We start from the raw sequence: 143,889 nt of genomic DNA on the forward strand, positions 1-143,889 counted from the left end.
TTTCTTGAACGATACCGACTTCTTCCTGGACTGCTGCTTGAAGAAGTCTTCCAGAAACTGGCAGGAGGTCTGGGAGTTGAGCTTCACTCCATCCTCAACCCGAGAAGGTCCCACAAGTTCATCTTTGATGATCCCAGACCAGACCAGTCCCCACCTCCACCTTGCTGGGTCTGAGTCGGAGTGGCGCTCTCTGCCCTTTACTGATCCGGCCTCCGGCCCGTCCATCCGGCCCATCAAGAGTCACTCTCATCTCATCAGTCCATAAAACCTGTGAAAAGTCTTCAGATATTTCTTGGCCCAGTCTTGACGTTTTATCTTCTGTTTCTCGTTCTTCAGCCTACCTTACCTCGGCCGTGTCCCTGAGTATCGCACACCTTGTGCTTCGTGTTACTCCAGTAACGTCGCAGCTCTGAAATACGGCAAAACTGGTGGCAAATGGCATCTTGGCAGCTTCACGCTTGATTTTCCTCAATTCATGGGCAGTTATTTTGCGCCTTTTTTGCCCAACACGCTTCTTGCGACCCTGTTGGCTACTTGCCATGAAACACTTGATTGTTTGGTGGTTACGCTTCAAAAGTTTGGCAATTTCAGCACTGCTGCATCCCTCTGCAAGACATCTCACAATCCTGGACTTTACAGAGCCGTCAAATCTCTCTACTGACCCATTTTGCCAAAGGAAAGGAAGTTGCCTAATAATTACGCACACCTTATATAGGGTTCTGATGTCATTAGACAACACCGCTCCTCATTACAGAGATGAAATCACCTGATTTACTGCATTGGTAGTTGGCTCTCAGCCTGAACAGCTTGGAGGAGGACAACAAGTATAAAAAGTATCATGGGATCAGAATACAACCTGTCTAATAATTCTGCACACAGTATATATGTACAGCCGGTATAACCTGGGCATCTCCTGTATATAATTATATATGTACAGCCGGTATAACCCGGGCGTCTCCTGTATATAATTGTATGTGTACAGCCGGTATAACCTGGGCATCTCCTGTATATAATTATATATGTACAGCCGGTATAACCTGGGCATATCCTGTATATAATTATATATGTACAGCCGGTATAACCTGGGCATCTCCTGTATATAATTATATATGTACAGCCGGTATAACCTGGGCATCCCCTGTATATAATTATATATGTACAGCCGGTATAACCTGGGCATATCCTGTATATAATTATATATGTACAGCCGGTATAACCTGGGCATCTCCTGTATATAATTATATATGTACAGCCGGTATAACCTGGGCATCCCCTGTATATAATTATATATGTACAGCCGGTATAACCTGGGCATATCCTGTATATAATTATATATGTACAGCCGGTATAACCTGGGCATCTCCTGTATATAATTATATATGTACAGCCGGTATAACCTGGGCATCCCCTGTATATAATTATATATGTACAGCCGGTATAACCTGGGCATATCCTGTATATAATTATATATGTACAGCCGGTATAACCTGGGCATCTCCTGTATATAATTATATATGTACAGCCGGTATAACCTGGGCATCCCCTGTATATAATTATATATGTACAGCCGGTATAACCTGGGCATATCCTGTATATAATTATATATGTACAGCCGGTATAACCTGGGCATCTCCTGTATATAATTATATATGTACAGCCGGTATAACCTGGGCATCCCCTGTATATAATTATATATGTACAGCCGGTATAACCTGGGCATATCCTGTATATAATTATATATGTACAGCCGGTATAACCTGGGCATCTCCTGTATATAATTATATATGTACAGCCGGTATAACCTGGGCATCTCCTGCATATAATTATATATGTACAGCCGGTATAACCTGGGCATATCCTGTATATAATTATATATGTACAGCCGGTATAACCTGGGCATCTCCTGTATATAATTATATATGTACAGCTGTTATAACCTGGGCATCTCCTGTATATAATTATATATGTACAGCCGGTATAACCTGGGGATCTCCTGTATATAATTATATATGTACAGCCGGTATAACCTGGGGATCTCCTGTATATAATTATATATGTACAGCCGGTATAACCTGGGGATCTCCTGTATATAATTATATATGTACAGCTGTTATAACCTGGGCATCTCCTGTATATAGTTATATATGTACAGCTGGTATAACCTAGGCATCTCCTGTATATAATTATATATGTACAGCCGGTATAACCTGGGCATCTCCTGTATATAATTATATATGTACAGCCAGTATAACCTGGGCATCTTCTGTATATAATTATCCATGTACAGCCGGTATAACCTGGGCATCTCCTGTATATAATTATATATGTACAGCCGGTATAACCTGGGCATCTTCTGTATATAATTATCCATGTACAGCCGGTATAACCTGGGCATCTCCTGTATATAATTATATATGTACAGCCGGTATAACCTGGGCATCTTCTGTATATAATTATCCATGTACAGCCGGTATAACCTGGGCATCTCCTGTATATAATTATATATGTACAGCCGGTATAACCTGGGCATCTCCTGTATATAATTATATATGTACAGCCGGTATAACCTGGGCATCTCCTGTATATAATTATCCATGTACAGCCGGTATAACCTGGGCATCTCCTGTATATAATTATATATGTACAGCCGGTATAACCTGGGCATCTCCTGTATATAATTATCCATGTACAGCCGGTATAACCTGGGCATCTCCTGTATATAATTATATATGTACAGCCGGTATAACCTGGGCATCTTCTGTATATAATTATCCATGTACAGCCGGTATAACCTGGGCATCTCCTGTATATAATTATATATGTACAGCTGGTATAACCTGGGCATATCCTGTATATAATTATATATGTACAGCCGGTATAACCTGGGCATCTCCTGTATATAATTATATATGTACAGCCGGTATAACCTGGGCATCTCCTGTATATAATTATATATGTACAGCCGGTATAACCTGGGCATCTCCTGTATATAATTATACATGTACAGCCGGTATAACCTGGGCATCTCCTGTATATAATTATATATGTACAGCCGGTATAACCTGGGCATCTCCTGTATATAATTATATATGTACAGCCGGTATAACCTGGGCATCTCCTGTATATAATTATACATGTACAGCCGGTATAACCTGGGCATCTCCTGTATATAATTATATATGTACAGCCGGTATAACCTGGGCATCTCCTGTATATAATTATATATGTACAGCCGGTATAACCTGGGCATCTCCTGTATATAATTATATATGTACAGCCGGTATAACCTGGGGATCTCCTGTATATAATGATATATGTACAGCCGGTATAACCTGGGTATCTCCTGTATATAAGGAGATGCTGCGCACCCCGAGTACAGGCTGTAATCCGTCCTCCGCCCTCATACACACAGCTGGCAGGTTCTCAGCATTAGGGCCTTTCCGTTTTACTTCTATATAACCCAGGACCCGGCTTCCTGACGGTTTCCGCCCTGCCTGCTGACTGCGTCCTTTCCCGGCCTCCACTTTCTCCCGTTTCACACATGCGACATGATCATGACCACAGTACACTTCAACCCGAACCGCGACTACAGCTCTGCACATGCGCACGACTGCACCATGGCCGCTCCTCAGGACTCCAGCTCCCAGATGTCTGTGCGGTGGTTGTGACGCATGCGTGCTGTGTGTTTGTGCGCTGCGCGGCTGGTGACGTTGTCGGGTGGAAGTGTCCGGCGGTTTCCCCGGAACAGGCCGGACCCGGAACGGGAGAGCGGCCGGAGCGCGAGCACCGGGGGCGGAACCGAGGAGAACAGTGTAGGGGCACAGGCGTTGGGGCCGGAAATAGGGGGAGGAATTGCTGGGGACACCCAGAACTGGAAGTTAATGGTGCGGACTCTACAGGGGAAGTCATTGCACGGGCGGCTCTATAGGGGGCGGCATAGGGGCAGCTTGTGCTGGGGGCCCTCTTCAGGTGCGCCTTACTTTCTATAGGGCCCACAGCAGCCTCTCCCACAGGTTCTGTAGGGGCAGAGCTTAGTGGGCACCAAATAGGGTCACGTGGTGGTGGGGTCGCAATACGGGCAGTTTTGGGGTCACCGTGCATCTAGTACCCTTTGTAGGGGCAGTTTTGGGGTCACCCTGTATTTAGGACCCTCTATAGGGGCTGTTTTGGGGTCACCCTGCATCTAGGACTTGTTACAGGAGCAGTTTTGGGGTCACCCTGTATTTAAGACCCTCTATATGGGCAGTTTTGGGGTCACCCTTTATCTAGGACCCTCTGTAGGCGCAGTTTTGGGGTCACCCTGTATTGAGGACCCTCTAGGGGCAGTTTTGGGGTAACCCTTTATCTAGGACCCTCTAGGGGCAGGTTTGGGGTCACCTTGTATTTAGGACCCTCTATAGGGACAGTTTTTGTGTCACTATTGAGGACCCTCTAGGGGTTTTGGGGTTACCCTGTATTGAGGACCCTCTATAGGGGCAGGTTTGGGGTCACCCTGTATTTAGGACCCTCTATAGGGACAGTTTTTGTGTCACTATTGAGGACCCTCTGTAGGGGTTTTGGGGTCACCCTGTATTGAGGACCCTCTATAGGGGCAGTTTTGGGGTCACCCTTTATCTAGGACCCTCTGTAGGGGCAGTTTTGGGTCACTGTATTGAGGACCCTCTGTAGAGGACGCAGTAGCAGACCTTGCAGGAGGATCAGCGTTGTGCTTCCAATACTGGGGGGCTTCTCTCTGTGCTGAGGGTGTTGGGGGCAGGGTGACCCCAGGTTTGGACGTCGGTGCCGCCATGCTGCGCTCCATCCCCGCTAACCGCCTGGTGCTGGCGCTGTCTGGGAGCAGTGTGCTGGTGAAGTGCCTGTGGGGGGCCGTCGTCCTCCTTTACCTCCTCTCCTTCTGGGTGGACAGCGCTCACGTTCTGGCCGTCACCCCTGGACTGCTGCTGCCCCCCAATCTGTGGCTGTGGACGCTGGTGACTCACGGACTGGTGGAGCTGCACCTCTGGGACGTCCTGGTCAACCTGCTGCTGACGCTGGGGGCCGGGCGCCGGCTGGAGCCGCTGTGGGGGGCCCCGGAGCTGCTCCTGTTCTATGGGGTGGTCAGTGTGTCTGTGGGGGTCCTGAGCTCCCTCTTCTTCTTGGTGGCCTACGCTGCGACCTCTGACCTGCACTTCCTCTTCTCTGCCCGGGTCCACGGCTTTCCAGCGTTTGCCGGCGCCGTCCTGGTGGCTCATAAACAGACGATTGGAGACGGGCTCGTGGAGCCTCAGCGCTGGGTGCGGCTCCTGCCTCAGCTGGCACTGCTGGGGGTTGTAGTCCTGACGGTGGCCAGGCTGATCCCGGGGCAGATGCTGGTGGGGTACAGTCTGGGGCTGCTGTCCGGATGGGTGTACCTGCGCTTCTACCAGAGACACAGCCGCGGCCGGGGAGACATGGCCGACCACTTCTCCTTTGCCAGCTTCTTCCCTGCGCCCCTGCAGCCCGCCGCTGCTCTTCTGGGGACCCTCACACATGCCGGCCTGGTGAAACTGCGTCTCTGCCCGCGGGCCGTCAAGAGATATGATGTGGGCGCGCCATCCTCTATCACCATCAGCTTACCGGGCACCGACCCCCAAGACGCCGAGCGAAGGAGGTAAAAATACAACTTTCTCACAGTCTGAACGTGACTTCTCAATGTCTCTGCTTGTGATAAATGAGGGGGAAGACTCCTGGTTAGGCTTTCACACTAGCGTCGGCCCATCGCCCCGACGCATCCTGTGACAACGCAGCACAACGGGGGCAGCGGACGCATTATTACAACGCACGCGCTGCCCCATTGTGAGCTCCGGGGATGAGGGGGCGGAGTTCTGGCTGTGCATGCGCGGTCGGAAATGGCGGACACGACGCACAAAAAAAGTTACACGTAACGTTTTTTGTTCCGACGGTCCGCCACAACACGACGCAACCTGCAGCCAACTTTGCAGGATGCGTTTTTTTCACCAAAACGACGCATTATGACGTGCGTCGTACGATGCTAGTGTGAAAGTAGCCTTATACAGATCTGATGCTTCTCACAGCTGAGTGTTTGTTACAATGTATCCAGTGGACACAAACGTCTTGCTGCAGTGTATTGGTCAAGGATGGATACACTGTATGTTCACATTCACTGGCAGGAAGCAGAGGTAAAGAATACTGAGGAATGGGCAATTACCTTCATTACGGCTGAGACTGTGCAGAGCTGTTACCCGACTTTCCCAGGGTCCAGAATGGCCTGTCTGTGGTGCAGTAGAGGTAATGGAGAGGGGGCGGTAATGGCGGCCATATTGGTTGTCGCTGCGCTTTCCTGGAGTCTCTGGTGGGCCCTGGGGCCGGCGCTTCACGCTTGGGACGATCTTTTCTTGTGCATGAAGCCGATCAGCGGCTGATTAATAAGATTTGGCAGCGCCCCCCGGGGGGCATTTCCTGTCTTGGCACAGAACGTGGAGGGGCTCTCTGTAAACCCCCCAGACAGGAGACTCCGAGAGACCTCCAAAGAAAGCATGGGTCGCTGCAGCTCTAAACCCCCCGCAGCCCCATTAGTGCGGCCAAGAAGACTGGTGGGTTTATTAGAGGTCAGGATGGGGGGGGCTGCACTTAAAGGGAAAGTGGCAAAAAATCATGTTTTATAGATAACTAAGGTAAAGTCAGGAGGACCAGACAACAATGCGTGCTCGGCCTGTGAAATAATGTTTTTATGCACTGACCGCAAGCAGAGATCTTGAAAATGAGACATTTATGCACAATCTCTAGGGAAGCTGTAGAATAATACCGGTTTACTGACGTCAGACTGGACGCTGGCACTTTAATTAACAGTTGTGCAGAGTTAAAGTGAACCCGTCAGCAGGTTGGTCCCATATGAGAGCGGACCACCACCATTCCGCCCTGGGATCCAGCAGTCTAATATCTTGTATATCTCCGCCCGATCCGGCCTGCATGACGAGTAAAGCCCCTTTTATTCAGGTGGTCCGGGTCCAGTGCCTCCTCTCGCGATGTCTTGCTTCATGTGGCAGATGCGTCCTATGTCTTCCACGGTGTCCCCGCCGTCGCGCTCCTGCACAGGCGTATGCAGTGCGCATGCACCAGGGCCCTTTGACCTTTTTTGGTACATGAGCATTGCAATAGTTTGCTCTGCCCTCGCCAGTGCATGTACACAGGAGCGCGGGTCCGGGGAGACTGGACCAAGCCCAGTGCCCCCCAGACCGCCTCGCAGGGGTATAATAAGACGTGTCCTGCAGCCGCATCGGGGGCAGATATACAGAATATTGGACTGCTGTATGTCATATAGCACAGTCCTGGGGACTCCGCCGTTCAGGGTGTATGTATAGATGCCGGCGGGTGATCGCCCTCTGACTTCTCCCCTCGCCCTCTGCAGGCAGCTGGCGCTGAAGGCGCTGAACGAGCGGCTGAAGCGAGTAGAAGACCAGACATCATGGCCGAGCATGGAGGAAGAGGAGGAGGAAGAGGACGATGCGTCACACGAGATGTCCTTCAGCAGCAGCACCGGTGGTAAAGCAGATCCTGCAGCCGCCCAGGAGCCGAGTGCAGCGGCAGCGCCCATGGTATAACCCGCTGTTGTCAGCCAGCCGCCATCCAGCACACGGCGCCACCTCCTGGAGGAGCAGGACATGGACCCACTACACATCCTGCGGGGGCCGCCACTTCACTATTGGTATTACATTGTTTGCACAGTGGACCCCGCAGCGCCCCATGGACCCGCCAGCTCCGCTCCCAGCACCTTCCCTCCCCCCTCTCAGAGTCCTCCGATAACACTACCAAAATCGGTAGACAGCACTTTTATATGGGATGTGCCATCACTGTGGAGGACCCTCCGGACCCGTGTGTGACGGGAGACCGAACCCAAGCACAGGCGAGCGGGCGCCGATCTGCTGGACCTGGGGAAAGAACTCTTATTCCTCGTGGAGGATTTTCATTTTCTGGTCCGGGGGATGTAAATGTTCATATTTTTCTGTCTGGATTAAACTTTTTTGAAAAATTATTAAATTGTGTTTATCTGACACTGACATATACAGCGGTATCGTGGGAATAGTGCTGATCCAGGAGCAATGGCTACGGCGGCGGTCCAAAAAGATCAGAAAGTAGCAGAGTAACCCAGACAAGCCAGCAACATTATTTATGGTTACTGATCCCAAGTTACCTCCTGTATTATACTCCAGAGCTGCACTCACTATTCTGCTGGTGCAGTCACTGTGTACATACATTACATTACTGATCCCAAGTTACATCCTGTATTATACTCCAGAGCTGCACTCACTATTCTGCTGGTGTAGTCACTGTGTACATACATTACATTACTGATCCTGAGTTACATCCTGTATTATACTCCAGAGCTGCACTCACTATTCTGCTGGTACAGTCACTGTGTACATACATTACTGATCCCAAGTTACATCCTGTATTATACTCCAGAGCTGCACTCACTATTCTGCTGGTGCAGTCACTGTGTACATACATTACATTACTGATCCTGAGTTACATCCTGTATTATACTCCAGAGCTGCACTCACTATTCTGCTGGTACAGTCACTGTGTACATACATTACTGATCCCAAGTTACATCCTGTATTATACCCCAGAGCTGCACTCACTATTCTGCTGGTGCAGTCACTGTGTACATACATTACATTACTGATCCCAAGTTACATCCTGTATTATACTCCAGAGCTGCACTCACTATTCTGCTGGTGCAGTCACTGTGTACATACATTACATTACTGATCCTGAGTTACATCCTGTATTATACTCCAGAGCTGCACTCACTATTCTGCTGGTACAGTCACTGTGTACATACATTACTGATCCCAAGTTACATCCTGTATTATACTCCAGAGCTGCACTCACTATTCTGCTGGTGCAGTTACTGTGTACATACATTACATTACTGATCCTGAGTTACATCCTGTATTATACTCCAGTGCTGCACTCACTATTCTGCTGGTGCAGTCACTGTGTACATACATTACTGATCCCAAGTTACATCCTGTATTATACTCCAGAGCTGCACTCACTATTCTGTTGGTGCAGTTACTGTGTACATACATTACATTACTGATCCTGAGTTACATCCTGTATTATACTCCAGTGCTGCACTCACTATTCTGCTGGTGCAGTCACTGTGTACATACATTACATTACTGATCCTGAGTTACATCCTGTATTATACTCCAGAGCTGCACTCACTATTCTGCTGGTGCAGTCACTGTGTACATTACATTACTGATCCTGAGTTTCATCCTGTATTATACTCCAGAGCTGCACTCACTATTCTGCTGGTGCAGTCACTGTGTACATACATTACTGATCCGGAGTTACATCCTGTATTATACTCCAGAGCTGCACTCACTATTCTGCTGGTGCAGTCACTGTGTACATACATTACATTACTGATCCTGAGTTACATCCTGTATTATACCCCAGAGCTGCACTCACTATTCTGCTGGTGCAGTCACTGTGTACATACATCACATTACTGATCCTGAGTTACCTCCTGTATTATACCCCAGAGCTGCACTCACTATTCTGCTGGTGCAGTCACTGTGTACATACATTACTGATCCTGAGTTACATCCTGTATTATACTCCAGAGCTGCATTCACTATTCTGCTGGTGCAGTCACTGTGTACATACATTACTGATCCTGAGTTACATCCTGTATTATACTCCAGAGCTGCACTCACTATTCTGCTGGTGCAGTCACTGTGTACATACATTACTGATCCTGAGTTACATCCTGTATTATACCCCAGAGCTGCACTCATTATTCTGCTGGTGCAGTCACTGTGTACATACATTACTGATCCTGAGTTACATCCTGTATTATACTCCAGAGCTGCACTCACTATTCTGCTGGTACAGTCACTGTGTACATACATTACTGATCCTGAGTTACATCCTGTATTATACTCCAGATCTGCACTCACTATTCTGCTGGTGCAGTCACTGTGTACATACATTACATTACTGATCCCAAGTTACATCCTGTATTATACTCCAGAGCTGCACTCACTATTCTGCTGGTGCAGTCACTGTGTACATACATTACTGATCCTGAGTTACATCCTGTATTATACCCCAGAGCTGCACTCACTATTCAGCTGGTGCAGTCACTGTGTACATACATTACTGATCCTGAGTTACATCCTGTATTATACTCCAGAGCAGCACTCACTATTCTGCTGGTGCTGTGCGTGAGCCGCACCCTGCAGTAACGTTGGCCTTTCTTGGGCTCCTGTACCTCTGACTCGGCCTCTAGCGGCTGCAGGTTCGGGATCGCAGCTCTTGCAGATTGTCGTTTTCACCCTTTTCTCTCCTGCATTCGTTGGTGTCTCCTCTGGACGCAGAGCGACACTCGTCCATGTTATTACTCCATGCGGCCAATGGAGAACAGGGATGTGGGGAGTTCTACCTCCAGAGCTTCTGCTCCAGTCACAGCCAGAGCTGCACACTCCGTACTGCTGGTTTCCGGGTTACCACCTGCTGGATCAGTGCGTACACTGTGGTGTTGGATTATGGGATGTAAAAAAATAAACACAGCCACCAGCAGTGTGGTGATTGCAGCTCTAGCTGGGAATGGAGTGCGAGGAAATGAAAAAACAGCCTTAAAAGTTATAAAAAAAAAAAACAAAAAGCAGAAATCCTTTTATTTTACATCTTCACGTAGCGTGTATGAATGGAGACCCCCGGGGGCCGCTGCTCAGTGATTGGGGGCGGCTGTCATGGATTTTCACCCATTTTATTTTGGTCATTGAAATTTTAAAGTAAAAAAGTAACGTGGCGTCTCCTGCTCCGTAGGAGCCTGAAGGGCGGGCACTCGCATCTGAATGGCGGGCACTCGGGGGTCCTGCATCTGAATGGCGGGCACTCGGGGGGCCTGCATCTGAATGGCGGGCACTCGGGGGTCCTGCATCTGAATGGCGGGCACTCGGGGACTTGCGTGTGAATGCCTGGCACTTGGGGTGGGGAGGGTAATATGTCTGAATGGCGGGCACGCAGGGGTTGTGTGCCTCAATGGCGGGCACGTGGAGGTCCTGTGCCTCAATGGCGTGCACGCGGGGGTCCTGTGCCTCAATGACAGGCACGCGGGGGTCCTGCACCTCAATGGCGGTCACGTGGGGGTCCGACCTTTCAGGACTGACTCCTCTTCCGGTACAGATAAGCGTTACTGACTTGATTCATCACCACCAGGCCAGTGAGCAGCGGGCAGAGGGCGCATATGTACCACGAGGCGCCAGTGACATGGGCGCTGAACCACAGGGAACACATGCCGAGGAACAGGCTAGTGCATGCCAGCAGGTAGCCCAGCAGGCCGGAGGTGGCATGGTACAGCTTGCGGGTAGACAGGGTCCAGCGCTGCACCAGTTTGGGGTACAGCAGTGTTACCCCGCTGGCGTTCTGCACCAGCGCCCACAGCACGGTGAGTAATCCCAGCAGACCGTGCCACGTGGAGAAGTGAGGCTTCTCGTGTACAACCTTGTTATAGTAGATGATGCTCAGGCCCAGGATGGCGCAGAGGGTGGAGAGGAGCTGCAGCGCCCAGTGTGCCCGCACCCGCGCCTTACGGGAGAAGGAGCGCAGCAGGGAGGAGTCAGGAGACAAAACCAAGATGGCTTCTGTCATGAAGAAGAACTGCAAAGAGAAAACAGACAATCGGCATCAATCACCGCTGATCATCCCGTCGGGCGCCGCTGATCCCACACCCCAAATATGCGGATTACATTTCCTCCTGCCGTTTCCATTGTAATCATAGTTGAACAGTTCTGTACCTTCAGAGCTGAAATCTAGTGTGCCCTATTTGTTCAGTTTCTGCTAGAATAATGTGATCTGCCTCCATATATTACAGGAGGTGAGCTAAGCAGGAAATGTCCACAAGCTTACTGACTGTTTCTAATAACCAGCAGAATAGTGAGCGCAGCTCTGGTGTAAATACACTGAAGTTACAACATAAAAAAAAAAATCAGGAAATCACTGGGTGGAGACGTCATTGATCTGCCCTTGATGGAAATATGGACGCAGAATTTACAACCTCTGTATTGTCCAGGCCAGAATCTGAGCCTCATTCAGAAATCCCGGCACCTCCGGCCTCGGCTGCAGTCACTGAGGTCATTAATGGTCGTCTGAGGAAGGTTCTGCCGCTGATTGTACAAATCATTAAGATCCGCTGCTGGCAGCTCCTGTTTGATCAGTGACCAATGACATCCTTGATGTGCTCTATGGAGACAAGTCCGGAGAGGCTGCAGCCGCAGGAGACAAGTCCGGAGAGGCTGCAGCCGCGGGAGACAAGTCCGGAGAGGCTGCAGCCGCGGGAGACAAGTCCGGAGAGGCTGCAGCCGCGGGAGACAAGCCCGGAGACGCGGCAGCCGCCGGAGACAAGTCCGGAGAGGCTGCAGCCGCGGGAGACAAGTCCGGAGACGCGGCAGCCGCCGGAGACAAGTCCGGAGAGGCTGCAGCCGCGGGAGACAAGTCCGGAGAGGCTGCAGCCGCGGGAGACAAGTCCGGAGAGGCTGCAGCCGCGGGAGACAAGTCCGGAGAGGCTGCAGCCGCGGGAGACAAGTCCGGAGAGGCTGCAGCCGCGGGAGACAAGTCCGGAGAGGCTGCAGCCGCGGGAGACAAGTCCGGAGAGGCTGCAGCCGCGGGAGACAAGCCCGGAGAGGCTGCAGCCGCGGGAGACAAGCCCGGAGAGGCTGCAGCCGCGGGAGACAAGCCCGGAGACGCTGCAGCCATGGAGCAGGTTTAAGCTACACAGACGGATCACGGTGGTGTGGGTAACGTAGCCTAGGAGTGCTCTGCTGAAGAACGACTCCTCCTGATTTGTACATTCAGCAGCAGAACCTTCCTCAGACGACCATTAATTCTGCGCGAGGCTCAGACTCCGGACGTTGTAAATTCTGTGTCCATCTTTCCATCATGTGCAGGTCCGCGCGGTCTCTGTCCAGAGATCTCCATCTTTCCACCACTTCTTCTTGGTGCTCGGTGACAGCAAAAGAAATAAAGTCTAATACCATTAAGGACGTCAAAAATGCGTCAGTTTTTCTGTCTTTTTATGGCTCGCAACTAACATCCTGGATTTATTGCGCCGCTCTCCTCTGTTTTCCATCCATTGCTGCAGACACGGCTCCCACCGCTGTTACCTGCCATGTTCTCTACCTCGGTGCCTGCACTGCTCTCACATCACTACATGGTCACATTAGGACTAATCTGCGCAGGGAGGACTCACCGCCAGACTCATGAGGACCGGGTGCCAGGAGAAGAGCGCTGCAACAGAAGACAAAGGGTTAACAGCAGCTAAAAACAGCAGACGAGCAAGTACCGGCCAATCAGACATCACCACAAGGGAGCGGCGGGCTATTGTCCCTGGTATCAGCCATCCAATCAAAGTATAGAAACCCCCTATAACTGCATATGTCCATTGCTGAGACCCTCCTATATGTGACTGATATCAGCCTCTTATAACGCTCCAGTACTGATATAACCCCCAGACATTACACCATATGTGACTTATATCAGCCCCTCTTATAACGCTCCAATACTGATATAACCCCCAGACATTACACCATATGTGACTGATATCAGCCTCTTATAACGCTCCAGTACTGATATAACCCCCAGACATTACACCATATGTGACTGATATCAGCCCCTCTTATAATGCTCCAGTACTGATATAACCTCCAGACATTACACCGTATGTGACTGATATCAGCCCCTCTTATAACGCTCCAGTACTGATATAACCTCCAGACATTACACCATATGTGACTGATATCAGCCTCTTATAACGCTCCAGTACTGATATAACCTCCAGACATTACACCATATGTGACTGATATCAGCCCCTCTTATAATGCTCCAGTACTGATATAACCTCCAGACATTACACCATATGTGACTGATATCAGCCTCTTATAACGCTCCAGTACTGATATAACCCCCAGACATTACACCATATGTGACTGATATGTGTACCTTTATAAGAGGGGCTGATAACGATATTGTTAACGATATTGTTGCTTTTTGTGACGTAGCAACGATATCGTTAAGGAAATCGTTCTGTGTGACAGCGACCAACGATCAGGCCCCTGCTGGGAGATCGTTGGTCGCTGGGGAAAGTCCAGAACTTTATTTTGTCTCTGGACTCCTGCTGACATCGCTGGATCGGCGTGTGTGACACCGATCCAGCGATGTCTTCACTGGTAACCAGGGTAAACATCGGGTTACTAAGCGCAGGGCCGCGCTTAGTAACCCGATGTTTACCCTGGTTACCAGCGTAAACGTAAAAAAAACAAACACTACATACTTACCTTCCGTGTCTGTCCCCGGCGCTGTGCTTCCCTGCACTGACTGAACGCCGGCCAGCCGTATGGTGACGTCACCGCTGTGCTTTCCGGCTGGCCGGCGCTGACAGTGCAGAGGAAAGCACAGCGCCGGAAGACAGACACGGAAGGAAAGTATGTAGTGTTTGGTTTTTTTTACGTTTACGCTGGTAACCAAGGTAAACATCGGGTTACTAAGCGCGGCCCTGCACTTAGTAACCCGATGTTTACCCTGGTTACCGGGGACTTCGGGATCGTTGGTCGCTGGAGAGCGGTCTGTGTGACAGCTCTCCAGCGACCAAACAGCGACGCTGCAGCGTCGCTTAGAGTGACGGTACCTTAACGTTCCAGTACTGATATAACCCCCAGACATTACACCATATGTGACTGATATCAGCCCCTCTTATAATGCTCCAGTACTGATATAACCTCCAGACATTGCACCATATGTGACTGATATCAGCCCCTCTTATAACGCTCCAGTACTGATATAACCCCCAGACATTACACCATATGTGACTGATATCAGCCTCTTATAACGCTCCAGTACTGATATAACCTCCAGACATTACACCATATGTGACTGATATCAGCCCCTCTTATAACGCTCCAGTACTGATATAACCCCCAGACATTACACCATATGTGACTGATATCAGCCCCTCTTATAACGCTCCAGTACTGATATAACCTCCAGACATTACACCATATGTGACTGATATCAGCCTCTTATAACGCTCCAGTACTGATATAACCCCAGACATTACACCATATGTGACTGATATCAGCCTCTTATAACGCTCCAGTACTGATATAACCCCCAGACATTACACCATATGTGACTGATATCAGCCCCTCTTATAATGCTCCAGTACTGATATAACCTCCAGACATTACACCATATGTGACTGATATCAGCCCCTCTTATAACGCTCCGGTACTGATATAACCCCCAGACATTACACCATATGTGACTGATATCAGCCCCTCTTATAATGCTCCAGTACTGATATAACCCCCAGACATTACACCATATGTGACTGATATCAGCCCCTTATAACGCTCCAGTACTGATATAACCCCCAGACATTACACCATATGTGACTGATATCAGCCCCTCTTATAACGCTCCAGTACGGATATAACCCCAGACATTACACCATATGTGACTGATATCAGCCCCTCTTATAATGCTCCAGTACTGATATAACCCCAGACATTACACCATATGTGACTGATATCAGCCCCTCTTATAATGCTCCAGTACTGATATAACCTCCAGACATTACACCATATGTGACTGATATCAGCCCCTCTTATAACGCTCCAGTACTGATATAACCTCCAGACATTACATCATATGTGACTGATATCAGCCCCTCTTATAACGCTCCAGTACTGATATAACCACCAGACATTATACCATATGTGACTGATATCAGCCTCTTATAACGCTCCAGTACTGATATAACCTCCAGACATTACATCATATGTGACTGATATCAGCCCCTCTTATAACGCTCCAGTACTGATATAACCCCCAGACATTACACCATATGTGACTGATATCAGCCCCTCTTATAATGCTCCAGTACTGATATAACCCCCAGACATTACACCATATGTGACTGATATCAGCCCCTCTTATAATGCTCCAGTACTGATATAACCCCAGACATTACACCATATGTGACTGATATCAGCCCCTCTTATAATGCTCCAGTACTGATATAACCTCCAGACATTACACCATATGTGATATAGAAGATGCTAAGCACAGCCTAAATAGGGGAGGTGCACAGTCATAGGTGCCCAAACCTGAACGTATACAATATAAAGTGACTAGCACACTCCAGGGTGTTGTGATGCAAAAAAGTGGGGATTTATTACATACAGTAAATCACAAACGTTTCGGTCGATACTGGACCTTCATCAGTGTGCTAGGTATAATTGTATACTTGGGGCCATACAAGTATACAATTATACCTAGCACACTGATGAAGGTCCAGTATCGACCGAAACGTTTGTGATTTACTGTATGTAATAAATCCCCACTTTTTTGCATCACAACACCCTGGAGTGTGCTAGTCACTTTATATTGTATTACACCATATGTGACTGATATCAGCCCCTCTTATAACGCTCCAGTACTGATATAACCTCCAGATATTACACCATATGTGACTGATATCAGCCCCTCTTATAACGCTCCAGTACTGATACAAGCTGTGGCGTTATTACGCTCCGTCCCCCGTCTGATACTCACATGCTCCCAGCTGGGACACGCATGCGATGTAGATGGTGAAGGTGAATGCGGTGAGATGAGCGGCGGCCCCAGATATCAGGCGCAGGGTGCGGTGCAGCCGGGGGTCGGGGTCCGAGCTCTGCGCCATTGATCCTGCAGAACAGAGGAGACATTATAAACTACAGGACTGTGCGGCGCCCCCTGCAGGGAGACTGGGACTACAGGGACCGATACCAGGGTGGAGACACCGGTGACCGTGGTCCTCTGTGCGGACAGATGGTAACCGGCCGCAGCACCGGCCACACACTTAACCCCTGCAGGACACTTTCCACTTCTAGCGCTTCTATTTTCTGACGTGCTCTGTGTGCGGCTCTGACGCGCTCTGTGTGCGGCTCTGACATGCGGTGCTGTGTGCGCAGGCTGATGTGCTGTGTGTGGCTGTGTGCGGCTGAAGTGCTGTGTGCGGCTGATGTGCGGTGCTTTGTGCACAGGCTGACGCGCTGTGTGCAGCTGTGTGCGGCTGACGTGCTGTGTGCGGCTCTGACGTGCGGTACTGTGTGCGCAGGCTGATGCGCTGTGTGCGGCTCTGCATGCGCCTCTGACATGCGGTGCTGTGTGCGCAGGCTGATGCGCTGTGTGCGGCTCTGCGTGCGCCTCTGACGTGCGGTGCTGTGTGCGCAGGCTGATGCGCTGTGTGCGGCTCTGACGTGCGGTACTGTGTGCGCAGGCTGATGCGCTGTGTGCGGCTCTGCATGCGCGCTCTGACGTGCGGTGCTGTGATGCAGGATTTCTCAGTTTGGGAGCAGTTCAGACTTAGGGGAAGGTGCAAAGTGTTAAAAACAAAATGCCACTTGCCATTCATTTGCACTACGGTCGCGTTCACACAATGTCTGGAGGAGACTTTCAGGAGCAGTCGGCGGTTTGGGTTCGTCCGGTCGGTTCCTGCGCCGGCTGCAGCGCTTTTTCTTATTTCTCCTCAGTTTTTTTGCTCATTTCCTTCTCATCCTTCCCACTGACGTATAATGTAAAGTGTCAGAAAATTTAGTTTACAGTAATTTCTGACTTTTGTGTTTTATTTATATAAAACTTATTTTCTCTCCCGCTCGCTGTTTCTCCTGGGGATTTGAACCTTTAACAAAGTGATCCCTTGTACTTTACACTGCAGCACAGATTACCGTCTCCTCTGAACCCTGACCTGCCCCCGAGCACCGCCATAACCGCCCGTTCTGGGGGTGACGTACAGAGCGGGATCAGCCCCCGAGCACCGCCATAACCGCCCGTCCTGGGGGTGACATACAGATCGGATCAGCCCCCAAGCATAACCGCCCGTCCTGGGAGTGACGTACAGAGCGGGATCAGCCCCCGAGCACCGCCATAACCGCCCGTCCTGGGGGTGACGTACAGAGCGGGATCAGCCCCCGAGCACCGCCATAACCGCCCGTCCTGGGGGTGACGTACAGAGAGGGATCAGCCCCCGAGCACCGCCATAACCGCCCGTCCTGGGGGTGACGTACAGAGCGGGATCAGCCCCCGAGCACCGCCATAACCGCCCGTCCTGGGGGTGACGTACAGAGCGGGATCTGCCCCCGAGCACCGCCATAACCGCCCGTCCTGGGGGCGACGTACAGAGCGGGATCAGCCCCCGAGCACCGCCATAACCGCCTGTCCTGGGGGCGACGTACAGAGCGGGATCAGCCCCCGAGCACCGCCATAACCGCCCGTCCTGGGGGTGACGTACAGAGCGGGATCAGCCCGCGAGCACCGCCATAACCGCCCGTCCTGGGGGTGACGTACAGAGCGGGATCAGCCCCCGAGCACGGCCATAACCGCCCGTCCTGGGGGTGACGTACAGAGCGGGACCTGCCCCCGAGCACCGCCATAACCGCCCGTCCTGGGGGTGACATACAGAGCGGGATCAGCCCCCGAGCACCGCCATAACCGCCCGTCCTGAGGGGCGACGTACAGAGCGGGATCAGCCCCCGAGCACCGCCATAACCGCCCGTCCTGGGGGTGACGTACAGAGAGGGATCAGCCCCCGAGCACCGCCATAACCACCCGTCCTGGGGGTGACGTACAGAGCGGGATCAGCCCCCAAGCACCGCCATAACCACCCGTCCTGGGGGGTGAAGTACAGAGCGGGATCAGCCCCCGAGCACCACCATAACCGCCCGTCCTGGGGGCGACGTACAGAGCGGGATCTGCCCCTGAGCACCGCCATAACCGCCCGTCCTGGGGGAGACGTACAGAGAAGGATCAGCCCCCGAGCACCGCCATAACCGCCCGTCCTGGGGGAGACTTACAGAGCGGGATCAGCCCCCGAGCACCGCCATAACCGCCCGTCCTGGGGGAGACGTACAGAGTGGGATCAGCCCCCAAGCACCGCCATAACCACCCGTCCTGGGGGGTGAAGTACAGAGCGGGATCAGCCCCCAAGCACCGCCATAACCACCCGTCCTGGGGGAGACTTACAGAGCGGGATCAGCCCCCGAGCACCGCCATAACCGCCCGTCCTGGGGGAGACGTACAGAGCGGGATAAGCCCCCGAGCACCGCCATAACCGCCCGTCCTGGGGGTGACGTACAGAGCGGGATCAGCCCCCGAGCACCGCCATAACCGCTCGTCCTGGGGGGTGAAGTACAGAGCGGGATCAGCCCCCAAGCACCGCCATAACCGCCCGTCCTGGGGGAGACTTACAGAGCGGGATCAGCCCCCGAGCACCGCCATAACCGCCCGTCCTGGGGGAGACGTACAGAGCGGGATAAGCCCCCGAGCACCGCCATAACCGCCCGTCCTGGGGGTGACGTACAGAGCGGGATCAGCCCCCGAGCACCGCCATAACCGCCCGTCCTGGGGGCGACGTACAGAGCGGGATCTGCCCCTGAGCACCGCCATAACCGCCCGTCCTGGGGGAGACGTACAGAGAAGGATCAGCCCCCAAGCACCGCCATAACCGCCCGTCCTGGGGGAGACTTACAGAGCGGGATCAGCCCCCGAGCACCGCCATAACCGCCCGTCCTGGGGGAGACGTACAGAGCGGGATAAGCCCCCGAGCACCGCCATAACCGCCCGTCCTGGGGGTGACGTACAGAGCGGGATCAGCCCCCGAGCACCGCCATAACCGCCCGTCCTGGGGGTGACGTACAGAGCGGGACCTGCCCCGCCATAACCGCCCGTCCTGGGGGTGACATACAGAGCGGGATCAGCCCCCGAGCACCGCCATAACCGCCCGTCCTGAGGGGCGACGTACAGAGCGGGATCAGCCCCCGAGCACCGCCATAACCGCCCGTCCTGGGGGTGACGTACAGAGAGGGATCAGCCCCCGAGCACCGCCATAACCACCCGTCCTGGGGGTGACGTACAGAGCGGGATCAGCCCCCAAGCACCGCCATAACCACCCGTCCTGGGGGGTGAAGTACAGAGCGGGATCAGCCCCCGAGCACCACCATAACCGCCCGTCCTGGGGGCGACGTACAGAGCGGGATCTGCCCCTGAGCACCGCCATAACCGCCCGTCCTGGGGGAGACGTACAGAGAAGGATCAGCCCCCGAGCACCGCCATAACCGCCCGTCCTGGGGGCGACGTACAGAGCGGGATCAGCCCCCGAGCACCGCCATAACCGCCCGTCCTGGGGGTGACGTACAGAGCGGGATCAGCCCCCGAGCACCGCCATAACCGCCCGTCCTGGGGGGGGGGCGACGTACAGAGCGGGATCTGCCCCCGAGCACCGCCATAACCGCCCGTCCTGGGGGGCGACGTACAGAGCGGGATCAGCCCCCGAGCACCGCCATAACCGCCCGTCCTGGGGGGCGACGTACAGAGTGGGATCAGCCCCCGAGCACCGCCATAACCGCCCGTCCTGGGGGTGACGTACAGAGCGGGATCAACCCCCGAGCACCGCCATAACCGCCCGTCCTGGGGGCGACGTACAGAGCGGGATCTGCCCCCGAGCACCGCCATAACCGCCCGTCCTGGGGGGCGACGTACAGAGCGGGATCAGCCCCCGAGCACCGCCATAACCGCCCGTCCTGGGGGAGACGTACAGAGTGGGATCAGCCCCCAAGCACCGCATTAACCACCCGTCCTGGGGGGTGAAGTACAGAGCGGGATCAGCCCCCAAGCACCGCCATAACCGCCCGTCCTGGGGGAGACTTACAGAGCGGGATCAGCCCCCGAGCACCGCCATAACCGCCCGTCCTGGGGGAGACGTACAGAGCGGGATAAGCCCCCGAGCACCGCCATAACCGCCCGTCCTGGGGGTGACGTACAGAGCGGGATCAGCCCCCGAGCACCGCCATAACCGCCCGTCCTGGGGGGTGAAGTACAGAGCGGGATCAGCCCCCAAGCACCGCCATAACCGCCCGTCCTGGGGGAGACTTACAGAGCGGGATCAGCCCCCGAGCACCGCCATAACCGCCCGTCCTGGGGGAGACGTACAGAGCGGGATAAGCCCCCGAGCACCGCCATAACCGCCCGTCCTGGGGGTGACGTACAGAGAGGGATCAGCCCCCGAGCACCGCCATAACCACCCGTCCTGGGGGTGACGTACAGAGCGGGATCAGCCCCCAAGCACCGCCATAACCGCCCGTCCTGGGGGAGACTTACAGAGAGGGATCTGCCCCCGAGCACCGCCATAATCGCCCGTCCTGGGGGAGACGTACAGAGCGGGATCAGCCCCCGAGCACCGCCATAACCGCCCGTCCTGGGGGGGGGGGGGGGCGACGTACAGAGAAGGATCAGCCCCCGAGCACCGCCATAACCGCCCGTCCTGGGGGGGGCGACATACAGAGCGGGATCTGCCCCCGAGCACCGCCATAACCGCCCGTCCTGGGGGTGACATACAGAGCGGGATCAGCCCCCGAGCACCGCCATAACCGCCCGTCCTGGGGGTGACGTACAGAGCGGGATCTGCCCCCGAGCACCGCCATAACCGCCCGTCCTGGGGGAGACGTACAGAGAAGGATCAGCCCCCGAGCACCGCCATAACCGCCCGTCCTGGGGGAGACGTACAGAGAAGGATCAGCCCCCGAGCACCGCCATAACCGCCCGTCCTGGGGGCGACGTACAGAGCGGGATCAGCCCCCGAGCACCGCCATAACCGCCCGTCCTGAGGGTGACGTACAGAGCGGGATCAGCCCCCGAGCACCGCCATAACCGCCCGTCCTGGGGGGGGTGGGGCGACGTACAGAGAAGGATCAGCCCCCGAGCACCGCCATAACCGCCCGTCCTGGGGGGGGGCGACGTACAGAGCGGGATCTGCCCCCGAGCACCGCCATAACCGCCCGTCCTGGGGGTGACGTACAGAGCGGGATCTGCCCCCGAGCACCGCCATAACCGCCCGTCCTGGGGGAGACGTACAGAGAAGGATCAGCCCCCGAGCACCGCCATAACCGCCCGTCCTGGGGGCGACGTACAGAGCGGGATCAGCCCCCGAGCACCGCCATAACCGCCCGTCCTGGGGGTGACGTACAGAGCGGGATCAGCCCCCGATCACCGCCATAACCGCCCGTCCTGGGGGGGGCGACGTACAGAGCGGGATCTGCCCCCGAGCACCGCCATAACCGCCCGTCCTGGGGGGCGACGTACAGAGCGGGATCAGCCCCCGAGCACCGCCATAACCGCCCGTCCTGGGGGTGACGTACAGAGCGGGATCAGCCCCCGAGCACCGCCATAACCGCCCGTCCTGGGGGAGACGTACAGAGCGGGATCAGCCCCCGAGCACCGACATAACCGCCCGTCCTGGGGGAGACGTACAGAGCGGGATCAGCCCCCGAGCACCGACATAACCGCCCGTCCTGGGGGAGACGTACAGAGCGGGATCAGCCCCCGAGCACCGACATAACCGCCCGTCCTGGGGGAGACGTACAGAGCGGGATCAGCCCCAGAGCACCGCCATAACCGCCCGTCCTGGGGGGGGGGGCGACGTACAGAGCGGGATCAGCCCCCGAGCACCGCCATAACCGCCCGTCCTGAGGGGCAACGTACCGAGCGGGATCAGCCCCCGAGCACCGCCATAACCGCCCGTACTGGGGGTGACGTACAGAGAGGGATCAGCCCCCGAGCACCGCCATAACCACCCGTCCTGGGGGTGACGTACAGAGCGGGATCAGCCCCCAAGCACCGCCATAACCACCCGTCCTGGGGGGTGAAGTACAGAGCGGGATCAGCCCCCAAGCACCGCCATAACCGCCCGTCCTGGGGGAGACTTACAGAGCGGGATCAGCCCCCGAGCACCGCCATAACCGCCCGTTCTGGGGGTGACGTACAGAGCGGGATAAGCCCCCGAGCACCGCCATAACCGCCCGTCCTGGGGGTGACGTACAGAGCGGGATCAGCCCCCGAGCACCGCCATAACCGCCCGTCCTGGGGGTGACATACAGAGCGGGATCAGCCCCCGAGCACCGCCATAACCGCCCGGCCTGGGGGGGCGACGTACAGAGAAGGATCAGCCCCCGAGCACCGCCATAACCGCCCGTCCTGGGGGCGACGTACAGAGCGGGATCAGCCCCCGAGCACCGCCATAACCGCCCGTCCTGGGGGTGACGTACAGAGCGGGATCAGCCCCCGAGCACCGCCATAACCGCCCGTCCTGGGGGAGACGTACAGAGAGGGATCTGCCCCCGAGCACCGCCATAACCGCCCGTCCTGGGGGCGACGTACAGAGCGGGATCAGCCCCCGAGCACCGCCATAACCGCCCGTCCTGGGGGGTGACGTACAGAGAGGGATCAGCCCCCGAGCACCGCCATAACCACCCGTCCTGGGGGTGACGTACAGAGCGGGATCAGCCCCCAAGCACCGCCATAACCACCCGTCCTGGGGGGTGAAGTACAGAGCAGGATCAGCCCCCGAGCACCGCCATAACCGCCCGTCCTGGGCGCGACGTACAGAGCGGGATCTGCCCCCGAGCACCGCCATAACCGCCCGTCCTGGGGGAGACGTACAGAGAAGGATCAGCCCCCGAGCACCGCCATGACCGCCCGTCCTGGGGGCGACGTACAGAGCGGGATCAGCCCCCGAGCACCGCCATAACCGCCCGTCCTGGGGGTGACGTACAGAGCGGGATCAGCCCCCGAGCACCGCCATAACCGCCCGTCCTGGGGGGGGCGACGTACAGAGCGGGATCTGGCCCCGAGCACCGCCATAACCGCCCGTCCTGGGGGGCAACGTACAGAGCGGGATCAGCCCCCGAGCACCGCCATAACCGCCCGTCCTGGGGGGCGACGTACAGAGCGGGATCAGCCCCCGAGCACCGCCATAACCGCCCGTCCTGGGGGTGACGTACAGAGCGGGATCAACCCCCGAGCACCGCCATAACCGCCCGTCCTGGGGGGCGACGTACAGAGCGGGATCTGCCCCCGAGCACCGCCATAACCGCCCGTCCTGGGGGGCGACGTACAGAGCGGGATCAGCCCCCGAGCACCGCCATAACCGCCCATCCTGGGGGTGACGTACAGAGCGGGATCAGCCCCCGAGCACCGACATAACCGCCCGTCCTGGGGGTGACGTACAGAGAGGGATCAGCCCCCGAGCACCGCCATAACCACCCGTCCTGGGGGTGACGTACAGAGCGGGATCAGCCCCCGAGCACCGCCATAACCGCCCGTCCTGGGGGGGGGGGGCGACGTACAGAGAAGGATCAGCCCCCGAGCACCGCCATAACTGCCCGTCCTGGGGGGGGCGACGTACAGAGCGGGATCTGCCCCCGAGCACCGCCATAACCGCCCGTCCTGGGGGTGACATACAGAGCGGGATCTGCCCCCGAGCACCGCCATAACCGCCCGTCCTGGGGGTGACGTACAGAGCGGGATCAGCCCCCGAGCACCGCCATAACCGCCCGTCCTGGGGGTGACATACAGAGCGGGATCAGCCCCCGAGCACCGCCATAACCGCCCGTCCTGGGGGTGACGTACAGAGCGGGATCAGCCCCCGAGCACCGCCATAACCGCCCGTCCTGGGGGTGACGTACAGAGCGGGATCTGCCCCCGAGCACCGCCATAACCGCCCGTCCTGGGGGTGACATACAGAGCGGGATCAGCCCCCGAGCACCGCCATAACCGCCCGTCCTGAGGGGCAACGTACAGAGCGGGATCAGCCCCCGAGCACCGCCATAACCGCCCGTCCTGGGGGTGACGTACAGAGAGGGATCAGCCCCCGAGCACCGCCATAACCACCCGTCCTGGGGGTGACGTACAGAGCGGGATCAGCCCCCAAGCACCGCCATAACCACCCGTCCTGGGGGGTGAAGTACAGAGCGGGATCAGCCCCCGAGCACCGCCATAACCGCCCGTCCTGGGGGTGACGTACAGAGAGGGATCAGCCCCCGAGCACCGCCATAACCACCCGTCCTGGGGGTGACGTACAGAGCGGGATCAGCCCCCAAGCACCGCCATAACCACCCGTCCTGGGGGGTGAAGTACAGAGCGGGATCAGCCCCCAAGCACCGCCATAACCGCCCGTCCTGGGGGAGACGTACAGAGCGGGATCAGCCCCCGAGCACCGCCATAACCGCCCGTCCTGGGGGGGGGGGGGGCGACGTACAGAGAAGGATCAGCCCCCGAGCACCGCCATAACCGCCCATCCTGGGGGCGACGTAAAGAGCGGGATCAGCCCCCGAGCACCGCCATAACCGCCCGTCCTGGGGGTGACGTACAGAGCGGGATCAGCCCCCGAGCACCGCCATAACCGCCCGTCCTGGGGGAGACGTACAGAGAGGGATCTGCCCCCGAGCACCGCCATAACCGCCCGTCCTGGGGGCGACGTACAGAGCGGGATCAGCCCCCGAGCACCGCCATAACCGCCCGTCCTGAGGGGCAACGTACAGAGCGGGATCAGCCCCCGAGCACCGCCATAACCGCCCGTCCTGGGGGTGACGTACAGAGAGGGATCAGCCCCCGAGCACCGCCATAACCACCCGTCCTGGGGGTGACGTACAGAGCGGGATCAGCCCCCAAGCACCGCCATAACCACCCGTCCTGGGGGGTGAAGTACAGAGCGGGATCAGCCCCCGAGCACCGCCATAACCGCCCGTCCTGGGGGTGACGTACAGAGAGGGATCAGCCCCCGAGCACCGCCATAACCACCCGTCCTGGGGGTGACGTACAGAGCGGGATCAGCCCCCAAGCACCGCCATAACCACCCGTCCTGGGGGGTGAAGTACAGAGCGGGATCAGCCCCCAAGCACCGCCATAACCGCCCGTCCTGGGGGAGACGTACAGAGCGGGATCAGCCCCCGAGCACCGCCATAACCGCCCGTCCTGGGGGGGGGGGGGGCGACGTACAGAGAAGGATCAGCCCCCGAGCACCGCCATAACCGCCCATCCTGGGGGCGACGTAAAGAGCGGGATCAGCCCCCGAGCACCGCCATAACCGCCCGTCCTGGGGGTGACGTACAGAGCGGGATCAGCCCCCGAGCACCGCCATAACCGCCCGTCCTGGGGGAGACGTACAGAGAGGGATCTGCCCCCGAGCACCGCCATAACCGCCCGTCCTGGGGGCGACGTACAGAGCGGGATCAGCCCCCGAGCACCGCCATAACCGCTCGTCCTGGGGGAGACGTACAGAGCGGGATAAGCCCCTGAGCACCGCCATAACCGCCCGTCCTGGGGGAGACGTACAGAGCGGGATCAGCCCCCGAGCACCGCCATAACCGCCCGTCCTGGGGGAGACGTACAGAGCGGGATAAGCCCCCGAGCACCGCCATAACCGCCCGTCCTGGGGGTGACGTACAGAGCGGGATCAGCCCCCGAGCACCGCCATAACCGCCCGTCCTGGGGGTGACATACAGAGCGGGATCAGCCCCCGAGCACCGCCATAACCGCCCGTCCTGGGGGAGACGTACAGAGCGGGACCAGCCCCCGAGCACCGCCATAACCGCTCGTCCTGGGGGAGACGTACAGAGCGGGATAAGCCCCTGAGCACCGCCATAACCGCCCGTCCTGGGGGAGACGTACAGAGCGGGATCAGCCCCCGAGCACCGCCATAACCACCCGTCCTGGGGGAGACGTACAGAGCGGGATAAGCCCCCGAGCACCGCCATAACCGCCCGTCCTGGGGGTGACGTACAGAGCGGGATCAGCCCCCGAGCACCGCCATAACCGCCCGTCCTGGGGGTGACATACAGAGCGGGATCAGCCCCCGAGCACCGCCATAACCGCCCGTCCTGGGGGTGACGTACAGAGCGGGATCAGCCCCCGAGCACCGCCATAACCGCCCGTCCTGGGGGAGACGTACAGAGCGGGATCAGCCCCCGAGCACCGCCATAACCGCCCGTCCTGAGGGGCAACGTACAGAGCGGGATCAGCCCCCGAGCACCGCCATAACCGCCCGTCCTGGGGGTGACGTACAGAGAGGGATCAGCCCCCGAGCACCGCCATAACCACCCGTCCTGGGGGTGACGTACAGAGCGGGATCAGCCCCCAAGCACCGCCATAACCACCCGTCCTGGGGGGTGAAGTACAGAGCGGGATCAGCCCCCAAGCACCGCCATAACCGCCCGTCCTGGGGGAGACTTACAGAGCGGGATCAGCCCCCGAGCACCGCCATAACCGCCCGTCCTGGGGGAGACGTACAGAGCGGGATAAGCCCCCGAGCACCGCCATAACCGCCCGTCCTGGGGGTGACGTACAGAGCGGGATCAGCCCCCGAGCACCGCCATAACCGCCCGTCCTGGGGGTGACATACAGAGCGGGATCAGCCCCCGAGCACCGCCATAACCGCCCGTCCTGGGGGTGACGTACAGAGCGGGATCAGCCCCCGAGCACCGCCATAACCGCCCGTCCTGGGGGTGACCTACAGAGCGGGATCTGCCCCCGAGCACCGCCATAACCGCCCGTCCTGGGGGTGACATACAGAGCGGGATCAGCCCCCGAGCACCGCCATAACCGCCCGTCCTGAGGGGCAACGTACAGAGCGGGATCAGCCCCCGAGCACCGCCATAACCGCCCGTCCTGGGGGTGACGTACAGAGAGGGATCAGCCCCCGAGCACCGCCATAACCACCCGTCCTGGGGGTGACGTACAGAGCGGGATCAGCCCCCAAGCACCGCCATAACCACCCGTCCTGGGGGGTGAAGTACAGAGCGGGATCAGCCCCCGAGCACCGCCATAACCGCCCGTCCTGGGGGTGACGTACAGAGAGGGATCAGCCCCCGAGCACCGCCATAACCACCCGTCCTGGGGGTGACGTACAGAGCGGGATCAGCCCCCAAGCACCGCCATAACCACCCGTCCTGGGGGGTGAAGTACAGAGCGGGATCAGCCCCCAAGCACCGCCATAACCGCCCGTCCTGGGGGAGACGTACAGAGCGGGATCAGCCCCCGAGCACCGCCATAACCGCCCGTCCTGGGGGGGGGGGGGGGGCGACGTACAGAGAAGGATCAGCCCCCGAGCACCGCCATAACCGCCCATCCTGGGGGCGACGTAAAGAGCGGGATCAGCCCCCGAGCACCGCCATAACCGCCCGTCCTGGGGGTGACGTACAGAGCGGGATCAGCCCCCGAGCACCGCCATAACCGCCCGTCCTGGGGGAGACGTACAGAGAGGGATCTGCCCCCGAGCACCGCCATAACCGCCCGTCCTGGGGGCGACGTACAGAGCGGGATCAGCCCCCGAGCACCGCCATAACCGCCCGTCCTGGGGGTGACGTACAGAGCAGGATCAGCCCCCGAGCACCGCCATAACCGCCCGTCCTGGGGGTGACGTACAGAGCGGGATCTGCCCCCGAGCACCGCCATAACCGCCCGTCCTGGGGGCGACGTACAGAGCGGGATCAGCCCCCGAGCACCGCCATAACCGCCCGTCCTGGGGGTGACGTACAGAGCGGGATCTGCCCCCGAGCACCGCCATAACCGCCCGTCCTGGGGGTGACATACAGAGCGGGATCAGCCCCCGAGCACCGCCATAACCGCCCGTCCTGAGGGGCAACGTACAGAGCGGGATCAGCCCCCGAGCACCGCCATAACCGCCCGTCCTGGGGGTGACGTACAGAGAGGGATCAGCCCCCGAGCACCGCCATAACCACCCGTCCTGGGGGTGACGTACAGAGCGGGATCAGCCCCCAAGCACCGCCATAACCACCCGTCCTGGGGGGTGAAGTACAGAGCGGGATCAGCCCCCAAGCACCGCCATAACCGCCCGTCCTGGGGGAGACTTACAGAGAGGGATCTGCCCCCGAGCACCGCCATAACCGCCCGTCCTGGGGGAGACGTACAGAGCGGGATCAGCCCCCGAGCACCGCCATAACCGCCCGTCCTGGGGGGGGGGGGGGGGGGCGACGTACAGAGAAGGATCAGCCCCCGAGCACCGCCATAACCGCCCGTCCTGGGGGGGCGACGTACAGAGCGGGATCAGCCCCCGAGCACCGCCATAACCGCCCGTCCTGGGGGTGACGTACAGAGCGGGATCAGCCCCCGAGCACCGCCATAACCGCCCGTCCTGGGGGAGACGTACAGAGAGGGATCTGCCCCCGAGCACCGCCATAACCGCCCGTCCTGGGGGCGACGTACAGAGCGGGATCAGCCCCCGAGCACCGCCATAACCGCCCGTCCTGGGGGTGACGTACAGAGCGGGATCAGCCCCCGAGCACCGCCATAACCGCCCGTCCTGGGGGAGACGTACAGAGCGGGATAAGCCCCCGAGCACCGCCATAACCGCCCGTCCTGGGGGAGACGTACAGAGCGGGATCAGCCCCCGAGCACCGCCATAACCGCCCGTCCTGGGGGGGGGGGGGCGACGTACAGAGAAGGATCAGCCCCCGAGCACCGCCATAACCGCCCGTCCTGGGGGGGCGACGTACAGAGCGGGATCAGCCCCCGAGCACCGCCATAACCGCCCGTCCTGGGGGTGACGTACAGAGCGGGATCTGCCCCCGAGCACCGCCATAACCGCCCGTCCTGGGGGTGACGTACAGAGAGGGATCAGCCCCCGAGCACCGCCATAACCACCCGTCCTGGGGGTGACGTACAGAGCGGGATCAGCCCCCAAGCACCGCCATAACCACCCGTCCTTGGGGGTGAAGTACAGAGCGGGATCAGCCCCCAAGCACCGCCATAACCGCCCGTCCTGGGGGTGACATACAGAGCGGGATCAGCCCCCGAGCACCGCCATAACCGCCCGTCCTGGGGGTGACGTACAGAGCGGGATCAGCCCCCGAGCACCGCCATAACCGCCCGTCCTGGGGGTGACATACAGAGCGGGATCAGCCCCCGAGCACCGCCATAACCGCCCGTCCTGGGGGTGACGTACAGAGAGGGATCTGCCCCCGAGCACCGCCATAACCGCCCGTCCTGGGGGTGACGTACAGAGCGGGATCAGCCCCCGAGCACCGCCATAACCGCCCGTCCTGGGGGTGACGTACAGAGCGGGATCTGCCCCCGAGCACCGCCATAACCGCCCGTCCTGGGGGTGACGTACAGAGAGGGATCAGCCCCCGAGCACCGCCATAACCGCCCGTCCTGGGGGTGACGTACAGAGCGGGATCAGCCCCCGAGCACCGCCATAACCGCCCGTCCTGGGGGCGACATACAGAGAGGGATCAGCCCCCGAGCACCGCCATAACCGCCCGTCCTGGGGGGCGACGTACAGAGCGGGATCAGCCCCCGAGCACCGCCATAACCGCCCGTCCTGGGGGTGACGTACAGAGCGGGATCAGCCCCCGAGCACCGCCATAACCGCCCGTCCTGGGGGTGACATACAGAGCGGGATCAGCCCCCGAGCACCGCCATAACCGCCCGTCCTGGGGGTGACGTACAGAGCGGGATCAGCCCCCGAGCACCGCCATAACCGCCCGTCCTGGGGGCGACATACAGAGAGGGATCAGCCCCCGAGCACCGCCATAACCGCCCGTTCTGGGGGCGACATACAGAGAGGGATCAGCCCCCGAGCACCGCCATAACCGCCCGTCCTGGGGGTGACGTACAGAGCGGGATCAGCCCCCGAGCACCGCCATAACCGCCCGTCCTGGGGGTGACGTACAGAGAGGGATCAGCCCCCGAGCACCGCCATAACCGCCCGTCCTGGGGGAGACGTACAGAGAGGGATCAGCCCCCGAGCACCGCCATAACCGCCCGTCCTGGGGGTGACATACAGAGCGGGATCAGCCCCCGAGCACCGCCATAACCGCCCGTCCTGGGGGTGACATACAGAGCGGGATCAGCCCCCGAGCACCGCCATAACCGCCCGTCCTGGGGGGGGGGGCGACGTACAGAGCGGGATCAGCCCCCGAGCACCGCCATAACCGCCCGTCCTGGGGGTGACGTACAGAGCGGGATCAGCCCCCGAGCACCGCCATAACCGCCCGTCCTGGGGGTGACATACAGAGCGGGATCAGCCCCCGAGCACCGCCATAACCGCCCGTCCTGGGGGGGGGGGTGACATACAGAGCGGGATCAGCCCCCGAGCACCGCCATAACCGCCCGTCCTGGGGGTGACGTACAGAGCGGGATCAGCCCCCGAGCACCGCCATAACCGCCCGTCCTGGGGGAGACATACAGAGAGGGATCAGCCCCCGAGCACCGCCATAACCGCCCGTCCTGGGGGCGACATACAGAGAGGGATCAGCCCCCGAGCACCGCCATAACCGCCCGTCCTGGGGGCGACGTACAGAGAGGGATCAGCCCCCGAGCACCGACATAACCGCCCGTCCTGGGGGAGACGTACAGAGCGGGATCAGCCCCCGAGCACCGCCATAACCGCCCGTCCTGGGGGAGACGTACAGAGCGGGATCAGCCCCCGAGCACCGCCATAACCGCCCGTCCTGGGGGTGACATACAGAGCGGGATCAGCCCCCGAGCACCGCCATAACCGCCCGTCCTGGGGGTGACGTATAGAGCGGGATCAGCCCCCGAGCACCGCCATAACCGCCCGTCCTGGGGGCGACATACAGAGCGAGATTTTAATTTTTACTCCAAAAAGGTGCAAAAGAAAAACGAAAAATGAGCTTTGATTTAGGTGCAAGGCTCAGAAGCTGGCGAGCAACAGACAGGGGAGAGGGGGCAAAGACCCTCCATAATGGGGAGGAGAGGGGCCAAAGACCCTCCATAATGGGGAGGAGAGGGGGCAAAGACCCTCCATAATGGGGAGGAGAGGGGGCAAAGACCCTCCATAATGGGGTGGAGAGGGGGCCAAAGACCCTCCATAATGGGGTGGAGAGGGGGCAAAGACCCTCCATAATGGGGAGGAGAGGGGGGCCAAAGACCCTCCATAATGGGGTGGAGAGGGGGCAAAGACCCTCCATAATGGGGAGGAGAGGGGGCAAAGACCCTCCATAATGGGGAGGAGAGGAGGCAAAGACCCTCCATAATGGGGTGGAGAGGAGGCAAAGACCCTCCATAATGGGGAGGAGAGGGGGCAAAGACCCTCCATAACGGGGAGGAGAGGAGGCAAAGACCCTCCATAATGGGGTGGAGAGGGGGCCAAAGACCCTCCATAATGGGGTGGAGAGGGGGCAAAGACCCTCCATAATGGGGAGGAGAGGGGGCAAAGACCCTCCATAATGGGGAGGAGAGGAGGCAAAGACCCTCCATAATGGGGTGGAGAGGAGGCAAAGACCCTCCATAATGGGGAGCGTAGAGCGATGGCGACTCCAGGCTGCAGCCCCGCCGGCGATGCGTCTCACAGCTGAGGGTTTGTTACACTTGTATCCACCTGACCACACACTGACACACTGTAACACACCCTCAGCTGTGAGGCGTCAGCTCAGGGCAGGAAACCAACAGTGGCCGCGTTCACTGACAGCAGAGATCTGAGCACAGAACATATAGAGCCGTGATGCCGAGACTCCCCGCCGCCTCCTCCTGACTCGCAGGTCTCCTCCCGTGCTGGGACTTGTAGTCCTGCTCGGCCTCGCCCATTACCCGCAGTCTCAACCCTCCCGCGGGGCTCCCGGACGTCTCTTCTGTCTCCCGCTTTCCGGAAATGCCCGGCTGCTGCTGCCCCCCATCCACAGGCCTCATTTGGTACAGCTCCTGTCAATCACCAGGAGGCCCCGCCCATCAATTTGGTGTTCTCGGGTTTGAATGCGGATTCTGCACTTTTGAATGGCTGACAATAGACCAATGAGCGCACAGGGGCGGGGCCGGAATGGGAGAGAGGCTTGAGGCGCAACCAAGCTGGTTGGTGCAGGACGAGGACGTGGGAACCTGAAGAAGCAGAAGAGTGAGTGCTGCTCCGGGGATGATGTGCAGCCGGGCGGGGGGGCCTCCATGAGTGCTGTGCCTCAGAGCTGCAATCATAGTGCAGCGTCCACACAGCAGGGAGCGATGGTGGAAGGACACGGTTCTGCCATTGATTTGAGGTTTAATGACATTTATGATTTTCAGGTTCGGCGCAATAACGGCGACACCGGACGTGTGAGGTTTTTATTCCCTTATTTTAGTGGAGAAATGTTTTTTTTATGGCGCCTGATACTAAGATTGGCTTTTTATTGCAACAACATAAGACGTAAATAAAGCGAGGCCCATCCCCCTGCAGCTGGCTCCTGGTGGGCGGGGTCTGAGCCCAGGCCTTTCTGATTGGTTGTTGGATGGTCTGTGCTTGCCCCCCCCACCCCCCCCCCCCCGCTCAGTCTCTGCCGCCCCCCCCCCCCCCGCTCAGTCTCTGCCGCCCCCCCGCTCAGTCTCTGCCGCCCCCCCCCCCCCCGCTCAGTCTCTGCCGCCCCCCCCGCTCAGTCTCTGCCGCCCCCCCGCTCAGTCTCTGCCGCCCCCGGCTCAGTCTCTGCCGCCCCCCCCCCCCCGCTCAGTCTCTGCCGCCCCCCCGCTCAGTCTCTGCCGCCCCCCCCCCCCCCCGCTCAGTCTCTGCCGCCCCCCCGCTCAGTCTCTGCCGCCCCCCCGCTCAGTCTCTGCCGCCCCCCCGCTCAGTCTCTGCCGCCCCCCCAGCTCGGTCTCTGCCGCCCCCCCCGCTCGGTCTCTGCCGCCCCCCCGCTCGGTCTCTGCCGCCCCCCCGCTCGGTCTCTGCCGCCCCCCCCCGCTCGGTCTCTGCCGCCCCCCCGCTCGGTCTCTGCCGCCCCCCGCTCGGTCTCTGCCGCCCCCCCGCTCGGTCTCTGCCGCCCCCCCCGCTCGGTCTCTGCCGCCCCCTGCTCGGTCTCTGCCGCCCCCCCAGCTCGGTCTCTGCCGCCCCCCCCGCTCGGTCTCTGCCGCCCCCCCCGCTCGGTCTCTGCCGCCCCCCCGCTCGGTCTCTGCCGCCCCCCCGCTCGGTCTCTGCCGCCCCCCCCCGCTCGGTCTCTGCCGCCCCCCCGCTCGGTCTCTGCCGCCCCCCGCTCGGTCTCTGCCGCCCCCCCGCTCGGTCTCTGCCGCCCCCCCGCTCGGTCTCTGCCGCCCCCCCGCTCGGTCTCTGCCGCCCCCCCCGCTCAGTCTCTGCCGCCCCCTGCTCGGTCTCTGCCGCCCCCCCAGCTCGGTCTCTGCCGCCCCCCCCGCTCGGTCTCTGCCGCCCCCCCCGCTCGGTCTCTGCCGCCCCCCCGCTCGGTCTCTGCCGCCCCCCCGCTCGGTCTCTGCCGCCCCCCCGCTCGGTCTCTGCCGCCCCCCCCCCGCTCGGTCTCTGCCGCCCCCCCGCTCGGTCTCTGCCGCCCCCCGCTCGGTCTCTGCCGCCCCCCCGCTCGGTCTCTGCCGCCCCCCCGCTCGGTCTCTGCCGCCCCCCCCGCTCAGTCTCTGCCGCCCCCCCCCGCTCAGTCTCTGCCGCCCCCCCGCTCAGTCTCTGCCGCCCCCCCGCTCAGTCTCTGCCGCCCCCCCGCTCAGTCTCTGCCGCCCCCCCCGCTCAGTCTCTGCCGCCCCCCCGCTCAGTCTCTGCCGCCCCCCCGCCTGCTGCCCCCCGCTCAGTCTCTGCCGCCCCTCCTCTCAGTCTCTGCCGCCCCCCCGCTCAGTCTCTGCCGCCCCCCCGCTCAGTCTCTGCCGTCCCCCCGCTCAGTCTCTGCCGCCCCCCGCTCAGTCTCTGCCGTCCCCCCGCTCAGTCTCTGCCGTCCCCCCCCGCTCAGTCTCTGCCGTCCCCCCGCTCAGTCTCTGCCCCCCCCGCTCAGTCCCTGCCCCCCCCTCGCTCAGTCCCCACCACCCCCCATGCTCAGTCCCTGCCCCCCCTAGCTCAGTCTCTGCCCCCCCCCACTCAGTCTCTGCCGTCCCCCCCCGCTCAGTCTCTGCCCCCCCCCGCTCAGTCCCTGCCGCCCCCCGCTCAGTCTCTGCCGTCCCCCCCCGCTCAGTCCCTGCCCCCCCCTCGCTCAGTCCCCGCCACCCCCCCTGCTCAGTCCCTGCCCCCCCCATGCTCAGTCCCTGCCCCCCCTAGCTCAGTCTCTGCCCCCCCCCCACTCAGTCCCCGCTTCCTTTCTCCGCAGTGATGTCCAGTCGGAGGATCGAGTGCGTCTTCTTCAGCGAGTTCCATCCCACCCTCGGCCCCAAGATCAGTTACCAGGTGAGTGGAGGCGGCGCTGATCCCCTCCCCCGAGGCGCCTGGGCAGGAGGATGGTGATGATGTGGCCCCGTGTGTTGCAGGTGCCGGAGGAGTACATCTCGCGGGAGCTGTTTGACACCGTCCAGGTTTATATCATCACCAAACCCGAGCTCCAGAACAAGCTGATCACAGTGTGAGTGAAGTCCGGGCCCCGAGCGCTGCACGTAGTGACGCAGCGTAGAACTGGAGGTGGCGCCATTACGGTTCTGCATGTATCGCCCCGTATCTGAGCTCCAGGCAGGGGCCCACTACCACTGCGGTGGCGGCTGACGCTCGTGTGTTCTCTGCTCAGGACCGCCATGGACAAGAAGCTGATCGGGTGCCCGGTTTGCATCGAGCACAAGAAGTACAGCCGCAACGCTCTGCTCTTTAACCTGGGCTTTGTGTGCAACGCCAGAGCCAAGACGTGTGCGCTGGAGCCCATCGTGAAGAAGCTGGCGGGATACCTGAAGACGCTGGAGGTCTGCACCTCTTAAAGGGGCCGTACACTGCAAGACGTGTAATAAGTGACACAAAGCAGTCACGGGGGGTCAGTGGTTAGCACTGCACTGTATATAGGGTAGCATGGTTGCTCAGTGGTCAGCGCTGTACTATGTCATCATGGTGGCTTAGTGGTTAGCACTGTACTATAAAGGGTAGCATGGTGGCTCAGTGGTTAGCACTGTACTATATATGGCGGCACGGTGGCGGTGATTAGCACTGTACAATATATAGGGTAGCATGGTGGCTCAGTGGTTAGCACATTACTATATGGCAGCACGTGGCTGTGGTTAGCACTGTACAATATAGGGCAGCGTGGTGGCTCAGTGGTTAGCTCATTACCATATATGGGCAGCACGTGGCTCAGTGGTTAGCCCTGTACTATATATAGGACAGCACGGTGGTTCAGCCTATTACTTTCCTTTTTTGTCTTTGTAGCTGGAGTCCGGTTTCATCTCTAATGAGGACAGTAAGCAGAGGCTGGTGCCCATCATGAGTATCCTGCTGGAGGGGCTGAACTCCACCGGAGAATGCTCTCTGCCTATAGGTACAGACCTCACGGCTTTGTGCTGACCGCCTGACATTAAATCTTCTTTATCGCCCTCACGTAGGGGGCGTGCATCCACGTGAGTCAGGGAATAAATCACCACGAGGGCCCCTATCACAAGGCTGCAGGGCGCCTTCCTCTACCGCAGTGGGAGCTTTTCCTGTTAGTGCTTTCTGCTGCAGATCTCCCGCCTCTGGGCCCCGGGTTCGTCTGCCGCCTCTGGGCCCCGGGTTCGTCTCCCGCCTCTGGGCCCCGGGTCCGTCTGCCGCCTCTGGGCCCCGGGTCCGTCTGCCGCCTCTGGGCCCCGGGTCCGTCTGCCGCCTCTGGGCCCCGGGTTCGTTCCCCGCCTCTGGGCCCCGGGTTCGTTCCCCGCCTCTGGGCCCCGGGTTCGTCTCCCGCCTCTGGGCCCCGGGTTCGTCCCCCGCCTCTGGGCCCCGGGTTCGTCTCCCGCCTCTGGGCCCCGGGTTCGTCTGCCGCCTCTGGGCCCCGGGTTCGTCCCCCGCCTCTGGACCCCGGGTTCGTCCCCCGCCTCTGGGCCCCGGGTCCGTCTCCCGCCTCTGGGCCCCGGGTCCGTCTCCCGCCTCTGGGCCCCGGGTCCGTCTCCCGCCTCTGGGCCCCGGGTCCGTCTGCCGCCTCTGGGCTCCGGGTTCGTCTGCCGCCTCTGGGCCCCGGGTTCGTCTCCCGCCTCTGGGCCCCGGGTTCGTCTGCCGCCTCTGGGCCCCGGGTCCGTCTGCCGCCTCTGGGCCCCGGGTTCGTCTGCCGCCTCTGGGCTCCGGGTTCGTCTCCCGCCTCTGGGCCCCGGGTTCGTCTCCCGCCTCTGGGCCCCGGGTTCGTCTCCCGCCTCTGGGCTCCGGGTTCGTCTGCCGCCTCTGGGCTCCGGGTTCGTCTGCCGCCTCTGGGCTCCGGGTTCGTCTGCCGCCTCTGGGCTCCGGGTTCGTCTGCCGCCTCTGGGCTCCGGGTTCGTCTGCCGCCTCTGGGCTCCGGGTTCGTCTGCCGCCTCTGGGCTCCGGGTTCGTCTGCCGCCTCTGGGCTCCGGGTTCGTCTGCCGCCTCTGGGCTCCGGGTTCGTCTGCCGCCTCTGGGCTCCGGGTTCGTCTGCCGCCTCTGGGCCTTGTCTCCCACACTGTGCAGCTCTTGTTCTGTGCATGTCCGGTCCCCAGAATATAACTTTAGATTTATTCACCTTCGATGTAGAGTGAAATCAGTGTCACATTCTGTGTCTCATTCTCGTGGATTTTATTGAGGATTTATAGTAGAAAAATTGCTCTGGATGAAAATGGAGTGATTGCCAATAATGGCTGCTGTGATTTTCCGCTGCACAATGTCTGACCCCGGGGTGAGATGTGTGACGCCAGCGTGCCGGGCTCACCTCTCACCTCTCCTTGTACTGCAGATGAAAGTAACACCATGCACCTGAAGGTCATAGAACTGCGGCTGGCGCCCCCTACAGCTCAGGAGTACGACGTCCCGGTGTTCACTGAAGACAAGGACGACTTCTGCAATGCACAGTGGGATCTGACGACGCAGCAGGTAAATCTGCAGGTGTAAGGATTGATTCCTCCGGCCTTGGCCTGTGTTCACATGTGACAGTTTTATCTGCTCTCTCATTGTGGCTAGAGAAGGCAAAGTGTGCACAGTGCCTACAAATACAAAGCTCCTCTAGCTCCAAATAACATGCATTTGTGTAAAATGAAAGGTCCCCAAAGGTGGCCGGCCGCTGTGTCAGTCTCCACTGCATCCCTCAGATTCTGCGCCCTGCAGCGGCCGGGCTCCCTGAGAGGAGATTCTGTGACTCCTCACCCACTTGCGTTGCTTCCCCAGATTCTCCCATATATTGATGGTTTCCGTCACATCCAGAAGATCTCTGCGGAGGCCGACGTGGAGCTGAACCTGGTGCGGATAGCGATCCAGAACCTCATGTGAGTGATCCAGAGACCAATGTCTGGAGAATAAGATGGCGACATCCCTCTAATCCGGCATTATCGGTATGATGCAGGAGCGCGCCCTGAGGCCGGGGCTTGTGGTTACCGCTTGGTGTCCGGTCCGTGTCCTTCTGACTCATAGCGGCGGCCATTAATGTGCAGCATTGGGACTACAACTCTCAATTTCCTTTTCTCTAGGTATTACGGGGTGGTGACTCTTGTTTCCATCTTCCAGGTAAAGATCTGGGGATTTCGGCATCAATCTCGTGTAATGCGTCCGGATCTCAAATTCGACGACCGTTGCTTCTTTTTGCTCGTCTCGGGGGGCATGTGCCCGCGGGGCCCAGTGCAAGGGGCATGTGCCCGCGGGGCCCAGTGCAAGGGGCATGTGCCCGCGGGGCCCAGTGCAAGGGGCATGTGCCCGCGGGGCCCAGTGCAAGGGGCATGTGCCCGCGGGGCCCAGTGCAAGGGGCATGTGCCCGCGGGGCCCAGTGCAAGGGGCATGTGCCCGCGGGGCCCAGTGCAAGGGGCATGTGCCCGCGGGGCCCAGTGCAAGGGGCATGTGCCCGCGGGGCCCAGTGCAAGGGGCATGTGCCCGCGGGGCCCAGTGCAAGGGGCATGTGCCCGCGGGGCCCAGTGCAAGGGGCATGTGCCCGCGGGGCCCAGTGCAAGGGGCATGTGCCCGCGGGGCCCAGTGCAAGGGGCATGTGCCCGCGGGGCCCAGTGCAAGGGGCATGTGCCCGCGGGGCCCAGTGCAAGGGGCATGTGCCCGCGGGCACATGCCCCGGGCGGGTCCAGTGTAAGAAGGGGCAGCCACCCGGTGATCTGATTTGAGTAAAGCTGCCAGCTTCTCTGTCATTACAGGCGCTGCTCAAGAGCACAGCAGCTTCTGCACTCTGCATAGGCAGAAACTGAGATGACAGAAGCTGAGAAAGACAGGATTGAATTGTACATATTTATGAGAGGAGAGAAGGCCTCACTGGGAGAGTTGTCCCAAATGTCAATTATCCCTGCATTGAAAAAAAAAATACACTATTGTTTACACAAATTTACATTTTCACACGTTTTTGGGCACTAACTAGGTTCATGGCTGGGGCGGGAGTGAGGGGCGGCATACGGGACGGAGCGAGGGGAGGGTGGTATATACATTTCATTGGTCCCGATCTTCTCCTTGCAGTACTCCAATGTGTACTGTACCACTCCGCGGGTGCAGGAGCTGATCCACGACAAGGCTCTGCAGGACGAGTGCATCGCCTACATAAGTAAAGCAGGTGACCATTCCCTCTATACAGACGCTTCCCTGACTTTTGCTGCCTCCAGGTGGGCCGCGCCGTCCTCCCAGATGGGCCACGCTGTCCTGCTCAATTGTCTGGGGCTCCCTATATAATGGACTTTTGGCTGGACCGTCGTGATCCGTGAGGTGGGCTGACGTTAGCCTGATGTTTGGGGGCTTTACTCTCCCTACATGTGGCGGCCTCCAGTCTCCATTGCTCGCTTGTTACCTGGTCTTTCTCCTAGGTCTTAAGCGGCCGAGTCTTCGTGACGTCTTCCAGCTGTACTGCGGCCTCAGTCCTGGCACCACGGTACGAGATCTGATCGCCCGACACACGCAGCAGCTGCAGAGAGTGGACGAGAGGTCAGTGACTATAATGTGCGCAGCAGGAAGAAGTCCTGAAACCCTGCGGGGACTACAGGGTCCAGAGGGACAGGGCTTGTGACATCACTGGGACATATTGGAAACATCTGTGATGTAAAAACGACTTGTAGGGAACATTATAACCCCAAATTCCTGGGGAGCTGCTCACGGGGTCCGCTCCTCTGCCGCGCTCGCCGGGTCCGCTCCTCTGCCGCGCTCGCCGGGTCCGCTCCTCTGCCGCGCTCGCCGGGTCCGCTCCTCTGCCGCGCTCGCCGGGTCCGCTCCTCTGCCGCGCTCGCCGGGTCCGCTCCTCTGCCGCGCTCGCCGGGTCCGCTCCTCTGCCGCGCTCGCCGGGTCCGCTCCTCTGCCGCGCTGCAGACATTATGGACACTACGTTCTGTGTGAACACAGGAAACTTATCCAGTTTGGGCTGATGAAGAACCTGATCCGAAGACTCCAGAAATACCCCGTAAAGGTATCTCGTGATGAACGCAGCCCCCCGGCTCGTCTGTACACAGGAAGCCACAGCTATGATGAGATCTGCTGCAAGACAGGTACCGGCACTGGTGTGACCAGACACTGCACAGTGTTTAGGAGAATTCCCGCTGCTTTGGTCACGGTGCAGGGATGACACACAGGCAAAGTAATGGCTTCAAAAAGCCTTAAAGAGTAAACGTATTCATTGATCAGCCTTTGGCGAGTTATACATTTTTGTAATGTTCTCAGTGATCTTATTTTACTTCCATACATTGCGCCAAATGTACGGTTTTAGCTGCAGTGTTCATGCTCTTTTTGTAGCTGCTTTGAACTGCTGCTCTTACTGGATTCCGTACTCCAGCCCTGTCACCGTTGGGGAGGAGGGCAGAGAAGCTCATCCATGGAGCGGCAGTTCAGTAACTACGGTATGAGTACAGGTTCTGGCTGCAGCTACTAAAACAGCATGAACTCGGCAGCACAGAAAGCACTTGGGGAGAGAAGGAAGCAAGAGAACGTAATGGAGAATATTCCAGAAGTTCATAGTTTCCAAAGCCTGAGGGATATTTATAGGTTTAAAAAAAAAAAAAAAAAAAAGTTTAATTACTTGTAGGCGAAATTAAAAGTATTGATCATCTTCCTTGCAAATGAACCCGAGTGGTGCGCCCCATATCTATCCCCCTACACGAGCAGTTAGAGAGCGGCTCTGACCATCGGGTTTACATTCTCTTACCCAGGCATGAGCTATCGAGAGCTGGATGAAAGACTGGACTCCGACTCCAACATCATTGTGTGCATGAAGTAATGGGAGCGATGGCGTGACCCTCGGGAGCACAGACTGACGCCCAGAAGTAGCAGACCTCGCTCACGCTATTCATGGATTTCTAGACTCGGAAGTATTCAGTGATTTTCAGTTGAAGCTCGTTTTTACCTTTTGCTCAGATGATGAACGTGTCCGGGGTGAGGTGTCCCCTAACGCACAGAGAAGACATTGCGAGACCTTGTAAACATAGATAAGTGCCTGCATCTTGGCGGACACTACAGACTTTCCTCTACCATGAAACTTTATTCAATGTATCTGACACTGTAATACAAGGTCAATGGTGTAACATGGGGGCCACAAGGGCCAAAGTCTTGGGTGCAAAATTTTGCAACTCCCTCAATGCCGCTCTGTTATCAACAGATGCTTGCAAGCACCACTCAGAGCAGCGTGGGCTCTGCGTCATGAGCTGCTGCTGGGCTCTGCGTCGTGAGCTGCTGCTGGGCTCTGCGGCGTGAGCTGCTGCTGGGCTCTGCGGCGTGAGCTGCTGCTGGGCTCTGCGGCGTGAGCTGCTGCTGGGCTCTGCGGCGTGAGCTGCTGCTGGGCTCTGCGGCGTGAGCTGCTGCTGGGCTCTGCGCCGTGAGCTGCTGCTGGGCTCTGCGCCGTGAGCTGCTGCTGGGCTCTGCGCCGTGAGCTGCTGCTGGGCTCTGCGCCGTGAGCTGCTGCTGGGCTCTGCGCCGTGAGCTGCTGCTGGGCTCTGCGTCGCAAGCTGCTAGACTGTCATTAGCTGCTGCTGGGCTCTGCGCCATTTGCTGCTGAGCGCTGCGTCGCAAGCTGCTAGACTGTCATTAGCTGCTACTGGGCTCTGCGTCATTAGCTGCTGTGCTCTGCATCATTCGTTGTTGGGCTCGAAGTCATTAGTTGATGGCCTCTGTGTCATTTGCTACACTCTGCATCAGTAGTGGCTGCTGGGCTCTCCGTTATTAGCTGCTGCTGGGCTTTGCGTCATTTGCTGCTGGACTCTCCGTTATTAGCTGCTGCTGGGCTCTGCGTAATTAGCTGCACTCTGCATCAGTAACGGCTGTTGCACTCTGCATCATTTGCTGCTGGGCTCTGCGTCATGAGCTGCTGCTGGGCTCTGCGTAATTAGCTGCTGCTGGGCTCTGCGTAATTAGCTGCACTCTGCGTCAGTAATGGCTGTTGCACTCTGCATCATTTGCTGCTGGGCTCTGCATCAGTAGTGGCTGCTGTGCTCTGCGTAATTAGCTGCACTCTGCGTCAGTAACGGCTGTTGCACTCTGCATCATTTGCTGCTGGGCTCTGTCAGTATCGGCTGCTGGGCTCTGCATCAGTAGCGGCTGAGATGCAGAGCATCTGATCCAAGTGCAGTGAGCACACTAAATTGCCGCCTCTTTCATTGCTTTCGTGGTTTTACAATCTTTGTTAATAGGGATTGGGTTCGGGTTTTGTCTGCAGCAATAAAATTGTTACATAAAGGAAAAAAAACAAAAACAGAAAATGTAATAAAAACACAAAACAGCCAGAGAAATGTTTAATCTTTATGTTCCTAATTGAATTCAGGTCTCTATGTGATCTGACTCCAGATTCTGTGTCTGAATGAAGCTGCCTGCTGAATATAACACTGGCCCCCTTCACCCCCATGGTGGTCCGCCTTTCTCTCCTGAGCGCTGATGCGTCTTCTGTTTTATCTTGGTCTTTTCAGCAGATGTCTCTTGCTGCCAGTGGTCTGGACGTGGCCCCTTAGAGACGTTCGTGACACTTGTACTTTCTGACAGTCCCTTGCGTTGCTCGGATTTCTGCATTCTGCTGACTTTTCTGTCCGTGGTTTCATCCGCTTTACAGGGTTGCTGGATCCTGGCGATGTGGATACGGGAACAGTAACACCAGATCTTTTCTAAAGACAATGTAATCCATGTAGCGTGTGCAGCGGATGATGCAGGGCTCGTGCATGTCATGGAGTGTCAGCTCTTCTGATTGCAGAGTTATAGTTCTGCAGCCGCCGGTGCGATGTCCTTCCCTCCTTTATACTCCGCTATGGTTGGGGTTAGACGCCACCTGCACGATGTGAATACCATCACCAGCCGCTATTGTGGAGGAAGATCCTCATTACTGGATGACCCTACTGGACCTGGGGACGATGGGAGAAGTGTCCGGACCAGGTGCAGTGGGATGAGCTCCAGGCCTGGACCCGAGGGACAGGTACAGGGTGCACTTATTTATTGTATATCTATTACAATAATTGCAGGTCTCTGCTCTGCACTATAGCCGGATTTGTGTGCAGCGTTGGCTCTGTAGCGGTGCCGCGGCGCTGTGAACACGGAGGCCTGTAGGGACGAGCATTGTTGTGCTGGCAGCAGTGTAAGCGATCCCCGCCGGCTCCCTTGTGAGGGGGTCGCCCAATATTCGCACATTGGACGCTTCCTTCTGAGAACAGTCGCCTGTACACCGCCGGGTTGACTCTATTGTGAACATGGCCGCCAGTCTATTGTAATCCTGGACAACTACTTTAATCCTCTGATTAGACCAACGCCCCAGACGTCTGCCGGGTCTTGTTTTTTTTTTTTTTTTTCCTTCCATCTTGTCCTGGATTTGATTCTTTTCAGTTTTAAGGTACCGTTACCCTAAACGACTTAGCAACGATCACGAGCAGCGATACGACCTGGCCGTGATCGTTGGTAAGTCGTTGTGTGGTCGCTGGGGAGCTGTCACACAGACGGCTCTCTCCAGCGACCAACAATCAGGGGAAAGACTTCGGCATCGTTGAAACTGTCTTCAACGATGCCGAAGTCCCCCTGCAGCACCCGGGTAACCAGGGTAAACATCGGGTTACTAAATGCAGGGCCGCGCTTAGTAACCTGATATTTACCCTGGTTACCATTGTAAAAAAAAAAAAAACCAGTACATACTCACATTCCGATGTCTGTCACGTGCCCCGGCGTCAGCTTCCCGCACTGACTGTGAGCGCCGGCCGTAAAGCAGAGCGGTGACGTCACCGCTGTGCTCTGCTTTCTGGCCGGCGCCGCTGACATATTCCGTAGCACTGTACATTGGTAGCTCTGCAGCATCTTCTGTTCTACCTCTACAGTCAGTTGACACCAAAAGGCTTTGGGGACTTTTTTTTTTTTTGTCTGCAACGTGTTGCATGTTAAACCAGGACGCCTTTCTGCTACGCCGCTCCCTCGTGTTGGATAAGTTGTGCTTCCTACCAGCAGCCACCCTGGGAAACTGACGCAGGCAGTCGGCTGCCATCTTTACCCTTCTATGACCCTCAGGCTGGACCTTATAGCAGATTATCACTTATACTATATGGGTCAATACAGCAGTAATGCAGCGTGTAAGATCCAGTGACTGAGAGGGGGCTGCAGAGCGGGGGCTGGTGAGCGGGAGCTGCAGAGCGGGGGCTGGTGAGAGGGGAGCTGCAGAGCGGGGACTGCTGAGCGCGGGCTGCAGAGCTGGAGTTGTGGAGCGGGGGCCTCACGTAGGTGCAGAGTTAAATACAGCATCCTTGTGTAACACGAGCAGAGTTTGGTCTTTTCCTTACTAGGTTTCCATTGTTTTTCTGCTTTTATCTTTACCCATAAGTCTGTGCTCCATGGACGATGCTCCTGTGAGATGTCTGCAGGCCTTGAGCAGCCGTGTGAGGGTGAATATATCTGCGCTCCATGTCAGCCACTTACGTGTTTGGATCCAGATAATGGATCTATATGTGCAGCTGGTAACACACAGGAGCATTGCAAACGGGGAGAGGAGTTTCCAGCTCACTGAGCGGCTCTGGCTGGGGCCAGTGATATGGAGGTGGGGAAGATCAGGACCCCCCAGGAGTAAGTAGCTGGGTAACAGGTAGGGGAAAGGTGTTGGGGAGCCTAGTCCTGATCTGGCACAACCTAGTAACTATGCCTGTGTGGCTGATATTAGAAAGGCAGGCCCAGGACTGTGATTGCTACAGCAGGCTGGGAATAATAATAATCTTTATTTTTTTATATAGCGCTAACATATTCCGCAGCGCTTTACAGGTTGCACACATTATCATCGCTGTCCCCGATGGGGCTCACAATCTACATTCCCTATCAGTATGTCTTTGGAATGTGGGAGGAAACAGGAGAACCCGGAGGAAACCCACGCAAACACGAGGAGAACATACAAACTCTTTGCAGATGTCGTCCTGGGTGGGATTAGAACCCAGGACTCCAGCGCTGCAAGGCTGTTGTGTTATCCACTGCGTCACCGTACAGTGCTAACCACTGAGCCACCATACAGTGCTATCCACTGAGCCACCGTGCTGCCCAACATATCTCCCGTGCTGGGAACAATGGGGACTGCAGGGATCTGTGCCGGGACCAGTGGGAACCGCAGGGATCTGTGCCGGGACCAGTGGGAACCGCAGGGATCTGTGCCGGGAGCAGCGGGAACCGCAGGCGTCTGTACCGGGAGCAGCGGGAACCGCAGGCGTCTGTACCGGGAGCAGTGGGCACCGCAGGGATCTGTGCCGGGACCAGTGGGGACCGCAGGGATCTGTGCCGGGACCAGTGGGGACCGCAGGGATCTGTGCCGGGACCAGTGGGAACCGCAGGGATCTGTGCCGGGACCAGTGGGAACCGCAGGGATCTGTGCCGGGACCAGTGGGAACCGCAGGGATCTGTGCCGGGACCAGTGGGAACCGCAGGGATCTGTGCCGGGACCAGTGGGAACCGCAGGGATCTGTGCCGGGACCAGTGGGAACCGCAGGGATCTGTGCCGGGACCAGTGGGAACCGCAGGGATCTGTGCCGGGACCAGTGGGAACCGCAGGGATCTGTGCCGGGACCAGTGGGAACCGCAGGGATCTGTGCCGGGACCAGTGGGAACCGCAGGGATCTGTGCTAGGACCGATGTTTTTTTTTTTAACCTCTTTATTAATGACCTTGTGGGTGGATTGACAGTGAAGTGTCCGTCTGATTCTTATTATTTGCTGACAACACCAAACCATGTAGGATATAAAGTCTGACCCTGACATTACAATATTACAGAACGCTCTGCATGAGACGTCTGATGGGCAAACACTTGTTGGAATGTAATCAGAGGCCGGAGGAATCCTACAGCTACATATACATTAGATGGGAGAATACTCACATACAGGACAGGAGGCCGGGAGACTCTGGGCACAGGTCAGCTGAGCCGCAATACTCAATGTCAAGCAGCAGCTGCAGAAGCAAACAAGATTGTAGGGTGTATAAAAAGAGAAAATATCCAAATCCCAACATATTGATACTCATTTTTAAATCACTGGTGAGGCCACATGTAGAATATGGGAACCAGTTTTGGGCTCTACATTTTAAAAAAATTATATTCCAAAGGTACAGTCAGTGCAAAGGCGGCGACTAGATTATTAGACGGGATGAAGCCCTCCTGTATGATGGGAAGTTGGAGCAGATGGGCTTGTTTAGCTTAGAAAAAAAGACGTCTCAGGAGATCTCATTTACATGGATGAATACATGTGTGGTCAGTACAACGGCCGGCACAGGACTTATTCCTGCCAAACACCGTACTAAGGACCAGGGGGCAATCATTACGGGTGGAAGAAAGGCGATTCTGGCAGCTAAACAGGAAAGGGTTCTTTACAGTTAGAGCAGTCAGACTGTGGATTGCCGACCACAGGAGGTAATAATGGCCGACACTAGAACAGCTCTAATACAAAGGTGAGATATGTACTCTGGATAACAGTGGGGGTAAATTAGTGACAAAATGTGTAATTAGTGGAGAAAGGATGAATTTAATGGGCCGGGGTCTTATTCAACCAATGTAACTATGGCAAACAATAAATAAGGAAAATTAAGGGGTTAAACGTACAGTAAGCTGAACTACATGTTATAACACGCACGTGGTTTTGATGAAGACTATGGCTGCGGGCTCACTGCCGATGTCACCACCATGTACACCTGCTGCCAGTCTGACCCCTGTGCCATGACGGTGCCACCAGAGCGAGCGCACAAGTCCCAGGGGTCGTGCAGCACATGGCTCAACACTTGCATCATTCCTGCCCGCAGGACGCACGCGTCTGATGTCTACAATGAGGAATTATGTGCGATACCGTCACATTGCGGCACAGGACGCACCAACATCACACATCAGCAGAGCGCGGAAGGACACGAGGACGCAGCAACATCACACATCAGCAGAGCGTGGAAGGACACGAGGACGCACCAACATCACACATCAGCAGAGCGTGGAAGGACACGAGGACGCACCAACATCACACATCAGCAGAGCGTGGAAGAACACGAGCGAGGACGCAGCAACATCACACATCAGCAGAGCGTGGAAGGACACGAGGACGCACCAACATCACACATCAGCAGAGCGTGGAAGGACACGAGGACGCACCAACATCACACATCAGCAGAGCGTGGAAGGACACGAGGACGCAGCAACATCACACATCAGCAGAGCGTGGAAGGACACGAGGACGCACCAACATCACACATCAGCAGAGCGTGGAAGGACACGAGGACGCACCAACATCACACATCAGCAGAGCGTGGAAGAACACGAGCGAGGACGCAGCAACATCACACATCAGCAGAGCGTGGAAGGACACGAGGACGCACCAACATCACACATCAGCAGAGCGTGGAAGGACACGAGGACGCACCAACATCACACATCAGCAGAGCGTGGAAGGACACGAGGACGCGCCAACATCACACATCAGCAGAGCGTGGAAGGACACGAGGACGCAGCAACATCACACATCAGCAGAGCGTGGAAGGACAGGAGGACGCACTAACATCACACATCAGCAGAGCGTGGAAGGACACGCTAACATCACACATCCGCAGAGCGTGGAAGGACACGAGGACGCGCCAACATCACACATCAGCAGAGCGTGGAAGGACGGTCCGGGCTTTTCCAGTTGGTTTTCTTTTCAGTCATTTTCTGCCTGTGGTTTTTGTAGCGACTTTTTTTCACTGTAATTTTTTTTGTTCATTCCATTGAATAATGAAGAGCTAATGGTTATTTAAGCAAAAATTATGGCAAAACACTCCAGCAGACATCTGTAAAATACAGAGCGTTCTCTGAGCGGAAAATGCCAACAACAGATTAGTCATTTATTGTAGCTGCTTGGTGTTTTTATAAACCTTAAGATGTTCATTGTGAAAACCGGGTTGGTTTTATATACAGTGGGGCAAAAAAGTATTTAGTCAGTCAGCAATAGTGCAAGTTCCACCATTTAAAAAGATGAGAGGCGTCTGTAATTTACATCATAGGTAGACCTCAACTATGGGAGACAAACCGAGAATAAAAAATCCAGAAAATCACATTGTCTGTTTTTTTATCATTTTATTTGCATATTATGGTGGAAAATAAGTATTTGGTCAGAAACAAACAATCAAGATTTCTGGCTCTCACAGACCTGTAACTTCTTCTTTAAGAGTCTCCTCTTTCCTCCACTCATTACCTGTAGTAATGGCACCTGTTTAAACTTGTTATCAGTATAAAAAGACACCTGTGCACACCCTCAAACAGTCTGACTCCAAACTCCACTATGGTGAAGACCAAAGAGCTGTCAAAGGACACCAGAAACAAAATTGTAGCCCTGCACCAGGCTGGGAAGACTGAATCTGCAATAGCCAACCAGCTTGGAGTGAAGAAATCAACAGTGGGAGCAATAATTAGAAAATGGAAGACATACAAGACCACTGATAATCTCCCTCGATCTGGGGCTCCACGCAAAATCCCACCCCGTGGGGTCAGAATGATCACAAGAACGGTGAGCAAAAATCCCAGAACCACGCGGGGGGACCTAGTGAATGAACTGCAGAGAGCTGGGACCAATGTAACAAGGCCTACCATAAGTAACACACTACGCCACCATGGACTCAGATCCTGCAGTGCCAGACGTGTCCCACTGCTTAAGCCAGTACATGTCCGGGCCCGTCTGAAGTTTGCTAGAGAGCATTTGGATGATCCAGAGGAGTTTTTGGGAGAATGTCCTATGGTCTGATGAAACCAAACTGGAACTGTTTGGTAGAAACACAACTTGTCATGTTTGGAGGAAAAAGAATACTGAGTTGCATCCATCAAACACCATACCTACTGTAAAGCATGGTGGTGGAAACATCATGCTTTGGGGCTGTTTCTCTGCAAAGGGGCCAGGACGACTGATCCGGGTACATGAAAGAATGAATGGGGCCATGTATCGTGAGATTTTGAGTGCAAACCTCCTTCCATCAGCAAGGGCATTGAAGATGAAACGTGGCTGGGTCTTTCAACATGACAATGATCCAAAGCACACCGCCAGGGCAACGAAGGAGTGGCTTCGTAAGAAGCATTTCAAGGTCCTGGAGTGGCCTAGCCAGTCTCCAGATCTCAACCCTATAGAAAACCTTTGGAGGGAGTTGAAAGTCCGTGTTGCAAAGCGAAAAGCCCAAAACATCACTGCTCTAGAGGAGATCTGCATGGAGGAATGGGCCAACATACCAACATCAGTGTGTGGCAACCTTGTGAAGACTTACAGAAAATGTTTGACCTCTGTCATTGCCAACAAAGGATATATTACAAAGTATTGAGATGAAATTTTGTTTCTCACCAAATACTTATTTTCCACCATAATATGCAAATAAAATGATAAAAAAACAGACAATGTGATTTTCTGGATTTTTTTTTCTCAGTTTGTCTCCCATAGTTGAGGTCTACCTATGATGTAAATTACAGACGCCTCTCATCTTTTTAAGTGGTGGAGCTTGCACTATTGCTGACTGACTAAATACTTTTTTGCCCCACTGTAGATGCACGTGGTCATTCTGCTAAGGGGTTTCAACAGGTTTTTCCAGGCAGAATCCGCGTGAAAATGCCATTGTGTGCACATAGCCACAGTGTGAGAATGCAATCCTCCTACTGAACCCCACAGACTATAACCCCCTGCAGGTACTCCAGCTGCTGTATACAGAGGCTGGGCCTCCTCTGGCAGAGCGGACACCTGCCGTATACAGAGGCTGGGCCTCCTCCGGCAGAGCGGACACCTGCCGTGTACAGAGGCTGGGCCTCCTCCGGCAGAGTGGACACCTGCCGTGTACAGAGGCTGGGCCTCCTCCGGCAGAGCGGACACCTGCCGTGTACAGAGGCTGGGCCTCCTCCGGCAGAGCGGACACCTGCCGTGTACAGAGGCTGGGCCTCCTCCGGCAGAGCGGACACCTGCCGTGTACAGAGGCTGGGCCTCCTCCGGCAGAGCGGACACCTGCCGTATACAGAGGCTGGGCCTCCTCCGGCAGAGCGGACACCTGCCGTATAGAGGCTGGGCCTCCTCCGGCAGAGCGGACACCTGCCGTGTACAGAGGCTGGGCCTCCTCCGGCAGAGCGGACACCTGCCGTGTACAGAGGCTGGGCCTCCTCCGGCAGAGCGGACACCTGCCGTGTACAGAGGCTGGGCCTCCTCCGGCAGAGCGGACACCTGCCGTGTACAGAGGCTGGGCCTCCTCCGGCAGAGCGGACACCTGCCGTGTACAGAGGCTGGGCCTCCTCCGGCAGAGCGGACACCTGCCGTGTACAGAGGCTGGGCCTCCTCCGGCAGAGCGGACACCTGCCGTGTACAGAGGCTGGGCCTCCTCCGGCAGAGCGGACACCTGCCGTGTACAGAGGCTGGGCCTCCTCCGGCAGAGCGGACACCTGCCGTGTACAGAGGCTGGGCCTCCTCCGGCAGAGCGGACACCTGCCGTATACAGAGGCTGGGCCTCCTCCGGCAGAGCGGACACCTGCCGTATACAGAGGCTGGGCCTCCTCCGGCAGAGCGGACACCTGCTGTATACAGAGGGTGGTTGTGCAGCTGCTGACGGTTGTGTAGCTTGATGTTCCTTGTCCTGGGTGAAATCTTCACCAATGGCTGCCTGAATTTAAAGGACTCTCCTGATAAGACCCAGCTGCCTCCATCATGCGTATTTAAGAGGATAAAAAAAATGTGGCCATCTGATTGCAGCAGTAGATGCAGCTTTACCCCCCATCTACACATTAATGCTGCCTCTCCTCCTCTGCCCTGGCCTATGTGGACAAGCTGCAGCGGTATCTCCATGACTGCAGCCTATGTGATGGATGAGTCCAGTGAGCGGCTGCAGGGTGCACGGCTGCACTGAGCAGGGCTGGACCTGGAGAGGGTAATTCTGTGAAATGAGCACTATTTTCGGATCACGATCTCTGGCTCGCCCGATAGGTCTCTGAGAAGCGAAGTTTGGATGAGCAAATGAAGAACTGTCTGCTCTACTCGAGGCGGTTGAGTTGAGGGTGATGAGATCTGCAACCAAGTCTATCAGTTTTCCATGTTTCATGGTCTGAGTCGTCAAGGACTGATACTTTCCGCACAAGGGTCTGCCTTAGATTTTCAAAGGACCCGGATTAACCAATGACACGGCTGCTTTCAGAAATCGCACTATCCCTAAGCACGAGTTGTGTTTTAGTGCAGCTCAGCCCCAGTTACAATCCCCCTATAATCCCATCATATTACTGGTACATCACATCAGGTCCCATCACCGGCCTTACTGCCAGGAGACGTAGGAGACCCCTGTGCCCGCAGTGACGATGCTCCAAAGACCATCCATGACTGACAAAGGGTATCCACTGTAATATAGTGATCAAAGTCTTCTATGGAGACTACAAAAGAAAAGTTTTTGACCCGCCCTCCCTTTTCATCCAGTTAAAATAAATACCAAATTGTTTAAATTCTTACTTATTTTTTTTTATCTCCATATCCATAAAATCTCGGCGATCAAAATGTAAAATTAACCTGATATGTAAACAGCATAAAGCGAAAAGTTTAAATGCCGGAATTGTGGGTTTTGGGTCATTGCAAAAAAATTTAAAAAAAATGCAATAATCAAACAAAATATCTTTCCCAAAATGTTACCAATGAAAAGTTCCAAAAAACAAGCCCGAGCACAGCAACATCAAGGTAAATAACTGTACATAACCGTACGCCTGGGAAAATCATGTGGCCAGGTCATTGTTGCCAGCCCCTGAACACCGGAAAATAAAAAAACAACTGTGGAATTGTGCTTCTGCGCAATATCTCTGCATTTGAATTTTTTTACCCATTTTTCCTGTCTTTTCAACAGTAAAATGAACTGTCATTCAAAACCACAACTCCATCGGTCAGTGAGGGGGCGGGCGGTCATTCCCATGTCAGTTGGTGAGGGTGGCGGTCCTTAGCCAGTTGGTTGTTGAGGGCAGCGGTCCTTCACGAGTTGGACGGTGAGGGAGCCGGTCTTTCTCTGCTCTGTCGCTGAGGGCGGCGGTCCTTCGCTGGTCGGTCTCCGTCTGTCCCTGTCTTCCTCTGCTCCTGTCTCCATCTGTCCCTATCTCCCTCTGTTCCTGTCTTCCTCTGCTCCCGTAGCTGTCCCGTCCCTGTAGAGGTCCCTTTCTCCGTCTGCTTCTGTAGCCATCCCTGTCTCACTGTCTCCCTCCCTGTCTGTTCCTGTCACTGTCTCCCTCTGTTCCTGTCGCCGTCCCTGCCTCCGTCTGCTCCTGTCGCCCTCACTGTCTCCATCTGTTCCTTTCCCTGTCTCCCTCTGCCCCTGACTCCCTCTGTCCCTGACTCCCTCTGCTCCTGACTCCCTCTGCCCCTGACTCCCTCTGCTCCTGACTCCCTCTGTCCCTGTCTCCCTCTGTCCCTATCTCCCTCCTGTTGCTGCTGTCACCGTCTCCCTCTGCTCCTGTCCCCCTCTGTCCCTGACTCCCTCTGCTCCTGACTCCCTCTGCCCCTGACTCCCTCTGTCCCTGTCTCCCTCTGTCCCTGTCTCCCTCTGTCCCTGTCTCCCTCCTGTTGCTGCTGTCACCGTCTCCCTCTGCTCCTGTCCCCCTCTTTCCCTGTCTCGATCTGCTCCTGACTCCCTCTATCCCTCTCTCTGTCCCTGTCTCCCTCTGTCCCGGTCTCCCTCTGCTCCTGTCCCTGTCTCCCTCTGTCCCTGTCTCCCTCTGCCCCTGACTCCCTCTGCCCCTGTCGCCCTCTGTCGGTCTCCCTGACTCCCTCTGTCCCTGTCTCCCTCTGCTCCTGTCCCTGTCTCCCTCTGTCCCTGTCTCCCTCTGCTCCTGTCCCTGTCTCCCTCTGTCCCTGTCTCCCTCTGCTCCTGTCCCTGTCTCCCTCTGTCCCGGTCTCCCTCTGCTCCTGTCCCTGTCTCCCTCTGTCCCGGTCTCCCTCTGCTCCTGACTCACTCTGTCCCGGTCTCCCTCCTGTTGCTGCTGTCGCCGTCTCCTCCGTCCCTGTCTCCCTCTGTCCCCGTCTCCCTCTGTCCCCGTCTCCCTCTGTCCCCGTCTCCCTCTGTCCCCGTCTCCCTCTGCTCCTGTCTCCCTCTGTCCCGGTCTCCCTCCTGCTGCTGCTGTCGCCGTCTCCTCCGTCCCTGTCTCCCTCTGTCCCGGTCTCCCTGTCCCTGTCTCCCTCTGTCCCCGTCTCCCTCTGTCCCGGTCTCCCTCCTGTTGCTGCTTTCGCCGTCTCCTCCGTCCCTGTCTCCCTCTGTCCCGGTCTCCCTCCTGCTGCTGCTGTCGCCGTCTCCTCCGTCCCTGTCTCCCTCTGTCCCGGTCTCCCTCTGTCCCCGTCTCCCTCTGCTCCTGTCTCCCTCTGTCCCGGTCTCCCTCCTGTTGCTGCTGTCGCCGTCTCCTCCGTCCCTGTCTCCCTCTGTCCCCGTCTCCCTCTGTCCCCGTCTCCCTCTGCTCCTGTCTCCCTCTGTCCCGGTCTCCCTCCTGCTGCTGCTGTCGCCGTCTCCTCCGTCCCTGTCTCCCTGTCCCTGTCTCCCTCTGTCCCCGTCTCCCTCTGTCCCGGTCTCCCTCCTGTTGCTGCTGTCGCCGTCTCCTCCGTCCCTGTCTCCCTCTGGCCCGGTCTCCCTCCTGCTGCTGCTGTCGCCGTCTCCTCCGTCCCTGTCTCCCTCTGTCCCGGTCTCCCTCTGTCCCCGTCTCCCTCCTGTTGCTGCTGTCGCCGTCTCCTCCGTCCCTGTCTCCCTCTGTCCCCGTCTCCCTCTGTCCCCGTCTCCCTCTGCTCCTGTCTCCCTCTGTCCCGGTCTCCCTCCTGCTGCTGCTGTCGCCGTCTCCTCCGTCCCTGTCTCCCTCTGTCCCGGTCTCCCTGTCCCTGTCTCCCTCTGTCCCCGTCTCCCTCTGTCCCGGTCTCCCTCCTGTTGCTGCTGTCGCCGTCTCCTCCGTCCCTGTCTCCCTCTGTCCCGGTCTCCCTCCTGCTGCTGCTGTCGCCGTCTCCTCCGTCCCTGTCTCCCTCTGTCCCGGTCTCCCTCTGTCCCCGTCTCCCTCTGTCCCGGTCTCCCTCTGTCCCCGTCTCCCTCTGCTCCTGTCTCCCTCTGTCCCGGTCTCCCTCCTGTTGCTGCTGTCGCCGTCTCCTCCGTCCCTGTCTCCCTCTGTCCCCGTCTCCCTCTGTCCCCGTCTCCCTCTGTCCCCGTCTCCCTCTGTCCCCGTCTCCCTCTGTCCCCGTCTCCCTCTGTCCCCGTCTCCCTCTGTCCCCGTCTCCCTCTGTCCCCGTCTCCCTCTGTCCCCGTCTCCCTCTGTCCCCGTCTCCCTCTGTCCCCGTCTCCCTCTGCTCCTGTCTCCCTCTGTCCCCGTCTCCCTCTGCTCCTGTCTCCCTCTGTCCCGGTCTCCCTCTGTCCCTGTCTCCCTCTGTCCCTATCTCCCTCCTGTTGCTCCTGTCCCTGACTCCCTCTGTTCCTCTCTCTCTGCTCCTGTCTCCATCTGCCGCCGTCTCCCTCTATCCTGAGCAGAGCGCAGCGCTAGAGGACAGACGGCTGTAGGTAAAGGCCCCTTCACATTAAGCGACGCTGCAGCGATACCGACAACGATCCGGATCGCTGCAGCGTCGCTGTTTGGTCGCTGGAGAGCTGTCACACAGACAGCTCTCCAGCGACCAACGATGCCGGTAACCAGGGTAAACATCGGGTAACTAAGCTCAGGGCCGCGCTTAGTAACCCGATGTTTACCCTGGTTACCATGCTAAAAGTAAAAAAAAACAAACACTAGATACTTACCTACAGCCGTCTGTCCTCCAGCGCTGCGCTCTGCTTCTCTGCTCTCCTCCTGTACTGGCTGTGAGCCGGAAAGCAGAGCGGTGACGTCACCGCTCTGCTTTCCGGCTCACAGACAGTACAGGAGGAGAGCAGAGCACAGCGCTGGAGGACAGACAGCGGTAGGTAAGTATCTAGTGTTTGTTTGTTTTTTACTTTTAGCATGGTATCCAGGGTAAACATCGGGTTACTAAGCGCGGCCCTGCGCTTAGTTACCCGATGTTTACCCTGGTTACCAGTGAAGACATCGCTGGATCGGTGTCACACACGCCGATCCAGCGATGTCAGCAGGAGTCCAGCGACGAAATAAAGTTCTGGACTTTATTCAGCGACCAACGATCTCCCAGCAGGGGCCTGATCGTTGGTCGCTGTCACACATAACGATTTCATTAACGATATCGTTGCTACGTCACAAATAGCAACGATATCGTTAACGATATCGTTATGTGTGAAGGTACCTTAAGTATGTACTGTTTGTTTTTTTTACTTTTAGGATGGTAACCAGGGTAAATATCGGGTTACTAAGTGCGGCCCTGCGCTTAGTAACCCGATGTTTACCCTGGTTACCAGTGAAGACATCGCTGAATCGGTGTCACACACGCCGATTCAGCGATGTCTGCGGGGAGTCCAGCGACGAAATAAAGTTCTGGACTTTCTTCCCCGACCAGCGACAGCACAGCAGGGGCCTGATCGCTGCTGCCTGTCACACTGGACGATATCGCTAGCCAGGACGCTGCAACGTCACGGATCGCTAGCGATATCGTCTAGTGTGACTGTACCTTTAGTGTTCCACCATCCTTCAGTCAGTGCTGGAGTCAGGATTTGAGCTACCTTAGTCCCACATAAAGATATACTTTACTGGCCTCATCCATGGCATTATATACTGATATATACTATATAATTGTCTAAGGGTCACTTCCGTCTGTCCTTCTTTCTTTCTGTCACGGTTATTCATTCGCTGATTGGTCTCGCCAGCTGACTGTCATGGCTGCCGCGACCAATCAGCGACAGGCACAGTCCGGAAAAAAATGGCCACTCCTTACTCCCCGCAGTCAGTGCCTGTCGCCCACATACTCCCTGCTAACACAGGGTTAATGCCGGTGGTAACGGACCGTGTTATGCCGCGGGTAACGCACTCCGTTACCGCCGCTATTAACCCTGTGTGACCAACTTTTTACTATTGACGCTGCCTATGCGGCATCAATAGTAAAAAATGTAATGTTAAAAATAATTTAAAAAAAAAACAACCTGCTATACTCACCCTCCGTAGTCGCTCATGCCGGCCGCCATCTTCCGTTGCAGGTCATGTGACCGCGACGTCATCACAGGTCCTGCGCTCATACCAGCCCTGGGACCAGAAGCTGCCGTGGACTACAAGGGGCCCTCGGAAAGGTGAGTATATGTTTATTTTTTATTTTTTAACCTGTGACAAACCTGGCTGGGCAATATACTACGTGGGCTGTGCAATATACTACGTTACTGGCCAATATACTACGTGGCTCTGTGCTGTATACTACGTCGCTGTGCAATATACAATGTGGCTCTGTGCTGTATACTACGTCACTGGGCAATATACTACGTGGGCTGTGCAATATACTACGTGACTGGCCAATATACTACGTGGCTCTGTGCTGTATACTACATCGCTGTGCAATATACTATGTGGCTCTGTGCTGTATACTACGTCGCTGTGCAATATACTATGTGGCTCTATGCTGTATACTGCGTCACTTGGCAATATACTACGTGGCTGGGCAATATACTATGTAACTGGGCAATATACTACGTCACTAGGCAATATACTACGTCACTAGGCAATATACTACGTAAGTGGGCAATATACTACGTAAGTGGGCAATATACTACGTGGCTGGCCAATATACTATGTGGCTGAGCAATATACTACGTGGCTGGCCAATATACTACGTCGCTGGGCAATATACTATGTGGCTGGGCAATATACTACATCGCTGGGCAATATACTACGTGGCTGGCCAATATACTACGTGGTCCAGATTGCATCTCTACACTTGACATAGGGACGCATGGACCTGCAATTGCATCAGGATCAGGATGCATCAGGATTTGTCGTGTGCTCCCAAAACGCAGCTTGTTGCGAATTTTGGGTGTTAAAAAATCTGCAGCCATCCTGGTACGTGGCAGCGAATCCAATAAACATGATTGTCAATGTAGACGCCCCCCAAATCAGGATGACTGCGTCCAATCTGTATGTGGATGTCATACTGCGCAGGCATGGAACCTAATTTTTATTTTCTTTCACTTTCACCAGTGTTTGTAACATGCTTTTATTTTTATGAATTATAATCTCATACAGCGCCAGCACATCACAGCACTTACTAAATCAGAATGGACATGTACAAAAAAATGCCACATATTAGGCCGGGATCACACATACGAGAAACACGTCCATGTCTCGCATGTGAAATCCAAGCTCTGGCGCCGGCACTGTGGAGCGGAGCGTGCGGCTCCATGTGTTGCTATGCGGCTGCACGCTCCGCTCCGGAGTGTCGGCGCCACAGCTTGGATTTCACATGTGAGACACGGACGTGTTTCTCGCATGTGTGATCCCGGCCTTAGAAAGTAATACATAAGACTACAACCGAGTAGCAGGGCCCTGTTCACAAGAGCTGACAATCTGAGGAAATAGCAATGCTAAAAAACAGTCTGTACTGCTTCACTAGAGACTTCTACAGGTGTATAATGAGGCCCTCACTGTACAGGCAAACACCTGGAGCAAGGACTATGGAAAACGGATTGTTATTTTGAAAAAGAGCCGGTTCGCGAGCCAAAAGAGCCGGCTCTTTATGGTGAGCAGAGCCGAAAGAGCCGGATCACCAAAAAGAGCCGGACTGCCCATCACTAATCCCTGTCTCCCTCTGTCCCCATCTCCCTCTGTCCCCGTCTCCCTCTGTCCCCGTCTCCCTCTGTTCCTCTCTCTCTGCTCCTGTCTCCATCTGCCGCCGTCTCCCTCTGCTCCTGTCTCCCTCCTGTTGCTGCTGTCGCCGTCTCCCTCCTGTTGCTGCTGTCGCCGTCTCCTCCGTCCTGTCAGGAGTCGTCACTTCTTCGATCTTCCCGCCTTTCTATCCGAGTCGCTCCACTCGAGGGCGGTCACGTGATGCGGTGACGTCAGAGGGCGGTCACATGACCGTGTGTGGCAGCAGGTGCGGGGACAGGTGAGGTGACTCCGGTCTCTGCCTCCTCTCGCAGCCGCCGCTCTCCCGCTGTCTCCGCCGCTGTGTCCGGGATGGGCGCCGTCCCGGAGTGGGTGCTGATCTCCCTGATCGCCGCGCTGGTCGCGCTCCTCCTCCTCACGCTCTTCGGGCTGGCCGTGTACTCGGGGCTGCTGACTGAGGTGGAGGTGAGAGCCGGGCCGCCCCCCATCCGCGGGGTGGTCTTGGCCTACAAGTTCCGTGTGGGGCCGTATGACGAGAGCGGGAACCTGTACACGGAGAGCGTCAGTCTGGCGCCGAAACTCGTGTCCATAGGAGTCTACTACGACAACCCCATGAAGGTGAGAGCGGGCAGACCACTGTGTATATACAGAGGGGGGACGGGGCAGACCACTGTGTACAGAGGGGGGACGGGGCAGACCACTGTGTATATACAGAGGGGGGACGGGGCAGACCACTGTGTATATACAGAGGGGGGACGGGGCAGACCACTGTGTATATACAGAGGGGGGGACGGGGCAGACCACTGTGTACAGAGGGGGGACGGGGCAGACCACTGTGTATATACAGAGGGGGGGACGGGGCAGACCACTGTGTATATACAGAGGGGGGGACGGGGCAGACCACTGTGTATATACAGAGGGGGGGACGGGGCAGACCACTGTGTATATACAGAGGGGGGGACGGGGCAGACCACTGTGTATATACAGAGGGGGGGACGGGGCAGACCACTGTGTATATACAGAGGGGGGGACGGGGCAGACCACTGTGTATATACAGAGGGGGGGACGGGGCAGACCACTGTGTATATACAGAGGGGGGGACGGGGCAGACCACTGTGTATATACAGAGGGGGGGACGGGGCAGACCACTGTGTATATACAGAGGGGGGGACGGGGCAGACCACTGTGTATATACAGAGGGGGGGACGGGGCAGACCACTGTGTATATACAGAGGGGGGGACGGGGCAGACCACTGTGTATATACAGAGGGGGGGACGGGGCAGACCACTGTGTATATACAGAGGGGGGGACGGGGCAGACCACTGTGTATATACAGAGGGGGGACGGGGCAGACCACTGTGTACGGAGGGGGGACGGGGCAGACCACTGTGTACGGAGGGGGGACGGGGCAGACCACTGTGTACGGAGGGGGGACGGGGCAGACCACTGTGTACAGAGGGGGGGACGGGGCAGACCACTGTGTATATACGGAGGGGGGGACGGGGCAGACCACTGTGTACAGGGGGGGACGGGGCAGACCACTGTGTATATACAGAGGGGGGGACGGGGCAGACCACTGTGTATATACAGAGGGGGGACGGGGCAGACCACTGTGTACGGAGGGGGGACGGGGCAGACCACTGTGTACGGAGGGGGGACGGGGCAGACCACTGTGTACGGAGGGGGGGACGGGGCAGACCACTGTGTACAGAGGGGGGGACGGGGCAGACCACTGTGTATATACGGAGGGGGGGACGGGGCAGACCACTGTGTACAGGGGGGGGCGGGGCAGACCACTGTGTATACACGGAGGGGGGACGGGCAGACCACTGTGTATACACGGAGGGGGGACGGGCAGACCACTGTATATACGGAAGGGGGACGGGGCAGACCACTGTACGGAGGGGGGGACGGGGCAGACCACTGTACGGAGGGGGGGGACGGGGCAGACCACTGTGTACGGAGGGGGGGACGGGGCAGACCACTGTGTACGGAGGGGGGGACGGGGCAGACCACTGTGTACGGAGGGGGGACGGGGCAGACCACTGTGTACGGAGGGGGGACGGGGCAGACCACTGTGTACGGAGGGGGGACGGGGCAGACCACTGTGTACGGAGGGGGGACGGGGCAGACCACTGTGTACAGAGGGGGGGACGGGGCAGACCACTGTGTATATACGGAGGGGGGGACGGGGCAGACCACTGTGTACAGGGGGGGGCGGGGCAGACCACTGTGTATACACGGAGGGGGGACGGGCAGACCACTGTGTATACACGGAGGGGGGACGGGCAGACCACTGTATATACGGAAGGGGGACGGGGCAGACCACTGTACGGAGGGGGGGACGGGGCAGACCACTGTACGGAGGGGGGGGACGGGGCAGACCACTGTGTACGGAGGGGGGGACGGGGCAGACCACTGTGTATATACGGAGGGGGGGACGGGGCAGACCACTGTGTACAGGGGGGGGCGGGGCAGACCACTGTGTATACACGGAGGGGGGACGGGCAGACCACTGTGTATACACGGAGGGGGGACGGGCAGACCACTGTATATACGGAAGGGGGACGGGGCAGACCACTGTACGGAGGGGGGGACGGGGCAGACCACTGTACGGAGGGGGGGACGGGGCAGACCACTGTACGGAGGGGGGGGACGGGGCAGACCACTGTGTACGGAGGGGGGGACGGGGCAGACCACTGTGTACGGAGGGGGGGACGGGGCAGACCACTGTGTACGGAGGGGGGACGGGGCAGACCACTGTGTACGGAGGGGGGACGGGGCAGACCACTGTGTACGGAGGGGGGACGGGGCAGACCACTGTGTACAGAGGGGGGGACGGGGCAGACCACTGTGTATATACGGAGGGGGGGACGGGGCAGACCACTGTGTACAGGGGGGGGCGGGGCAGACCACTGTGTATACACGGAGGGGGGACGGGCAGACCACTGTGTATACACGGAGGGGGGACGGGCAGACCACTGTATATACGGAAGGGGGACGGGGCAGACCACTGTACGGAGGGGGGGACGGGGCAGACCACTGTACGGAGGGGGGGGACGGGGCAGACCACTGTGTACGGAGGGGGGGACGGGGCAGACCACTGTGTACGGAGGGGGGGACGGGGCAGACCACTGTGTACGGAGGGGGGGACGGGGCAGACCACTGTGTACGGAGGGGGGGACGGGGCAGACCACTGTGTACGGAGGGGGGGACGGGGCAGACCACTGTGTACGGAGGGGGGGACGGGGCAGACCACTGTGTACGGAGGGGGGGACGGGGCAGACCACTGTGTACGGAGGGGGGACGGGCAGACCACTGTGTACGGAGGGGGGGACGGGGCAGACCACTGTGTATATACGGAGGGGGGACGGGGCAGACCACTGTGTATATACGGAGGGGGGACGGGGCAGACCACTGTGTATATACGGAGGGGGAACGGGGCAGACCACTGTGTATATACGGAGGGGGGACGGGGCAGACCACTGTGTATATACGGAGGGGGGACGGGGCAGACCACTGTATATATACGGAGGGGGGACGGGGCAGACCACTGTATATACGGAGGGGGGACGGGGCAGACCACTGTGTGTATACGGAGGGGGGACGGGGCAGACCACTGTGTGTATACGGAGGGGGGACGGGGCAGACCACTGTGTGTATACGGAGGGGGGACGGGGCAGACCACTGTGTATATACGGAGGGGGGACGGGGCAGACCACTGTGTATATACGGAGGGGGGACGGGGCAGACCACTGTGTATATACGGAGGGGGGACGGGGCAGACCACTGTGTATATACGGAGGGGGGACGGGGCAGACCACTGTGTATATACGGAGGGGGGACGGGGCAGACCACTGTGTACAGAAGGGGCAGACCACTGTACGGGGGGGACTGGGCAGACCACTGATTACAGCTGAGGTTGGGAGGGGGCAGACCACTGTGCGACAAGGGGGGACGGGGCAGACTACTACATATGGATGGGGCTGACCACGGTGTGGACGCATCATTGTACTCGTTGTGCAAATAAGGAGCGTGTATTGCTGGGGACTGGTTATGTCTGGAGTTTGTGTATTTGCTGTCCTGTGCCCCATCTCCACACCTCGCCCCTCCAGCTGCTCTGCCCCGTCCCTCACCTCGCCCCTCCGGCCGCTCTGCCCTGTCGTTCACGGCGCCGCTCTGCCTCGCTGTTCACCTCGCCCCTCCGGCCGCTCTGCCCCGTCCCTCACCTCGCCTCTCTGCCTCGCCCCTCTGGCCGCTCTGCCCCATCCCTCACCTCACTCCTCCGTCCGCTCTGCCCCGTCTCCACGCCTCGCTCTTCCGGCCGCTCTGCCCCGTCCCTCACCTCCTCCGGCCGCTCTGTCCCGTCCCTCGCCCCTCCGGCCGCTCTGTCCCGTCCCTCGCCCCTCCGGCCGCTCTGTCCCGTCCCTCGCCCCTCCGGCCGCTCTGTCCCGTCCCTCGTCCCTCCGGCCGCTCTGCCCCATCTCCACTCCTCGCCCCTCCGGCCGCTCTGCCCCATCTCCACTCCTCGCCCCTCCGGCCGCTCTGCCCCATCTCCACTCCTCGTCCCTCCGGCCGCTCTGCCCCATCTCCACTCCTCGTCCCTCCGGCCGCTCTGCCCCATCTCCACTCCTCGTCCCTCCGGCCGCTCTGCCCCATCTCCACTCCTCGTCCCTCCGGCCGCTCTGCCCCATCTCCACTCCTCGTCCCTCCGGCCGCTCTGCCCCATCTCCACTCCTCGTCCCTCCGGCCGCTCTGCCCCATCTCCACTCCTCGTCCCTCCGGCCGCTCTGCCCCATCTCCACTCCTCGTCCCTCCGGCCGCTCTGCCCCATCTCCACTCCTCGTCCCTCCGGCCGCTCTGCCCCATCTCCACTCCTCGTCCCTCCGGCCGCTCTGCCCCGTATCCACTCCTCGTCCCTCCGGCCGCTCTGCCCCGTATCCACGCCTCGCCCCTCCGGCCGCTCTGCCCCGTCCCTCACCTCGCCCCTCCGACCGCTCTGCCTCCTCTCCTCGCCCCTCCGGCCGCTCTGCCCTGTCCCTCGTCTCCCCCGATGCTGTTTGCTGTGTGTTGCGTGTGTAATTGCCTGTCATTAGACTGTGTCTTTTTCTGGTGTAATAATTTACACTCGGTTGCACCCAGGACTGCGGGTACAGAGCAGAAATACCAGCTCCTCCGCTGGGACCTCCAGCTTATTATAGCAGCAACTCCTCTCCCGGGGCCGCTGTACGAGGGCTCCGGGGGCCGCATGATGGAGAGCAGCCCAGGTGCAGCTCTCTGCCAGGGCCTCAACTCCGCGAAGATGGAGACTTGGGATATAACTGCAGCAAGGACCCCCAAATGTGAGCGATCATAGGAAATGTGTCCCCGGGGCCCGAAGAGCTGCACCCACAGACCCCTGACTGCAGAAATCTCCAAATCACATCCTGCAACTGTGCACAACACCTGTCTTATCTACCCTTACAAAACGAGTGTAGATTCAGTGTCGGCAGAATAGTGACCGCAGCTCTGGAGGATAAGACACAATGTAACAGCAGAATAGTGACCGCAGCTCTGGAGGATAAGACACAATGTAACAGCAGAATAGTGTCTGCAGCTCTGGAGGATAAGACACGATGTAACAGCAGAATAGTGACTGCAGCTCTAGAGGATAAGACACAATGTAACAGCAGAATAGTGACTTCAGCTCTGGAGGATAAGACACAATGTAACAGCAGAATAGTGACCGCAGCTCTGGAGGATAAGACACGATGTAACAGCAGAATAGTGACCGCAGCTCTGGAGGATAAGACACGATGTAACAGCAGAATAGTGACTTCAGCTCTGGAGGATAAGACACAATGTAACAGCAGAATAGTGACCGCAGCTCTGGAGGATAAGACACAATGTAACAGCAGAATAGTGACCGCAGCTCTGGAGGTGACTGGAGGATAAGACGCAATGTAACGGCAGAATAGTGACCGCAGCTCTGGAGGATAAGACACGATGTAACAGCAGAATAGTGACTGCAGCTCTGGAGGATAAGACACGATGTAACAGCAGAATAGTGACCGCAGCTCTAGAGGATAAGACATGATGTAACAGCAGAATAGTGACCGCAGCTCTGGAGGATAAGACACGATGTAACAGCAGAATAGTGACCGCAGCTCTGGAGGATAAGACACGATGTAACAGCAGAATAGTGACCGCAGCTCTGGAGGTGACTGGAGGATAAGACACCATGTAACACAGGATCAGCATTTTTTGTATTCTGTTCTTCCTTTAGTTGGGGGCTTCATAAAGACCACCCCCATATGTTACATGCATGTGCCCTGCTACACGCAAGACAATAACAACCTGACTGTCCTGTCCTGGGGCCCAGAAGTGTTTACAAATAAATTGCCCCGTCCATACAGTGGCTTGCAAAAGTATTCAGCACCCTACATCCCCTCCCCCCCCTGGCTTTTTACCTATTTTGTTACATTACAACCTGTGTATAAATACTTGTGTAATCTGATTTGTGTGTGATGCTTCAGCACCGAATAGTCTGCTGGTGAAGTGAGAAAAATAAAGGCAAAGATTATATTTATGGGATCAAATAACTTAAAATTGGCACGTGCGATGTATTCGCCCCTTCTGGGATGAAGCCCTAAACATTTGTGGTAGAAGCAGTTCCCTTCATAGGTCCGATGGGTGGTGACCGGACGTTCCCCTGTCTACGGCCGCGCTCCTCGATCAGGGAAGTGTTGTGGACTCGGCGTATGTTCACCACTTCCAAAACGTGGCATTAAATAAGAAAAAGAGGACAGCACAAGAAATCTATATAAGGCTACTTTCACACTGGCGTTTTTTGCCATACGTCGCAATGCGTCGTTTACGGGAAAAAACGCATCCTGCAAAGTTGTTTGCAGGATGCGTTTTTGCCCCATAGATTCACATTTGCGACGCATTGACACACATTGTAACCGTCGTGCGACGGTTGCGCCGTGTTGTGGCAGACCGCCGGGAGTAAAAAAACGTTACATGTAACGTTTTTTGCTGCCGACGGACCGCTTTTTCCGACCGCGCATGCGTGGCCGGAACTCCGCCCGCACCTCACAATGGAGCAGCGGATGCGCAGGAAAAATGCATCCGCTGCCTCCGTCGTGCGGCGGATTCACTGCTACCGTCGGAATCTCGGCCCGACGCAATGCGACGTGCCGAGTCCGACGCTAGTGTGAAAGTAGCCTAAGTGGGATCTACCTGTCACATACCGAGAAGGGTACAGGGTATATGATAAAATAAACATGTACAGACAAGGATCCCAACAAATGTATATGAATAATGTATCAACAAATAAGCCAGATAAAAACAATGAAAAAGCACCACAGGCTACAAAGTGCGTACTGGGCCGCAGCACTGTAGCGCCAGATGTTAGGAAACCAAGACAAATAATTGCCAGATAATATTATGTGCAAAGTAACACAAAAAGACAACATGCTTCTAAGGGAAATAGACCATGATAAGCCCTATAATAAGAGATGTAACTATTAGGGTATGTGCACACGTACAGGTTTTTTCGCGCTAAAAACGCTATAAAAACTCATTAAAAACGCATACATTATGCACTCTATCATTTAGAATGCATTCTGCATGTTTTGTGCACATGGATGCGTTTTTTTCCGCGAAAAAAACACATCGTGGTAAAAAAAAATGAGCATGTTCATTATTTTTGCGGATTTTCTGCGTTTTTCCCGCAATTCTATGCATTTGGGAAAAACGCACCAAAAACACGTCAAAATCGCGGTAAAAACGCATGCGGATTTCTGGCAGAAATGTCCGATTTTTGTCAGGAAAATTTCTGCAAGAAATCCTGTCGTGTGCACATAGCCTAATAGTCAATATAAATCCACACTAAACGCAATAGAGTGCAAGGAACATATAGCTCCTATACAATATGGTAGAACGTGTAATCGCCCACAGGTATGTTACATGTGTAGAGCCCCATGAAATGACCAGGAGAAGCCATGTTTAGTGGATCTACAATATTAGCGCCGTGGACGGGATTTATAGAAATCTCCTGCCCACTGTGCTTCTATTTAACGCTGCATAAACCGGCCTGTGGTGCGGGGTGTCTGAGCCACAGCGTGTCAATTTCTGAGGCAGAGACGCTTGTCTCCTCTACGTGCTGTCCCTGAATAGACTGTCATTACACGGCGTCAATCCGCATAGTTCTAAAGGACAAGCGCGAATGTGGAACGCAGCAAAAATACGCTGCCTCCAAAACGCTACTATTCCTGATCGTGGACACGTACCCGAAGTGTCACGTGTCTGTGAGTATGTACACTTTACCTCTTCTGAAGAGCCACAGAGGCTGCAACACCATTATCACAAAGCACCACTTACCAAACACCACCGTGGAGACCGAGGAGATCTCCCGACAGCACCGTGGAGACCTCCAAACAAGTTAGGGACAAAGTTTTTGAGAAGTGCAAGTCAAGGTTGGTTTATTAAAAAAAAAAATATATATATATATATATATATATATATATATATATATATATATATATATATATATTCTATCCCAAACTCTGATAATCCCCTGAAGCTCCATCAAATACTTTATCATTAAAGGAAAAAACATGGTACCTCAGCAACGCTGTCGAGAGAGGTCCGACCAGCAAAACTCTCAGCTCCGAGCAAGGAGGGCATTAATCATAGCGGCAGCACAGAGACCAAAGGAAACCCTAAAGTAGCTGCAGAGTTCCCAAGCAGAGACTGGAGTATCTGTCCATGCGATCACAATAAGTCGTACACTCCATAGAAGTGGTCATTATGGAAGAGTGGGCAGAAAAAAAGCCTTTTCTTACGCACAAAAATTGTAAGGCTCGTTTTGAGTTTGCCAAAAGATGTGGGAGACTCCAAATCTACGGAGAAAGGCGCTGTAGTCAAATGAGACTAAAATAAAACTTTTTGCCCACCAAGATAAATGCTGTCTGGCATCAAACCAACAAAACTCATCTCCCCAAGAACACCATACCCACAGTGAAACATAGTAGCAGCATGCTGTGGGGATGTTTTTTTTTCGGCAGCAGGGACAGGGGAAATGGTCCAACTCAAAGAGAACACGGATGATGCAAAATACAGGGATATTCCTGAGCAAAACCTGTTTGTCAGTCAGTGATTTGAGACTGGGACGGAGATTCACCTTCCAACAAGACAATGACCCAAAGCAAACTGCTAAAGCCACACTCGAGCGGAGTAAGTGGAAAAGCGGCAGAGACACAGCCCAGACCTTAACCCCTTCCCGCCCTTTGACGCATACGCTGCGTCATGAAAGTCGGTGCCAATCCGACCCATGACGCAGCATATGCGTCATGGAAAGATCGCGTCCCTGCAGGCCGGGTGAAAGGGTTAACTCCCATTTCACCCGATCTGCAGGGACAGAGGGAGTGGTAGTTTAGCCCAGGGGATGTGGCTTCACCCCCTCGTGGCTACGATCGCTCTGATTGGCTGTTGAAAGTGAAACTGCCAATCAGAGCGACTTGTAATATTTCACCTAAAAAAATGGTGAAATATTACAATCCAGCCATGGCCGATGCTGCAATATCATCGGCCATGGCTGGACACACTAATGTGCACCCACCCCACCCCTCCGATCGCCCCCCCAGCCCCCCGATCTGTGGTCCGCTCCCCTCGGTCCTGTGCTCCGCTCCCCCGTCCTCCTGCCCGCTCCCCCGTGCTCCAAACAAACCCCCCCGCACTCCGATCCCCCCCCGCACAGCGATTTCCCCCCCCCGTGCTCCGATCCACCCGCCCGCACAGCGATCCCCCACTCCGTGCTCCAATCCACCCCCCCGTGTTCCGATCCACCCCCCCGTGCTCCGACGGCCCCCCCCGTGCCCTGATCTCCCCGCCCTTATACTTACCTGGCCTCCCGGGGACCGTCCGTCTTCTTTCCTGGGCGCCGCCATCTTCCAAAATGGCGGGCGCATGTGCAGTGCGCCCGCCGAATCTGCCGTCCGGCAGATTCGTTCCAGAGTGATTTTTGATCACTGACATAGGTTATATCTCAGTGATCAAAATAAAAAAAGTAAATGTCACCCCCATAGGTAGGGACAATAAAAAAAATATTTTATTTTTTTTTTTTCCACTAAGGTTGGGGTAAGAACTAGGGTTAGGGGTAGGGTTAGGAATGTGCACACATATTCTGGTCCTCTGCGGATTTTTCCGCTGCGGATTTGATAAATCCGCAGTGCTAAACCGCTGCGGATTTATGGCGGATTTACCATGTTTTTTCTGCGCATTTCAATGCGGTTTTACAACAGCGATTTTCTATTTGAGCAGTTGTAAAACCGCTGCGGAATCCGCAGAAAGAAGTGACATGCTGCGGAATGTAAACCGCTGCGTTTCCGTGCAGTTTTTCTGCAGCATGTGTACAGCGATTTTTGTTTTCCATAGGTTTGCATTGAACTGTAAACTCATGGGAAACTGCTGCGGATCCGCAGCGTTTTCCGCAGCGTGTGCACATACCTTTAGAATTAGGCTATGTGCACACGGTGCGGATTGGCCGCTGCGGATTCGCAGCAGTGTTCCATCAGGTTTACAGTACCATGTAAACATATGGAAAGCCAAATCCGCTGTGCCCATGGTGCGGAAAATACCGCGCGGGAACGCTGCGTTGTATTTTCCGCAGCATGTCAATTCTTTGTGCGGATTCCGCAGCGTTTTACACCTGTTCCTCAATAGGAATCCGCAGGTGAAATCCGGACAAAAAACACTGGCAATCCGCGGTAAATACGCAGGTAAAACGCAGTGCCTTTTACCCGCGGATTTTTCAAAAATGGTGCTGAAATATCTCACACGAATCCGCAACGTTGGCACATAGCCTTAGGTATAGGGTTGGGTTGGAATTAGGGTTGTGGTTAGGGTTAGGGGTGTGTTGGGGTTACGGGTGTGTTGGGGTTAGGGTTGTGATTAGGGTTACGGCTACAGTTGGGATAAGGGTTAGGGGTGTGTTGGGGTTAGTGTTGGAGTTAGAATTGAGGGGTTACCACTGTTTAGGCACATCAGGGGGTCTCCAAACGCAACATGGCGCCACCATTGATTCCAGCCAATCTTGTATTCAAAAAGTCAAATGGTGCTCCCTCACTTCCGAGCCCTGACGTGTGCCCAAACAGTGGTTTACCCCCACATATGGGGTACCAGCATACTCAGGACAAACTGCGCAACAATTACTGGGGTCCAATTTCTCCTGTTACCCTTGTGAAAATAAAGAAATGCTTGCTAAAACATCATTTTTGAGGAAAGAAAAATGATTTTTTATTTTCACGGCTCTGCGTTGTAAACGTCTGTGAAGCACTTGGGGGTTCAAAGTGCTCACCACATATCTAGATAAGTTCCTTGGGGGGTCTAGTTTCTAAAATGGGGTCACTTGTGGGGGGTTTCTACTGTTAAGCCACATCAGGGGCTCTGCAAACGCAATGTGACGCCCGCAGACCATTCCATCAAAGTCTACATTTCAAAAGTCACTACTTCCCTTCTGAGCCCCGACGTGTGCCCAAACAGTGGTTTACCCCCACACATGGGGTATCAGCATACTCAGGAGAAACTGGACAACAACTTTTGGGGTCCAATTTCTCCTGTTACCCTTGGGAAAATAAAAAATTCTGGGCTAAATAATTATTTTTGAGGAAAGAAAACGTATTTATTATTTTCACGGCTCTGCATTATAAACTTCTATGAAGCACTTGGGGGTTCAAAGTGCTCACCACACATCTAGATAAGTTCCTTTCGGGGTCTAGTTTCCAAAATGGGGTCACTTGTGGGGGGTTTCTACTGTTAAGCCACATCAGGGGCTCTGCAAACGCAACGTGACGCCCACAGAGCATTCCATCAAAGTCTGCATTTCAAAATGTCACTACTTCACTTCCGAGCCCCGGCATGTGCCCAAACAGTGGTTTACCCCCAAATATGGGGTATCAGCGTACTCAGGAGAAACTGGACAACAACTTTTGGGGTCAAATTTCTCCTGTTACCCTTTGTAAAATAAAAAATTGCAGGCTAAAAGATCATTTTTGAGAAAATAATTTTTTTTTTTATTTTCATGGCTCTGCGTTATAAACTTCTGTGAAGCACTTGGGGGTTCAAAGTCCTCACCACACATCTAGATTAGTTCCTTTGGGGGTCTAGTTTCCAAAATGGGGTCATTTCTGGGGGATCTCCAATGTTTAGGCACACAGGGGCTCTCCAAACGTGACATGGTGTCCGCTAATGATTGGAGCTACTTTTCCATTTAAAAAGCCAAATGGCGTGCCATCCCTTCAGAGCCCTGCCGTGCGCCCAAACAGTGGTTTACCCCCACATATGGGGTATCAGCGTACTCAGGACAAACTGGACAACAATATTTGGGGTCCAATTTCTCCTATTATCCTTGGCAAAATAGGAAATTCCAGGCTAAAAAATCATTTTTGAGGAAAGAAAAATTATTTTTTATTTTCATGGCTCTGCGTTATAAACTTCTGTGAAGCACCTGGGGGTTTAAAGTGCTCAATATGCATCTAGATAAGTTCCTTGGGGGGTCTAGTTTCCAAAATGGGGTCACTTGTGGGGGAGCTCCAATGCATAGGCACACAGGGGCTCTCCAAACGCGACATGGTGTCCGCTAACAATTGGAGCTAATTTTCCATTCAAAAAGTCAAATGGCGCGCCTTCCCTTCCGAGCCCTGCCGTGTGCCCAAACAGTGGTTTACCCCCACATATGAGGTATCGGCGTACTCGGGAGAAATTGCCCAACAAATTTTATGATCCATTTTATCCTACTGCCCATGTGAAAATGAAAAAATTGAGGCGAAAAGAATTTTTTTGTGAAAAAAAAGTACTTTTTCATTTTTACGGATCAATTTGTGAAGCACCTGGGGGTTTAAAGTGCTCAGTAGGCATCTAAATAAGTTCCTTGGGGGGTCTAGTTTCCAAAATGGGGTCACTTGTGGGGGAGCTCCAATTTTTAGGCACACGGGGGCTCTCCAAACGTGACATGGTGTCCGCTAAAGAGTGCAGCCAATTTTTGATTCAAAAAGTCAAATGGCGCTCCTTCCCTTCCAAGCCCTGCCGTGCGCCCAAACAGTGGTTTACCCCCACATATGAGGTATCAGCGTACTCAGGACAAATTGGACAACAACTTTCGTGGTTCAGTTTCTCCTTTTACCATTGGGAAAATAAAAAAATTGTTGCTAAAAGATAATTTTTGTGACTAAAAAGTTAAATGTTCATTTTTTCCTTCCATGTTGCTTCTGCTGCTGTGAAGCACCTGAAGGGTTAATAAACTTCTTGAATGTGGTTTTGTGCACCTTGAGGGGTGCAGTTTTTAGAATGGTGTCACTTTTGGGTATTTTCAGCCATATAGACCCCTCAAACTGACTTCAAATGTGAGGTGGTCTCTAAAAAAAATGGTTTTGTAAATTTCGTTGTAAAAATGACAAATCGCTGGTCGAATTTTAACCCTTATAACTTCCTAGCAAAAAAAAATTTTGTTTCCAAAATTGTGCTGATGTAAAGTAAACATGTGGGAAATGTTATTTATTAACTATTTTGTGTCACATATCTCTCTGGTTTAACAGAATAAAAATTCAAAATGTGAAAATTGCGAAATTTTCAAAATTTTCGCCAAATTTCCGTTTTTATCACAAATAAACGCAGAATTTATTGACCTAAATTTACCACTAACATGAAGCCCAATATGTCACGAAAAAACAATCTCAGAACCGCTAGGATCCGTTGAAGCGTTCCTGAGTTATTACCTCATAAAGGGACACTGGTCAGAATTGCAAAAAACGGCAAGGTCTTTAAGGTCAAAATAGGCTGGGTCATGAAGGGGTTAATACAATGAAGTGTCTGTGGTCAGACGTGAAGATCGCTGTTCATCAGAGGAACCTGAAGGAGCTGGAGCAGTTTAGCCTCGAGGAGTGGACACAAATCACCGTGGAAGATGTGGAAACACCATAGAGACTTATCCCAAGCGACTGCAGCTCTAATTGCCACAGAAAGAGGCTCCACAAAGTGCTGTGTTTAGGGGTGAATGGTTTTGCGCACTGAAGTTTACAGTTATTTTGTTGTTTACTTCAAAATAAAAAAAAATGTTCACAGTTGTCGGCATGTTCTCTACATGATCTGATGCAAACCCTCAAAGTAATGGTGAAATTCCAGGTTGTGAGGTAACAAAACACCAAAATTCTTTGGGGGGGATTGAATACTTCTGCAAGTCCCTGTGTAATATATTACATTACCGGGGGAGGCGGCTCTAGAGCTACTCGTACAGATTTTGGCGGCGCAGCGTCCGTTCTTTCCTCAGGGTTGTAGGTAATGGATTCTCATTTTTCGGCAGGTCCCAGTCGAGTTCTGTCGGTACATTGTGGGCAGTATCCTCAGCGAGGGCGACGAGAAGCCGCTGCCCGATCACGTCCGAATCTTCCGGAAACATGGCTTCAAGTTCTGCGTGTTGCCTGAGGTTAACCACGCGGTGATGGCCACGTTCCCCTACACGACCCCTTTCTCCATTCAGTTGGCCACTACCAGGGTTCACCCTGCGCTGGAGAAATACGTCAAGGTAGGAGAGGGGCGCTGCGCCAGCAGGGAGGGGGTTCGTGAGCGTTCACCTGTGACCATTAATGCACCCGGATTTCCTGCATCATTTATGTCTGAATGCAGCAGAGCCTGCACTGCGTACTCAGGAAATTAAGTACACCCAGACTTTATGACCGGAGCGAAAGTGAGGAGGTCATTGTACAATACAGCTGCACCCAACAGCTACAGTCGTGGCCACTAGTTTTCATACTGATGCAGATTTCGTTTCTCGCATTTCCCTTCTTCAGTGTTTTCGCTCTTTAGTCGCTGTTTCTATGGTTACTGACTGACAATAATAAACATTCCGCACGTTGTTACATTTTATTGACAAATCCATGAAGTTCTTATGACTCCTTGATATTCTCCGCACTCCTGCCCCTTATTCTCCACACTCCTGCCCCTTATTCTCCGCACTCCTGCCCCTTATTCTCCGCACTCCTGCCCCTTATTCTCCACACTCCTGCCCCTTATTCTCCGCACTCCTGCCCCTTATTCTCCGCACTCCTGCCCCTTATTCTCCACACTCCTGCCCCTTATTCTCCGCACTCCTGCCCCTTATTCTCCGCACTCCTGCCCCTTATTCTCCGCACTCCTGCCCCTTATTCTCCGCACTCCTGCCCCTTATTCTCCGCACTCCTGCCCCTTATTCTCCGCACTCCTGCCCCTTATTCTCCACATCCTGCCCCCCTTGTTCTTCGCACTCCTGCCCCCCTTGTTCTTCGCACTCCTGCCCCCCCTTGTTCTTCGCACTCCTGCCCCCCTTGTTCTTCGCACTCCTGCCCCCCTTGTTCTTCGCACTCCTGCCCCCCTTGTTCTTCGCACTCCTGCCCCCCTTGTTCTTCGCACTCCTGCCCCCCTTGTTCTTCGCACTCCTGCCCCCCTTTTTCTCCGCACTCCTGCCCCCCCATGTTCTCCGCACTCCTGCTCCCCCCCCTTGTTCTCCGCACTCCTGCCCCCCCTCCTTGTTCTCCGCACTCCTGCCCCCCCCTCCTTGTTCTCCGCACTCCTGCCCCCCCCCCTTGTTCTCCGCACTCCTGCCCGACCCCCCCCCCCCCTTGTTCTCCGCACTCCTGCCCGCCCCCCCCCCCCCCCCCTTGTTCTCCGCACTCCTGCCCCCCTTGTTCTCCGCACTCCTGCCCCCTTTAGACTCCAGACACCTATACCCCCACTCCGGCAGCTGGATATCGGCCTCTGGGCCGATGCTGACTGATGGCCGCCCGTTCTTGTCTCATCAGAGCTCGGAGTTATCACAATTTTCAAAGTAAAACCTCCTGAGACCATTCATGTACGGGGGCTTCTCCATGGAGTGGGGGGCTGTAAAAAGGGATTAGAAATTTCAGCTAATACAATATTATATTAGAATATTAAATATTATCTCTATAGGGTGGACTAGTTTCCTGCCTTATTCCTAGTGCTGGAATATTTGTCACGTATGTCACATACTGATTCACACTGTAGTAATACAATATAACAAGTTAATTGGCTAAAAGACTACTCTTAAATCACATGACAATAGTATAATATTAGCACATGTTAATATAAACAAGAATCAGTATCCGATCTATATACTGAATTATACACGACTGTAATATATACGGACACACCAGTAAATGTTCCCTCCGCCCATGTGTAGTGACACACAGGCAGTCTCCCCCCCCACACACACACAGGCAGTCTCCCCCCCCCCCCACACACAGGCAGTCTCCCCCCCCCCCCACACACAGGCAGTCTCCCCCCACACACACAGGCAGTCTCCCCCCCACACACACAGGCAGTCTCCCCCCCCCCCCCACACACACACACAGGCAGTCTCCCCCCCCCCCCCCCCCACACACAGGCAGTCTCTCCACCCCCCCATCCCCCCCCCACACACACACGCACACACAGGCAGTCTCCCCCACACACACAGGCAGTCTCCCCCCCCCACACACACACACACACACACAGGCAGTCTCCCCCACACACAGGCAGTCCCCCCCACACACACAGGCAGTCTCCCCCCACACACACACACACACACACACACAGGCAGTCAACCCCACACACACACACACAGGCAGTCTCCCCCCCCCCCCCCCCACACACACACACACACATGCAGTCTCCCCCCCACACACCCAGGCAGTCCCCCACACACACACACACACACACGCAGTCTCCCACACACACACACACAGGCAGTCAAACCCCCCCCCACACACACACACAGGCAGTCCCCCCCCCCACACACACACATGCAGTCTCCCCCCCACACACCCAGGCAGTCTCCCCCCCTTCCCCCCACACACACACAGGAAGGCTCCCCCACACACCCAGGCAGTCTCCTCTCCCCCCCCCCCCCACACACACACGCAGTCTCCCCCCACACACACACACAGGCAGTCTCCCCCCCCCCACACACACACACACACACAGGCAGTCTCCCCCCCACACACACACAGGCAGTCTCTCCCCCCCCCCCCCCCCCCCACACACACACACACAGGCAGTCTCCCCCACACACACACACACACACACACACACGCACAGGCAGTTCCCCCCCACACACACACACACACACAGGCAGTCTCCCCCCACACACACACACACACACACACACACAGGCAGTCTCCCCCACACACAGGCAGTCCCCCCCCCCCCCCCATACACACACAGGCAGTCCACACACACACAGGCTCCCCCACGTACACACACACACACGCAGTCTCCCACACACACACACACAGGCAGTCAAACCCCCCCCCACACACACACACAGGCAGTCCCCCCCCCCACACACACACATGCAGTCTCCCCCCCACACACCCAGGCAGTCTCCCCCCCTTCCCCCCACACACACACAGGAAGGCTCCCCCACACACCCAGGCAGTCTCCTCTCCCCCCCCCCCCACACACACACACACACAGGCAGTCTCCCCCCCCCCCACACACACACAGGCAGTCTCTCTCCCCCCCCCCCCCCCCCCCACACACACACACACACACGCAGTCTCCCCCCCCCCACACACACAGGCAGTCTCTCCCCCCCCCCCCCCCCCCCACACACACACACACACAGGCAGTCTCCCCCACACACACACACACACACACACGCACAGGCAGTTCCCCCCCACACACACACACACACAGGCAGTCTCCCCCCCCCCCCCCCCCACACACACACACACACACACACGCAGTCTCCCCACACCCTGACTTACAATAAATAACTCCCGAGCTCCTGTCTATCCTTTTATCTACATTTGTCATTGATTATAATGTGCCCTGTCCGGATTGGGCTCTGATAGATTGTCTCTGTGTATTTTCAAATATGGAAAGTTGTAATTTGCCACGTATAAGGGCACAAACTAACGGATACAGGGGCGCACTCCCATTGTGAGGGCTTCTCATCGATGGAGGGGCTCACTCAGAGTGTGTGGGTGCGTCTCATCCATGGAATCATAGCATGCTAGAGTCATCGTGTCCAGCCCCCCGCTCAATGCAAGAGTCACTAAACCATCCCAGACACGTCTGTCCAGCCTTTGTGTGAAGACTTCCATTGAAGGAGAACTCACCACCTCTGTGGCCGCCTGCTCCACTCATTGATCGCCCTCACTATCACCCTTCTAATATCTAATCTGTATCTTCTCCCATTCAGTTTCCTTCCATTGCTTCTCGTGTTTCCAGGTGTAGATGAGAATAATGATCCTTCTACACTGTGACGGCCCTTCAGATATTTGTAGACGGCTATAAAGTCTCCTCTCAGTCTTCTCTTTTGCAGCTAAACATTCCCAGATCCTGTAACTGTTCCTCGTAGGACATACTCTGCAGTCCGCTCACCATCCTGGTCGCTCTTCTCTGAACTTGCTCCAGCTTTTCAATGTATTTATTACAATGTGGAGCCCAGAACTGGACCCAGTATCCAGATGATTCCTGACCAAGGAGGAGTAGAGGGAGATAATGACTTCACGTGATCTAGACTCGGTGCTTCTCTTAAAGTGCGCTTGTCATCACAGGAAATTCACAGATTTGTCAATAAAATGTAGCAAGGTGCGGAATGTTTATCATTGTCCATCAGTAACCATAGAAACAGCGATTGAAGAGGCAAAATGTGGAAACCAATCTCGCGGCCATGAATGTACATGGAGGGTCGGGGACTGAGCCGGCTCCATGCAGGGCAGATACAGGTGCGTTACACAGCCGGCACCTGCCTCCAACAGCAGCAATAAGATCGTCTCTAACAGCAGCGTTCCAATGAGGCTGATGTCATAGTGGTTAGCACTGTGCTATATGTAGGGTAGCGCCGTGGCTGTGGTTAGTACAGTGCTCTATATAGGGCAGCAGGTGTCCTATGTACTGCACCTGCGCGTCCCATATCTGCTGCACCCTATATATAGATATAGGGCAGCGCCGTGGCTCAGTGGTTAGTACAGTACTATGTATACAGGGGAGCACGGTGGCTGAGTGGTTAGTACAGTACTATATATAGGGCAGCAGGTGTCCTATGTACTGCACCCTATATATAGATACAGGGCAGCGCCGTGGCTCAGTGGTTAGTACAGTACTATGTATACAGGGGAGCACATTGGCTCAGTGGTTAGTACAGTAGTATGTATACAGGGGAGCACGGTGGCTCACTGGTTAGCACTTATAGAAGTGTCCTATGTACTGCACCTGCGCGTCCTGTGTGTGCTGCACCCTATATATAGATATAGGGCAGCGCCATGGCTCAGTGGTTAGTACTGTACTATATATAGGACTGCTCAGTGGTTAGCACTGTAATGTGTGGTTGTGTTTTTTTTTTTTTTTTTTATTTCAGCATTTGTTGACTGTTTAAATCCTTTATCAGATTGGTGATGATCCAGCACCAGTTTTATTTATTGCGGAGTTCTGCTGGGGGCAGCACAGTACCAGGCTGTCGCCAGTAGGTGGTGGCAGAGGTTTTCTCCCATAGAACGAAGCTCCTGGAGACTCTGTACTGACTTTACCTCCAGCCTCTCGTGGACTTACATGGGGGATTTTGTGATTCACTCCTTCATCATTGTCGGCTAATAGTTTTGTTTTCACCCTGTTGCTCATCAGAGACATCATCAATGTGTAAAAGCCGCTGGTGGATGTTGCCGCTTCTCTCCTGCATTTCATGTGATGTATCAGACGCCCGGGAAGTGAGGAGGCGCGTAATTGACTATAATGGCGGCAAATGGGGTCAGCCTGGTTATTACCCAACCAGTGTCAGACTCTGATGGTGCAGCTTATCTCAGGAGGAGACGGCGCAGGAACAAAGTAATAGGGAACAGTCACGGGACGCGCGGGGGGGGGGCAGCGCACACGGGACGTGAGGGGGGGCAGCGCACACGGGACACGCGGGGGGGCAGCGCACACGGGACACGCGGGGGGCAGCACACGGGATGTGCGGGGGCAGCGCAACGACATGCGACCTCTTTATTGCATGTTATTCAGACAGTGACGTGCACGGTGATGACATCAGTAATTTTTTATAAATATTTACATTTTGCTGTTTCCTTTTGTGGAGGAATAATTCTATCTATATATTTTTTACATATATTCTTTTCTTTCTCCTCCTCCGAGGTCTTGACCCTGCGATCGCCTGTCTCATGTACATTACATTGCTCTACGTTTCGACACTCCTATGACGTTCCTCCATGGCAACCAGCGATCGGCTCCCTGCGATCTCGCCGTGGGGGTATATCGGGAAACGTCTGTCAGTAATGATGGCTGCCATTTAAAGATCCTTTTTGTCGGTGGCATTTAAGAGATTAATTGTAATGATCAGGGGTCAGTTACGAAAGTTGCACCCCCGCTCTAGTGCCCTCCTGACTTGCATACACCCCATGATGCGCAGCCAGCTGCTGCAGCACTGCTTGGACCTGTACAATGTATACTGTCCCCATGTGGCACCACACTACCCTCTCCGGTGTGTTAGGTGCTCTCCCTGACAGGTTGGGTATATGCCACGCTCGTGGGGGGATGCCGGTGCCGCTTGTGGGGGGGACGCCGGGGCCGCGCCTGTGGAGCTCGCTCTCTATAAGGCGCCATTTTAACACTTTGCAGCTCTGGCATTTTGGGACGATTCTGGCTGCGGGAAGGGAAGTGTAAATTGCCACCTGCTGTTTGTTCTCAGGTGAAAATGAGATCTGAGACCAAGAGAAGCGAGCGATGGAGGAGGGGAGGTGCGGGCAGGCGCTGCTGCGGAGGAGCGCTCGTGTCTCCCCCCGCCGTGCGCTGTCCTGCCTGCGCGTCTCCCCGTTTCCTCTCGTTTTGTTATTTCTTGCTTGCCCCTCATCTTCTCATCCACTCACTCTGTGTTGCGGCTTCCATCAGGATCCCCGCGCTCCTTCCTTATTGTGTCCATCTTTGTGCACTTTTCCTGCGGCTTCTAGTAGCAGCGGGGGAGGAAGTAGCGGCGGACACTGAAGGATGAAACTGTCCCCGGGGGAGAGAGAAAGGAGGGGGACAGTGTTACCCTAAATCTCTCTGCGCCTCGAGAAGGGGCTCCGCACAAGCTCTGCATATTCGTAAGAGCCGCGGACCTTTCCGCATGGAGGATCCCCCTCTATAAGGCATGTGAACCTCCATGTGCCCCTCATTTCAGGAGCTCCTTGCTGGCACTCAGTCTGGTCCTCTGGGACATAATACTTCTATTTGATGTGGATGGTCCATGTCCCCCTCCTCATCCCCTGCACCCCCACACTCCTCGCTGCCCTCCTTAGTGCCCCTCTGCACCCACCTTTCTTTTTCTCTCTTTTGCTCCCCTAATTTCCCCACATCTCTCATCCCACCAGAGGTGTCCGCCGCCCTCCCCAGGCGTCGATGGTCGGGCCGCCCGCGCCGCTGCTCTTGTCAGGATCGAACTTGTATTTTAATGAGTCAGATCCAGCTGGGAATAAAATTTTAATGAGTTTGCGGTGAGTAGTGATGTCTCTGCCACCGAGGGGAGAATATATATATATATATATATATATATATATATATCACCTTATACGTGTGATAAGCGTTTGGCGTAGTAAACCATAGACTTAGGCGGAATTGTGCGGACGGATTTGTGATCTCAATAATGGTGGGTGTCACCTCGGCTCCAGCAGAGACCACAAGGGGTATCGGAGGGTCCTGGACCACGGGGTCTTTGTAACGACTGTGGCTATGGAGGCAAGAAATAACTGGTGCCATAAAACAGTAGCTGGGAGCCGCATCTTCCCTGACAAGTGGAGGATAATGGCTGCGTGACAGTGTCGTGTTCAATGTAGGACATGATTATACGTCCGGTCGGGGGTACGTTGTCCTCTACAGCTGTGTTAGGACTACTACGCCCAGCGTGCACCAGTACTCCATCTCCCCCTCCTCTTCGTTCTTTCTGCACCAGTTGATGCCACTTTGTCACCCAGATGCCAGCAGACAGATTACTGATGAAGGTGGCGACGTGTTGGCTGATCATGGCGTCTTTATCCCTCCATGTCTATTGTTAGGATCCAGCCCGTATAATCCCCACCCTCCATGTATCCGAGTGGAAGGGGCCGCTAATGAGAGGACGAAGCCTCTGCTCTCCTGGGTAGAGCTCCAGCACCACCGCAGGGCTCAGCGGGGCTGCCGCCTCTAATTAGGCCATAAGGGGAACGCAGAGATATTGCAGAGGGGGGGACCCCCGCACGGCCATGCTCCGCTGCGGAGAACCCTTAATCCGCCGCCGTGCAGATCGCTCTGAGTCTGTGACCTTAATATGTGAACCTCTCCGTGTATATAGTATGACCCCAATGATAATGGTGACCCCTCTGTTCTCTTCTAGGAGCGGAAGCTGTCTGCCCACCCTTATGTGGAGCTCTATAAGGGGGATAAGATAATCTTCATGTGCCCTCTGTCTCGCCAAGATGACTTCTATGTACCTGAGATGAAGGAGCTGCTGCGGAAGGAGAGAGGCGAGGCGCCCCTGCCCGAGGCTGAAGGTACGTGCCGTAAACTGGGCACCTGTCATGGCGGCTGGGCCTCACCTCCCCCAAAACTGCAGGGATGAAATCTAAGCTTCTCAGCAGGTCGGCCCCTAATAGTCAACGATTATAGCAACTGCTGATGATGGATCCGAGGAGCTACAGGGAGGTGAAAGCCCCCACAACCGCCCTACGTCTGCCAGGGGCAGAGGGGCCACCTCTCACTGTAGCTTGGTCCCCCCATTGTAGAGGGACTCCACCTAACCTTGAGCTGAAAGCCATGAGAGTCCTGCCTGATACTGAGCACACGGCACCACGGAAGGAAGAAGTGGCCACATGTGCCGCTTGCCCCCGGCCTGTCTGTTAATGCGAATATGGAATCTTGCCCCCTCAAGATGCCGCCATCATTGTGCGATTGTTGTAGTGAACCTCGTGGGGAGTATTCATGTCATCGTCTACACGGCTGTATACATTACAAGTGTCGCCGTGCAGGCTGCAGAAATCCATTATATGAAAATGGGAATTTGTCCGGAGAGACCACCTGACTCACCGGAGTGGTAAGAGCCTGCGTATGAGGCTACACATGGTCCATCCAACGTATCTACGGTGGTCGGTCACATCCCTGTAAGTCCAGTCTTGGGCCAGGACCTCTCGTGTCAGGGGTCCGTCAGTCTGTGGGGTCAGTCATGGGACGGATCTGTTTCTTGCAGGGATTTGGTTTTTCTGTGACATGAGCCGTACATAGGACCCAAGGAAAGTCATTAGTTCCTCTCGCAGCCGGGAACCTTCCTCGGAGCGGCGGCTGAAAAACTGACTCCAAACCAACTTTCCAGGGGAAAGTCCTGAGTCCTGCAGCCGCTTCAGGCCGGGGAAGATCCGGGGAACCAAGGAGATGTGTCGGGAGGAAGGAGAAGATCCACACTCTCCTCACATGGCCGATAAACTCTGGAGCGTCCTGGGATAACGCGGCGGGGTCAGCAGACCACACATTGGGCAGATCTCCGGTCCCCGCTGCCATGTTACACCTGATATAGGTGGGATCATCTCAGCTGTAAGGATGGGGGGCACATACTGACACAAGGAGGACAAAGGTTGTGTCTCCTAATTGCCTCCTGCCCGCTCTGCCACGCTCGCACCTCCCAGGGTGCAATGTTTTGCTTCCTGCCTCCCTCCTGATGGGGGGGTCTGGGACGTGGCAGAGTCAGGATGGTAGACGGGTATCCTACAGCTGTGTCAGCTGCAGTTAACATTATTTTGCACTTAATGACTCCCTAGAGCAGTGTCAGCGGGGGCCGTGGGCAGCACCAGCTGTCACTGTCACCTCCTCGTGTTACGTTGCCCTCTGCCCCGACTCCCGGCCATTTCTCCCAGCCAAGGTCATTACTTGTCCTGGTCGTCAGGCAGCACGAGAGGCGCAGATTTGGTTAATGTGCAGGCGGGCGGGCAGGACGTGGAGCTGACACCCCTCATCGTCCCTCTATTATTATCTGTGTCTGTTATTAGGCAGCTGGAAGCTGACGCACCACATGGGCGTAGGGCACAATATACGGCATAATCTGCCGGGCTGGGGGCCACCTGCGAGCGAGAGACTGGTAGTCGTACTACAATAAGTGAAGTTACATCAGAGAAGCCATTGGGCGGGAAAAAACGCATCCTCGGAGACTGCGGCCAGGGAAGGAAATGAAATATAGGGGCTGTTTGCATGGGACTGCAGAGATGAAGAGGCCAAAGTGTAGAAACGTCGTCTCTTCGGTCAGGAAAGCCAATCCATCCAATAAACAGAAGTAAATTTTGCAGCTAAACTTTGCACTAATGACAATTGTGCTGCAGATGTGACAGTCGCCGGGGTCCAGTCGTGCTACGTGCGGACGTCGTTCTGAGGTTTTGCAGTCTCTGAACTCCGGGCTGATGGCGCTCTCCTACACTGATACACTGTAACAAACGCATCCGCTTCATTAGCAAGCCTGGTCAGGACAGATTTGGAAGAATTTCCCATTCACTGTTGCCTTGCGGAGTTACAAAGGCCCAGATGAACAATAGCTTTTTACAATTTTAGGTATTTTTCTGTTTGTGCCACTTTTACGCTTTTTTTTATTTTTCTAGTCTTCGTCTTCTTTATTCTAAGCTTCCAGGACAAAGTGACTGCGGTTCTTTATTTAGATATTTTCAGCTTCATGATTCGAGACTTGCTGCTATGTAGCACTATTTTTGCAACACTTCTAATCTATTTTTTTTTTCTACTGAACAGTTGAAAACTAATTTGCTAAATTTTAGTTATTAAAAAAAAAAAAAAGTGCAAAATCCAACAGAACAACAAAACAAGCAATGACCCAAAACCCACAAATGATGAAATAGGGCTACAGTGTATAAGAAAGTTACAGGACTCTGTTTAGAGGGTCCGGGCTGAGGGGCCTGCTGGGAAGACCCTGATTAATGACCTGTATGTCCAGAGTCTAATCATGTCCCCCTATTTCCCCAGGTGCTGAGCTGGACCCCCTTCTAGAGGACACCCTAAGCCTGGAGCTTGTGTCGGAAAATCAGGAAGAGACTGAGGCTGAAGGCCCCCAACGAAAGGAGCAAACCGACAGCGAGAAGAGCCCCAGCGAATCCGGGGCCAGCGCGTCTTCCTTCGAAGACCTGGACGCTAACGCTGCAGCGGCCGCCAAAGCTGAACAGGGCACAAAAAGAGAATGGAGTAAAATGCCGGAGAGCTGGGAAAAAGAAAGAGCGGAGGAATGACGGACAGATAGGCAGTAACGAGTCCTCGTAGACCTCTCCGAGATTATAGCCGTTAGTAAATCCTTCAGTGCGCTCCTCCCAGCGTGAACATCCGGAGGCGGCAGATGACTCCCGTCCTCCCATCCTGCCGGGAGGTTTAGGTTACTGACAGTCGCTACGGATTTTTGCAGAAAAACTAAAGTTTCCTTTTTAACTTTTTTTTTTTTTTTTTCTGTATTGAAGATCTTACTTTCCATCCGAGAGAACTTTTTTTATTTTTTGTTTTCTGGCAAGGTGAATATTGTCTGAGCGAGGAGCGCGGGCCGAGGACCAGGGAGACGAGCGTCACGTAAAGACTTCGCCACTTTGCTTCACATGTAGGAGACAATTTAGTCCTCAGGGAGTCGGCAGGCTTCAAGGTTGAAGAAGAGGTTTAGAAATGAACTGCACACGATGAAGACGCGGCCCCCGGATCCTGCCGCTCCCCTGTTGTGTTCGGATATAGCGGCACAGACATCTCTGACCAGACTGGGCCGAAGGGAGGGGAAGGCACGGAACCATAAAGCTATAGGCACGTGTGTGAGTGGTAGAATTCCTGAGAGCGGCCGGATTATCAGATATTCTAGATTATCGAATGTACTTAGACCGGCTATAAAGATGACCGGTCTGAGAGGAGATTCTTGGAGGAATTTCCTTACTGTTCTAGAGGATTCCTGATCATTCTGGCCCATAATAGGAATGTCGCACTACCTACTTGATCCCTGGTGGCAGATCCGCAGAATCTGGTGTCATGGACTGCAGAAATACTACCGGGTTATTACGGGGCTATGTTTTACTCTTGAGACATTGCAGCTTTTTGGAGGAAGCAAAGGCCTCGACTCGTCAAATTGTTTTTGCATAAATTCTGATGTAAAACTTGGTAGTTTTACACAAACAAAGCATCTCTGTGTTAGTACACCAGCCCTGTCCACTTTCTGAAGACCAGGGGCAAGTGCAGCCCATAAATTCATCACAGTTTTTGCCATGTCCGTCTCTGACTGAAGTACATTTTTTGTGGTACTTGAACGATTCACAGACTTCGTTTAGAGGCGAGCACCTCTTCATGAATTTGGTGTTTTACTCCAGGGAGCCTCCTCCATGATTGGCAGACAAATCCCAAGTTTTCATGAATCGGGACTATAGTTTCAACAAGTCAGACCCAAGGAGGCCGTCATCCAATGTGCAGATTCTCCTGGTTCGGCTTTGTTGAAATGGTTTTCCTTTATTTGTGGATGAGAAACTGCGCCACAGTCTCTTCTCTCCCCGTGTCCAGGCTTTTTCTTTGCCTCTTCTCTCCCCATATCCAGGCTTTTTCCTGACCACTTCTCTCCCCATAACCAGGCTTTTTCCTGGCCTCTTCTCTCCCCGTGTCCAGGCTTTTTCTTTGCCTCTTCTCTCCCCATATCCAGGCTTTTTCCTGGCCTCTTCTCTCCCCATATCCAGGCTTTTCCTGGCCTCTTCTCTTGCCGGGTCCAGGCTTTTTCCTGACCTCTTCTTTCCCCGTGTTCAGGCTTTTTCCTGGCCTCTTCTCTTGCCGGGTCCAGGCTTTTTCCTGACCTCTTCTTTCCCCGTGTTCAGGCTTTTTCCTGGCCTCTTCTCTTCCCGTGTTCAGGCTTTTTCCTGGCCTCTGTTCAGGCTTTTTCCTGGCCTCTTCTCTCCCCGTGTCCAGGCTTTTTCCTGGCCTCCTCTCTCCCCGGGTCCAGGCTTTTTCTTTGCCTCCTCTCTCCCCGTGTCCAGGCTGTTTCCTGGCCCCTTCTATCTCTTCCTGGTAAGATTTTTTTTTTCTGCCTGTGATTCGGGCAACCCAAAACTGATGACCATTTCCCTTCATGCACAATCCTGAGCTCTGATCCCATCCATTGCAGCACAATACTAGAAAACTAAACCAGTATCCCTTCAGGAAAGGAAGTAATCTGCTAACTGGTCAGGAGACTATTGTTTTACTTTTTGCATGCCAGATTAGCAGGATTTCCAAATCAGGAGGGGCCATTTCATAGGAATTTCCCTTTACATCTATCACCACCTTGTTCCAGAAAACATAATGACTGGTCCCCATCGATAGTCAGGATAGCCTCTCCAGAACAGAAGGCGGATATATCTGATAATCTGGCACCTGCTCAGTCCCTTGTTGACCCTCCGTCTCCCTGGAGGCCTCCTGTTCTATGTGACTAGCAGTCGCTGCTGACCATGTGCCTTGCTGATCGCCCACACGGCCGCACGTCTGGTTCTTCTCTGTAGTCCTGGACCTGTGTGCTGTGCTCGGACAGATGAGCCGTGTAACCCTGTCATGTCCAAGCTGTACACTTTGCATATTATGCTGCGATTGTTTTCCTCATTGCTCCATGTTCGACCATGACTTCAGTTGCTGTAGGTCCGTCCTGCCAGGGGTCTTTTCTGTGCTCGGTGGCTTTGTTACGGACAGCTCCAGCAATAAATCAGCCGCTCACCGTAAGCGCCCGTGTCTCCACCTCATGTCTGAGTGGCGAGTGTCCTCCATTCGTGTTTTGTTCATCAGCGCAGTTTTCGTGTCGTTTTTTAGTTTTATTTATTTATTGACTTTTGCATTGCTCTTTGTTTTTTATTATTCTGATTATTGCTCGTCTGCGGACATTGTATCATTTCCGGTAATTGTAACCTTTCTGGAATAAACCGCTCCTCATTCTGTGACGTGTTCACGTCTCCGCGTTCTGTGCCGCGCATTGTGAGACGCTGTCTGTGTCCTGGGATTCTATCAGGACTAGAGAAACGTCTTCCCTTCACTCCAGATATCAAGGACATGGCGGATCGGAGCTGGATGGTTCCCAACTGGAAGACGACTGCGACTGCTCCTGGCACTTCCATTGTCTATGGATGGACAGTAATCCGAGCTGCACTCCTGTGACTCAAGAGCCCGAAGTCACAATAGTTAGTACCCACCTGATCTATTTATTACATGTGTACGGCGGCATGTAAAAGTTTGGTCAAAATCACTGTTATTGTGAGCAGTTAAGCAAGTTGGAGATGTAATAATCTCTAAAAGGCGTAAACTTTCAGATGACACATTTCCTTTGTATTTTAGGCAAAGGAAAAAAAAAAAAAAAAAAAATATATATATATATATATATATATATATATATATATATCTCAAAAAAATAAGGGGAACACTTAAACAGAATATAACTCCAAATAAATCAAACTTCTGTGAAATCAAACTGTCCACTTAGGAACAACACTGTTTGACAATCAATCTCACATGCTGTTGTGCAAATGGAATAGACAACAGATGGAAATTATTGGCAATTATTAATACACGCTCAATAAAGAAGTTGTTCTGCAGGTGGGGACCACAGACCACATCTCAGTACCAATGCTTTCTGGCTGTTTTAGTCACTTTTGAATGTTGGTTGTGCTTTCACACTCGTCGTAGCATGAGACGGACTTTACAACCCACACAAGTGGCTCAGGTAGTGCAGCTCATCCAGGATGGCACATCAATGCGAGCTGTGGCAAGAAGGTTTGCTGTGTCTGTCAGCGTAGTGTCCAGAGGCTGGAGGCGCTACCAGGAGACAGGCCAGTACACCAGGAGACGTGGAGGGGGCCGTTGGAGGGCAACAACCCAGCAGCAGGACCGCAACCTCGGCCTTTGTGCAAGGAGGAACAGGAGGAGCACTGCCAGAGCCCTGCAAAATGACCTCCAGCAGGCCACAAATGTGCATGTGTCTGCACAAGCGGTTAGAAACCAACTCCATGAGGATGGTCTGAGGGCCCGACGTCCACAGATGGGGGTTGTGCTCACAGCCCAACACCGTGTAGGATGCTTGGCATTTGCCACAGAACACCAGGATTGACAGATTTGCCACTGGTGCCCTGTGCTCTTCACAGATGAAAGCAGGTTCACACTGAGCACATGTGACAGACGTGACAGAGTCTGGAGACGCCGTGGAGAGCGATCTGCCTGCAATATCCTTCAGCATGACCGGTTTGGCAGTGGGTCAGTAATGGTGTGGGGTGGCATTTCTTTGGAGGGCCGCACAGCCCTCCATGTGCTCGCCAGAGGTAGCCTGACTGCCATTAGGTACTAAGATGAGATCATCAGACCCCTTGTGAGACCATATGCTGGTGCGGTTGGCCCTGGGTTCCTCCTAATGCAGGACAATGCCAGACCTCATGTGGCTGGAGTGTCAGCAGTTCCTGCAAGATGAAGGCATTGAAGCTATGGACTGGCCGCCCGTTCCCCAGAACTGAATCCTATTGACCACATCTGGGACATCATGTCTTGCACCATAGACTGTGCAGGAGTTGGCGGATGCTTTAGTCCAGGTCTGGGAGGAGATCCCTCAGGAGACCATCCGCCGCCTCATCAGGAGCATGCCCAGGCCTTGTAGGGAGATCATACAGGCACGTGGAGGCCACACACACTACTGAGCATCATTTCCTTGTCATGAGACATTTCCACTGAAGTTGGAACAGCCTGTAATTTGATTTTCCACTTTGATTTTGAGCATCATTCCAAATCCAGACCTCCATGGGAAATTCATTTTGATTTACATTGATCATTTTTATGTTTTACTGTTCTCAACACATTCTACTATGTAATGAATAAAGATTTACAACTGAAATATTTGTGTTCCCTTTATTTTTTGAGCAGTGTGTGTATGTGTGTATATGTATATATATATATATATATATATATATATATATTATATTCATCTTTTAATTTTTTTAAAAATGACAAAAAGGAAAATGGGCCGATACAAAAGTTTGTGCACCTGTGGAGATTTGTGTGCTCAGCTAACTTTGACCCGAGGTTTCACACCTTAGTTAGCCTGCTAAGGTTCCGGCTTGTTCACCACCATCATTGTTGGGAAAGGCATGGTGATGCAAATTTCCCAACATTATAAAAACCCAGCCTCCTCTAACATCGTGCCAAGAAACAGCAGCCATGGGTTCTTCTAAGCAGCTGCCTAGCACTCTGAAAATGGTGGAGGCCACAAAGCAGGAGAAGCTATAAGAGACCAAAGCGTTTTCAAGTTGCCATTTCCTCCGTTTGAAATGTAATTAAGAAATGGCAGTTACCAGGAACAGTGGAGGTTAAGATGAGGTTTGGAAGACCAAGCAAAATGTCAGCGAGAGCTGCTTGTAGGATTGCTAGACAAGCAAATCAGAATCCCCACTTGACTGCCAAAGATCTTCAGAAATATTTATCAGACTCTGGAGTTGTGGTGCATTCTTCTACTGTTCAGAGACACCTGCACAAATATGGCTTCCATGGAAGAGTCATCAGAAGAAAACCTCTGCTGCGTCCTCACCATAAAGATTAGCATCAAAATTAGGCAAAGAACATTTAAACAAGCCTGATGTATTGTGGAAACGAGTCCTGTGGAGCGATGAGGGTAAAATAGAACTTTTTGGACACAATGATCAAAGCTATGTCTGGAGAAAAAGCGCACAGAATGTCAGGAAAAGACAACCATTAACCCCTTCACGACATGTGCCTTACATGTACAGAGCATGTCGTGTCCTTCCCTTTGATGTAAGCTTTGGTGCTGAGCCCACATCTTTCTCAGCAGAGGTCAGCTGTTTTCAACAGCTGACATGTGCCCCTAACAGCTGCGGGTGGAATCGCAATCCACCCACAGCTGTTAACCCGTTAAATGCCACTGTTAGTCTCTGACAGCGGCATTTAATGTGATTGTGACAGGAGCGAGTCACTAATCCCTCCCATCGGCGCCCGTGTCGCATGACCGTGGGTCGCCGGTGGGTTGGCATGACAACCAGGGATCTGCAGGAGACCCCTGTGGTTGTCAGTGTCGGATTGCTATGAGTTCCACCCGTTGGTCGGTGCTCATAGCAAGTGATCATTTCTGCTACATACAGGTGATCTGACCATCTATGTGTAGCAGAGGCGATCGGGTTATGGCAGCTTCTAGTCTCCCATGGAAACTATAGAAGCATGCCAAAAGTAAAGAAATGTTTTTAAAAATATTAAAGAAATAAAAAATTATAAAAGTTCAAATCACCCCCCATTCAAAATAAAACAATTAAAAAAAATACACATTTGGTATCACTGTATTCAGAATCGCCTGATCTATCAAGCTATGAAAATAATCTGATCGGTAAACTGTGTAGCAAAACAAGTCAAACAGTGAGAAATACGTTTTTTTTGTCGCCGCTACATTACATTAAAATACAATAACAGGCGATCAGAAGATTGTATCTCCACCAAAATTGTATCATTAAAAACGTCAGCTCGGCACGCAAAAAATTACGTCTTCACTGAACCCAAAATCACAAAAAATGAAGATGCTTTTTTTTTTTTTTTTTTTGTTTTTTACATACTGGATTTTTTTTCACCATTTTAAATTAAAAAAAGAACCTGTACATGTTTGGTGTCTATGAACCCGTAATGACCTGCACAAGCATAATGGCCGGTTAGTTTTAGCATTTATTGAACATGGTAAAAAAAAATCCAAAAAACAGTAGTGGAATTGCACTTTATTTTGCAATTTCACTGCACTTGGAATTCTTTTCCTGTTTTCGAGTGCACGATATGGTAAAACCAATAGTGTTGTTCAAAAGTACAACTCGTCCCAAAAAAAGCAAGCCCTCACATGGCGATATTGACCAAAAAATAAAAAAGTCATGGCTGTGGTAAGAAGGGGAGCAAAAACGAAAAAGGGCTGCGGCGTGAAAGGGTTAAGCATCAGGGTGGATCAATCATGCTTTGGGGATATCTTGCAAGGGGAACAATTTACGGGTAGAAGGAAGAATGGATTCAATGAAATTTCTACAAAATCATCTGTGAAAAAGCTGAAGGTGAAAAGAGGAAAAGGATGGCTGCTAGAAATGGAGAATGATCCTAAACACACGTCACAATCCACAATAGACGACCTTAAAAGGCGCAAGATGACGGTTTTACAGTGGCCCTCACAGTCCCCTGATCTAAACCTCATTGAAAATCTGAGGCCAGACCTCAAAATAGCAGAGGATGGAAGACGACCCAGGAATCTCACAGAACGGGAGGAATTCTCCAAGGAAGAAAGAAGGAAAATCCCTCACACAAAAGATTGAAAGACTCTTGTCTGGGTACAAAATGTGTTTACAAGCTGTGATATTTGCAAAAGGCGGCACCACCAGGTATTAACCATGCAAAGTGCCTAAAGTTATGCATCTGCCCATTTTACTTTTTGTGATTTTTAAAATATAAAAGCTGACTATATATAATTATTTTTTATTTATTTATTTATTTTTTGTGCCTAACATAAAAAGGCAATGAGTCATCTGTAACTTTAGGCATTTTAGATCATGTCATCTTCAACTTGCTTAACTTCATTTACATACACAGTGACTGCACCAGCAGAATAGTGAGTGCAGCTCTGGAGTATAATACAGGAGGTAACTCAGGATCAGTAATGTAATGTATGTACACAGTGACTGCACCAGCAGAATAGTGAGTGCAGCTCTGGAGTATAATACATTACATTCCTGATCCTGAGCTACATCCTGTATTATACCCCCAGAGCTGCACTCACTATTCTGCTGGTGCAGTCACTGTGTACATACATTTCTGATCCTGAGTTACATCCTGTATTATACCCCAGAGCTGCACTCACTATTCTGCTGGTGCAGTCACTGTGTACATACATTACATTTCTGATCCTGAGTTACATCCTGTATTATACTCCAGAGCTGCACTCACTATTCTGCTGGTGCAGTCACTGTGTACATACATTCCTGATCCTGAGTTACATCCTGTATTATACCCCAGAGCTGCACTCACTATTCTGCTGGTGCAGTCACTGTGTACATACATTACATTTCTGATCCTGAGTTACATCCTGTATTATACCCCAGAGCTGCACTCACTATTTTGCTGGTGCAGTCACTGTGTACATACATTCCTGATCCTGAGTTACATCCTGTATGTACAGTGTCCGTATTGTATTTTGTGCTGTTTTTTTATTGCTTATTTCCATACCACCTTGCTGCGTGCAGTTTTATGTTGCTTTGTGGAGTGTTCCTTACAATAACCTTCCTGTAGGAGCCTCTCTGTCCCTGGTGTTTCCTAAGTTATTGGTGACATAACGTGGATTACTCTGTGAATGATGTAAGCAGAACAACTGCAGCATGAAGCTGTGTGTGAACAGAGGCCGGCCGCGCTGCTGGAGGTGAAGGTTTGAGTAATTGTTGTTACATGGACGATAATGGAGAGAAATCGAATCGTCTAATTCTCACCGGACACCGTGAATCCCACGGCGGATAATTGTGCCCCTTACCTGCCGCCCACCAGTGCCCGTAGTGAAGCTATCTGGGCTCTGACTGCTTGTTATCAGAGATTATTGGTGTCCCTCGAACCAGAATCTGCCGAATTCTTCTACTCCAACACTGCAGTAATCTTCCCTTAAGATATACAGTATGTAAAATAGGGCGCGGGTCAGTGAGGGAGCAGTGACCTGCCAGAAGCCATACTGATGAATACCTAAGCAGAGCACCACATAAAGCCCCGCCCCAGAGCACGAGCATATCATTAACTGAAAACTACAAATCCAGATTCTACAAGACTGATTTCATCCCCAGGTATCAGTATGATCAGTATAACAGGACAGACCTGACACTGTCTGTAGTCACTGAGCACAATCCTGATCACAGGTATCAGTGTAATCAGTATAACGGCACCGACCTGACACTGTCTGTAGTCACTGAGCACAATCCTGATCACAGGTATCAGTGTAATCAGTATAACGGCACCGACCTGACACTGTCTGTAGTCACTGAGCACAATCCTGATCACAGGTATCAGTTTAATCAGTATAATGGCACCGACCTGACACTGTAGTCACTGAGCACAATCCTGATCACAGGTATCAGTGTAATCAGTATAACGGCACCGACCTGACACTGTCTGTAGTCACTGAGCACAATCCTGATCACAGGTATCAGTGTAATCAGTACAACGGCACCGACCTGACACTGTCTGTAGTCACTGAGCACAATCCTGATCACAGGTATCAGTTTAATCAGTATAATGGCACCGACCTGACACTGTAGTCACTGATCACAATCCTGATCACAGGTATCAGTGTAATCAGTATAACGGCACCGACCTGACACTGTCTGTAGTCACTGAGCACAATCCTGCTGACAGGTATCAGTGTAATCAGTATAACGGCGCCGACCTGACACTGTCTGTAGTCACTGAGCACAATCCTGATCACAGGTATCAGTGTAATCAGTATAACGGCACCGACCTGACACTGTCTGTAGTCACTGAGCACAATCCTGATCACAGGTATCAGTGTAATCAGTATAACGGCACCGACCTGACACTGTCTGTAGTCACTGAGCACAATCCTGATCACAGGTATCAGTATAATCAGTATAACGGCACCGACCTGACACTGTAGTCACTGAGCACAATCCTGATCACAGGTATCAGTGTAATCAGTACAACGGCACCGACCTGACACTGTCTGTAGTCACTGAGCACAATCCTGATCACAGGTATCAGTTTAATCAGTATAATGGCACCGACCTGACACTGTAGTCACTGATCACAATCCTGATCACAGGTATCAGTGTAATCAGTATAACGGCACCAACCTGACACTGTCTGTAGTCACTGAGCACAATCCTGCTGACAGGTATCAGTGTAATCAGTATAACGGCGCCGACCTGACACTGTCTGTAGTCACTGAGCACAATCCTGATCACAGGTATCAGTGTAATCAGTATAACGGCACCGACCTGACACTGTCTGTAGTCACTGAGCACAATCCTGATCACAGGTATCAGTGTAATCAGTATAACGGCACCGACCTGACACTGTCTGTAGTCACTGAGCACAATCCTGATCACAGGTATCAGTATAATCAGTATAACGGCACCGACCTGACACTAGTCACTGAGCACAATCCTGATCACAGGTATCAGTATAACAGCACCGACCTGACAGTGTCTGTAGTTACTGAGCACAATCCTGATCATAGGTATCAGTGTAATCAGTATAATGGCGCCGACTTGACACTGTCTGTAGTCACTGAGCACAATCCTGATCACAGGTATCAGTGTAATCAGTATAACGGCACCGACCTGACACTGTAGTCACTGAGCACAATCCTGATCACAGGTATCAGTATAACAGCACCGACCTGACAGTGTCTGTAGTTACTGAGCACAATCCTGATCATAGGTATCAGTGTAATCAGTATAATGGCGCCGACTTGACACTGTCTGTAGTCACTGAGCACAATCCTGATCACAGGTATCAGTGTAATCAGTATAACGGCACCGACCTGACACTGTAGTCACTGAGCACAATCCTGATCACAGGTATCAGTGTAATCAGTATAACGGCAGAATATGTGCTCCGCTGCTATCTCTCAGGTATGGCCGCCCCGAGAGGACAGATCCCGTTCTGCTCTGCTGAAATCAGAAGATGGGCGCTGAGGACCTCGTCTGATCCGCAGACCGTCTGCAGCCAGCGAGTGGCGGTGTGATGTGCCGTTACGGCATGAGTGGCTCGCGTGTTACCATAGAGAGGGGTGAGGAATCTTTTTTCTGCCACGGGCCTTTTGGATATTTATACCGTCCTTCGGGGGCCGTACAAACTCCGCCCACAAAGTCCATCCTGACTCTGGCACTGGTGTCAGCACGTGATCTTTCATTGCATGCCCTTCAGGGTTCAGTAGTGAACACTGTGTAATAACAGAGCAAGAAGAAACTAATGAGCTGGTTGTAATCAAAATACACCTCCCTGCCCAAGAATGCGGCCCCTGAGAATCCGCTCGGGGGCCTGATAAAAGGTCATCGAGGGCCGTCAATGGCCCTGAGGCCTGAGGTTCCCCACCCCTGCCGTAGAGGGAGACCATGCCGCTGAGAAGGGTCCTGCCTGTGGGGTCTTGGGTCGTGTTTTTCTCTGTGGGTGGGGAGACCGTGGATTCGGCTGTCCGCAGAGCGATGATGGCGCACAGGCCGCCACCTCTGTGGATCATCGGCTTTTTCCAGTTTTTTGCGTTTCCCTTTAAGGTTTTTACTTCGTCTTTGTTTTCTCTGTTTTCTTTAAAGTAAAAACCTGTAACAGCTTAATGCATCCGGAGGGAAGGATGCGGTTCCCATGGAGACGGTGCGAGCCGCTCGCTCTACACGGCACCGCTGACATAATGCACCGCTGATGATGTCACACGTTACAGCCTGTGACCTCACCGCGTCCTCCCGGGGTCGTCCTGCAGTCTGTGGGGTGAGTGATCGCCTGCACCCACCAGAAGCGTCCTTACATCGGGGCTGCACTCAGGCGCTGCCGCTGCTCCTCTGTACACGGCTGCTAATTATTTCCCTGTTATTAAAGTTGCACGGATGCTGTGAGGAGGGAACGTGGTGGGCGAAGAATCAAAGTAATGTGTCCGATAGGAACCGGGAGGAGAAAACGGAGCGGACACGGCCGAGAAGTGAGCGGACACGGGGGAGGGGCAGAAAGAGGATGCATGGTGTATGGGAGAGCCTGACACCGAGGCGGAAACAGTCAGCATGGAGATTAGAAACAGTCAGCCTGGAGATTAGAAACAGTCAGTATAGAGATTAGAAACAGTCAGCATGGTGATTAGAAACAGTCAGTATAGAGATTAGAAACAGTCAGCCTGGAGATTAGAAACAGTCAGTATAGAGATTAGAAACAGTCAGCATGGTGATTAGAAACAGTCAGTATAGAGATTAGAAACAGTCAGCCTGGAGATTCGAAACAGCATAAAGATTAGAAACAGTCAGCATGGAGATTAGAAACAGTCAGCATAAAGATTAGAAACGGTCAGCATAGAGATTAGAAACAGTCAGCCTGGAGATTAGAAACAGTCAGCATAAAGATTAGAAACAGTCAGCCTGGAGATTAGAAACAGTCAGCCTGGAGATTAGAAACAGTCAGCATGGAGATTAGGTACTATTCAACAGTTAGGGTGTGTGCCCCCCACATCCTCCTCCGGGGGCTTCTCTGTCCTCCATAGACAGTAATATGGAGTCGTCCTCTGCAGATATAACGGCTCCGCTCTTCCGGGATTTCTACAAGATTTTGGAGGTGTGTGATTTTTTCCCCTTCATAAAGAAGATCATTTGTGGGGTCAGACCCAGATGTTGAGGGGGGGAGACTCACAGTCTCCATTATAGGATGGTGCTGGGGTCCGGGCTCTGTGCGGCCCCCCATGTTCTCCCCTCATATCTGTATGGAGCTTGTGCACTGGGCTCAGTCATGGGGGGCAGAGAAGGGTCTTCCCCAAACTGTTCCCACAAAGCTGAAGCTACAATTGTCCACAATGTCTTGTGCTGAAGATGAAGATTTCTCATCACTGGAGCGGAGGGTCCGAGGCCGCCCCCTGATAACAGCCCATAGCATTATCCCCCTCCACCATCTGTACAGGGGGCACAATGCGGTCAGGGGGTAACGTCCTCCTGGAGTCACCAAACCCAGCCTCCTCCATCAGACGCAGATAGTGCGATCCGTCACTGCACAGAACCCGTCTCCTCCAGAGTCCAGTGGTGGCGGCTTTACACCACTCCATCCGACGCTCGGCATTGTGCTTGGTGATGTACGGCTGCTCGGCCATGAAGCTCCCAGTTGGGGCGCAGTGTTTGTGCTGATACCAGACTGGACCCTGCAGTTATGGGGTCAGCAGAGCGGTGGGGGCTTTTCTGCCGTCTGCTCCAGCAGGTTGCACACAACGGGTCGGATGTTATGCGTGATTAAGACGAGCGCACTGCACTTTCCCCATATATTGTAGATCGTTATGAGAGATCCATCTGTGAGATGGATCATAGATGTTACTATGTTACTATGTTACTATGAGATGAGATGACTGATGGGCAGCGGACGGCTGGGAGGGCGATGGCCGCACGCTCCCTTTCTATGATAGATACTTTGTACTTTCTGATCTTCCGCTGCGGCTGATCGTTTATTTGCCCAGTGGGCAGGTCAGCCAGTCTGCATTAGCCAAAGCAGCGAGGATTGGAGTTCTCTCTATATATATATAGCACATTCTGGAGGCTGCACATTAACCACTGACGTCGCACGCCGCCCCTCTGCCACTTGACTTCATGCTATTCTTCAGACAGTAAGGGGTTAATGGCGGGCTGCGTCCTTTGTCAGGTGTAGGAGAGATGAAGGATGAGATGGGGCAGGTAATCAGCCACTAGTGTCCCCTAGGATCTCTGCAGGGGTCACACCGGGCAGTTCTGTGAATCCTCCCCACAATGAAGATGTTCCACTTCCCATGTCCTTAAGGGATCCTGTCTAAGCTGTTGAGGATCAGCCGAAGTCACAAGGAACGGAGCGGGCAGAGCCGGCCGCTCGGGATCTGGCTGCCAGGAAGGGCTGAAAACGCAAATCCTCCCATCATGATCTGTCATGGAGACAAATTATCACCCGGGAGGACCAGGACTCACAATGGCCACAATCAGCGGGTGCAACAAAGTGTGTCCTCCACTATGGTCCACGCCGGCCTGTATACTGGTGACATACTCTATGTACTGGTGTACGCCGTGTGCCGCTCCGTGTGTCCTCCACTATGGTCCACGCCGGCCTGTATACTGGTGACATACTCTATGTACTGGTGTACGCCGTGTGCCGCTCCGTGTGTCCTCCACTATGGTCCACACCGGCCTGTATACTGGTGACATACTCTATGTACTGGTGTACGCCGTGTGCCGCTCCGTGTGTCCTCCACTATGGTCCACACCGGCCTGTATACTGGTGACATACTCTATGTACTGGTGTATGCCGTGTGCCGCTCCGTGTGTCCTCCACTATGGTCCACGCCGGCCTGTATATTGGTGACATACTCTATGTACTGGTGTACGCCGTGTGCCGCTCCGTGTGTCCTCCACTATGGTCCACGCCGGCCGGTATACTGGTGACATACTCTATGTACTGGTGTATGCCGTGTGTTGCTCTGTGTGTCCTCCACTATGGTCCACGCCGGCCTGTATACTGGTGACATACTCTATGTACTGGTGTATGCCGTGTGCCGCTCTGTGTGTCCTCCACTATGGTCCACACCGGCCTATATACTGGTGACATTCTCTATGTACTGGTGTATGCCGTGTGCCGCTCCGTGTGTCCTCCACTATGGTCCACGCCGGCCTATATACTGGTGACATACTCTATGTTCTGGTGTACGCTGTGTGCTGCTCTGTGTGTCCTCCACTATGGTCCACGCCGGCCTGTATACTGGTGACATACTCTATGTACTGGTGTACGCCGTGTGCCGCTCTGTGTGTCCTCCACTATGGTCCACACCGGCCTATATACTGGTGACATACTCTATGTACTGGTGTACGCCGTGTGCTGCTCCGTGTGTCCTCCACTATGGTCCACGCCGGCCTGTATACTGGTGACATACTCTATGTACTGGTGTATGCCGTGTGCTGCTCTGTGTGTCCTCCACTATGGTCCACGCCGGCCTGTATACTGGTGTGACATACTCTATGTACTGGTGTATGCCGTGTGCTGCTCTGTGTGTCCTCCACTATGGTCCACGCCGGCCTGTATACTGGTGACATACTCTATGTACTGGTGTATGCCGTGTGCTGCTCTGTGTGTCCTCCACTATGGTCCACGCCGGCCTGTATACTGGTGACATACTCTATGTACTGGTGTATGCCGTGTGCCGCTCCGTGTGTCCTCCACTATGGTCCACGCCGGCCTATATACTGGTGACATACTCTATGTACGCCGTGTGCCACTCCGTGTGTCCTCCACTATGGTCCACACCGGCCTGTATACTGGTGACATACTCTATGTACTGGTGTATGCCGTGTGTTGCTCTGTGTGTCCTCCACTATGGTCCACACCGGCCGGTATACTGGTGACATACTCTATGTACTGGTGTATGCCGTGTGCTGCTCTGTGTGTCCTCCACTATGGTCCACGCCGGCCTGTATACTGGTGACATACTCTATGTACTGGTGTACGCCGTGTGCCACTCCGTGTGTCCTCCACTATGGTCCACACCGGCCTGTATACTGGTGACATACTCTATGTACTGGTGTACGCCGTGTGCTGCTCTGTGTGTCCTCCACTATGGTCCACGCCGGCCTGTATACTGGTGACATACTCTATGTACTGGTGTATGCAGTGTGCTGCTCTGTGTGTCCTCCACTATGGTCCACGCCGGCCTGTATACTGGTGACATACTCTATGTACTGGTGTACGCCGTGTGCTGCTCTGTGTGTCCTCCACTATGGTCCACGCTGGCCTGTATACTGGTGACATACTCTATGTACTGGTGTACGCCGTGTGCCGCTCCGTGTGTCCTCCACTATGGTCCACGCCGGCCTGTATACTGGTGACATACTCTATGTACTGGTGTACGCCGTGTGCCGCTCTGTGTGTCCTCCACTATGGTCCACGCTGGCCTGTATACTGGTGACATACTCTATGTACTGGTGTATGCCGTGTGCCGCTCCGTGTGTCCTCCACTATGGTCCACGCCGGCCTGTATCCTTGTGACATACTCTATGTACTGGTGTATGCCGTGTACCGCTCTGTGTGTCCTCCACTATGGTCCACGCCAGCCTTTATACTGGTGACATACTCTATGTACTGGTGTATGCCGTGTGCCGCTCCGTGTGTCCTCCACTATGGTCCACGCCGGCCTGTATCCTGGTGACATACTCTATGTACTGGTGTATGCCATGTGCCGCTCTGTGTGTCCTCCACTATGGTCCACGCCGGCCTGTATACTGGTGACATACTCTATGTACTGGTGTATGCCGTGTGCCGCTCTGTGTGTCCTCCACTATGGTCCACGCCGGCCTGTATACTGGTGACATACTCTATGTACTGGTGTACGCCATGTGCCGCTCTGTGTTTCCTCCACTATGGTCCACGCCGGCCTATATACTGGTGACATACTCTATGTACTGGTGTATGCTGCTCTGTGTGTCCTCCACTATGGTCCACGCCGGCCTATATACTGGTGACATACTCTATGTACTGGTGTATGCCATGTGCTGGTATAGTCCCATCTATTGGTGTAGACCTTTGTACTGTTGTTCAGCTACAGTGGCTTGCAAAAGTATTCACCCCCATGGCATTTTCCATGTTTTACTACCTCACAACCTGGGATTCCACTGTTTTTTTGAGGGTTTGCATCAGTTCATGTAGAGTACATGCCAACAACTTGACTCAGTCGATTTTCCCTGTCCCTGCTGCCGAAAAACATGCCCACAGAATGATGCTGCCACCACCATGTTTCACTGTGGGGATGGTGTTTTTGGGGTGATGAGCTGTGCTGGTTTGGCGCCAGACATGGCATTTACCTCGATGGCCAAAAAGTTCAATTTTGGTCTCATCTTCTTCCATACATTTGGAGAGTCTCCCATATTTCTTTTGGAAAACTCAATTTTTGTGTGTAAGTAAAGGCTTTTTTCTGCCCACTCTTCTATAAAGACGACCTCTGTGGAGTGTACGGCTCATTGTGGTCGTATGGACAGATACTAAAGTCTCGGCTTGGTGACTCTGCATTCTCGGCCACTCTGCCCCTGACTTGTTGGGAGCCTCTGGCTGTGCAGTTTATGCCCCTTTGTGGCAGCACCGATGGGGCTACACAGCCCTTTACCGTTTTTGGCATTTGGGGTGCATGTCAACGGCACTTGGGGCTTGTTTTTTGGGATCAGCTGTCTTATTTGGGCTCTTGCGGGGGTTTTTTTGCAGTTGCAGATTTGTCTTTTGCTCCGAGTCTCCATGAATCCTTGGACTCTACGGGGATTATTCCATATTCTTTACTCTCCCTGAAGGTCGCTGCCTCCTTGTTAGCATCCGCACCATCATGTAACTCGGGCATTAGGATGTTGGGCACAATCTTTCCGCGGGAGTCAGGAGGGCAGGACGAGGCATGAACCCTCCAACACCCCATTCACACAATCAACAACTCCCCTCCCCCCATGGGGCACAAACTAAAGGCTTCATTGCCTGTAAGGATGTGTGTGGTGCAATAGATGAGAGGCTGTGAATTGCCCGGCGGTGCGGCAGGAGGAGGCGGTGCAGCACTGTCTTCATTGCACTTGTCGATTGTTTCCTGGATGATTGACAGGTGCAGAACTTCAGGGCACCGAACATCTCCTTGTTCTCCGCACATCAGGCATAAACAACAAGGGATGGAAAATACCCGGAATTTATCTTGTGGATTCGCTTTTGGCTTCAAAAAGTCACAAATTTTGACGCAACAGTTTACACCTTTTAGAGCAAATGTTGGAAGAACGTCTACAGACTGAATAGATGGCAGCGGACCGGCGGATTCAAAAATGTCCTGAAGTTAAATTTCCCCCAAATTCCCACATAGAATTCTAGGGGGAAATCAGCGGAACTGGCGCCTGTAGCTGAACGTCAGCGGAGCGGAGACCGCGGTGAGAACGCGCAAGGTGCGATTTTTCTAAGGCTGGGTTCATACTGTCGGACCACATTTAATAACTTTTTTTTTTATTTTGATATCATTTTATTGATCTCCCGGGGAAATTATAGATATCACATCAGAACCCCGGCAGAGTTTCTGGAACGTTCTGGAAGGAGGAGCAAGTGACGGAAGAAACAATAAGGTTTCAGTGATTCCGAAAGGTCCTGAAAATTGTGATGTAAAATATAAATTCTATAAAATAATTTGAGGAGCTTTAGAGAAGAATCTTCATCAGAGGCAGAACCGTCGCCCGCTCACAATGATCTGACGTCTGCTGGAGGACTTCAACTCTCAGCCACAGACGCCTTTTGATAGTGCAGACCTATTGCAGCAGCCTGAGGACGGGCCGCAGTGACCGGATCTGTGGTTGCTCCTGGGCCGTCCTCAAGGTCTTTGCTCTTGGTGGACATAGCCGTGATCTCCTTCACCCCTCCAGACATTACTGACTTGGTCGGCAGCTTTCCAGGGTCTCCACAGTCGTGCATTGCACCAGCCAGGTTCCCCTCAGGCCTGCAGGGTCAATATTGCCCTGGTGGGCAGCAGTCGGGGTCTCCTTTGTCCAGTATGATTATATTGCCCTGGTGGGCAGCAGTCGGGGTCTCCTTTGTCCAGTATGATTATATTGCCCTGGTGGGCAGCAGTCGGGGTCTCCTTTGTCCAGTATGATTATATTGCCCTGGTGGGCCGCAGTCGGGTTCTCCTTTGTCCAGTATGATTATATTGCCCTGGTGGGCAGCAGTCAGGGTCTCCTTTGTCCAGTATGATTATATTGCCCTGGTGGGCAGCAGTCGGGGTCTCCTTTGTCCAGTATGATTATATTGCCCTGGTGGGCAGCAGTCGGAGTCTCCTTTGTCCAGTATGATTATATTGCCCTGGTGGGCAGCAGTCGGGGTCTCCTTTGTCCAGTATAATTATATTGCCCTGGTGGGCAGCAGTCGGGGTCTCCTTTGTCCAGTATAATTATATTGCCCTGGTGGGCAGCAGTCGGGGTCTCCTTTGTCCAGTATAATTATATTGCCCTGGTGGGCAGCAGTCGGGGTCTCCTTTGTCCAGTATGATTATATTGCCCTGATGGGCAGCAGTCGGGGTCTCCTTTGTCCAGTATAATTATATTGCCCTGGTGGGCAGCAGTCGGGGTCTCCTTTGTCCAGTATGATTATATTGCCCTGGTGGGCAGCAGTCGGAGTCTCCTTTGTCCAGTATGATTATATTGCCCTGGTGGGCAGCAGTCGGGGTCTCCTTTGTCCAGTATGATTATATTGCCCTGGTGGGCAGCAGTCGGGGTCTCCTTTGTCCAGTATGATTATATTGCCCTGGTGGGCAGCAGTCAGGGTCTCCTTTGTCCAGTATGATTATATTGCCCTGGTGGGCAGCAGTCGGAGTCTCCTTTGTCCAGTATGATTATATTGCCCTAGTGGGCAGCAGTCGGGGTCTCCTTTGTCCAGTATGAATATATTGCCCTGGTGGGCAGCAGTCGGGGTCTCCTTTGTCCAGTATGATTATATTGCCCTGGTGGGCAGCAGTCGGGGTCTCCTTTGTCCAGTATGATTATATTGCCCTGGTGGGCAGCAGTCGGGGTCTCCTTTGTCCAGTATGATTATATTGCCCTGGTGGGCCGCAGTCGGGTTCTCCTTTGTCCAGTATGATTATATTGCCCTGGTGGGCAGCAGTTGGGGTCTCCTTTATCCAGTATGATTATATTGCCCTGGTGGGCCGCAGTCGGGGTCTCCTTTGTCCAGTATGATTATATTGCCCTGGTGGGCAGCAGTCGGGGTCTCCTTTGTCCAGTATGATTATATTGCCCTGGTGGGCAGCAGTCGGGGTCTCCTTTGTCCAGTATGATTATATTGCCCTGGTGGGCCGTAGTCGGGTTCTCCTTTGTCCAGTATGATTATATTGCCCTGGTGGGCAGCAGTTGGGGTCTCCTTTATCCAGTATGATTATATTACCCTGGTGGGCAGCAGTTGGGGTCTCCTTTATCCAGTATGATTATATTGCCCTGGTGGGCAGCAGTCGGGGTCTCCTTTGTCCAGTATGAATATATTGCCCTGGTGGGCATCGGCTGGGGTCTTATATGTCGCCAGGGTCCCCCGAGTCCTGTAGGGTTATCATTGATCTAGGGACCATTAGTTGGGGTCTTATTGATGTGGGGGGCTGCAGCCGGGGTCCTGCAGGGTAATTATTCCACGTCCGTTACTTTAATATTCAGGAATTTTCTAGAACTATGTGAAGATGGATTCCGGGGTGAATATTTCCTGCTCTCGGAGGGAACATTAATGTAGCGGAGAATTCATGTATTTATGTTTTTAGTCGAAGTACAATTGGTCCCCGGGGCCCGGCCTCCAAAGATGAAGATTTGACAGCGGTGGCCTCTACACTGGCCGATCCATCCCACCCAGAGCGGTCATTTATAGATCTGCCATGTCTCCCCCTACTAAGCAGTGTCACACTGTGGATTCTCTACAGTAAGAGCGGTCACACTGTGGATTCTCTACTGTAAGAGTGGTCACATTGTGGATTCTCTACTGTAAGAGCGGTCACACTGTGGATTCTCTACAGTAAGAGCGGTCACACTGTGGATTCTCTAGTGTAAGAGCGGTCACACTGGATTCTATACTGTAAGAGCAGTCACACTGTGGATTCTCTACTGTAACAGCGGTCACACTGTGGATTCTCTACTGTAAGCGCGGTCACACTGTGGATTCTCTACAGTAAGAGCGGTCACACTGTGGATTCTCTACAGTAAGAGCGGTCACACTGTGGATTCTCTACTGTAAGAGCGGTCATACTGTGGATTCTCTACTGTAAGAGCGGTCACACTGTGGATTCTCTACTGTAAGAGCGGTCACACTGTGGATTCTCTACTGTAAGAGCGGTCGCACTGTGGATTCTCTACTGTGAGAGCGGTCACACTGTGGATTCTCTACTGTAAGAGCAGTCACACTGTGGATTCTCTACAGTAAGAGCGGTCACACTGTGGATTCTCTACTGTAAGAGCGGTCACACTGTGGATTCTCTACTGTAAGAGCGGTCACACTGTTAATTCTCTACTGTAAGAGCGCTCACACTGTGGATTCTCTACTGTAAGAGCGCTCACACTGTGGATTCTCTACTGTAAGAGCGGTCACACTGTGGATTCTCTACTGTAAGAGCGGTCACACTGTGGATTCTCTACTGTAAGAGCGGTCACACTGTGGATTCTCTACTGTAAGAGCGCTCACACTGGATTCTCTACTGTAAGAGCGCTCACACTGTGGATTCTCTACACTGTAAGAGCGCTCACACTGTGGATTCTCTACTGTAAGAGCGCTCACACTGTGGATTCTCTACTGTAAGAGCGCTCACACTGTGGATTCTCTACTGTAAGAGCGCTCACACTGTGGATTATCTACTGTAAGAGCGCTCACACTGTGGATTCTCTACTGTAAGAGCGCTCACACTGTGGATTCTCTACTGTAAGAGCGCTCACACTGTGGATTCTCTACTGTAAGAGCGGTCACACTGTGGATTCTCTACTGTAAGAGCGGTCACACTGTGGATTCTCTACTGTAAGAGCGGTCACACTGTGGAGCTCCTTTACTGGTCCTGTCTGTGCAGAGCTTCATGTTCTTTCATTCATCAGCTCTCCTGTCTGTCAGGCTTCTCCGGTGTCTAAAATCCTCCGTATTCAGAGGTGTGCTGTGTCAGGTCCGTGCTGATGATTGATGCAGCCTTTGTCTGGATGTGACATTGATTGCTCCTTTCTCTGCTGCCCGCTGACATCGAGCTGCGGTGGACGGTTCTTACCACCTGCCTTTATCATGGTGACACTCGTCTACAATGATATGAGCTGTGACTGCCAGAAAACATGCAATTAGAGGGCAGAGACGGCGCATCACATCACTGCAGTCACACAGTGGATGGAGTTCAGCAATTTACTTATTAAATAAAAATCCCCATTCTCTATAATATCCTGAATGTTCACACTCACTGGAGAGTCATTGGAAACAGGAATGGCTCCGGAGCAAAACTCTGCAACCCAAACAGTCAATGGTAACCAGAGGTAACAAATCCCCAACCTCTACAGCAAAGAAGAGCTGAGTCCCAAAATATTTATAGTCAATACTCAGTACAGTACCCCAGAGCTGCACTCACTATTCTGCTGGTGCAGTCACTGTGTACATACATTACATTACTGATCCTGAGTTACATCCTGTATTATACCCCAGAGCTGCACTCACTATTCTGCTGGTGCAGTCACGGTGTACATACATTACATTACTGATCCTGAGTTACATCCTGTATTATACCCCAGAGCTGCACTCACTATTCTGCTGGTGCAGTCACTGTGTACTGTGACCCTTGACGTGGGTTGCCAGCTTACGTATTGAGGCCCCAATATAAACTAATACCTTACATACATTGATATGTGGTTTTCTTTTTGCACTTTATCTTGCAGGGCGCAGTCGGACAATGATGGCTCTGTAAACTATTGGCCTCTGTTCGCACAGCATGCATTTTGTAGCACTAGGCAGCCCGCCTGTAGGTGCGTTACTAATAGGCTGCAAACCAGATGCCTTGCATTGCGTGTGTGAATTATGCCATATACAGACTAGTATCTCTTATCTTTTTGTGCACTAATGCCAAACAGCCAACACTGGATTGAAAGTGGTTGTTTCATCGGTATTTTTTGCACCTGTGTGTTTGCCATCATTTATCGGGTCCGCTACGCCCTGCTGGTGCATTTGTTTGGAGGCTTCTGCAGGTAAAATATCTCTGCTTTTTTCTGTGACTTTTTTGAATTTTTTGGAGGATTTGTAAGTCCTCTTTTTGTGTCGGTGAGCTTGCAGTCACTGTGTACATACATTACATTACTGATCCTGAGTTACCTCCTGTATTATACTCCAGAGCTGCACTCACTATTCTGCTGGTGGAGTCACTGTGTACATACATTACATTACTGATCCTGAGTTACCTCCTGTATTATACCCCAGAGCTGTACTCACTATTCTGCTGGTGGAGTCACTGTGTACATACATTACATTACTGATCCTGAGTTACCTCCTGTATTATACCCCAGAGCTGTACTCACTATTCTGCTGGTGCAGTCACTGTGTACATACATTACATTACTGATCCTGAGTTACCTCCTGTATTATACTCCAGAGCTGCACTCACTATTCTGCTGGTGGAGTCACTGTGTACATACATTACATTACTGATCCTGAGTTACCTCCTGTATTATACCCCAGAGCTGTACTCACTATTCTGCTGGTGGAGTCACTGTGTACATACATTACATTACTGATCCTGAGTTACCTCCTGTATTATACCCCAGAGCTGTACTCACTATTCTGCTGGTGCAGTCACTGTGTACATACATTACATTACTGATCCTGAGTTACCTCCTGTATTATACTCCAGAGCTGCACTCACTATTCTGCTGGTGGAGTCACTGTGTACATACATTACATTACTGATCCTGAGTTACCTCCTGTATTATACCCCAGAGCTGTACTCACTATTCTGCTGGTGGAGTCACTGTGTACATACATTACATTACTGATCCTGAGTTACCTCCTGTATTATACCCCAGAGCTGTACTCACTATTCTGCTGGTGCAGTCACTGTGTACATACATTACATTACTGATCCTGAGTTACCTCCTGTATTATACCCCAGAGCTGTACTCACTATTCTGCTGGTGGAGTCACGGTGTACATACATTACATTACTGATCCTGAGTTACCTCCTGTATTATACCCCAGAGCTGTACTCACTATTCTGCTGGTGCAGTCACTGTGTACATACATTACATTACTGATCCTGAGTTACCTCCTGTATTTTACCCCAGAGCTGCACTCACTATTCTGCTGGTGCAGTCACTGTGTACATACATTACATTACTGATCCTGAGTTACATCCTGTATTATACCCCAGAGCTGCACTCACTATTCTGCTGGTGCAGTCACTGTGTACATACATTACATTACTGATCCTGAGTTACCTCCTGTATTTTACCCCAGAGCTGCACTCACTATTCTGCTGGTGCAGTCACTGTGTACATACATTACATTACTGATCCTGAGTTACCTCCTGTATTATACTCCAGAGCTGCACTCACTATTCTGCTGGTGCAGTCACTGTGTACATACATTACTGATTCTGAGTTACATCCTGTATTATACTCCAGAGCTGCACTCACTATTCTGCTGGTGCAGTCACTGTGTACATACATTACTGATCCTGAGTTACATCCTGTATTATACTCCAGAGCTGCACTCACTATTCTGCTGGTGCAGTCACTGTGTACATACATTACTGATCCTGAGTTACATCCTGTATTATACTCCAGAGCTGCACTCACTATTCTGCTGGTGCAGTCACTGTGTACATACATTACTGATCCTGAGTTACATCCTGTATTATACTCCAGAGCTGCACTCACTATTCTGCTGGTGCAGTCACTGTGTACATACATTACATTACTGATCCTGAGTTACATCCTGTATTATACTCCAGAGCTGCACTCACTATTCTGCTGGTGCAGTCACTGTGTACATACATTACATTACTGATCATGAGTTACATCCTGTATTATACTCCAGAGCTGCACTCACTATTCTGCTGGTGCAGTCACTGTGTACATACATTACTGATCCTGAGTTACATCCTGTATTATACTCCAGAGCTGCACTCACTATTCTGCTGGTGCAGTCACTGTGTACATACATTACTGATCCTGAGTTACATCCTGTATTATACTCCAGAGCTGCACTCACTATTCTGCTGGTGCAGTCACTGTGTACATACATTACTGATCCTGAGTTACCTCCTGTATTATACTCCAGAGCTGCACTCACTATTCTGCTGGTGCAGTCACTGTGTACATACATTACATTACTGATCCTGAGTTACATCCTGTATTATACTCCAGAGCTGCACTCACTATTCTGCTGGTGCAGTCACTGTGTACATACATTACATTACTGATCCTGAGTTACATCCTGTATTATACTCCAGAGCTGCACTCACTATTCTGCTGGTGCAGTCACTGTGTACATACATTACATTACTGATCCTGAGTTACATCCTGTATTATACTCCAGAGCTGCACTCACTATTCTGCTGGTGCAGTCACTGTGTACATACATTACTGATCCTGAGTTACATCCTGTATTATACTCCAGAGCTGCACTCACTATTCTGCTGGTGCAGTCACTGTGTACATACATTACTGATCCTGAGTTACATCCTGTATTATACCCCAGAGCTGCACTCACTATTCTGCTGGTGCAGTCACTGTGTACATACATTACTGATACTGAGTTACCTCCTGTATTATACCCCATAGCTGCACTCACTATTCTGCTGGTGTAGTCACTGTGTACATACATTACATTACTGATCCTGAGTTACATCCTGTATTATACTCCAGAGCTGCACTCACTATTCTGCTGGTGGAGTCACTGTGTACATACATTACATTACTGATCCTGAGTTACCTCCTGTATTATACCCCAGAGCTGCACTCACTATTCTGCTGGTGCAGTCACTGTGTACATACATTACATTACTGATCCTCAGTTACATCCTGTATTATACTCCAGAGCTGCACTCACTATTCTGCTGGTGCAGTCACTGTGTACATACATAAATTACTGATCCTCAGTTTCATCCTGTATTATACTCCAGAGCTGCACTCACTATTCTGCTGGTGCAGTCACTGTGTACATACATTACTGATCCTGAGTTACATCCTGTATTATACTCCAGAGCTGCACTCACTATTCTGCTGGTGCAGTCACTGTGTACATACATTACATTACTGATCCTGAGTTACATCCTGTATTATACCCCAGAGCTGCACTCACTATTCTGCTGGTGTAGTCACTGTGTACATACATTACATTACTGATCCTGAGTTACCTCCTGTATTATACCCCAGAGCTGCACTCACTATTCTGCTGGTGCAGTCACTGTGTACATACATTACATTACTGATCCTGAGTTACATCCTGTATTATACCCCAGAGCTGCACTCACTATTCTGCTGGTGTAGTCACTGTGTACATACATTACATTACTGATCCTGAGTTTCATCCTGTATTATACCCCAGAGCTGCACTCACTATTCTGCTGGTGTAGTCACTGTGTACATACATTACATTACTGATCCTGAGTTACATCCTGTATTATACTCCAGAGCTGCACTCACTATTCTGCTGGTGGAGTCACTGTGTACATACATTACATTACTGATCCTGAGTTACCTCCTGTATTATACCCCAGAGCTGCACTCACTATTCTGCTGGTGCAGTCACTGTGTACATACATTACATTACTGATCCTCAGTTACATCCTGTATTATACTCCAGAGCTGCACTCACTATTCTGCTGGTGCAGTCACTGTGTACATACATACATTACTGATCCTCAGTTTCATCCTGTATTATACTCCAGAGCTGCACTCACTATTCTGCTGGTGCAGTCACTGTGTACATACATTACATTACTGATCTGGAGTTACATCCTGTATTATACTCCAGAGCTGCACTCACTATTCTGCTGGTGCAGTCACTGTGTACATACATTACATTACTGATCTGGAGTTACATCCTGTATTATACTCCAGAGCTGCACTCACTATTCTGCTGGTGCAGTCACTGTGTACATACATTACATTACTGATCCTCAGTTACATCCTGTATTATACTCCAGAGCTGCACTCACTATTCTGCTGGTGCAGTCACTGTGTACATACATACATTACTGATCCTCAGTTTCATCCTGTATTATACTCCAGAGCTGCACTCACTATTCTGCTGGTGCACTCACTGTGTACATACATTACATTACTGATCCTGAGTTACATCCTGTATTATACTCCAGAGCTGCACTCACTATTCTGCTGGTGCAGTCACTGTGTACATACATTACATTACTGATCCTGAGTTACATCCTGTATTATACCCCAGAGCTGCACTCACTATTCTGCTGGTGCAGTCACTGTGTACATACATTACATTACTGATCCTGAGTTACATCCTGTATTATACCCCAGAGCTGCACTCACTATTCTGCTGGTGCAGCCACTGTGTACATACATTACATTACTGATCCTGAGTTACATCCTGTATTATACCCCAGAGCTGCACTCACTATTCTGCTGGTGCAGCCACTGTGTACATACATTACATTACTGATCCTGAGTTATGTCCTGTATGATGCTCCAGAGCTGCACTCACTATTCTGCTGGTTGGTATTGGATGCTGTCAGCACACTCCCTCCCTCCCCCGATGCTGGGTGATAGGGGGCCACTCTATGGTGGGTGAGGTAATTGCAGACAATACCATTTAAGTGAGCGTTTAGGGAAAGATTGGCTTTGTCTAATATTCAGGTGACTTTTGATATCCTGTAAATAATCTGTTCTGCCCATTTTTCGCATCCACCTCTGGGATATTAGGAAGAGGTGATGCAGCAGCTGCAGCCGCACAGTGGCCTTATTGTAGAGGAAGCATATTATCCCAGTCATGAGCAGGAGCTGATGGTTGACTTGATGCCACTGCGGGGCCTTCCACATGACAGCACACATCCGGACATTTGAGGAGTCGCCTCCATCCTCAGTGTGACACAGACACGTCGCTGCTTGTACCAGCACCGGCTCCTCAGCACCGGGCGCAGTAATTTCCCAAATCATTAACACTTTACACAGAGAGCAGCTCTAGCAAGAGCCGGGAACTGAGAACATCGGGACTGTGACAGCCAGAGACAGACAGGGACAGGGGGAGAGAGACAGAGACAGGAGGAGAGAGACAGGGACAGGGGGAGAGAGACAGGGACAGGGGGAAAGGGACAAGGATAGGGGAAGACAGCCAGGGACAGGGGAAGACAGCCAGGGACAGGGGAAGACAGCCAGGGACAGGGGGAGAGAGCCAGGGATAGGGGGAGACAGCCAGGGACAGGGGGAGAGAGCCTGGGACAAGGGGAGAGAGACAGGGATAGGGGAAGTGAGCCAGGGACAGGGGGAGAGAGACAAGGACGGGGAGAGAGACAGGGACAGGAGGAGACAGCCAGGTACAGGGGAAAGAGAGCCAGAGATAGAGGGAGAGAGACAGGGATAGGGGAAGACAGTCAAGGACGGGGAAAGAGACAAGGATAGGGGAAGACTGCCAGGGACAAGCGGAGAGAGACAGTGATAGGGGGAGAGGGACAGTGATGGGGGAGAGGGACAGGGGGAGAGAGATAGGGATAGGGAAAGATAGCCAGGGACGAGGAGAGAGTCAGGGACAGGGTGAGAGAGAGTCAGGGACAGTGGGAAACTGTCAGGAAAAGAGAGGTAAACAGACAGGAATGAGGAGATAGGGAAAGAGCCCATGAGAGAGGGAGTCAGCCAGGGGCATGAGGAGACAGGGATAGAGAAAGGGATAAGCAGCCAGAGACAGGGAGAGATTTAGTGACTACTGGACTGAATATGATGCTCCCAATCCAATAGAGTCCGGACTTTCACCGGATCCATGCGAAAACCAGTGGTCGATTACATATATCCTAGAAAAGGGATCTCTTCAACTAAGAACATACATTTCTCTGGTTTGACAATAATTTATTGTCTCTGAGTATCTGTAAGACCTGCCTGACATGTACCTGATGTGATTCAAGGTCAGGTGAATAAATTAATATGTCATCAACATAGATCACAAAAGCTCTACCTGCCAGGTGACTAAAGATGTCATTGATAAAGTGCCGAAAGACGGCGGGAGCATTAGTCAACCCAAACCCATCACAAGGTTCTCATAGTGTCCCTGAGGCGTGTTGAAAGCTGTTTTCCACTCATCCCCCTCTTTAATATGAATGAGATTATACACCTCCCTGAGATCCAGTTTCGAAAACCATTTTGCTCCTACAATCTGATTAAAGAGGTCTGGAATGAGAGGGAGCGGATCCAGATCCCGGACCGCGATCATATTGAGCTCGCGGAAATCTATGCAGGGGCGTAACCCCCCATCTTTCTTCTTTACAAAGAAAAATCCTGCAGCAATGGGGGATGAGGATGGTCTGATATGACCTTTTGCCAAACTGTCCACTTTATAGTCCTTCATGGCCTGCCTCTCTGGACCAGAGATATTATAGAGTCTGCTCTTAGTCAGCTTGGCCCCAGGGACAAGATTAAAGGCGCAGTCATAAGGCCGATGGGGAGCGAGTTCTTGGCACCCCTTCTCCGAGAACACATCTCCAAAGTCAGGCAGGAATTTAGGCACGGACTGGGTATCCAACCTAGCAGGCCGGGTGCCCAAGCAGCATCCTCGACAATACTCACTCCACTTCACCACCTCTCGAGTTTGCCAATCTACCACAGGGTTGTGCAAAGCAAGCCATGGAAGTCCCAGCACCACAGGAGAGGGCAGACCCTCTAGCACATAAGTCGGTACCTTCTGAGTGCATGACCCCTACATGTAGATGTAAACCTCGGACGACTTGAGTAAAATGCCCCTGTCTCAATGGTGCAGAGTTGATGGCGATTAGGGGTATGGACAGAGTATGTGGATTGAGGCCTCGGACCGGGACAAACCTAACGTCTAGGTAAACCCCACCCCACTTTCCAGAAATGAGGAAATAACCACTTTATTTTCACCCAGGTGAATCTCAGCTGGCAGAAAACATTGTGCCCTACCCACGGAGGTGATGAGTACACCCGGTTTGCGAACCTCCCTGCAATCTGGACTCATTAGCTTTCCGGCAACTGTTTTACCATGAGATCATGAAATGACCGAACAGCAGACAGTTTTCTAGAACGAGTTTCCCCACCCAACTGCATAGTTCCTCAGATGACTCACACCAGGTCTCCCTGGGCCCTGTACATTGGGGTGTCTCTTTATGTCTCTGGCGAAAACTACGATCCACGCGGATAGCCACATGGCCGCCTCAAGGGAAACTGAAGTCTTATACCGGGCTAAGGCATCTTTCACCGTTACTGATAGCCCCTCACAGAACTGGCTACGGAGTGTGGGGTCGTTCCACTTAATGTCCGTGGACCGCCTCCGAAACTCGGAGCAATACTCCTCCACCGGTCGGTCTCCCTGCTTAAGCTGACGTAGTATGGACTCAGCCAGGGAGGCACAGACGGGGTCATCGTATATATGACCAGGCGGCAGAAAAAGTTCCTCCACCGTCTGGAGCAACTGAGAGTCAGACGGGAGAGAGCATGCCCATGCTTGCGGGTCCCCCTGAAGGAGCGAGATTATTATCCCCACCCATTGCTCCTCGGTTCCCGAGGAACAAGGACATAACCTGAAGCTTACAGTTCTTGCTGAAAATAACAAACTTGTCATGCCGCCCAGAGAACCTATCAGGCAAAGCGATCTTGGGCTCCACTAAGGGTTGCCTGGGAGTCATGGTACCAAAACCTAGTGTTAGGGTGCTACAAAACGACAGTGCGTAGATCTGTCACCTCCAGACTGAGCTGCTGTAGTTGCCCTCTCAGAGCAGTAATAAGTTCCATAATGGATCAAAAATGGTTTTGGTCAGAGCTAATGTCACGACTCTGTTATTGGGGGTCCCTGGACCAGGGGCTCCCTACCTGTCCCTTCCACTAGGGGTGCCCTAGCTCTCCCTGTTCCTCGGGTTACTTCTGATGGTGAAGACGCCGGGGCCACATACCTTACCTTAGGTCCTGAATCCACCCCCAGTCTGTACCCTTCCCCCACCCAAGGAAGATGGGAGTAGAAGTGTACTGTAATACACCAACCAGACTAACAAGGTAATACGAACAGTGGTAACGAAAAATACCAAACATACAAATATACTCACACATATAACGGAGGAATACACCTGGAAGGGGTAAGAAAGCGAATTATCACACACTCAAAACCAAGTAACAGTCTCAGATAAATCCACCAAACGCCGTCTCCAATAACCACCACCAACAGCCTCCAGCCATGCAGCATAAGCTAACTCTGACAATGAGTGTTAGTCAGGGCCCAGATTATATCAGGGATTTGAGTGGCTAACAGTGAACAGCTGAGAGCCTTAATGTAGGAAAGCTTCCAGGAGCTCTCAACTGAGTGATTAGCCCCTGCACTGCTTAAAGAAACCTGCACCTTTTAATATGAAGGTGAAGTGCTTCTAATCCGTGCAGGAGTAGAAGAAATCAGACGCTCCGGTCTTCTGGCTCCTCTGTGTCACGGTAAACCCGAGACATAGGTAATAGATAGATATGAATTGAATTAGAAATATAGATAGACTTGAGAATGGTTCACATTATGACTCAAAATGTATGTGGGACAAATAAGCTAATACTATGTGCACATTATTTCTTTGGAGTGCTGCCTCCAATTATTTTTATATTTGGAAGATCTGGTAACTGCCTGGGAGACTTGGCAGATGGACACGTTTTTGGCTGGTGCAGCTGCATCTCTTTTTCTATCTTTAGATAGACAGACAGATACAGTGGATACGAAAACTCTACATGCCCCTGTTAAAAATGCTAAATTTTGTCATATATAAAGTTCCTACCAAGAAGAATAGCTTTAAAACTTTTTTCCTCATTAATGTCGCCTATAATTTGTACAAATGCATTGAAAAGCAAAAGACATTATTTTGAGGGGTAAAATAAAAATAACAAAACGAAAATAATGTGGTTGCATAAGTGTGAACACCCTCTTATAACTGGAAATGCCGTCATTCACAGTAGTTCTAGGAAGATTTTTTTTTTTAATTGCATTTTAAAGTAGAAGCCATGGTCCATAAACATCTGACAACATAGCAAAGGGACCTCATTGGTGAAAGTTATAAGTCAGAAATGTGCAAAAAAATATTCCAAGGCATTAGGTCTACCATCAAGTCTGAAAAAAAATGTGGGAAAACATGTTTTACTACTTTCTTTTTCCACCGGAGAAGATATAATTTTATTTTTCAATTACATTGTACAAATTATGGACGACATTAACTGAAGAAAAAGTTCTAAAGTGATTCTTCCTGGTAGGAATTTTATAGATGCCAATAAAATGTCAGTTAATAGAGGTGTGTAGACATTTTCTTTTCACTTTAGATAATAGATAGATGATAGATAAATAGATAAATGATAGATAATTTATAGATAGATATAATAGATAATAGATGCTAGATAAATGATAGATGATAGATACAGTGAGGGAAATAAGTATTTGATCCCTTGATAAGTTTCTAAGTTTAGCCACTGACAGACATTATTATTTATTATTATAGCGCCATTTATTCCATGACGCTTTACATGTAAGGAGGGGTTTACATAATAAAAAACAAGTACAAAAATCTTAATCAATACAAGTCACGAGTGGTACAAGAGGAGAGAGGACCCTGCCCGCGAGGGCTCACAATCTACGAGGGATGGGTGAGGATACAGGAGGAGAGAGGACCCTGCCCGCGAGGGCTCACAATCTACGAGGGATGGGTGAGGATACAGGAGGAGAGAGGACCCTGCCCGCGAGGGCTCACAATCTACAAGGGATGGGTGAGGATACAGGAGGAGAGAGGACCCTGCCCGCGAGGTCTCACAATCTACAAGGGATGGGTGAGGATACAGGAGGAGAGAGGACCCTGCCCGCGAGGTCTCACAATCTACAAGGGATGGGTGAGGATACAGGAGGAGAGAGGACCCTGCCCGCGAGGGCTCACAATCTACAAGGGATGGGTGAGAATACAGGAGGAGAGAGGACCCTGCCCGCGAGGGCTCACAGTCTACAAGGGATGGGTGAGGATACAGGAGGAGAGAGGACCCTGCCCGCGAGGGCTCACAATCTACAAGAGATGGGTGAGGATACAGGAGGAGAGAGGACCCTGCCCGCGAGGGCTCACAATCTACAAGGGATGGGTGAGGATACAGGAGGAGAGAGGACCCTGCCCGCGAGGGCTCACACTCTACAAGGATGGGTGAGGATACAGGAGGAGAGAGGACCCTGCCCGCGAGGGCTCACAGTCTACAAGGGATGGGTGAGGATACAGTAGGAGAGAGGACCCTGCCCGCGAGGGCTCACAATCTACAAGGGATGGGTGAGGATACAGGAGGAGAAAGGACCCTGCCCGCGAGGGCTCACAATCTACAAGGGATGGGTGAGGATACAGGAGGAGAGAGGACCCTGCCTGCGAGGGCTCACAATTTACAAGGGATGGGTGAGAATACAGGAGGACAGAGAAGCCTGCCCGCGAGGGCTCACAATCTACAAGGGATGGGTGAGGATACAGGAGGAGAGAGGACCCTGCCCGCGAGGGCTCACAATCTACAAGGGATGGGTGAGGATACAGGAGGAGAGAGGACCCTGCCCGCGAGGGCTCACAATCTACAAGGGATGGGTGAGAATACAGGAGGAGAGAGGACCCTGCCCGCGAAGGCTCACAATCTACAAGGGATGGGTGAGGATACAGGAGGAGAAAGGACCCTGCCTGCGAGGGCTCACAATCTACAAGGGATGGGTGAGGATACAGGAGGAGAGAGGACCCTGCCCGCGAGGGCTCACAATCTACAAGGGATGGGTGAGGATACAGGAGGAGAGAGGACCCTGCCCGCGAGGGCTCACAATCTACAAGGGATGGGTGAGGATACAGGAGGAGAGAGGACCCTGCCTGCGAGGGCTCACAGTCTACAAGGGATGGGTGAGAATACAGGAGGATAGAGGACCCTGCCCGTGAGGGCTCACAATCTACAAGGGATGGGTGAGGATACAGTAGGAGAGAGGACCCTGCCCGCGAGGGCTCACAGTCTACAAGGGATGGGTGAGGATACAGTAGGAGAGAGGACCCTGCCTGCGAGGGCTCACAGTCTACAAGGGATGGGTGAGGATACAGGAGGAGAGAGGACCCTGCCCGCGAGGGCTCACAGTCTACAAGGGATGGGTGAGGATACAGGAGGAGAGAGGACCCTGCCCGCCAGGGCTCACAATCTACAAGGGATGGGTGAGGATACAGGAGGAGAGAGGACCCTGCCCGCGAGGGCTCACAGTCTACAAGGGATGGGTGAGGATACAGGAGGAGAGAGGACCCTGCCCGCGAGGGCTCACAATCTACAAGGGATGGGTGAGGATACAGGAGGAGAGAGGACCCTGCCTGCGAGGGCTCACAATCTACACGGGATGGGTGAGAATACACTAGGAGAGGGTAGAGCTGGTCGTGCAGCGGTTTGCTCGATCAGTGGTTACTGCAGGTTGTAGACATGAACAGTCTATAATTTTAAAGGTAGGTTCATTTTAACATTGAGAGATAGAATATCAAAAATAAAATCCAGAAAATCACATTGTATAAATTCTATACATTTATTTGCATTTTGCAGTGAGAAATACAGTAAGTATTTGATCCCCTACCAACCATTAAGATTTCTGGCTCCTACAGACCAGTTAGACTCCTAATCATCTTGTTACCTGCATTAAAGACACCTGCCTTACATAGTCACCTTTATTAAATACTCCTGTCCACAGACTCAATTAATCAGTGAGACTGTAACCTCTACAACACGGGCAAGACCAAAGAGCTTTCTAAGGATGTCAGGGACAATATCATAGACCTGCAAAAAGCTGGAATGGGCTACAAAACCATAAGTAAGATGCTGGGTGAGAAGGAGACAACTGATGCTGCAATAGTAAAAAAATGGAAGAAATACAAAATGACTGCCAATCGACATCGATCTGGGACACCATGCAAAATTTCACCTCGTGGGGTATCCTTGATCATGAGGAAGGTGAGAGATCAGCCTAAAACAACATGGGGGGAACTTGTTAATAATCTCAAGGCAGATGGGACCAGTCACCAAGAAAACCATTGGTAATCCATGACGCCGTAAAGGTGTAAAATCCTGCAGTGCCGCAAGGTCCCCCTGCTCAAGAAGGCAAATGTGCAGCCCCTCTGAAGTTTGCCAGTGAACACCTGGATGATTCTGTGAGTGATTGGGAGAAGGGGCTGTGGACAGATGAGACAAAAATTGAGACCTTTGGCATTAACGCAACTCGTCGTGTTTGGAGGAAGAGAAATGCTGCCTATGACCAAAGAACACCATCCCCACTGTCAAGCATGGAGGTGGAAACATTATGTTTTGGGGGTGTTGCTCTGCTAAGGGCACAGGGCTACTTCACCGAATCAATGGGAGAATGGATGGAGCCATGTACCGAAAAAATCCTGAGTAACAACCTCCTTCCCTCCACCAGGATATTAAAAATGGGTTGTGGCTGGGTCTTCCAGCAAGACAATGACCCAAAACATACAGCCAAGGTAACAAAGGAGTGGCTCAAAAAGACACACATTAACCCCTTCCTGACATGAGCCGTACTAGTATAATTGAGCCGCCATACAGCACCATCAGCAGAAAAATAAAAAAGCTCTCAGAATAAAGTGATGGAAAAACAATTATTTTTATATAAAATTATTTTTATTGTGTAAAAGCACCAAAACATAACAAAATGATATAAATGAGGTATTGCTGTAATCGTACTGACCCGAAGAATAAAACTGCCTTATAAATTTTACCACACGCGGAACGGTATAAACGCCCCTCCAAAAAAAGAAATGCAGAAATTGCTGGTTTTTGTTCATTCTGCTTCCCAAAAATCGAAATAAAAAGCGATCAAAAAAGGTCATGTGCCTGAAAATGTTACCAATAAAAACATAAACTCGTCCTGCAAAAAAAGAAGACCTCACATGACTCTGTGGGCCAAAATATGGATAAATTATAGCTCTCAAAATGTGGTGATTTAAAAACTATTTTTTTTGCAATAAAAAGCGTCTTTTAGAGTGTGACAGCAGCCAATCATAAAAATCTGCTATAAAATCTCGCTATAAATAGTAAATCAAACCCCCCTTCATCACCCCCTTAGTTAGGGAAAAATAATAAAATGTAAAAAATGTATTTCCTTTTTCTCATTAGGGTTGGGGCTAAGGTTAGGGTTAGGGTTGGGGCTAAGGTTAGGGTTAGGGTTGAGGCTAGGGTTAGGGTTAGGATTACGTTTATGGTTTGGATTACGGTTAGGGGTGTGGTTGGGATTAGGGTTAGGGGTGTGTTTGGATTAGGGTTTCAGTTATAATTGGGGGGTTTCCACTGTTTAGGCACATCAGGGGCTCTCCAAATGCGACATGGCGTCCGATCTCAATTCCAGCCAATTCTGCGTTGAAAAAGTAAAACAGTGCTCCTTCCCTTCCGAGCTCCGCCGTGGTTTACTCCCACATATGGGGTATCAGGGTACTCAGGACTAATTGGACAACAAGTTTTGCGGTCCAATTTTTCCTGTTACCCTTGTGAAAATAAAAATTTGGGGGCTAAAATTCATTTTTGTGAAAAAAGATTTTTTATTTTCACGGCCCTGCGTTATAAATTTTAGTGAAACACTTGGGGGGTTCAAAGTTCTCACAACACATCTAGATAAGTTCCTTGGGGAGTCTAGTTTCCAAATGGGGTCATTTGTGGGGGGTTTCCACTGTTTAGATACATCAGGAGCTCTGCAAATGTAACGCCCGCAAACCAATCCATCAAAGTCTCCATTCCAAAACAGCACTCCTTCCCTTCCAAGCGCTGCCATGCGTCCAAACGGTGCCCCCCCCCCCCAAATGTGGGGTATCAGCGTACTCCGGACAAATTGCACAATAACTTTTGGAGTCCAATTTCTCTGGATACAATTGGCAAAATAAATAATTGCGTCTAAAAGATCATTTTTGTGGAAACAAAAAATGTTTTTTTTTTTGTTTTTTTTTTTCACGGCTCTACATTATAAACTTTAGTTAAACAATTGGGGGTTCAAAGTGCTCACCACACATCTAGACAAGTTCCCTGGGTGGTCTAGTTTCCAAAATGGGGTCACTTGTGGGGGGTTTCCACTGTTTATGTACATCAGGAGCTCTGCAAACACAACATGACGCTCGCAGACCATTCAGTCATAGTCTACATTCCAAAATGGTCTAATTTCCAAAATGGGGTGGTCTAGTTTCCAAAATGGCGTCACTTGTGAGGGTTTCCACTGTTTAGGCACATCAGGGGCTCTGCAAACACGACATGGCGTCCGATCTCAATGCCAGCCAATTCTGCGTTGAAAAAGTAAAATGGTGCTCCTTCCCTTCCGAGCTCTGCCGTTCGCCCAAACAGGGGTTTACCCCCACATATGGGGTATCAGCGTACTCAAGACAAATTGTACAACAACTTTTGGGGTCCAATTTCTCCTGTTACCCTTGGGAAAATAAAAAATTTAGGTCAAAAAGATCATTTTTGTGAAAAAATATGATTTTTTATTTTTACAGCTCTACATTATAAATTTCTGTGAAGCACTTGGGGATTCAAAGTGCTCACCACACATCTAGATAAGTTCCTTAGGGGGTCTACTTTTCAAAATTGTGTCACTTGTGGGGGGTTTCCACTGTTTAGGCACATCAGGGGCTCTGCAAATGTGACATGGCGTCCGATCTCAATTCCAGCCAATTTTGCATTGAAAAATTAAACAGCGCTCCATCCCTTCTGAGCTCTGCCGTGCGCCCAAACAGTGGTTTACCCCCACATATGGGGTATCAGCGTACTCAGGACAAATTGTACAACAACGTTTGGGGTCCAATTTCTCCTGTTACCCTTTTGAAAATAAAACATTTGGGGTGAAAAGATAATTTTTGTGAAAAAAAATATTTTTTTTCTATTTTTACAACTCTACATTATAATTTTCTGTGAAGCACTTGGGGGTTCAAAGTGCTCACCACACATCTAGATAAGTTCCTTAGGGGGTCTACTTTTCAAAATTATGTCACTTGTGGGGGGTTTCAATGTTTAGGCACATCAGGGGCTCTCCAAACGCGACATGGTGTCCAATATCAATTCCAGCAAATTTTGCATTGAAAAGTCAAACGGCACTCCTTCCCTTCTGAGCTCTGCCATGCGCCCAAACAGTGGTTTACCCCCACATATGGGGTATCGGGGTACTCAGGACAAATTGTACAACAACTTTTGGGTTCCAATTTCTCCTGTTACCCTTGGTAAAATAAAACAAATTGGATTTGAAGTAATTTTTTTGTGAAAAAAAAGTTAAATGTTCATTTAAAAAAAAAAATCCAAAATTTCCAAATGGTTTGGAGTTTCTGGTAAACGTATTGTCTTGGAGTTGTCTCGCTGCCTCCTTTAAATACTCACTCTTATTCATGACTACTATAGCCCCACCCTTGTCAGCGGGTTTTATCATCAAGTGTTCATCAGCCTGTAGAGATTGTAGGGCCTGGCGTTCAGAGACGGATAGATTGGGGGGGGGGGGAGGGGGAAGTTTCCCCTTCTCCATGTCTTCCCGCATTGAATGAAAAGAATTTTGGATAAATTCTATAAATGTTTCAAGAGCATGGGAACCCCATGGGGGTCTAAAATTACTCTTGTTGCGGAGTCCCAGGCTCTGGGCTGTAAGTAATCAGGGTGGGTTAGTATTGTCAGTTGGAGCTGGAGGGATAGTATTGGCGGGGTCGGCGAAATATACTTTGAGTCTTAAAGTTCGGTAAAACCGCTGCAAGTCCATCTCTAAGTCAAATGTACGGCAATGGTATGTAGGGCAAAATGAGAGGCCCTTCTGGAGTACACTGTATTCAGCGATTCCCAAAGTCCTGGAAGAGATGTTAACAATCAAAGATTCAGTACCTGTGACCTCGTTACTCGCATTGGGTCCATGTCCCTTCTTGTATCCATGGCCCCTCCGCGGTCTCTTCTTTTGGTGCGTTGTCCTAAAAAACGAGATGTGCCTGGTAAAGTGGAAACCCTGTCCTGTTCGGATCCAGATGTAGAGTAATCGGTGGATGAGCGGTGTCCGGGTTGTAGTGGAATGCGTCTGCTGGCGTAGTTGTCCTGCCATTTATAGACTTGACTACTCTCGTAGTCCTCAGTGTCGGGGGCAAATTTGATGCATATCCGTTTTTCCGTGTCTTTCCTGTGTTGGTTTACTCGGTTCTGGATCTCCGATTTTAGAGTATTAAGTTCTTCTGGTGTACGTGTAGAGGAGAGTTGTGCCTCTATCGTCTTGATCCGTTCTGTACTGGATTCGATAGCCTTTTGTAGGTGTTCTACAGTAAGGGTGATCAAGTCGAGAGAGCACTTGTTGAGTATTTGTTCAAATTTGGTTCAAAATTCAGGAGAGTCCCGAAACAGTGTGGGATGGAGAGGAACCCTAAGTCCCATTGGGATTCGTTCTACCCGTAGGTACTCGGACAGGGTGGCACAGTGGAGTTCTATATTTGTGTGGTGCCTGAGATCGCATTCAAGGTCATGTCCTCTGGTCTCACGGGGTGCGGCCTCAAGGAAGTCGCAGGAAAATTTTGATTGCGATAGAATAGAAGTGGTTTCCTCCGCGTTATATGAGAAGGTGGTGGAGGTCATGACCCACTGAGTGTGCTGTCACGTAAGGGGGAACTACGTAAAAGTATTAAACGTGAGCACTACTGAAAGGGTGCACAGGTAGGTTCCCACACCATGTCAAATAGATATAAAAAGAACCTGGCACTCAACTTAAGTGTGAACAACTTGGCGTTTTTTATTGTAGAACCAATAAAACGTTTCGGTCGTAAGAGACCTTCCTCAGTTGCTACAATAATGCGGAAAAATAAAATAACATGAATCACAGATTATCATCGTGTACAGAAAAGACTGTTTTTCCGCATTATTGTAGCAACTGAGGAAGGTCTCTTATGACCGAAACGTTTTATTGGTACCACAATAAAAAATGCCAAGTTGTTCACACTTAAGTTGAGTGCCAGGTTCTTTTTATATCTATAAATACTCGGAAGTCACCCGAGCGTGCTCTGGAAAACCCGAGTATACTCGCTCATCACTAGTCAGAATTGAAAAAAATGGCCTGGTCAGGAAGATGAAAACAGGATTCAGGGGTGGAGGGGTTAAGGTCATGGAGTGGCCTAGTCAGTCTCCAGACCTTAATCCCATAAACAACTTACGGAGGTTGATGAAGCTCCGAGTTGCCAAGTGACGGCCTCAAAATCTGAATGATTTAGAGATGATCTGCAAAGAGGAGTGGAGCAAAATTCCTCCTGACATGTGCGCAAACCTCATCATCAACTACAAAAAAAGTCTGACTGCTGGGCTTGCCAACAAGGGTTAAGTCTTGTTTGCCAGAGGGATCAAATACTTATTTCTCACTGCAAAATGCAAATTCATTTATATCATTTATACAATGTGATTTTCTGGATTTTATTTTTGATATTCTATCTCTCAATGTTAAAATTAACCTTCCCTTAAAATTATAGACTGTTCATGTCTTTGTCAGTGGGCAAACGTACAAAATCAGCAAGGGGTCAAATACTTATTTCCTCCACTGTAGATATGAGATACATAGATGGACGTGCAGATACAGCTGATGCAGGTAATTAGGTAGTGATATGAGACACATATCAGGAGGGAGCCGGGGGTGGAGGAAGAAACTTTACATATAAACCAAGAGATATTGATCAGAGAGGAGCTGTAGAGCAGACTAGGATGCAAAATATTCTCTGCAGTTTCTCTGAACATTAGACCTAAAGTCTACAATGAGTCCATATATAAATATAAAAAATACCCAACACATTGTATTCATCAGATATACTATACATATATATAATGTCTTGCAGTAATTTCCGCATATCAGTATACACACTACGGTCATATCTACACCTTACTATACACACTAGTCTTAGTTACACCTTATTATACACACTACAGTCATATGTACACCTTACTATACACACTACAGTCATATCTACACCTTATTATACACACTACAGTCATATATACACCTTATTATACACACTACAGTCATATATACACCTTATTATACACACTACAGTCATATCTACACCTTCCTGTACACACTACAGTCATATATACACCTTATTATACACCCTACAGTCATATCTACACCTTATTATACACCCTACAGTCATATATACACCTTACTGTACACACTACAGTCATATGTACACCTTATTATACACACTAGTCATATCTACACCTTACTGTACACACTACAGTCATATCTACACCTTATTATACACACTACAGTCATATCAAACTTCCATGAGAAGCTGTCGGAAAGGGAAATCAACAAGCACCTCAGATGGGACTTGAACCCACAATCCCTGGCTTAGGGGGCCAGTGCCTTATCCATTAGGCCACTGGGACTTCTCATGGAAGTTTGATGGTGCATGTGTAAACCGTTCTCCTTGTCTATCAAGCCCCAGTGGCCTAATGGATAAGGCACTGGCCTCCTAAGCCAGGGATTGTGGGTTCAAGTCCCATCTGGGGTGCTTGTTGATTTCCCTTTCCGACAGCTTCTCATGGAAGTTTGATGGTGCATGTGTAAACCGTTCTCCATATCTACACCTTATTATACACACTACAGTCATATCTACACCTTCCTGTACACACTACAGTCATATCTACACCTTATTATACACGTTACAGTCATATATACACCTTACTATACACACTACAGTCATATATACACACTACAGTCATATCTACACCTTATTATACACACTACAGTCATATCTACACCTTATTATACACACTACAGTCATATCTACACCTTATTATACACACTACAGTCATATCTACACCTTATTATACACGTTACAGTCATATATACACCTTACTATACACACTACAGTCATATATACACCTTATTATACACACTACAGTCATATCTACACCTTATTATACACGTTACAGTCATATATACACCTTACTATACACACTACAGTCATATATACACCTTACTGTACACACTACAGTCATATCTACACCTTATTATACACACTACAGTCATATCTACACCTTACTGTACATACTACAGTCATAGCTACACCTTATCATACACACTACAATCATATCTACACCTTACTGTACACACTACAGTCATAGCTACACCTTACTATACACACTACAACTTGCTGTACACACTACAGTCATATCTACACCTTATTATACACACTACAGTCATATCTACACCTTACTGTACACACTACAGTCATATCTACACCTTACTGTACATACTACAGTCATAGCTACACCTTATCATACACACTACAATCATATCTACACCTTACTGTACACACTACAGTCATAGCTACACCTTACTATACACACTACAGTCATATCTTCACCTTACTGTACACACTACAGTCATATCTACACCTTATTATACACACTACAGTCATATCTACACCTTATTATACACACTACAGTCATATCTACACCTTACTATACACACTACAGGCATATATACACCTTACTATATACACTACAGTCATATCTACACCTTATTATACACACTACAGTCATATCTACACCTTACTATACACACTACAGGCATATACGCCTTTTATTATATACATTACAGTGATTTAACCCCACTATTATATACACCAGAGTCATATCTTTTCCTTGTTCTTCCAGAATGCATCTGTTTGTTGCTTTCCTGTCTGTTTAATTTTTATTTCACAGCTATCTGTTATTTGATGACGATTACGGGGTGCAGGTATATGTGACACTATATGTGCCATGATTACTACAGAAGCTCAGGACCGCTCCTCCCAGACTTTCCAATAACAAAGTCCCCCATCTCCACATGATGATTTGCTGTGAAAACCTCACTGCTGCCCCCTTCCCACAGGACCAGATTCCTTAATGAGAGAGGAGCCCCCTCTCTGAATTATCATTCTCTTTCAGAAGTAGAAGCCGAAGCAGAAGATTGTTCAGTGCGAACATCGGCTGACGAGAGTTCAGAGGAAGACGGGAGATCAAAATAAGGAACAGAGGAAGCCAGGAGATCATCACAGGGACAGAGGAAGCCAAGAGATCATCACCTGGACTAAGGAAGCCAAGAGATCATCACAGGGACAAAGGGAGCCAGGAGATCATCACCTGGACAGAGGGAACCAGGAGATCATCACAGGGACAAAGGGAGCCAAGAGATCATCACCAGGGACAAAGGGAGCCAAGAGATCATCACCTGGACCAAGGGAGCCAAGAGATCATCACCAGGGACAGAGGAAGCCAAGAGATCATCACAGGGACAGGGGAAGCCAGGAGATCATCACCTGGACAAAGGGAGCCAGGAGATCATCACCTGGACAAAAGAAGCCAAGAGATCATCACAGGGACAGAGGAAGCCAAGAGATCATCACCTGGACAAAGGGAGCCAAGAGATTATCACGAGGGACAGAGGGAGCCAGGAGATCATCACAGGGACAGAGGGAGCCAAGAGATCATCACCTGGCACAAAGGAAGCCAAGACATCATCACCTGGGACAAAGGGAGCCAAGAGAGCATCACTTGGGACAGAGGGAGCCAAGAGATCATCACAGGGACAGAGGGAGCCAAGAGATCATCACTTGGACCAAGGGAGCCAAGAGATTATCACCAGGGACAAAGGGAGCCAGGGGATCATCACAGGGACAGAGGAAGCCAAGAGATCATCACAGGGACAGAGGAAGCCAAGAGATCATCACATGGGACAGAGGGAGCCAGGAGATCATCACAGGAGATAATCACAGGGACAGAGGGAGCCAATAGATCATCACCTGGGACAAAGGGAGCCAAGAGATCATCACAGGGACAGAAGGAGCCAGGGGATCATCACCAGAGATAGTCAGCACATCATCTCTAGGGCCAGAGGGACCCGGGAGACCCTCACCACAGCCAGAAGGAGCCAGGAGATCAGCACCAGGGACAGAGGGAGCCAGGCGATCAGCACTAGGGACAGAAGGAGCCAGGGGATCATCACCAGAGATAGTCAGCACATCATCTCTAGGGCCAGAGGGACCCGGGAGACCCTCACCACAGCCAGAAGGAGCCAAGAGATCATCACCAGAGACAGAAGGAACCAGGGGATCATCACCACAGATCGCGAGTCAGGAGATCATCTCTAGGGCCAGAGGAAGCCAGGAGAACATCACCAGGGACAGAAGGAGCCAGGAGAACATCACCAGGGACAGAGGAAGCCAGGAGGTCAGCACCAGGGACAGAAGGAGCCAGGAGATCATCACCTGGGACAAAGGGAGCCAAGAGATCATCACCAGGGACAGAGGAAACCAGGAGAACATCACCAGGGACAGGAGGAGCCAGGAGATCGGAACCAGAGACAAAGGGTTCCTGAAGATCACCACTTTGAGGAAAGGGAGCTGGAGTCCATCACTTTGGACAGCAAAATCAGGTAAACTGAGGCACGGTAGGTGATCCGGAGGTGCAGATCTCATAAATCTATTAAATACAAAGGAAACATTACAGAGAGATCACATGGGACATATCCCAGTGGATCACAGGTTTTGGTCTGAAGCAGGAGAACGGGATCCATGAGATGCAGAATAGTAATGTGAAGTTTGTGTGAAGTAAGAGTCGGGGAGTTGTCAGGACAATGCTGGGGTGTCGGGCACAGTCTGGAGATGACATGGTCTAGATTTGTCCTCAGAGTGTCATCTGCAGCTGCCATAGACAGGGCTGGTAAGGTGAGGAAAGATTAATGGGTCACATAAGTGTAATGTATGCGCTGCGACTGCAGACTTATTACAGACAAGCAGCAGCTCGGGAGAAGTGCAGGTAACACATAGCATGGACCCCAAATACCCCCAAATGGACCAAGCACAGTGTGTACACCCCAAATCTACTGACCACAGTGCAAATACACCCCAAATCTACTGACCACAGTGCAAATACACCCCAAATCTACTGACCACAGTGCATACATCCCTCAGGCGAGTAATAAGTGTATATACCCCCAAATCTTAAATACAGTGCACACATCACAATCTACTGAGCACACAAGATTTGCTCAGCACAAGCTATTAAGTATCTCTGTACCCCAAAATCTACTGATCCCTCAGTGCATGTACCCCTCAATCTACCTATCAGTGCATGTACCCCACAATCTTCTGATCGGTTTATGTACCCCACAATGCACTGATCGCTGGGTGCATGTACCCCACAATGCACTGATCGCTGGGTGTATGTACCCCAGAATGCACTGATCGCTGGGTGCATGTACCCCACAATGCACTGATCTCTGGGTGCATGTACCCCACAATGCACTGATCACTGGGTGCATGTACCCCACAATGCACTGATCTCTGGGTGCATGTACCCCACAATGCACTGATCTCTGGGTGCATGTACCCCACAATGCACTGATCACTGGGTGCATGCACCCCACAATGCACTGATCACTGGGTGCATGTACCCCACAATGCACTGATCACTGGGTGCATGTACCCCACAATGCACTGATCTCTGGGTGCATGTACCCCACAATGCACTGATCTCTGGGTGCATGTACCCCACAATGCACTGATCGCTGGGTGCATGTACCCCACAATGCACTGATCGCTGGGTGCATGTACCCCACAATGCACTGATCTCTGGGTGCATGTACCCCACAATGCACTGATCGCTGGGTGCATGTACTTCACAATGCACTGATCTCTGGGTGCATGTACCCCACAATGCACTGATCACTGGGTGTATGTACCCCACAATGCACTGATCTCTGGGTGCATGTACCCCACAATGCACTGATCGCTGGGTGCATGTACCCCACAATGCATTGATCGCTGGGTGCATGCACCTTTCCCATATACTGAGCACATAGAGCATGCACCCCACAATGTCGGAGCGCACCGTGCAGACTCTGCCGGCTGCCATCTGCTGCCCTCATACATCAGAGTGGGCACAGGATCCTGCTCTCTGTGGGATTCCGCACATCTGGTTGTGTTGCTCTATTTTTCCTCTTGTGTAGAAGTTGCTTCTGGATGCATTGAGCTCTTTGTGGTTCCCACAGTTATTATTATTATTATTTATATAGCACCATTAATTCCATGGTCTGTACAGGGGAAGGTCCTGCTCTCTGCGCCTTCTCTCACTAGTTGCAGCTTCCACCTTGGAGACTTTTCTTGTCTAAGTTATGGGATAAATGTCTCCAGTGTAAAGATGAGGGAGGAGGAGGATGTCCAGGAACTCCATCACCTGGAGGGATGAGGACCCCCCACACATGAACCGTTGCATGCCCCACTGCATTGCAGTCTGGCTGTTGTGGCATGCTTGCACTTGTAGTGCCTCGGTGAGTTAGGACTCACAGGTGTCTCATGTTGTTAGAGGCGCTGGAATCTTTTCCCACCCCTGCTCCTTGTCTAGATTACAGAAGATGCCCCCTCCCTGCATGCAGCTCCCAGGATCTGGTTTCCATGGCTACTCTGTGGTTTCAGCCCCCCACTCCAGACAATGATCTGAGCACTGAGCTCGTGTATCTATGATTTATGTTGGTGGAGATGCATAAGATCTGCAGTGACCAGAGTGCCCCCCAGAGCAGGTGATGGGGTCCTCATCTGTGTGATACTTTGTTGCATCGGTGACATTGTAATGCTGCAGTGATACAATCACAAATGAGAAGAAGCTGCAGATGGAGCAGCCACAGGGTCCGGCCATCTGCAGGTCTACAACCTGTCAATCACTCCTCATCATCAAACCCAATGAGCCCAGAATCCGGAACCGACTGATGAGTCGCCAAAAAGTCAATCAGGCGGAATGACGCCATGTTCTCAGGATTGGGGGCTGCAAACTGCCGGAATCCTCCATGGTAGCGGCAGCCCCTCAGGAAGGACTGCGGCCCACCATAGATATTAGATCTATCCATCTGTTATGAGGGGCCAGGCGCAGGCGGTGGTCCACAGCTGCAGAGAGGGGCACAACTCTCCCACTTCATACACCTTCATGATAATATTGTAAGCAGGAGCCGCGTCCATTCATTGCAGCGGGGAGGCGATGGGAGACAGATACAGAAAGTGTATACAGTCAGCAGGAACTACAGTATCTGCCCCCGACATTGCAAAGTCACTTTATTACAAATATTTACAAACATTCTGCTCTTTAGGCTGTGTGCACATGTTGCAGATTTTTCGCGTTTTTTTTCGCTATAAAAACGTGAAAAAATCGCATACATTCCGCAATTTTTGTGCACATGATGCGTTTTTTTCCGCGAACATGCTGCGTGCATGTTCATTAATTTTGCGGATTTTTTGCAGATTTCTCACTATATTTTTGCATTGGGAACCTCCGGAAAATTCCCCCCCCAAAAAAACGCACCAAAACTGCACCAAAAAGGCGAGACAAACGCGAAAAAAACGCATGCTGATTTCTTGCAGAAAATGTCCGGTTTTGCTCAGGAAATTTCTGCAACAAATCCTGAACGTGTGCACATAACCTTAGAATCAACAACACAAGAAAAAGTAAATAGCTGAACACAAATCACATAACAACTCCGCACAACATGTCACATTTACTGACTACTGCAACCTCAGGACTATTCAACCCCTTCATAAAAAGCACCTTTAGTACTTGGTACAGGCACCCTGGCTGTTATAACCTGCTGCAAATGTGATGCATACCATGATAAGATTCTGTCTGCAGTCACCACTAGGGGGAGCTCCCTGTATACAGAGATACATGATAAGATCCTGTCTGCAGCCACCACTAGGGGGAGCGCCCTGTATACAGAGATACATAAGATCCTGTCTGCAGCCACCACTAGGGGGAGCTCCCTGTATACAGAGATACATGATAAGATCCTGTCTGCAGCCACCACTAGGGGGAGCTCCCTGTATACAGAGATACATGATAAGATCCTGTCTGCAGCCACCACTAGGGGGAGCTCCCTGTATACAGAGATACATAAGATCCTGTCTGCAGCCACCACTAGGGGGAGCTCCCTGTATACAGAGATACATGATAAGATCCTGTCTGCAGCCACCACTAGGGGGAGCTCCCTGTATACAGAGATACATGGTAAGAGCCTGTCTGCAGCCACCACTAGGGAGAGCTCCCTGTATACAGAGATACATGATAATATCCTGTCTGCAGTCACCACTAGGGGGAGCTCCCTGTATACAGAGATACATGATAAGATCCTGTCTGCAGCCACCACTAGGGGGAGCGCCCTGTATACAGAGATACATAAGATCCTGTCTGCAGCCACCACTAGGGGGAGCTCCCTGTATACAGAGATACATGATAAGATCCTGTCTGCAGCCACCACTAGGGGGAGCTCCCTGTATACAGAGATACATGATAAGATCCTGTCTGCAGCCACCACTAGGGGGAGCTCCCTGTATACAGAGATACATAAGATCCTGTCTGCAGCCACCACTAGGGGGAGCTCCCTGTATACAGAGATACATGATAAGATCCTGTCTGCAGCCACCACTAGGGGGAGCTCCCTGTATACAGAGATACATGGTAAGAGCCTGTCTGCAGCCACCACTAGGGAGAGCTCCCTGTATACAGAGATACATGATAATATCCTGTCTGCAGTCACCACTAGGGGGAGCTCCCTGTATACAGAGATACATGATAAGATCCTGTCTGCAGCCACCACTAGGGGGAGCTCCCTGTATACAGAGATACATGATAAGATCCTGTCTGCAGCCACCACTAGGGGGAGCTCCCTGTAGACAGAGATACATAAGATTCTGTCTGCAGCCACCACTAGGGGGAGCTCCCTGTATACAGAGATACATGATAAGATCCCGTCTGCAGCCACCACTAGGGGGAGCTCCCTGTATACAGAGATACATAAGATTCTGTCTGCAGCCACCACTAGGGAGAGCTCCCTGTATACAGAGATACATGATAAGATCCTGTCTGCAGCCACCACTAGGGGGAGCTCCCTGTATACAGAGATAAATAAGATTCTGTCTGCAGCCACCACTAGGGGGAGCTCTGTTGTGAATTCTGTGGTCGAGCTCCCTCCGATGGTCATGAGTGGTACTTCGGCTGGTTCTGTCTATGAGCTTCCTCTGGTGGATGTGAGTGGGGCTGCGGCTTCTGACTTTCCTTCCTCAGGTGATGAGGTTAAGTCGTTAGGTGCTGCTCTATTTAACTCCACCTAGTTCTTTGTTCCTTGCCTCCAGTCAATGTTCCAGTATTGGTCTTGCTCTCTCCTGGATCGTCTTGTGGCCTGTCTGCCCTGCATAAGCTAAGTTCTGCTTGTGTTACTTTTGTTTGCTATTTTTTCTGTCCAGCTTGCTTTATTGGTTTTTCTTGCTTGCTGGAAGCTCTGGGACGCAGAGGAAGCACCTCCGTGCCGTTAGTCGGTACGGAGGGTCTTTTTGCGCCCTCTGCGTGGTTGTTTGTAGGTTTTTGTGCTGACCGCAAAGTTATCTTTACTATCCTCGGTCTATTCAGTAAGTCGGGCCTCACTTTGCTAAAACCTATTTCATCTCTGCGTTTGTATTTTCATCTTTACTCACAGTCATTATATGTGGGGGGCTGCCTTTTCCTTTGGGGAATTTCTCTGAGGCAAGGTAGGCTTATTTTTCTATCTTCAGGGCTAGCTAGTTTCTCAGGCTGTGCCCGAGGCGCCTAGGTCTGGTCAGGAGCGCTCCACGGCTACCTCTAGTGTGGTGTGATAGGATTAGGGATTGCCGTCAGCAGAGTTCCCACGTCTCAGAGCTCGTCCTATGTTATTAGTAACTATCAGGTCACTTTGTGTGCTCTTAACCATCAGGTCCATTGTGTTTCTGAATCACCAGTTCTTAACAGAGTTCCCTGTATACAGAGATACATGATAAGATCCTGTCTGCAGTCACCACTAGGGGGAGCTCCCTGTATACAGAGATACATGATAAGATCCTGTCTGCAGTCACCACTAGGGGGAGCTCCCTGTATACAGAGATACATGATAAGATCCTGTCTGCAGCCACCACTAGGGGGAGCTCCCTGTATACAGAGCTACATGATAAGATCCTGTCTGTAGTCACCACTAGGGGGAGCTCCCTGTATACAGAGATACATAATAAGAGCCTGTCTGCAGCCACCACTAGGGGGAGCTCCCTGTATACAGAGATACATGATAAGATCCTGTCTGCAGCCACCACTAGAGGGAGCTCCCTGTATACAGAGATACAGGATAAGATCCTGCCTGCAGCCACCACTAGGGGGAGCTCCCTGTATACAGAGATACAGGATAAGATCCTGCCTGCAGCCACCACTAGGGGGAGCTCCCTGTATACAGAGATACATGATAAGATTTTGTCTGCAGCCACCACTAGGGGGAGCTCCCTGTATACAGAGATACATGATAAGATCCTGTCTGCAGTCACAACTAGGGGGAGCTCCATGTTTACATCGAACATAGTAAGTGATGTAGACACAGATAGTACTGCCTCCCTGTCTCTCTGTAAGTAATGTAGACACAGATAGTACTGCCTCCTTGTCTCTGTAAATTATGTAAGTACAGATAGTACTGCCTCCATGTCTCTCTGTAATTGATGTAGACACAAATAGTACTGCCTCCCTGTCACTCTGTAATTGATGTAGACACAAATAGTACTGCCTCCCTGTCACTCTGTAAGTGATGTAGACACAAATAGTACTGCCTCCCTGTCACTCTGTAAGTGATGAAGACACAAATAGTACTGCCTCCCTGTCTTTCTGTAAGTGATTTAAACACAGATAGTACCGCCTGCCTGTCCCTCTGTAAGTGATGTAGACACAGATAGTACTGCCTCCCTGTCTCTATGTGGTGTAGACACAGATAGTACTGCCTCCCTGTCTCTCTGTAAGTGATGTAGACACAGATAGTGCTGCCTCTCTGTCTCTCTGGAAGACACAGATAGTACTGCCTGCCTGTCTTTCTGTAAGTGATGTAGACACAGATAGTACTTCCTCCCTGTCTCTCTGGAAGTGATGTAGACACAGGTAGTACTGCCTCCCTGTCTCTCTGGAAGTGATGTAGACACAGATAGTACTACCTCCTTGTCTCTCTGGAAGTGATGTAGACACAGATAGTACCGCCTGCCTGTCCCTCTGTAAGTGATGTAGACACAGATAGTACTGCCTCCCTGTCTCTCTCTACGTGGTGTAGACACAGATAGTACTGCCTCGCTGTCTCTCTGTAAGTGATGTAGACACAGATAGTACTGCCTCCCTGTCTCTCTGGAAGTGATGTAGACACATATAGTACTGCCTGCCTGTCTCTCTGTAAGTGATGTAAACACAGATAGTACTGCCTCCCTGTCTCTCTGTAAGTGATGTAAACACAGATAGTACTGCCTTCCTGTCTTTCTGTAAGTTATGTAGACACAGATAGTACTGCCTCCCTGTCTCTCTCTACGTGGTGTAGGCACAGATAGTACTGCCTCCCTGTCTCTCTCTACGTGGTGTAGACACATATAGTACTGCCTCCCTGTCTCTCTCTACATGGTGTAGACACAGACAGTACTGCCTTCCTGTCTCTCTGTAAGTGATGTAGACACAGGTAGTACTGCCTTCCTGTCTCTCTGTAAGTGATGTAGACACAGATAGTACTGCCTGCCTGTCTCTCTGTAAGTGATGTAAACACAGATAGTACTGCCTCCCTGTCTCTCTGTAAGTTATGTAGACACAGATAGTACTGTCTCCCTGTCTCTCTGGAAGTGATGTAGACACAGATAGTTCTGCCTCCCTGTAGGTGATGTAGACACAGATAGTACTGCCTCCCTGTCTCTCTGGAAGTGATGTAGACACAGATAGTACTGCTTCCCTGTCTCTCTGTAAGTGATGTAGACACAGCTAGTACTGCCTCCCTGTCTCTCTGTAAGTGAGGTAGACACAGATAGTACTGCTTCCCTGTCTCTCTGTAAGTGAGGTAGACACAGATAGTACTGCCTCCCTGTCTCTCTGGAAGTGATGTAGACACAGATAGTACTGCTTCCCTGTCTCTCTGGAAGTGATGTAGACACAGATAGTACTGCCTCCCTGTCTCTCTGTAAGTGAGGTAGACACAGATAGTACTGCTTCCCTGTCTCTCTGTAAGTGATGTAGACACAGCTAGTACTGCCTCCCTGTCTCTCTGTAGGTGATGTAGACACAGATAGTACTGCCTCCCTGTCTCTCTGTAAGTGATGTAGACACAGATAGTACTGCCTCCCTGTCTCTCTGTAGGTGATGAAGGCACAGATAGTACTGCCTCCCTGTCTCTCTGTAAGTGATGTAGACACAGATAGTACTGCCTCCCTGTCTCTCTGTAGGTGATGTAGGCACAGATAGTACTGCCTCCCTGTCTCTGTAAGTGATGTAGACACCTATAGTACTGCCTCCCTGTCTCTCTGTAAGTGATGTAGACACAGATAGTACTGCCTCCCTGTCTCTCTGTAAGTTATGTAGACACAGATAGTACTGCCTCCATAGATCTGTTGTGAGCAGTTATATGCCGGCCCATTTTTTGTGCATCCTTCACCTCTGGTCACTTTCTCTTTTTCACACTTTCTCTCTCGCTCTCTTTCCATTCAGGATAAAGCTTCAGGGGTCTTTCCTTGGGTTCTCTATGCCTCCTCCATTTCTGCCCCCGTCCCCCGGCTCCGGTGCCCCGTCCTCCAGCAGCCCCTGAAGTGATGTCTCGATATCTGACTCTGACATCTGACCGTTTGGTTGAGCCCATGGCTTTTCTCTTCTGGACGCTCCTTTTGCTTCCTATCTTTACCGCTGAGAAAAGCAGCAAAATCCCCAGACCAGAGATCCGCATTGAAGGGGATCTGGTCATAGGGGGTCTCTTCCCTGTCCATGAAAAAGGGGGTCCGGGATCTGAGTGTGGACGCATGAACGAGCACCGGGGCTTGCAGCGGCTGGAAGCCATGCTTTTTGCTTTAGATGCCATTAACAGGGACCCCAAAATACTTCCAGGACTTAAACTGGGAGCCCACATCCTGGACACATGCTCTAAAGACACCTATGCTCTGGAGCAAGCCTTGGAGTTGGTGCGAGGATCCTTGACTCGAGGAGATGGTCCTCAGTACCTCTGCCCAGATGGATCCTACGCAATCCATGGGGAGACGCTCACAGCCATCAGCGGAGTCATCGGAGGCTCCTATAGCGATGTCTCCATTCAGGTAAATGTGTGGACTGAACATCCTACACAAGAGAGATCAGGCTCCAACATAAAACTGCCTCTAAAGAACGTAGGCCCAGATAGTACTGCCTCCCCGTCTCTCCCGGGGAATCGTGTGCCTATAGATAGTACTGCCTCCCCATCTCACCCTGGGAATCGTGTGCCTACAGATAGTACTGCCTCCCCCTCTCTCCCTGGGAATCGTGTGCCTACAGATAGTACTGCCTCCCCGTCTCTCCCTGGGAATCGTGTGCCTACAGATAGTACTGCCTCCCCATCTCTCCTGGGGAATCGTGTGCCTATAGATAGTACTGCCTCCCCGTCTCTCCCTGGGAATCGTATGCCTACAGATAGTACTGCCTCCCCATCTCTCCCGGGGAATCGTGTGCCTATAGATAGCACTGCCTCCTCGTTTCTCCCGGGGAATTGTGTGCCTACAGATAGCACTGCCTCCTCATTTCTCCCTGGGAATCGTGTGCCTACAGATAGTACTGCCTCCCCATCTCACCGTGGGAATCGTGTGCCTACAGATAGTACTGCCTCCCCCTCTCTCCCGGGGAATCGTGTGCCTACAGATAGTACTGCCTCCCCATCTCACCCTGGGAATCATGCACCTACAGATAGTACTGCCTCCCCGTCTCTCCCTGGGAATCGTGTGCCTACAGATAGTACTGCCTCCCCATCTCACCCTGGGAATCGTGTGCCTACAGATAGTACTGCCTCCCCATCTCACCCTGGGAATCGTGTGCCTACAGATAGCACTGCCTCCCCATCTCACCCTGGGAATCATGCACCTACAGATAGTACTGCCTCCCCGTCTCTCCCGGGGAATCGTGTGCCTACAGATAGTACTGCCTCCCCATCTCACCCTGGGAATCGTGTGCCTACAGATAGTACTGCCTCCCTATCTCTCCCTGGGAATCGTGTGCCTATAGATGGTACTGCCTCCCCATCTCACCCTGGGAATCGTGTGCCTACAGATAATACTGCCTCCCCATCTCACCCAGGGAATCATTCACCTACAGATAGTACTGCCTCCCCGTCTCTCCCGGGGAATCGTGTGCCTACAGATAGTACTGCCTCCCCATCTCACCCTGGGAATCATGCACCTACAGATAGTACTGCCTCCCCGTCTCTCCCGGGGAATCGTGTGCCTACAGATAGTACTGCCTCCCCGTCTCTCCCTGGGAATCGTGTGCCTACAGATAGTACTGCCTCTCCGTGTCTCCCTGGGAATCATGCACCTACAGATAGTACTGCCTCCTCGTCTCTCCCTGGGAATTGTGTGCCTATAGATAGCACTGCCTCCCCGTCTCTCCCTGTTAATTGTGCCTACAGATAGTACTGCCTCCCCGTCTCTCCCTGGGAATTGTGTGCCTACAGATAGTACTGCCTCCCCATCTCTCCCTGGGAATCGTGTGCCTACAGATAGCACTGCCACCCCGTCTCTCCCTGCGAATTGTGTGCCTACAGATAGTACTGCCTCCCCGTCTCTCCCTGGGAATCATGTGCCTACAGATAGCACTGCCACCCCGTCTCTCCCTGCAAATTGTGTGCCTACAGATAGTACTGCCTCCTTGTCTCTCCCTGGGAATAGAGTGCCTACAGAGAGTACTGCCTCCCCATCTCTCCCTGGGAATCGTGTGCCTACAGATAGTACTGCCTCCCCATCTCACCCTGGGAATCATGCACCTACGATAGTACTGCCTCCCCGTCTCTCCCTGGGAATCGTGGGCCTACAGATAGCACTGCCACCCCGTCTCTCCCTGCGAATTGTGTGCCTACAGATAGCACTGCCTCCCCTTCTCTCCCTGGGAATCATGGGCCTACAGATAGCACTGCCACCCCATCTCTCCCTGCGAATTGTGTGCCTACAGATAGTACTGCCTCCAGTGCTCTCCTTGTATATGTTATAGGTACAGATAATACTGCCTCCATATCTCTCCTTGTATATGTTGTAGATACAGATAGTACTGCCTCCATGTCTCCCCTTGTATATGTTGTAGATACAGATAGTACTGCCTCCAAGTCTCCCATTGTATGTATTGTAGATACAGATAGTACTGCCTCCCTGTCTCTCCTTGTATATGATGTAGATACAGATAATACTGCCTCCATGTCTCTCCTTGTATATGTTGTAGATACAGGTAGTACTGCCTCCATGTCTCCCATTGTATATGTTGTAGATACAGATAGTACTGCCTCCATGTCTCTACTTGTATATGTTGTAGATACAGATAGTGCTGCCTCCATGTCTCTTCTTGTATATGTTGTAGATACAGATAGTGCTGCCTCCATGTCTCTCTTTGTATATGTTGTAGATACAGATAGTACTGCCTCCATGTCTCTCCTTGTATATGTTGTAGATACAGATAGTACTGCCTCCATGTCTCCTCTTGTATATGTTGTAGATACAGATAGTGCTGTCTCCATGTCTCTCCTTGTATATGATGTAGATACAGATAGTACTGCCTCAATGTCTCTCCTTGTATATGTTGTAGCTACAGATAGTACTGCCTCCATGTCTCTCCTTGTATATGTTGTAGATACAGATAGTACTGCCTCCATGTCTCCCCTTGTATATGTTGTAGATACAGATAGTACTGCCTCCATGTCTCTCCTTGTATATGTTGTAGATACAGATAGTACTGCCTCCATGTCTCTCCTTGTATATGTGGTAGATACAGGTAGTACTGCCTCCATGTCTCCCATTGTATATGTTGTAGATACAGATAGTACTGCCTCCATGTCTCTACTTGTATATGTTGTAGATACAGATAGTGCTGCCTCCATGTCTCTCCTTGTATATGTTGTAGATACAGATAGTACTGCCTCCATGTCTCCCCTTGTATATGTTGTAGATACAGATAGTACTGCCTCCATGTCTCCCCTTGTATATGTTGTAGATACAGATAGTACTGCCTCCATGTCTCCCCTTGTATATGTTGTAGATACAGATAGTACTGCCTCCATGACTCCCCTTGTATATGTTGTAGATACAGATAGTACTGCCTCCATGTCTCTCCTTGTATATGTTGTAGATACAGATAGTGCTGCCTCCATGTCTCTCCTTGTATATGTTGTAGATACAGGTAGTACTGCCTCCATGTCTCCCATTGTATATGTTGTAGATACAGATAGTGCTGCCTCCATGTCTCTCCTTGTATATGTTGTAGATACAGGTAGTACTGCCTCCATGTCTCCCATTGTATATGTTGTAGATACAGATAGTACTGCCTCCATGTCTCTACTTGTATATGTTGTAGATACAGATAGTGCTGCCTCCATGTCTCTCCTTGTATATGTTGTAGATACAGATAGTGCTGCCTCCATGTCTCTCCTTGTATATGTTGTAGATACAGGTAGTACTGCCTCCATGTCTCCCATTGTATATGTTGTAGATACAGATAGTACTGCCTCCATGTCTCTACTTGTATATGTTGTAGATACAGATAGTGCTGCCTCCATGTCTCTCCTTGTATATGTTGTAGATACAGATAGTACTGCCTCCATGTCTCCCCTTGTATATGTTGTAGATACAGATAGTACTGCCTCCATGTCTCCCCTTGTATATGTTGTAGGTACAGATAGTACTGCCTCCATGTCTCCCCTTGTATATGTTGTAGATACAGATAGTACTGCCTCCATGTCTCCCATTGTATATGTTGTAGATACAGATAGTACTGCCTCCATGTCTCTCCTTGTATATGATGTAGATACAGATAGTACTGCCTCCATGTCTCTACTTGTATATGATGTAGATACAGATAGTACTGCCTCCATGTCTCTACTTGTATATGTTGTAGATACAGATAGTACTGCCTCCATGACTCCCCTTGTATATGTTGTAGATACAGATAGTACTGCCTCCATGACTCCCCTTGTATATGTTGTAGATACAGATAGTACTGCCTCCATGTCTCTACTTGTATATGTTGTGGATACAGATAGTACTGCCTCCATGTCTCTCCTTGTATATGTTGTAGATACAGATAGTACTGCCTCCATGTCTCTACTTGTATATGTTGTGGATACAGATAGTACTGCCTCCATGTCTCTACTTGTATATGTGCTGCCGCGGCCAAAGTATATAGTGTATACAAAATCTCTTTCCTGGGATCCGACTCGTCCTTCCATTACACGGAGAGCACATCTGAGGAAACATGATCAGAGGGGGCAGTGGATGAGTGGGTCAGTGGGTGAGGGGGGCAGTGGATGAGGGGGCAGTGGGTGGTCCACACCACAGATTGATCTTTGTGGATTTATTTTTCTTATATAGTAATTCGACTATAGAACAGATCATCTAAAATGAAACGAGCAGAGATGCAGTTTCCGGAGAATTCCCTTCTCGCAGTCAGTAATGTGGTCGTGGATCTCGGGAACGTACAGACTGAGGGGCTTCATATGTGTAATGACTGGGATATTTCAGCTTGTGTGGACTGTGCCATAGAGGATGGAGTGCCATGATGGTGGTGGTCCGCATAGTCCATGACCAACGCTGAGAGGACTCACCTGTTAAGCCGCACCTGGCCCTTGGGACGGCTTCATTTTCGTAAAGTTCCTTGTCACATAGCGAGGCACGATGAGATAGGCTGCAGGATCTACACCACCGTCCCCCATGACCCCCTGAGCCATTTTGTACCCGTACCTCATACCTTCTCCGTTTCCTCCAGGTTGCCAACCTTTTGAGGCTCTTCCAGATCGCACAGATCAGTTACGCCTCTACGAGTGCCAAGCTCAGTGATAAGACGCGCTATGACTTCTTTGCCCGCACTGTGCCTCCTGACTTCTACCAAGCCAAGGCCATGGCAGAGATCCTTCGTTTCTTCAACTGGACCTATGTGTCCACTGTGGCCTCTGAAGGGGATTATGGAGAAACAGGCATTGAAGCCTTTGAGCAGGAGGCCAGAGCTCGAAACATTTGTATCGCTACCTCCGAAAAGGTTGGACGCTCCATGAACAAGAAAACTTTTGCCAGTGTGATCCGAGCCCTACAACAGAAGCCTACTGCCCGGGTGGTCGTGCTCTTCACCAAGATTGAGGACGCCCGGGAACTTCTGGCGGCTGCCCAGCAGCTGAACGCGTCCTTCTTGTGGGTGGCGAGCGATGGTTGGGGAGCCCTGGAGAGTGTGGTGTTTGGTAGCGAAGAGGTGGCTGAAGGCGCCATTACCATTGAGCTGGCATCTTACCCACTCTTCCAGTTCTCCAGATATTTCCAGTCTTTACATCCCTTCAATAACACTCGGAATCCGTTCTTCAGGGAATTCTGGGAGAACAAGTTTCATTGTCGGCTCAATTCTTCGGACTGTGCCAGGCATTCCCTACAAGATGTCAAGTTTGAGCAAGAATCCAAGATCATGTTTGTGGTGAACGCGGTCTACGCCATGGCTCACGCTCTGGACAACATGTACCAGACCCTGTGCCCCAATGTCAGCAGCCTGTGCCCCGCCATGAACCCACTCAACGGACGTCGCTTCTACCGGGACTACATCCTCAACGTGAAGTTCGATGGTGAGTAGATTCTACTTAGGGGAACAGTTTTGTCCATTGGTCGTAGACTTTGAGGTTTGAGCTACATCATAAATATCCAAAACGTGGGACCTGAACTTACCGTCAGGCTGTGGCTCCCAACACCTCTCCCACCCGGAGAATTAATGTGTGGGGTGGCTCATTCTTCAGTTATATGAGCGCTAGTTAAGCACGTTCCACTATTTCTTGTGGCGAGTACGGATACTGGCTGAGGATTAGGAATCTCGTCACCCACATGTTGTGTCTCCATAGATCACGCCCAGTAAGTTAACAATAATTCTCCTTTTTGTCTCCAGCCCCATTCCCTCCCCCGGACACACAAAGCATTGTGAGATTTGACAAGTTTGGAGATGGAATTGGTCGTTACAACATCTTCAACTTCCAAAAAACGAATGGACACTACCGCTACCTTAAAGTAGGCTACTGGGCCGAGGAGCTGACACTCAATACCAGTCGGATCCCTTGGGCGCGCAGCTCGGTGCCGGTGTCTCAGTGCAGTGACCCTTGTAAGAAGAACGAGGTGAAGAGCATGCAGCCCGGAGACGTGTGCTGCTGGATCTGCATCCCCTGCCAGCCACACGAGTACCTGCTGGATGAGTTCACCTGTAAAGACTGTGGCCTGGGCTACTGGCCCAATGTGGACCTCAAGGACTGCTTCGAGCTTCCTCAGGAGTACATCCGCTGGAGTGACATCTGGGCTCTGGGTCCTGTCTGCCTATCCTGCCTGGGGATTCTTTCCACCATGTTTGTCATTTGGGTGTTTGTCCAGAACAACAATACGCCCATTGTGAAGGCCTCGGGGCGTGAGCTCTGCTACATCCTGCTGATCGGAGTACTGCTCTGCTATGCCATGACCTTCATGTTCATTGCCAAGCCGTCCACTGGGGTCTGCAGCCTTCGACGCCTTGGACTTGGCACGTCTTTTGCCATTTGTTACTCAGCGCTCTTAACCAAGACCAATCGCATCGCCCGTATCTTCAATGGTGCCCGCGATGGAGTCCAGAGACCTCGCTTTATAAGCCCGGCCTCCCAGGTTGGCATCTGCCTGGCTCTCATCTCCTGCCAGCTTCTCGTGGTGTTGGTGTGGCTGCTTCTGGAGCCAGCTGGGACTCGAAAGGACACAGCCCCGGATAAACGCTACGTGGTGACGCTGAAGTGTAATAGTGGGGACGGCAGCATGCTGGTGTCGCTCTCGTATAACGTCCTACTGGTTCTGCTCTGCACCCTGTATGCATTCAAGACCAGGAAGTGTCCCGAGAACTTCAACGAAGCCAAATTCATTGGCTTCACCATGTACACGACCTGCATCATCTGGCTGGCCTTCCTGCCCATCTTCTACGTCACCTCCAGTGATTACAGGGTGAGAACCCAGCACTGCACTCAGGGGCACCATGTGGGACATGAGATAATCTAGATCATAAATGGTGGGTACTGGGGTCCTTTATAGAGCGCTCTATGGATCTGCAGACACTAGGTACAGTCTGCACCCCGTGTAGCATTACTCCCAGTGTGTAGATCAGTGAAAAATGTAATCACGAGACACCAAAGCAAAAACTAATGGGGTAGCACTTCATAATGCCTTAGCCCAGAAAACAGCCCCCAACTCTTCCACCATCTCCAATCCTCATGGCCCTCAGCACTTTCTCATGGCTTGTCCTTCCGTCTTTCTCCTTCATCCTCCTCTTTTCATGGAGAAATTTTCACCTCCCGGTAACCCTTTGCCGCTAATTCCTCTACAGATCATGGTGTAACACTGAAACAACCCAACATGTTCCCAATTACCTCTCAAAACTCCCATTGAGGGGTCAGATGAAAGTAGGTGCAGACTAGTGCAGCCCCCTAGGTTGAGTGACTTAGATGGATCAGTCACGACAAGAGTCCTGAACCGTCGGATCCTTCTTGTATGATCAGCAGAAGGATCCATTCTAGTTCAGCTATAGCATGCCCTCTCTTGGGTGTGTGAGGGGGGTTAATTGGGACATTCAGTATCCAGGGGTCTTCATCATTAGGAGGTGATACCCCCATAACATATCCACTGCCTTGCAGCCTGGTACAGATACAATGTAACGTTACGTTGTATAGCAGTCTACAGCTTCTGTCCTGGGTGTTGGGAATTTTCTTTTTGCTTTACCTTCCTATATCATACTATGGAGGTGATGAGAGTTATATTCCTTTTACGATCAGCCTCCTGACTATCTCTCCGTCATTTCAGGTCCAGACGACCACCTTGTGTGTGTCGGTCAGTCTCAGCGGCTCTGTCGTTCTGGGATGTCTCTTTACTCCAAAGCTCCATGTTATTATGTTCCAGCCACAGAAAAATGTCACCAGCCACCGCAGTGCCACCAACCGCTTCAGTGCCACAGGGGCAGAAGGGTCACATGGTAAGTATGAGGGGGTTTCAAGGTTATAACAGTAAATGCCCGGATGAATATATCAGCCCCTCCACTCCATCAGCTTAGTTGTTAGATTTCCTGCACAAAATGTCAGGAAAGGCAGCCACGGCCGTGCCCATGGCGGTCCCCAGCTTTTCATAGGCATTGTAGAATTAAATAGTACTGTACTACCACATATTAAAGGGGGCCAATAGTGATGCAGAGCATGCAGGGATTTATAGTTAGAGGACAGTTGGGGACACAGGTTTGCTTGATCTTGTTTTAATGAATCACTTGAGAATGGAAACACAACAATTGTGCAGGAAGAGCGGCGAGCCCCACGATTAACCCCAAGCCTTGTGAATAGGCTGCATTAGCTCTTACCAGGAGACGCATCTTCATTATTCAGGCTAAGAGTAAAAAGGGAATCACTATAGAGAAGTTCTCATATGCTGCTGCCATTAACGGCGGTTCAGATGTGGAGAAATGCAGCGTGAGGACCACAAACCCCTTCTCCATTGTCATTTGCTCTCTGCCCCTCCTGCCCACGATGCCCCGGGGGGTCTTTTAATGGGTTGATTTAACTTCACGTCCCTCCAGAAGCCGCTAGCGATCCATTAACCTGCAGAGCCGGCGCATCCTCTCTAACGAGGGACTTAACAAACCGCTCATTTATGCTCTCCCCTACAATATTA

At 52.3% G+C, this 143,889-nt stretch overlaps 5 protein-coding genes and 1 non-coding gene across 13 annotated transcripts in view; 5 read left to right on the top strand and 1 right to left on the bottom strand.

Annotated features, from left to right (window-relative positions):
* Window positions 1-3,675: 3,675 nt before the first annotated feature.
* On the top strand, window positions 3,676-8,016 carry TMEM115 (transmembrane protein 115). Its single transcript, XM_069736113.1, has 3 exons — window positions 3,676-4,365; window positions 4,480-5,629; window positions 7,388-8,016. The coding sequence occupies exons 2-3, from the start codon at window positions 4,788-4,790 to the stop codon at window positions 7,578-7,580; spliced, it is 1,035 nt and encodes a 344-aa protein (XP_069592214.1). The 5' UTR covers window positions 3,676-4,365; window positions 4,480-4,787; the 3' UTR covers window positions 7,581-8,016.
* Window positions 8,017-10,658: 2,642 nt separating this feature from the next.
* CYB561D2 (cytochrome b561 family member D2) lies at window positions 10,659-32,511 on the bottom strand. Of its 2 annotated transcripts, none has more exons than XM_069736119.1 (4): window positions 32,437-32,511; window positions 16,609-16,740; window positions 13,247-13,284; window positions 10,659-11,658 (listed from the first exon to the last, which is right to left on the bottom strand). In XM_069736119.1, the coding sequence occupies exons 2-4, from the start codon at window positions 16,733-16,735 to the stop codon at window positions 11,158-11,160; spliced, it is 666 nt and encodes a 221-aa protein (XP_069592220.1). In that variant the 5' UTR covers window positions 16,736-16,740; window positions 32,437-32,511; the 3' UTR covers window positions 10,659-11,157. The 2 variants fall into 2 exon arrangements, with proteins under 2 accessions (XP_069592220.1, XP_069592219.1); XM_069736118.1 differs by lacking the exon at window positions 32,437-32,511 and adding an exon at window positions 17,443-17,700.
* Window positions 32,512-32,623: 112 nt separating this feature from the next.
* On the top strand, window positions 32,624-41,436 carry NPRL2 (NPR2 like, GATOR1 complex subunit). 5 transcript variants are annotated; one of them, XM_069736110.1, is made up of 13 exons: window positions 32,677-32,737; window positions 32,902-32,936; window positions 34,899-34,975; window positions 35,056-35,147; window positions 35,307-35,475; window positions 35,933-36,041; window positions 37,434-37,570; window positions 37,862-37,959; window positions 38,161-38,197; window positions 39,140-39,233; window positions 39,481-39,598; window positions 40,010-40,152; window positions 40,810-41,436. In XM_069736110.1, the coding sequence occupies exons 3-13, from the start codon at window positions 34,901-34,903 to the stop codon at window positions 40,875-40,877; spliced, it is 1,140 nt and encodes a 379-aa protein (XP_069592211.1). In that variant the 5' UTR covers window positions 32,677-32,737; window positions 32,902-32,936; window positions 34,899-34,900; the 3' UTR covers window positions 40,878-41,436. The 5 variants fall into 5 exon arrangements, with proteins under 5 accessions (XP_069592209.1, XP_069592213.1, XP_069592211.1 ...); XM_069736109.1 differs by having other exon boundaries at window positions 32,902-32,931; XM_069736108.1 differs by lacking the exon at window positions 32,902-32,936 and having other exon boundaries at window positions 32,624-32,737; window positions 40,810-41,434.
* A 1,098-nt stretch (window positions 41,437-42,534) lies between these two features.
* Window positions 42,535-85,702, top strand: TEX264 (testis expressed 264, ER-phagy receptor). Of its 2 annotated transcripts, none has more exons than XM_069736115.1 (4): window positions 42,535-43,052; window positions 72,124-72,345; window positions 80,143-80,299; window positions 82,761-85,702. In XM_069736115.1, the coding sequence occupies exons 1-4, from the start codon at window positions 42,861-42,863 to the stop codon at window positions 83,018-83,020; spliced, it is 831 nt and encodes a 276-aa protein (XP_069592216.1). In that variant the 5' UTR covers window positions 42,535-42,860; the 3' UTR covers window positions 83,021-85,702. The 2 variants fall into 2 exon arrangements, with proteins under 2 accessions (XP_069592216.1, XP_069592215.1); XM_069736114.1 differs by lacking the exon at window positions 42,535-43,052 and adding an exon at window positions 57,893-58,399.
* A 37,912-nt stretch (window positions 85,703-123,614) lies between these two features.
* TRNAR-CCU (transfer RNA arginine (anticodon CCU)) lies at window positions 123,615-123,687 on the top strand. The gene has a single exon. It is a non-coding gene; the product is annotated as a tRNA-Arg (tRNA).
* A 2,551-nt stretch (window positions 123,688-126,238) lies between these two features.
* The window catches only part of GRM2 (glutamate metabotropic receptor 2), a 21,539-nt gene continuing 3,888 nt past the window's right edge, over window positions 126,239-143,889 (top strand). The window contains exons 1-4 of one of the 2 annotated variants that reach the window (XM_069736095.1): window positions 126,239-126,596; window positions 139,967-140,804; window positions 141,119-142,182; window positions 143,035-143,203. In XM_069736095.1, the coding sequence (XP_069592196.1) occupies window positions 140,099-140,804; window positions 141,119-142,182; window positions 143,035-143,203 (1,939 nt within the window). In that variant the 5' untranslated portion in view covers window positions 126,239-126,596; window positions 139,967-140,098. Of the gene's footprint in view, window positions 126,597-134,725; window positions 135,295-139,966; window positions 140,805-141,118; window positions 142,183-143,034; window positions 143,204-143,889 lie in introns of those variants that run through there. The other variant, XM_069736094.1, reaches the window with a different exon arrangement.

This window comes from Ranitomeya imitator, chromosome 8, assembly GCF_032444005.1.
Source record: "Ranitomeya imitator isolate aRanImi1 chromosome 8, aRanImi1.pri, whole genome shotgun sequence".
Lineage (NCBI taxonomy): Eukaryota > Metazoa > Chordata > Amphibia > Anura > Dendrobatidae > Ranitomeya > Ranitomeya imitator.

Bases quoted from the DNA above. Each gene is read 5' to 3' on its own strand.
- TMEM115 (XM_069736113.1), top strand. From the start codon at position 4,788: ATGCTGCGCTCCATCCCCGCTAACCGCCTGGTGCTGGCGCTGTCTGGG. The intron at 5,630-7,387 runs GTAAAAATACAA...CGCCCTCTGCAG, and splicing joins CAAGACGCCGAGCGAAGGAG to GCAGCTGGCGCTGAAGGCGC.
- TEX264 (XM_069736114.1), top strand. From the start codon at position 58,133: ATGGGCGCCGTCCCGGAGTGGGTGCTGATCTCCCTGATCGCCGCGCTG. The intron at 72,346-80,142 runs GTAGGAGAGGGG...GTTCTCTTCTAG, and splicing joins CGCTGGAGAAATACGTCAAG to GAGCGGAAGCTGTCTGCCCA. The intron at 80,300-82,760 runs GTACGTGCCGTA...CTATTTCCCCAG, and splicing joins GCCCCTGCCCGAGGCTGAAG to GTGCTGAGCTGGACCCCCTT.
- CYB561D2 (XM_069736118.1), bottom strand. The intron at 13,285-16,608 runs GTGAGTATCAGA...CTTCTGTTGCAG, and splicing joins CGTGTCCCAGCTGGGAGCAT to CGCTCTTCTCCTGGCACCCG. The intron at 11,659-13,246 runs GTGAGTCCTCCC...TTCTCTTTGCAG, and splicing joins CGGTCCTCATGAGTCTGGCG to TTCTTCTTCATGACAGAAGC.
- NPRL2 (XM_069736108.1), top strand. The intron at 37,960-38,160 runs GTGAGTGATCCA...CCTTTTCTCTAG, and splicing joins ATAGCGATCCAGAACCTCAT to GTATTACGGGGTGGTGACTC. The intron at 40,153-40,809 runs GTACCGGCACTG...TCTCTTACCCAG, and splicing joins TGAGATCTGCTGCAAGACAG to GCATGAGCTATCGAGAGCTG.